The 136190-nt window shown below is 40.6% G+C and overlaps 1 protein-coding gene across 9 annotated transcripts; it reads left to right on the top strand.

Moving 5' to 3' along the window:
• The first annotated feature begins 15644 nt into the window (after positions 1–15644).
• On the top strand, positions 15645–79508 carry PRELID2 (PRELI domain containing 2). Of its 9 annotated transcripts, none has more exons than XM_072826337.1 (10): positions 15701–15842; positions 19399–19468; positions 20829–20917; positions 26592–26639; positions 28132–28189; positions 30501–30574; positions 32096–32256; positions 49389–49494; positions 75390–75459; positions 79250–79508. In XM_072826337.1, exons 5-9 carry the CDS (start codon positions 28144–28146, stop codon positions 75447–75449), a joined length of 447 nt encoding a protein of 148 aa, XP_072682438.1. In that variant the 5' UTR covers positions 15701–15842; positions 19399–19468; positions 20829–20917; positions 26592–26639; positions 28132–28143; the 3' UTR covers positions 75450–75459; positions 79250–79508. The 9 variants fall into 9 exon arrangements, with proteins under 9 accessions (XP_072682431.1, XP_072682436.1, XP_072682438.1 ...); XM_072826334.1 differs by lacking the exon at positions 26592–26639 and adding an exon at positions 25167–25308; XM_072826333.1 differs by lacking the exon at positions 26592–26639 and adding an exon at positions 17553–17863 and having other exon boundaries at positions 15709–15842; positions 19399–19537.
• Positions 79509–136190: the final 56682 nt, after the last annotated feature.

Genomic DNA, 136190 nt, shown 5'->3' with positions numbered 1-136190 from the left:
AATCGCATAAGTACACCTTTTGGGAAATCTCACTATAGTGAATAGTGTTACAATAGCCTTGTCCAATGCTGCTCATATACTTTTCTGCATCTCAGTCTGTTTGTTAAATTTGGAGGAACGGATTTAGGAACAAATGGCTTACCATGTGGTAGGTTGCCCCAAATTTCTTAGTGAAAGAATTAACAGCACATAGTACACATTGGATATTTATTGATTTAAAAAATTTTTATTTAAATTATATTTAGTTCATGTGTAATGCGTCATTAGTTTCAGGGATAAAATTTAGTGATTCATCAATTGCATATAACACCCAGTGCTCATTTCATCAAGTGCCCTCCAAGGGATATTTATTGATTTTAAGGTAAAGACATGGAAGAGAATGTTAGAGGTTTTCAGTAATCTTTAGACTGCAGCAAAATGAAAAAAACAATTTTCCAAGAATCTATGAATGAACATAGCATACTTAAATGTCGTAAACAAACTACACAAATCTTTATTCTTCATCCCCTCATCCTGTCTAGAAGATGAAACTCAATCCTATTATGAACTGGCTTAAGGTAAGTCCTATTGGTGGAAACAGTCTTAAAGTAGTATTTTTATAAGTCATTAGTTATTTAACTACCAAGAAGTGTCCTATTAAATAAGCAAACTGTTTTAAATTTAAGATTTATGTATTTGAGAGAGAGAGTGAGTGTGTGTGTGTGGGAGAGAGAGAGAAGCACACTCTGCACTGAGCAGGGAGCCCTGTGCAGGGCTCTGTTGCAATGCTGAGATCATGATCTGAACTGAAACCAAGACCTGGTCCTTAACCTACTGAGCCACCTGGGTGCCCCCCAAGGAAACTTTTAAAAATGTATCTGAGTAAATGTGTGTGCCTGGGCTTCTTCACCTGTAAACTGTGGTTAGAAACAGTGCTTGGCTATTATGGTGAGGATTAAATAAGTTAATACATGCAAATTACTCAAAGCAATTACACAAAGAACAGTGCCAGGCTGTTAGATACCCAAGAAATGTTATCTGTTATTATGAAAAGCTTGTATTAGTGCCTATGTCCTTTACTATTTTGTTTGAAGAGAATTTCCTCTCCCAGAGAATTTATTTATACATTATCTTATCTGAATTCCATGAGAGAATCAGGATTTAGTGTTTGCAGGATGCCAGAGATACACAGAAATATTAGACCCAGTTCTATCTTTGAGAAATTTACTATCTATAGCTTGAGTATTTTATCCTACAGCTTGATTCTAGAAAATCTCTCTAGGAGAGCTGAATTCAGACGGTCAGCTTTTTGCCAGTTAGGATTCTCTAGGAATCCAGCTTAAGCCGGCTGTAAACTACAAAGCAAATTTGTCAGCTAATGCATGGGACAATGAAAATTGTGTGCTATTTATGGGTGATTATTCTGAGGCTCCACAGTGTTCAATGAAGACCCACAATGTCCCATCCGTTGGATTCTTTCATCATAGGGATGGTGTCAAATCAGGGCATTCTGCCCATAGAACATTTGCTTGCCAGAGCTAGGGGACATTTCTTGGTTCATATTCAAGAGAGGGGAAGCTAATTAACAGAAGGCCTCAGTAAACCTCTCTTTAGTGTCTCATTGGTCCAGACTGGGCCATAAGCCTGTTCTTTTGCCCATCCCTGGCAATGGAGATCAGTCCTAGAGTAATAAGGTCCACTTCTGGAACTGGGAGTGGGATGAAAACTTGGTGGAAAACGGCGTTCTATTTTGAAGACAGAAGAGTAGAATGAATGAGGAGGAAACAATCAACAATTCCCAGTCCCCCCCTTTGAAGGGAGAACCATATCTTACTTCTCTTTATGTTCTAATATGAGAACATAAATACTAGTACTAGTAGAGAGAATGAATGAATAGACTTAGCAAAAGAATTATTTATTTGCCTTACATAAGCCTCCAAAGTTGTAGAAATACTTAACCCCAGAACTAGAATAACCAATTTTTCTCGTTTAATTGCCTTCTCTCTTAACAACATGACCATGAACTCCAGCTATTCTCAGAGGAGTTCCAGAGGAGCAGTCTGGATTAGCCCTTTCTTTTGGAGTCCCCTCATTGATTAATTATGAACTATGATATTCATCATTCATTTTCAGGTCATGAGGCTTCTTTTGGCTGGTTGGTAACATTATATCCTGTTAGATGAGTCAATCTTTTAAGATTTGTGCCCAGAGAAATTAGCATTTAAGCTTCCTCTAAATTCCAGCTCTGAGGTTCAGGAAGCAGCTGTTGATGGACTAATTAGTATCTTAGGAGGACTAAGAACTATCTCCCCATCTTTCAACAGTTGTTTAATCATTTGTCCTAGGAAGAGTCTGAGGGCATTAGTGAAATGTTATTTTATGCAGAAACTGCAGGTTGGCCTCACCTACTGGTCACCATATGTAACACAATCGTAATAACTATAGTAAAAAACCAAGTCTGTTGTGCCTGGTCATATGTAACGATAATGTTAGGATTTATGTGAATTTGTTACATCCTGGGAATTAACTCTTTAACTTGCACTCTCTGCAGCTGTTTTATCTCATCTCTAAGAGAGTGCCCATGTCTTAGGGGTAGACTTGGGATGACCAGGTATACACAACCACTGCATAACATCATCCACAATAGTCGTTTAAGCTATTGGGCAGCTAAAATCAGGAACCCCTTTATTTACTCTGAGACATCATTACCATACTAATTAGAAATGTTCTGATTAGTGAGATCAGACTGCTCTGTGAGCAAAGATGGGCGGCACTTGCTTGATGGCTTAGGTTAATCTTGATGTAACCGTTTTAGGAAAAGAATATTCTTCTCCATTGAGGAAAGAATTATTCAAAGTCCTTACATGAATCATCTATTTCCAGGGGTAATTGCTTCAATATCTATGTTTACCTCTTGGATTTTATTTCCTCACGCTTTCATAAGCCACCGTACCCTTTTGAGATCAGATGCGTTCAGGGTGGTGTGGCCCTAGGCACCAATACCTCTTTTGGTTGGCTTATTCATTCTTTGGAAACATCACTGCCTTTAATGTGGACACTCTTGTGTGTTCTGCCTTCATTTCATTCTTCAGTGACTTTGCATCTTTTAGTTTATACCTTTGCAGACAAAATTTTAGGGGGGGTTGGATTTTTACTCCCTTTGACATGAGATCATAGTGGTAATTGACATGGTAGTACTGCTCCACCAATTTCCCCTCTTCAGAGTTTTTCCCTCCCACCCCCAACCCAAAGCTGTGCTCCTTACTGGAAATTGTCCTCCACAGCAAGGAAAGTGGCTTTCCCAGCCCCCTTACCTCAGTGGAGGGCCACCCAACTCCAGAACTTCCTATAGGATTGGCTGAGGCCTCAGTTGGAACCAGATTTTGGAGCACTGCCTTTTTCACTTCAGATGCATCCCCAATCTTCTCGTATTTAAGTTCTTGCCTCAAAGTGTGTTTCCAAGGAACCCAGTCTAAGCCAAATGCCACCTCTTCAAATTGTTGCAAGATTGATTGCATAAAACCCTTTGGGAAGCAATCCCTTTGGAGTGAGGAATGGATTTAGTATTTGAGAGCTGTCATTATTCTGTGTGGTATGCCATTGACTGATGCTGTTCGCATTTCTTTCTGATCAATCAGATAGTACTTTGAGAAAAATAATGTAATAACTAGCTCAAGGCAAAGTGACATAGTGTTAGGTTTGTTATTTGTCCCTCAACTTCTTCCTTTGCCTTGCCTGGGGTGCTTCCTGGTTGCCTCCTTCTCCACAACTTCTCTTCTCCCTGCTTCCTCTCATTAAAACAAAATTCAATCAAGTAAATCTGAAGATGTAATTGGCTTTATTAAGTGATTCATGAATCAGACGACATCTCATCTAGCAAGCAAAGGGAAGGTCTGAGGAATTGTACAAAATAGAAGGGTTTTATAGGAAGGAAGGTGAGGTAAGGAAGTTATAAACAAAACAAAACAAAACATTGTTCTAGGACAGAAGAAGAGTAGTAGCTGGCCTTTCTTTCTTACTTTTTTTTTTTTTTTTTTTTTTTTTTTTTACCCGTTAACAATAAGGGTTTATTTTACTTTATTTTTTATTTTTTTAATTGAAATCCAATTAATTAACATATAGTATATTATTAGTTGCAAAGGTAAAGTTCCATGATTCATCAGTCTTCTATAACAGCCAGTGCCCATTTCATCAGATGCCCTCCTTAATGCTCATCACCCAGTTACCCCATCCCCCCACCACCCTTTCAGCGACCCTCAGTTTGTTTCCTATGATTAAGTCTCTTATGGTTTATCTCACTCTCTGATTTCATCTTATTTTACCCTCCCTTCCCCTATGATCCTGTGTTTTGTTTCTTAAATTACACATATGAGTGAGATCATATGGTAATTATCTTTTTGATTGACTTATTTCACTTAGCATAATACCCTCTAGTTCCATCGGTCATTGCAAATGGCAAGACTTCACTTTTCTGATGACTGAATAATATTCCATTGTGTGTGTGTGTGTGTGTGTGTGTGCGTGTGTGTGTGTATGGTCATTTGGGCTCTTTCCACAGTTTGGCTATTGTGGACATTGCTGCTACAAACATTGGGGTGCAGTTGCCCTTTCGGATTATTACATTTGTATCTTTGGGGTAGGTCCTTAGTAGTACAATTGCGGACTTGTAGGGTAGCTCTATTATCAACTTTTTGAAGAACCTCCACACTGTTTTCCAGAGTGGCTGCATCAGTTTGCATTCCCACCAATGGTGTAAGAAGGTTCCCCTTTCTCCACATCCTCACCAACATCTGTCATTTCCTGACTTGTTAATTTTAGCCATTCTGATGGGTGTGGGGTGGTATATCATTGTGGTTTTGATTTGTATTTCCCTGATGCCAGTGAGGTTGAGCATTTTTTCATGTGTCTATTGGCCCTCTGTATGTCTTCACAGCTAATCTTACTATGTAAATCACCTTATCTTCCTTTGGGGCTAGCAGAGGGCCCATGTGACAGATTACCTCACTGTGCTTCTCAGAAAGTTTCTGACTGACCCTTTAAAATTTACATTTTGGAGGGAAGTTGAAAGGCAATCAGGTTAGGTATTGAGCCTTGGTTTGGTGACTTGGCTTAAGCGATGCCATTTTTGGCTTGTGTTTTTTCTTTTTAAAACCCTCTACCCATTCCAATCCTTCTGTACCTTACTGTGCACACCTCCTTCTTCCTCTGGAAAATTTGCAGGAAGGGAAAAGATTTGGTAAACTTATTCACACTGAGGTATATAATATGTTACCCCTTAGCTGTCTAAGTTTTACTTCATTTGAAATTCTTTCTGGGTACCTTTGGTTTTATTATTATCATTCTCTGTATTATGACTATAGCTGTCCTTTGGTAATTTCCGGTCTTTAGTCTGGTGAGAGATCAGTCTTTCAAAGTTGGTCTTCCCAGACAGGAAATATCTTAAATAGTCTCTTTTGAAATTCATGCCGTTAATTTCTACTGCTATTACAAAGAAGATTTCCCCTTTTGTACTAACATCGTAAGGTGAATTGCCCTTAAAGGATGCAATTTTGCCAAACAAACAAAATGAACAAAATTCATATTGGATTTCTAAACAATGAAGAGGAAAAGAGTCAAAATAGAGAATTGAAATTATAAATGTGTTAGGCAGCTCACCTTTCAGAGGTATCAGGAGCTGGGTTGATTTGGAGATGGAAAAAGACATGAGAGTGAAGAGTTCCATTTTTCTTTCCCTTTCTTGTTTTCTTTCTCTTTCTCTTTTTTTCTCTCTTTTTCTTTCTTCTCTTTTTCTTTCTGTTTTTCCTTTCCTTTCCTTTCCTTTCCTTTCCTTTCCTTTCCTTTCCTTTCCTTTCCTTTCCTTTCCTTTCCTTTCTTTTTTCTTTTTCTTCTGACACATGAACTCATAATGGCTAAATTTGTCTTCCACATCAGATTAGTCAGAAGTCTGTGTTGAAAGTGATAGAAAGCTCAACTCAAATTAGGTTAAGCACAAAAGGAGATTGACTGGAAGGATCTTGGAAAAGCTCAGAAAATTCAAGAAGAAGCTGCAGGAACCAGGCATCTGGTGGTGCTCCCAGGCCAGAACTGGAGGTCTGGTGCCACCAGCCTTTGTCTTCATCTTTCACCTCTGCTTGTATTGTGTCTAGTGCTGTGGGGTGACGTATGTCCTCCAGAAGATGTCCAAGTCCTGACCTCCTAGGACCTGGGAATGTGACCTCATTTGGAAAGAGTATTTTAGCAGATGATTAAATTGAGATGATGCATTAGTTCATTAGGGCTGCCATAACAAAGTACCACAGGCTGGGTGGTGTACACGATCAAATTTATTTCCAAATCATTCTGGTGGCTAGAAGTCTAAGATCAAGATGTTGACAGGGTTGAAATGGTCCTTCAAAATGATCCTCTCTTTTTACCTAGGAACGACCGTTCTAGGACTCTATTTTTAAAAAAGCAATAAAATAAAATATGGTGATAAAAATTTGCCTACAAGGATTTTTGTGAACAGTAGTTAAAAAATAATATAAAAAACATAATTTAGGGGATCCCTGGGTGGCTCAGCAGTTTGGTGCCTGCCTTCGGCCCAGGGCGTGATCCTGGAGTCCAGGGATTGCTACTGCTATTACATCCAGCTCCCTGCATGGAGCCTGCTTCTCCCTCTGTGTGTCTCTGCCTCTCTCACTTTCTCTCTCTGTGTCTCTCATGAATAAATAAATAAAATCTTTAAAAAAATGTAATTTAAAATGATGGTTCATTCATACCATGGAATATGACTATCATTAAAATCATATTTTTGAAGCTAATGCTCTCAGTTTGTTAGAAAATATGACAACGGATACATACTACATCTCCCAAGGTTAAAAAAAAAGGGAGAAAGTGTGTGTCTTCTGAGGCCTCTCTGTTTGGCTTATAGACAGGTGCCTTTTCCCTCTGTTTTTGCATGGCCTTCCTTCTGTTCAGGTCTATGTCCTCATCCCCTCTTCTTTTTTTTTTTAAAGATTTTATTTATTTTTCATATTTATTTTTTCATTTATTATTTTCAAATTTATTTATTTATTTATTTATTTATTTATTTATTTATTTATTTATTTATTTATTTCTCTGTCTCATGAGAGACAGAGAGGGGCAAGGACATAGACAAAGGGAGAAGCAGGCTCCATGCAGGGAGCTGGATGTGGGACTCGATCCCTGGACCCAGGATCACACCCTGAGCTGAAGGCAGACACTGAACTGCTGAGCTACCCAGGTGTCCCATCATCTCCTCTTCTTATAGGGACCCTAGTTATACTGGATGAGGGCCCACCCGTTTGACCTCATTTTACCTTGGTTAATCTCTCTAAAGGCTTTATCTTCAAATATAATCACATTCTGAAATATGGGGGTTAGGGCTTAACATATAAATTTTGAGGGGGGCATAATTCAGCTCCTAACAGATGAGGTCATTAGGGTGGGTCTTAATCCAGTGATTGGTATCCTTACACCAGTTTGCACCCAGAGGAAACAGATGAGCATAGAGTGTGGATGATGTGAAAACACAGGCAGTACACCATCTACAAGCAAAGGAATGCAGGAGGCTGTCAGAAGCCAGGAGAGAGGCCTAGAGCAGATACCCCCTCAGCCCTCAGAAAGAACCAACTCTGCCTACACCTTGATTTCAGGCTTCCAGCCTCCAGAACCAGGAGACAATAAATTTCTGTGTAAGTTTCCTAGTGCACTTTGGGCAGCCCTGGGAAGCGAGTCTATATTTCTCTATTTCCTATTACAGCCTGGTGTGCTTTCTCCATGGTGGTGTTTTGTATGGCCTTGTAACATCCTTGGCTCCTCTGTCACACTCTACTTCGCTGTCTTTCAGCATGCTTTGCCATCTCTACCTTACCAAAAGATCTAGAATCTAACCATGGCTCCCTTAGCACCTTCATGATCACTTGTCACCTCTTATCCACATTATTGCACTGGCCTCCTAATTGATTCCTTTCTTCCCTTGCCTCCCTAATGTCACTTCTCCACCATTACCAGCCAGAATGGTTCTGTGAAAACAGAGTTCTGATCATGTCTCTGCCCAGTTCAAAGTTCTCAATATCTCATAACAGAGATAAAGCTAATGTCTTTGTGGGGGCCTAGAAGACTCTGTGTGACCTAGATTCTTATTGCTTTTCTGACCTTATCTCCCAGGACTCTGCTCCAGCTGCACTGGCCTCCTCCCATTTCTCAAACACACCAGGCAAAGAATTGCTGTCTCAGGGCCTTGTAACTGGCCACTCCCTCTGCCTGGAATGATGGTTCCCCAAACATGAGCATGACTTGCTCCCTCTCTTCTTAAACTCTTCTTAAATGTCAGTTTTATCAGGAAGGCCTTCCCCTCTGTGCCATCACCACTTATCATCCTTCTTCCCTACTTTATTTTTTTTCTGTTTGGTATCCATTCTTGTGTAATAGTAGATGTTTTAGATATTTCTCTCACTAGTCATTGGAATGTGATAGACCTTCTAAGTCCTCTGTAACCCGTGGGATGGTATAATGACCTAGGAGGAGCTCCTTGCCATAAAATATTTCCTTTCTGGCTGATTAAAGTTCTTAAATTTCTTAAAACTATCTGATCACTCTCATCTTTAACTGAGGGATGAAAAGTCTGGCTCAGTGATGCCACAGGGGTTACTCACCCTGATACTGTGAACTTGTTCTGAGATTTTGCCTTGTTCTCCCAACAAATTCATTCTTGGTACCCTGGTTATAGTAACTATATCCATGTTGCCTGCCCTGAAATGTTGGGGAGCTATATGGAAATTTAGAAATAGCATTGGCCCTCTTGGTCACTTTGTTGAGGTGCAGGTGCAGGAAAGAACTTGCTCAAGGTCATATTCTCTGTTAAGTATATTCATGAATTTATTCAACATATACTATGTGCCAGACATTTTGCTGAGTGCTTGTGAGATAATAGAAAATTTTGGTCTCTGCTTCCTCTCCCCCTCTACCCATTCTCTACTTCCCCTTCACTCCTTTCCAGTCATAGAGTTTCTAAAACCCTTGAAATATCAATAAATAGCAATAAATAAATAAAAGCATCTTTTGTTCTAATATTTGAGTTTTGACCTGGGCTCCTGAGCTTTTGAAATTTCCTGGGTAATAGGAGTGTCTTTTGTTCTAATGAAGTGACTCTGGGGGGCTCCTGCATGAATGTTGGTCACGAGAAAGACCAAGCCATGATTAAAATCTTGGAATGTTCAGCCCCATATCCATTCTCCAGAGAGTGGAGAAGGCCTAGAAATGGGTTAATGATCAATCACATCTATATGATTTCTCCATAAAAACCTCAAAAGTATGGGTTTGGGAGAGCTTCCAGGTTGGTGAATACATGTAGCTGTAGAGAGTGGTGTACCTGGAGGGGGCCTGGAAGTTCTATATTCTTTCCCACCTACCTACCTTGTCCTATGCATCTCTCCCATCTGCAAATTCATCTGTATGCTTTATCATATCTTCTTATGGTAAGAAGACTGGTAAGAACTGGTAAACAGTAGGTAAATGGTTTCCCTGAGTTCTGTGAGCTGCTCTAGCAAGTAAATCAAACTGAGGAGGAGGTCATGGGAACGTTTGATTTATAGCCCATCAGTCAGAAGCACAGGTAGCAATCTGGACTTATGATTGGTACCTGAAGTGGTGTGGGAGGGGGCAGTTTTGTAGGACTGAGCCCTTAATATATGAGATCCGGCACTATCTCCAGATAGTTAGTATCAGAATTAAGTTAAATTAGAGGACACCCAGCTGGTGTCACAGAATTGCGTGGTGTGCGGAAAACCCCCACAGCTGGTGTCAAAAGTATTTTAAGTGTGGTAGCAGCAATAGAATAAAGGAGGCACCCAGGAGGAGGACTGGGGGTTTCCTCCTCAGCACTGGGTAGGGAAGAGTGAATAGCACACAATTCTTTCCAGTCTGGAAACTTTGGTAGTTCAGTGGGGGGAGTTTCCATAAACAAACAACCATAAGACTGGGTAAAAAAGATCACTGATGGAGAGATGGTCAGGATAGTCAGAAGAGGGTAGTAAACCAGCCTGAAGAGGGTGAGAAAAGCGAAGAGGGGAGAGAGTGAGAGAGAGGGCCAGGGCTATAGCCCCTGTCCACTTCAGCCTCATCGCCGTTATAAAGAGCCAGTCATCCATTCATTCCCTCATCCATCCATTCCCTCAAAGCCAGTCATCCATCCATTCCCTCAAAATCCATCCATTCCTTTTATAAAGAGCCAGTCATCTATCCATTCCCTCAAAGTATTGGGTTTCTACTATGTTCAAGCCACTGTGCCTTGCCTTCAAGATACAAAGATGAGTGTGGTATCTTAAAGACCAAACGAGGAACTTGTGTGAATTTTGCTCGTTTCCAAACTCGAGTTCCTGACTAGTTAACCTACCCAGTTTCGAAGCAATGGGAATTGTTTGTAGTACTTTCTCTCTTCCTTGAGGACATAGCAAGTAAGACTACTGTTGTGCAAACTGGCTGGGATTTTGAGCCACATGATTCTTTGGCAGTAGCTTCCCTTGTCAAGCCTGGCACACGTTTCCACCTTCAGAGTACCCCAATGTCCTTGGACTAGGCAGGTGGCCTGTGTTCTTACAGCCAACCAGCCCAGCTAAAGCCAACAGATTCTGGGTCCTTTAATCTTTCAGGACACAACCTTTTGTTGGCCTTTTGTGGGCAGCTAATCTGGAGTTGGCAAGTAGCTGCCCAAGGATACATTCTAGAAGAAAGTAGTTGTCAGAGTAGTGTGGGGGTGCAGGACCCAATGTGGCAGATGTCTTCTGTTTCACACCCAGTCTCCAGCTACTCTCTGGTAGCAGAGGTAGGTAAGGGTCACCATCAACTCCGCAAGTGAGTTATCTCTCCTTTGTGGGTCTCTGTGGTCCCCCAGGGAGACTGCTGCTTGTTTGTTTTTCTGTAAGGAGGGGTGGTAATATAGTAGAGTTGCTTTGTACATATAGTCAAAGGCTTTGACATCTAACCCTCCATTTCTCTCCTTATAAGAATTTCAAAGAAGCGCTGCTTTTAGGTTTAGTAAGGTGAGGATTAAGAATTAACTGGTGAATTTAGCAATTTCGTCATTGGTGACCTTGACAATAGTAGTTTCAGTGAACTGGCAGAGGCCCAAATTGATTGGAATAGGTTCAAGAGATTATGAGGAGCAAAAATGGAACAGAGGATAAGAGTAGAGCTGGAAAATGGTATGGGGTTAAGAGTGAAATTTTTTTAAGATGGAAGAAATCACAGTGTACATGTGTGTCCTGGTTGGAATGATCCGCAAGAGCCAAAACTGATGTTAGAATAAAGGGGAACTATGGATAAAGAGATGTCCTTGAACAAGAAAGAGGGCAAGGAAATTTTCAGTGATGCAGTATAGCTCTATAGGGCAGGAAAAAGTTTTCCTTGACCTTTCCTCTTAGGGTCCCTGGCAGGGTCTGAAAAATTCAACTGACAAAGCCAGATTAATCGGAGAGAAGTGTAGACATTTACTTACTCAAAGTTTTATGGAACATGGATGGGCTCCTTCATACGGAAATAAGGACCTGAAGAAATGGCTGTACCTGAAGGTTTTTATACAAGGTGTGATGAAGAGCGGGCAGTAATGTAGAAATATAATAGGACAAAGAGTTTAAGGTAAGTGTAATCAATACTGGGAAACTTGGCAAGGCCTGTTTGTTTGGATTCTTCTGGGAAATAATCTCATCCTGGAGTTAAGGATGCTCCTTTTTTCTGGCATACAGAGAACACTTCTCAGAAGAAGGTCTTATGACCTGCTTCAGGCAAGAAAGAGAGGGGAAGGTCAGAGAACTTCCTGCTTCTGCTATTTTCTTAAACTCCTTCAGCTTAAAATATTCAAAATGCCATGCTGTCATATTTTGGACTGCTGTGTTCTGAACCCTGTTAGCTGGTTGTTGAACAGACAAATTATATAAATTTGCAGTTAGGTAAACTATATTTAAGAAGGTAATAGGTATTCAAAACTCATCCCTTCTTAATTGTATTACTACATTTGCCATTAACTGTGTTCTATTTTTTTTTTTAAAGATTTACTTATTTATTTTAGAGAAAGAGATTGCGAACAGTTTGGGAGAGGGGCAGAGGAGAGACTCTTCAAACAGACTCCCCAGTGACTGCAGAGCCCTATGCAGGGCTTGATCTCATGACCCAGGAGATCATGACCTGAACCAAAACCAAGAGTCAGTTGCTTAACCAATTGTATCACCCAGGTGGCCCTGTGTTCCTTTAAAGAAATTTTTTTTTGAGTCTAGTTGATCCACAGAGATACATTAGTTTCATGTGTACAACATCTTGATTCAACTTTTTCATATGTTATGCTATGCTCCTCACAAGTGTAGCTATCCTCTGCCACCATACATCACTGTTACAATATCATTGACTATATTCCCTGTGCTGTATCTTTTATTACTGTGACTTATTCATTCTGTAACTGGAAGCCCATTATCTCCCATTCCCCATCATCCATTTTGCCCATCCAAGCACACCCCTTTGCTCTGGCAACTATCAGTTGGTTCTCTGTATTTACAGGTCGGCTTCTGCTTTTTTTAAATTCATATATATTTTTTTACATTCCACATATGAGTGAAATCATATGGTATTTGTCTTTCTCAGTCTGACCTACTTCACTTAGCATAGTACTCTCTAGTTCCATCCATGTTGTCTCAAATGCCACAATCTCATCTTCTTTTATGGCTGTGGAATATTCCATTATATATATGTTGCAGGATTTCTTTTCCTTCAGTGCCCGTGGTTCTTGGTCATGCCACTTCGAAGAATGAAGAGGTAGACCAAAGAGTGGTGGCAGCAAAGTAAAGTTTATTGAGTGAAAGTACAGTGCTCTCTAAGAGGGAGGGGACCCAAGAGGGTTGCAAGTTTGATGTTTAAATCTATGGGATTTTATGGGCTCTATAATGTGGGCTGTTTTAATATGAGTAACCCTCCATGCACCTGTCACCCAATCAGGTTTCTGTCCACATTCTCATCTACCAATCAGGTAGTTGTTCATGTGGGAAAGGGTGGAGGGCTCCTTCCAGGGTGGTGTCTTGTAGCCTCTCCCATTGGAGAGGGTGGTGGCCCCACCACTTCCATGAATCATGCTGGACAGCGGCAGGCAGGCCACCAGATCAAGCTCTTTGTTTAAATACCATGTTGGCTGGGGTGCCTGGGGGGCTCAGTGGGATAAGAGTCTCCCTTTAGCTCCGGTCATGATCCTGGGGTCCTTGGATGGAGCCCTGCATTGGGGTTCCCGCTTCCATCCCCCCTCAAATAAATAACTAAAATCTTTAAAAAAATATTTTATTTATTTATTCATGAGAGACACACAGAGAGAGGAACAGACATAGGCAGAGGGAGAAGCAGGCTCCATGCAGGGAGCCCGACGCGGGACTCGATCCTGGATCTCCAGGATCACACCCTGGGCTAAATGGGCTAAAGGCGGTGCCAAACTGCTGAGCCACCTGGGCTGCCCAAATAAATAAAATCTTAAAAGAAAAAAATCCCACTAGTTGTTGAGCTGGCCCCCAGGCCTGGGTTAGGACACCCAAGGCCATTCCCTTCCTGTCTGTCACAGACAAGTTGTTAAGTCCTCCCAGTAGGAAGACTTAAATCTGGGGCATTTAGTAAAGCCTAGAATAATAATATGGGGTCTTTTTCCTTCTAAGGGTAGCTTCCTCTTAGGATGGGGACCTCTTGTTCCTGCTTGCTTTTCTTCAGGCTATCCTTCGTTATATATGTATGTATATATATGTGTGTGTGTGCGTGCATGTGTGTATACACACAATATCTTCCTTACCCATTTGTCTATTGAACACTTAGGTTGCTTCCATATATTGGTTATTATAAATAATGCTGCAATAAACATAGGGGTGCATATATCTTTTTGAGTTAGTGTTTTCATTTTCCTTGGGTAAATAATAGTGGAGTGATTGAATCATAGGGTAGTTCTATTTTTAACTTTTTGAGGACCCTCCATACTGTTTTCCACAGTGGCCACAGCAATTTACACTCCCACCAACAGTGTATGTACCATACTGTTTTACTATATTTTGTAGTATATTTGGAAATCTAGAATTTGTGATACCTCCAGTTTTGTTCTTTGTTCTGCATTGGCTCTGTTAGCTATGTCCTAGCTGTTATGTCTACTGCATGTGGATGGTGGAAATGCCACACAGTGGTGCATGCCTGCGCTTGTCTTCCCAACTCCACATTTAGCGACATCACTTTGGTAGTTTGAAATTGGCCACAGTGGGAGTATTTATGCAACAGAAACTGCAACCAGTAGACATCCGGACCTTGTTTTGGTTGTTTTTTAAAAGGAGAGCTGTTTGTTAACCATTTGCAAGCCCACTGCTGGATTCAGTGGACCGGTGGAGGGACTGGCCTTAAATTAAGCGCTGACAGTTCACTCACAGGAACAGGACAGAGGGCAGAGCATTTGCAGAAGCGGGTAGACAGACATGGTAGAGATAGGTTTCCTATTTAAGTAAGTGAAAAAGGAAGCAAGGTAGTCACCTGAGAACAGGCTGGGAAGGAAGCGTTGAGGGTTTGAGGTAAGAAGGCTATGGGACAGTGAATTACAGACATGTAGTTTGTGGGGTTTTTGGTTGTTGTTTGTTTTTGTTTTTTGTCCAGTGCCATCAAAAGGCCCGCTGAAGTTAGTGGCTATGAATTTAAAAGGAGGCCTGTTACAATGGGCATATATGTCTCCAGTCTCTTGCAGTGGTGGGAGTGAAGCACCGAGTAAGGAAGAGCTGGATTTATCCCGGCCTATGGTTTTGCAGCGCCAGTATGATTTTGTGTGTCTGTAGCAATCGAGATTATAAAATTATAAAGGTTAAAGTCACCAACCACCTCAGAGACCTTCCTCATTCATCCCAGCTAAAATCGGGCCCCACGTCCATAACTTTATAATCTGTTAGCCTGTTTGTTTCCCTACTTTGTTTATTGGATGTCCAACCACCGGGCTCACCCCTGTACCTGGCCGCAGGGACCATGCGTTATTTACTACTGAATGTGCAGTGCCTGCCCAGTGCTTGGCCCAGAGCAGATGCTCAGTGAGCAATGCGTTGAATGACCTATTGCATACACGGATTCCCTTGCTCCTTCTTGCAAAATTCGTACGGTCCAGGGAAAAGTACCCACATTCCCCTTTTCTCCCTGGCCCCGTGGTATTTCCACTTTGAGGAGCACAGGAATTTCCTTCACACGGTCGGCTACGCTAAGCCATGGCTCTTTACTTCCTGAACACTCCCAGCGCATGTGGGCAATTTTTACTGCACTTAGCGGCAGCTTCAAGCCTTTGAGACAGCTGCTCGGGTCGTGTGGGTCACGCAGTTGCCGACCTTCGTCACCCGGGCTCCGCAACGCGGAGGAGGGTTCTATTACAACTCCGGTTGCAGGCCGGGTGGTTTCGGTGTTTAGGATCGGTCGTCCGAGGGCCGCCGAGCGCGGGCTCGGGCAGGGCGACCACGGAGAAGCACCGCCGCCGAGGTCCGGCTGCGGCTGCGGCCCCGCCCCCTGCTCCCGGGCCCCGCCCCCGCCCCGCCCCCTGCCCCGCGGCCCCGCCCCCTGCCCCCGGGCCCCGCCCCGCGGCCCCGCCCCCCGCCTCCACTCCGCGGGCCGGGCCAGGGCGGGGTCGGGCGCCTGTCCGCGCCGCCGCGAGGACAATAAAGTTTCCGAAGTTTGAAAAGGGAAGGAAAACAACCCCCACGCCCCTTTGGCGGGTGTGGACGCTGCGGCCCGGGCACAGCCCGGCGCCCGGCGCGACGATGGGGGTCACGGTGGACGTGCACCAGGTGTACAAGTACCCCTTCGAGCAGGTGGTCGCCAGCTTCCTCCGCAAGGTACCCGCCGGCCCCGCGCGGCCCCGAACCCCGCCCCCGGCCCCCCGGTCCCCGGCCCGACCCCCCGGCCCCGGCCCACTCCCCCCATCCCCTCCCTCCGTCCCCGCTCCCCCGCGGAGCCCGCGCCCTGTCGCTAGCGCTGCGGGCTCCGCGTCGGGATGTGCGGGGCGGGGGGGGCGGTGCGGTGCGGGCGGATTTCCTCGAAGGCGGCCCAGGCCTCCCCGGGACGCGGTGCGGGGAAGGGCCCGTGCGCAGCACCAGGTTCACACGCTGCCGCGCGGTCGCGGGCAAGGTTCAGCTCTGGAGCTGGCTGGGGATGCTCCTGACTCGTCGATCTTTCTAGTACCTCGTGGACCCCCGCCTCCCCCCCCCCCCCGCCCGTGAAAGCCAGTGGGAGCCGCGGAAGCCGCCGCCCCTTGCCGTGCTACCTGCCACCTCGCTACTTTCTCTTTTATGAAAGGCTGTGGGACTTGGGGCAGGTGGCTTACCCCCTCTGTGCCCCAGTTTTGTGATGTGTGAAATGGGGGAAATGATGGTGCTAACGCAAAGGTTGGTTGTGAGGAATCCAGTGAGATCATTCGTGTGAGGTGCTGTTGTGCCTCCGAAACGTTCCCACAGTAGTTGGTGCTGCCGCAACCGCGCCCTAGGCCCAGCGTTCCGTGGCCCTCCCGACCCCAGGGGCGCCTGCTAGGCCTGTGCTCCTGGTAGTAGAACAGGAAGTCTGAGACCTGGAGACTCCTGGACTGTACTCTGTCTCTGCCTTTAGTTACTTCATTTGGTCAAGGGTCCTATCTTCAGACCTCGGTTTCTGCATCTAAGATAAGAGTATTGTATCAGATGCTTTTTCAAAGCTGGTTCCCCTTCAGCTTTGACGTTTTTAAGCAAGATTTTCCAGGATTGTAGTGTTGCCTTCGGTAGCAGCCCCCACGCCATACACTCCATATGCAACACAGAGATGCTGGGAGAGGAAGTTAATTTTTTAAATAAGACCTGACCTCCATTAGAGGAGGTGATGCAGTTGAGGACTTAGGTCACAAGGAGTGATTTAGGACGCTGGTTAACATGGTGTCACCAGAGAGGCCCCCCCGCCCTTTTTTTTTTCTCAGGAGAATGTCAACTTGCTGATACTGTTCATGGACCTTCAGTAACTAGAATAGTGCCCACCATCTAGTAGGTGCTCAGTAAAACATCTGGCAAATGATGAGTGAATAAACCAATGAAAGCATGAATTGTGATTCTGCTGGAGTCTTTGCCTTAGGCCAGACCTCTGGGCCCAGATGAGAAACAGTCAGCACTCTATTTTTTATTAGGATTGGCAGTCTGGAGTGTGGATTCTCTAATGCCACTGTTCCCTTGGAATGCCATTCTGGATCATTCTTATCAAGAGCTGGGTGCTAGTGCCCAACAGAAAGACCCTCTTCTCATGAAGCTGATGGTCTCTAGTGGGTGAGACTGATGTTAATATAGGAACAACTAATGAACACATACTTCACATTGATGACGTGTATTTACACAGAAAATTCATATTGCTGGGACCAAATAGAGCAGGGAAGGTCTGCTGAAGTCCTGCCAGGGTAGCCATTAAGAAAGGCTTTCTCAAAAAAGTGGCCTTTGTGAGATGATGGCTGAAGTGTGAATAGGAATTTCTTAGGGAGGAACTGAGGGGGAGGAACTGCTTTTGTACATTATCATGTTTATGCCTTCCAACAGGTGCAGGAAGGAATTAGGACCGATTTCCATTTCACTGCCTAGAGAAACTGAGGCTCAGAGAAGTTGAAGCAACTTTTCCAAGTTCCTGCAGTCAGCATTTGGGAGAGCCAGGATTTCAGCACATCTGAATCCAAAGTCTAAACTCCTAGTCCCCAGGCAGTGCTGCCTGCCACATTATAGGCCCTCAGAGGATTATTGAGGGGGAAAAAAATGTTCCAGCATCATCTTTGCTTTGCTCTGTGTCCAGTCTCAGTTTTTTTTTCCTCTAGTGTCTAAGAGTTTATTCATCTTGGTGGACCTGTTTGCCTCATGTAAGGGCATAGTGTAGATGTGTGGTAATGTGAGAAAATCCAGTGTTTCAGTTTTCTGTTGCTATGTAACAAATCACCCCTGTGATTTAGCTGATGAAAGCAATCAGCTAAGACTTGGGAGGCTCAGGCTTCTGTGGGTTGACTGGGTTCAGCTGGGTGGTTTTTGTGTGCTGTGTGTTATAGCTGAGGTCACTTATATAGCTGCGTGCAGTAACAATGTGTAAGAATTATTATAAAATACTTGGCAAAGTGCCTGGTATGTAGTAAGTAGGATATTTTGGAAGGCAGGGCTAGGGAAAGAACATTTTCAGAAAAGGCTTGGCAATGGGACAATGTGAACAGTATGGATGACACTACACATCCAAAGCAATGCCTCAGAGGGACTATGTGAGTCAATAAATTATGAGATGTCAGTGAATCCACTTGCTGTGAGAATTTTCACCTTCCATTACTTGAATCCCTGCGTTGGAAGTCAGTAGATCTGGATGCCTCTCATTGTGCTTTCCTCATTAAAAAGCAGTCTGTGCCCTTGTGCAAATTAGAAAGGGGCCTCATCTAGGTGGTTGACTCCACAAGCTTACAGTATATGGGGCTATTGGAAAGGAAACTGGGCTGTTCATGCAAATTAGCAAGAGGGGTTGTTAGCCAATCAGGCCCTTGGGCCAAGCCATGGAAATGAAGGCTGAGCAAGAATTCCAGGCAAAGCCTCATCAGGACATAATGCTCCAGTGCAGGGGAGGCAGGCCAGAGTCTGGAGTCTGGCTCCCCAAGGAGAGGTCTGGGAGGGTTTGAAGGAGGCTTAAGCTGAAAAGGGATGACATCTAAACATGTAGGCTTGGGGATTTTTTGGTGCTTGCACACTTAAAGATCAGTGCTTCCTGCTTCTTGAATTGCATGTCTAATTTAGCCTGTTAAATCTCACACCTGGACGTGGTTTTTAGTATTATAATGAAGGGAAAAGCCAGTGAAAGGTCATAAATGGGGCCCATCTTGGCTCAAATTGATCCAGTTTTCGCAGCTGAGCAACCCTCTTAGGTGCTGTAGGGTTAGCACAGTGTCTGAAGTGGATCAGATCGGTTGAAAACTGGGGGGGTGGGGGGGTTTGTTTGGAGCTTGTGGCTCTGACATCTGGCCTTAGTTTCTGATGGCAAGCAGCACCTGCCGGAAGGACTTGAAAACTGGGTTATTGTGATTTGTTAGCCTGGGTGTGGGGACCAAAGTCCCATCCCTGCTCTGTCTCAGCACTCCTTCCGCTACGTGGTTGTAGCCATGTGTCCCCAAGTCTGCTTGACTAGAAGACCTTATGCAGTGAGCAACAACCATAACTGTGTATGACAACCCTACTGTCTTAATTTTGTATCTGTGAAATAATAGTGCCGTGTACCTCACCTGTCTCCCCGGATTATTGTGAGGATCAAATGTGTAATAGTTTGACAAGCATAAGCTTTTTTGTAAGTGTAAGGTAGTAAGAACGATCTTTGTGGCTAAATATACTTTTATTTTTCTCTTAGTCTTTATGTATCTTTTTTTCAAAGGAAGGCACTTGGCAGAAGGGACAATCATTTGAGGATCTCTGGGAAGCATTTAATCTGATTTTGCACAATGGTATGTTTGAAGCTGCTTCGCACTGAGGATGTTCTATTTTAAATAGCGTCTACTGATCTCCGCCTTTTGGTATGTTAGGACTTGCCTTCCAAGTTATTATATACTACTATTTTTAAAACCTGAGGAATGTTTGCTCTTCTTACACCTGCCTGTTGGATACCACAGGCAAAATATTAGCTACATGCTTTCAAAGCTAAGTGGCACCTTGAAAACAAACACCACAGAACTCTTTGTTCATGGAATATAGTGTTTCTCAATGAACCCTTCATGGAGGAATGCTCTGAAACCCAAAATGGTTTATTCATCAGATGTTAAACTGTAGTTTCCATGCACTATATTGTAAGTGCACCTGACAGTGCATTTAGGTTTCTTTCTTTGTGTGACTCGTAGCTTTCCAGCTCTTAACACGTACAGCTGTTTCCTTCCTTTTACTTCAAACCACCTACAAAGAGCACACAAAGTTGCATGGATGAAGGTAGCAGTCTAGAAGCTCACTCGGGCTCTAGAAACTCAAGCTCACGTGGATCTGTTTACTGGGCTTGCATTCATGAGCTAGATTCAAACACTACTCCAGTTTTCTCTACCTAAAACTGAAAAGTCATTAAAACGGAGCCCAGAGGGCCATTGTGTTGACTGGATGTCTGTTTCTTCTCAAATGAGGCCAGAGAAATTAAGAGCTTTTCAGTGTTACTACAGAGTTGTTCAGGTTGATTTTCTTTCTGTGCCATAGGCAAGAATCATTGTGAATAAAATGTAAGCTTCATGGGCAGAGATCTTTGATTTGTTCCTGATGCATCCCAAGCACCCAAAGAGATCCTGGAGCATAGTAGGTGCTCAGCAAATCCTTACAGTGTGAATGAATGAAATATACTGCTCTGGAGTGTAGCCCTGTGTAATTTCAGACTGAAGTTCGTGTGGGCTGCAGTTGCATGTCCTTACTTGAGGTACTATAGTAAAATGGACAGATTTAAATAATTTCTTTGCTTCAACACAGTGGCCTCAGGTTTTTATTTATTCTATCAGGAGCCTGATGTACCGAACAAAATGGTTGGAGTGTTGACCCTTAAACTCATAAAGGCGATTTATGAATGGCTATTTCCATTTAGAGTAGCAAGTTGATTGGGTAATTAATAATGTTTCTGTTTCTGATCCTCTCTTTTTTTTTTCCCCTTGCGAATCTGCCCCTTATTTGTGGAGAACATCTCTTTCTGAAAAGCTCCTGCATATGGGGGTGAACCCATATTTCCCAAATAAATGATCTGACAAATGATAATAGGGCTAGTTTAACATAATGGTTATTTATCTTTTTCCTTACACTGTAATAGTCTTTCTTTTATCTTCCTATCTTCAATCCTACTAGAAGATTAGGTTCGACATGAAGCAGAATGGTGCAAGCAGGAAGAGCACGGGCTCTGACATCAGACGGGGGGCCGGAGCGCTTCTAGCTGTGTGAGTTTGGGCAAGTCAGTTCTTTTTCTATGCCTTAGGCTCCTCATCTGCAGAGTAATATAGTAGTAACTGTCTTCTGGAATTGTTTGGGGGAAATTAAGTGGATAACCCACAGAATTGCATGTCCGCACACAGTAGGTGCTTTAAAGTACTTGTTAAAAATCTTGAGAGTCATCCTAACAATAATAATTTCTCACATTTATTTTATGAACCTAAAAATAAAAAGCTGAGAGAAGTAGTCTGCATACATCTTTACCAACTTGGAGTAATAAACAGAAGAAAGAGCATGAATAATGGTGCACATTTAAATTATGACTTATTTTTTAAATGTTATTTAAATGATGTTAAAGGGTACTTAGACACTTATCTAATGGTGGTTGTGGCTTAATCAGTTTATGAAAGGTAGGGCCAGTTTTTTTTTAATATATATATTTTAATTTATTCATAAAAGACACACAGAGGCAGAGGGAGAAGCTGGTTCCCTGCAGGGAGCCTGATGCGGGACTCAATCCCAGGACCCTGGGATCACACCCTAATCCAAAGGCAGATGCTCAATCACTGAGCCACCCAGGCATCCTGGTAGGGCAAGGTTTTTAACTACCAAAGTACTAACAGGAAAATTTTCATAAGTCTACTAATGGACATTTGTCATAAGTCTGTTTATCATTTTGCTCCTGGAAGAAGGAAGAGGTAAATAAAACATGGCCCAGCCTTCAGGGAGCTCACTGTCAAGGGGACAGAGAGAAATATGTTAATTTTTATGATAAATGCTTTCTCAGGGGCATGTTATAGACATAGAGTGTGGGGCAAGGTTCATATTTTTTTTATAAGGTTTTAAGTAATCTCTACCCCATGGTGGAGCTCAAATTCACGACCATGAGATCTAGAGTCACTTGCTTCAATGACTCAGCCAGGCACCCCATATTTTAATTACAAATATATGAGAGCTTTTAGAGTATTTAGAAAGGGGTTATTGCCTTCTTAAAAAAGTAAATATTCTTTCTAGTACTCCTCCTTCTCTGACGTGATGCCTTCCCTAATGCTAGTAGAGAGGGATGTGTCAGGAGCTCTTGTCACACAGACTCTGAATTGGTAAAGCATGAGCGTGTGGAGTTTTACTATTCTGGAAAAAAATGTCTTCTAATAATTTTTAGATTTATAAATTAAGTATATTTGGTTTGCAGGAGGATACTAGGAGTATACTTAATGCCACACCACAGTAAATTGCAAGATAAAAGCTGAAGTTCTGAAACTAAGTCTTTAAAAATGTTGATTTCATTCTTCAGAGGCAAAAAACCGCTACTATTTATTGAGAACTTGCAAGGTGCTAAGGTGTTAAGTTGTTACACTTTACATAAAATTATTCCCTTTAATTTCTATAATAGCTCTTTGAGAGGAGTTTTTTTCCCCTATAATTTTACAGATGAAGAAACTAAGGCAGGCTGAAATTGAAATAATTGGGGGGCACCTGGGTGGCTCAGTTGCTGAGCATCTGCCTTTGGCTCAGATCGTGATCCTGGGGTCCTGGAATTGAGTCCTACACCAGGCTTTCCACAGGGTCCCTGCTTCTCCCTCTGCGTCTCTCTGTGTCTCTCATAAATAAATAAATAAAAAATTTAAAAATAAAATAAAATAATTTGCCGAAGACTCCCACAGATGGACTTCAGACTGAGGGCTCTGGGATTCTAAAACTTATTCTGTTCTCAGCACTCTTTATTGTCATTTTCATTTTGTTTTTCAGTTCTTAACTTTGAGAAATGCAGTTGACCCTAAACAGCATGGCATTTGTGTCCTTTTGACCCCCCCTGAAGACTTAACAATGAGTAGCCTGCTATTGGCTGAAGCCTTGCTGATGATTGATTAACACATATCTTATATATATTGTGTAATGTATTTTGATGGTAGGAAAGCTAGAGGGAAAAATATTAAGAAAATCATAAGGAAGAGAAAATGCATCACAATACAGTACTGTATTGAAAAAAATCCACATGGAAGAGGACCCACGCAGTTCAAACCTATGTTGTTCAAGGGTCAACAGTAATCTGACTTATAAAATGTTGCAAAACAGACAAAGAATTCGAGAATATCCTTTACCCAGCTTTCCTGAACCACTGTATAATTTTAAAAACCAGGGAATTAGCATTGATACAATGTGAATTTGTCATTGACCTTATTCAAATTTGGCAGTAGTCCACTAATACCATTTTTCTAGTCTAGGAGTCAGTCCAGGATCCCACACTGCATTTAGTTGTCATGTCTTTTTGTCTTTGTCTCTTCCAATACGGGACAGTTCCTTTCTCCTTTTTTTTTTTTTTTTTGGTCTTTCTGGACCACGGTACTTTTGAAGGGAACTGGTCAGTTATTCTGTAGACTTTGTGTCTTTAAATGCATTTGGTTTATGTTCGCATTTAACATTGAGCTTGTAGGTTTTCCTTTGTGTCATAATTATGACAGGAGCTGCCTCCTTTAAAAAACATTATGTCATTGCCAATTATTAGGACTTTTTTTTTTTTTTTAAGATTTTATTTATTTATTCATGAGAGACACAGGCAGCGGGAGAAGCAGGCTTCCTGTGGGAAGCCTGATGTGGGATTTGATCCTAGGACTCCGGGATTATGCCCTAAGCCGAAGGCAGATGCTCAACCACTGAGCCACCTAGGGGCCCCTATTAGTACATTTTTGAATGAATAAGGGTGATGTGACATTGTTGGCCTTGTCCCAGCCAGAAGGGCTTTGAATATCCTCTGATGGTCCACCTCCCTGGCTTCATAGATGCAGCATCATCTGTATGTCTTGGCTCCTTGTCCTTTGTTCTTTCTACTTCATCCTCCCACTGGTCTGAAAGGCTAGGGAACAAGTATTCAAAATTTATTGACTTATATATGTTTTGTCCTGGATCATTGAAATTTTGATTAATCAAGGATTCATTTGATCTTGGTATAAAATCAACTTTGCTTTCCTCTAAGGTATGCTATTGCATGTAGCTCATAAATTTGGCACAATCCATAGTGATTTCTTGGTGTAGTTAAAGGCCACATCTCTTTTCAGCAGCTCCACCCATGCACATGCATGTTTAAAAATAGCCTGAGGAACAAAGATTCTCGTAGTGCTTATAAAACAGAAATATTAACTTACAGATTTATTTTAGGTCCTTTGGCCTTTGTAGGACTAATTGTACAGATCTGTCAGCTCAGGTGCTTCCTTGTGCACTCTTCGATAATGCCATTTGGAAGTTGGTAAACACGGGCTCCTTTGGAAGCCATTGACTCTTTTTTGGGGGATGGGTATTATAAAAGGCAGGCATTGACTTCTGAGCTTTTTGGCAAGTTGATATTTTAAAAACTCTTCACTCTTAAGAGTAGGCCTTGTAAAAGCTTGATATTTTTCCCTTGTAAATAGGGAAGGTAACTATCTTCATAAAGCTCCTCCCACAAATATATTGACTTATTTCTGTAATTAGATGGACTCAATTTCTTGGCCTCTCACTTGTCCTAGCTCTCTGTTTGTCTTAATGTATATTTTCCTTTTTATATGATATTTTGTAATTTGGGGCCTCTTTACCTTTCGTTTATTTATTTAGGTCTCTTTTAATATGTAAAATGTAAATGAAAGCAGGGTAACGTCATCATTGTAGAGGAGTCTACATTTTACCCTTGTTAGATATTTGCAACAGATTTATATCTTGGGGAGCAAAAAATGAGTTCATTTATACATTCTGTAAGGAAGTAAAATAATCAGTAAGTTCAAAATGAAGTCGAATATACCTTGGAAAATCCCTCAAGTCCCTCAGTATATATGGCACACGTTGTGAATATACATGGCTCTATGTAGTGATTCTTATGCTGCTACAGTTTGTGATTCACTGAGCCAGGTCCAGGGACAGCAAGCATTTTGACAGATAATCTGGGTATTTAGACCACTTTGTTTGTTTCTGTGAGAGTTCCTAGTGTGGAGGGGGATTGAAAATCTGTGTGACCCTGCTTGTGTGCAGTCTTGATACCATTTCTGTTTTTAGCTTAGCGCAGACACCTTATCTTAATAGTTAGTAGTTAATAGGTTTACTCCTTTGGTGGAGTACTAAATGAGAGTACTAAATAAATGCATGTGAGGACCTCTAACACCTGGTGCAGGAGATCAGTGGATATAAGTCTTTGATGGTCTGATCCTGACCTAGCTTGGTCTTTCCATTGTCACACTATGTTTGAAAAGGTGTTCAGAGAAACCTGTCCACTGCTTCTTGTCTTCTCAGATCCACATTCCTGGTGATCACCCTCCCTGAGAGCCTTCCCTCTCAATCCCTCATTTTCTGACTTTAGAAAAAGGTTTCTGAATTAAATCATGAATATTGAAGTTACCACAAGATGGCATCAGATCATTTCAAGTAATATCAGGTAGGGGGAGCCTCTGCACAATAAATCTTTAATTTAAAAAAATTAGAATGTATGCCTTTCATGTCATGTTATTTAGCTATTATAAACAGACCTCTTATTTCTTTTCTCATTCTCATGTGGAAACATGAGGCTTGTGTCTATTCAACTCCCAAAAGTAGTTGGGTAGGAAAATGATTTGAATCATGCAGATGATTTGACTATAGTGAATGGTTCACTATAGTCAAATCACTATAGTCAAATCACTATAGTCAAATGAAGGCTAAAACCTTCATTTTTCTTATTATTTACAAGCATTGGCTAGTGGGAGACCCTTAGATATTTTACAGTGATCCCTCTCCACAATTTCCCGTCTCCCTATTATCCTTTAGTCGGACTTATTTTCTCCTGACATGTTTATTTTTTTGTTTGTTTCCCCAACTAACATGTAAACTCTGTAAGAGGCTACAGTTTGGTTTGTCTCATTACTATATCCTCAGTGCCTTGAACAGTGCCTGGGCATGGTAGGTACTCAAAACCTCTTAAGCGAAGAATGAATACAAAAGTTTCAGTATTGTTTCAATCAATGCCCTTTGGCTTAATAAGCAAATCTTAAAATTATGTAAAAGTGTGAAGTTTCTGAGTTTATATTCTTCAGGAATTTCACTGATAACTTAGTGAAGTAATCAGAACTTGAAAGCTTTTATCACTATCCTTCTCTGGTGATTACATTTCAGATCTCTTCCATAATTTAGTTCAGTAATCTAACTACAACTTACAGTATATTTGTAATACTCAGTCAGGAAATATTGATGAATATGAAATGAGCAACCTAGGACTAGTAAAGGAAATAGTTCATTTTACCATAGAATGAAAGTTTTTATTCTCTCTCTCTCTCTCTCTCTCTCTCTCTCGCTCTCACACACACACACACACACACACACACTCACACACTTCAGGGGATCTGTGTGAGGCTGGGAAATCTTCCTTGCTTCTATTGAGGCCCCTTGCCAAGTAGCAGAGTAGCTAAACCTGGCCCTCTCTAGCAGACATTATCTGAAGGGTAAACTTCAAGAAAGCAGTCATCATAATTTTGAGCATTTTTTTTTCTGGAGCAAAAATGAATGAATGAATGAATGAATGAATGAATGAATGAATGAATGAATGAATACCTGAAAATCCATTTTGTGATTAGTTCTCAAGATTGCAATCGCCAGAATGGAAATGTGAATGACAGAGTTTCTGGCCTGGGGCATGATGAAGTGTCAAGACTTCTTGAAGACTGACCATCTGTGCTCTCTTCACAGATGGGTCCCCAAGCAAAGTGAAGTTTATTTTCCAGATCAACCCCTGAGGTCAGCGAGGTTCATCTTCCTAATCATTCGTTCAGCAAAAATTAACTGAGTGCTTACTATGTGCCACCCACTGTGCTATGGTAGAGATATGGGAGTCACTGAAATAGATCATATTCCTATTCTAACAGAACCTGTGCTCTAATCCAGTGTCCTTTGGGGCCCTAGATATTTTTAATATGTGTGAAAGTAGTGGACCCTTTTCTCTGAAGATCAACTGGTTAGCCAACCTCTCTCTCACATACGCACACACACGTGCATGCATACTGGTAGCTGAGTTGGGGGAGACCCACACTCCCTGAATCGCATTTACCACTTCCTTGGGTTCCAAAGACTTGAAGCTCAAGTTCACCGAGTGGAGAGCCCCTCCTCTCCTGCTCCTCAGCCTGTTGACTGCTTTTACTCCCCCTTAACACTTCCTGATGTCTTGGACAAGACTTTCCTGTCATTTTCTTTTCAGGTTTGGTCACACGATATAGCAGTGTAAACCTCTGGACAAAGAGCCCAAGGGGTGCTCAGCAGGCTTGGATCAGGGCCCCCCTTGTCCTATGGCTTTCAGGAAGTCACTTCCATGCAAGAGAAAGGATTGGATTTGAGTAATTCTGAGGTGATTTAAGGGTAGTTTAGGTAGACAGGCTTAGAATGCAATAGAAAACATCTATGGGTAAGTTACAGTCTCAGTGCTCTTTAGCTGGGTGATTTTGCACAAATTACTTAGCTTATCCAGGCCTTGTTTTTCCCGTGTGAAACAGAAAAAGCAGCATATACCTCATGGTATTAATTTGAGAATTAAACTGAAATAATATAATGTAAACTGCCTAAGACAAAAATGGTAGCTTTTTTTCAGCCTTGTTCTATCCAAATCGTCTTTCAGGGGAATTAGTAGATAAACGATTTATTGAGCACCTGGAGTAGACTGCTTCTGTAATTGTTCTCCTCTGATGCCAACCCAGCTGCCAGGAGATGGTATACAATCATAGCGAAAGGTTCACTTTGTTTTAGGCCTGTTTTAATTTCACGGCTCTGCCACTGACTAGCTGGGTGATCCTAGACTCTGTGATCTTTATTCAGTTTCCATTTCTGACAGATGAGACAATGATAACATGTGACCCAGTCACAGCAGAGAGGCTGCTTGGGGAGTTAAACAGGAGTGTGTAAGTAAATAAAGCATGTAGCACAGTGTGTGGCATAAAGGACACTCTTCATTTATGTAAGGCTGGTTCCAAAATTAACCTATTTTAACCTTACCCTCCCTCCTCTGGCCAGGGTTAGGTTGGATCTCAAGAAGGTTTTCCCTGGATTTATACAGGTCCAGTTGATGATAGCTTCCTGCTTATCTAGGCCCAAGTAGTAAAGTGAAGAGCCTTGATTAAAAACTGGCCTTAGAAGTTGCTTGGAAAATATGTACTGTTCCTGCAAATAACTCTGGTTTCTGGGAAAGAATTCACTTTGGTAAAAGATGAATGCTAATTCTTCTTTATGTGTTTTCATTTAGTATCCCAACCCCATGGATAAAAATGTCATCTCTGTAAAAATTGTGGAGGAGAAAAGAGGTAAGTTCTCTGAATATACCTCACTTCAGTGATGATCATTAAGTGATACTGATTTTTGTACAGGTGTTTGTGTGTGTGTGTAATCTGTTCCTTTTTTTAAAAAAAGATTTTATTTATTTATTCGTGAGAGACAGAGAGGCAGCGACACAGGCAGAGGGAGAAGCAGGCTCCCTGTAGGGAGCCCAATGTGGGACTCAATCCCAGGACCCCGGGGTCACGACCTGAGCCAGAGGCAGATGCTCAACCACTGAGCCACTCAGGTGCCCCTGGCCTTTTACTTTCTAGACAGGTGTATGAACAGGTGTATTTCTGTATTTGAAGTAAGAAAAGAGTACCCAGCATTTACAGCAGCAGAGGGCTTGCTTAATATGGTCATGTCATTCTCTCAATTAATAACTGATGATAAGAGTAACAGCTAACATTTCTGAGCAGTTAATAGGTGCTAGGCATTCTCATTTTTATTAACTCATTTAATTCAGACTAATGTATGGTTTGTGTATTATTGTTATGACTCCCATTTAATGTTTGAAGAAACCAAGAAACAGGTTAAATAAATTGCCCAAGATCACATGGCTGTGTCCGTATAATATATTCATATATTATTTTATAGATGGTAAAATAGTTGTGATTAGTAGCATGTCTATAAAATGCGACCATAAAGTAATTTGATTATGGAATCATAACTGTACTTGATATTATGGTTCCATATTGACCAGAGCAGGGGTTGACAAACTGTACTTGTCCTGCTTGATGTTGTGAATAAAATTTTATTGGCATACAACCATGCCCCCTTGTTTATATATTATCTATGGCTTCTTCCTTGCAACAATAGTGGAGTTGAGTTGTTGTGACAAAACTGTATGGCCCATAGGACCTAAAATATGTACCATATGGCCTTCACAGGAAATGTTTACTTATTCCTGAACTAGAATATAGGAGTCCTCACTGCTCACTGTCATTTGTGTCTCACTGGATACATTTTCACTGGTCTTGCTTGGACTTGAGAACTGGACCTTCTTGCAGGAGCTCTAGTGATGCACAGAATCAGTGTATGAACCTTTGGAGACATGCAAACCCACTTTTGACATGCTCTTCAGCCTCCTGAGAAAACATGAGTGCCACTGTTCATTATGTGATTATAAAGTCTTGTCTGTCCTTGGTGAACACAAAACTGTCTTTTGCTTGTGAGGGTCTTTTCTTCATGCCCATAATTCTATAAAATATATTTTAAAAAAGATTTTTTTCATGTATTTGCTCTCTGTGGGAGAAATGTGTTGACATCAGAGAAATCTTGTTTTAAGCCCTGATTTTGTTATTACCTGCATGACCTGACTTCTTGAAGGCTCAGGTTTTTCATTTATTAAATGGGAAAATAAGAATAATCCTGCTCTAGGTTGTTGTGAAGATCACATGAACAATGTGCACATTCCACAGTGGTATAGAAACATTAATTATGATTTCTGCCATTGGTAGGGGCATCTTTCTCTGTAGGAGTGGCTAATCCATTTTAAGTATGTGTGCCACAAACATTGGATGGGATGGCTAAAGAATGCCCGTGAGCAAGGAGATGAACCCGCTTCTACCCTGTCAGTGGCTTCTGGGTGTTTGTACCAACATTCAATGCTACTCTAGCCAGAGCTTTGAGAAGCCCTATAGGAGCTTGGCTGAGTCACAGTAATTTCCAGGGCAAAAGATAAAACTTGAAAGGCTTTTTTTTTTTTTTTTTCCTCTGAACTGATCTCCCTTTTTCTTAATTCTTATTTATTTATATGTATATCATGGATGCTATTCTGAAAACTTTGTTCCAAAACAGAGTAGTGCCAGTCACAGGGAATCTGCTTCCCTTTAAGTAAAGAGTGTGACTAGTATAATTCATTATAGATTAAAATTTTGTAGCCAGAAGCCTGTGCTTGAAAAAATGGTTGGTGCAGAAAGTAGCAGAATCAGATTCTCCGGTTTTTTGTTAAAACGTTCTGTTTGTTGGAATTGAGCAGAAGTCTCACTGGCTCTTGTCATTGGGGTGTTGACATTGATAGACCAGAGGAGTGAACGGTTTGTGATTCTCTGTCCTTGACATTAGACTATGCAATGCGAGGAGCTGTCTTACCCTTATTCCTTGATCACAGATGAGTGTATTTGGAATGATTTGGCCCAGAAAAGTGGTCAGGGGCATGGAGTTGTGAGTCAAACATTTTTCTCTAGGAATTCTACAAACAGAAAATTGACATCAACGTGAAAAGTTTTATTGACATTAGGACAAGAATACATTTTCCTTAAAATTTTTTTGAGTGTAAAAATTTTCTGTTTCTAGATGTGTCAACAGGGATCATCTATAGAAAGAGGATTGCAGTCTGTCAGAATGTGGTTCCAGAAATTTTAAGGAAGGTAAATTCGTTTTAAAATTTAATCAGATTTGGTGTGTAACATGGGGTGATTTTCACGTCGTCCTGGAAAGAGACAGCATTTTCTGATGTGCAGGAGTATTAGAATTTTCCCATTTGTACCTCATGGGAGGTACTCTGATATCTAATCTCAGTTTTGGCAGATGCCACCAGAGATAGTTTTTTTTTCCCATCTATTTCTGCTTCTCTTTTGTGGAAGGCTCTTAGTGGACATGGAGATGGCCTATAATTATTGTAAAGATACGTTGGACATTTTGTGTGAAGTGACCAGCTTTCCTCATCTGTCCATGGTTAGATATGACTCTTAGATAAGAATGATGAGAAGTGGGCAGATGGTAAATATTTAGTCTCATCTTCAGCAAGGAAGATAAAAACTTCAGTTTTTATTTCATTGTCAGAGAGTATAGTTATTTCAGGGAGTATAATGTTCTAGTGCTCTCTGTAATTCGTTTTGTGTGTGTTTCTGTAAAGTAATGGTGGTGATGATGAAATCTTCATGATAGCAAATTGTTTTCTCTCTTTGAAATTCTTAAGCATTCTGGTTGTTATTGGCAAAGGTAAGTGGGAATTTTTAAAAACATTTCTTGAATCATAAAGGGATTATTGACAAGAGTCCTTTTAGAATCATTAGGAAATAAGAGGAGAGCATTTTGATGTGTACTTCTTAGCGATGTCTCAGATGGTTGTTTCAACCGGAAGTGATTCTTTTTGTGATGGAGAAGCCAATTAGTTTGCAGATTTTACTGCTGTGCTGTTTGCAGAACAAGCGGTGGCTTCTATCACTTCCTGTTCATGCATGAAGACTGTGTCACATTCTTTGGAGGAAAGAAAGCTGATATGACAATGAAAAAGAACCTTATTTTATTTTCCACATGGTAAACTGTGTTACACTGTGTGCAGCAAATTATCACTGGCTTTTTCCACAGGGTGTATACCCCGCCTTTGCCCTATATACACGCTTTGAATCTATTATTTAAAAAGGTGTTCAACTTTGTCTTGTATCTCAATTCTTAAATAATTTAAAGACACCTCTGACTTGTACCATGCTGCCTTTGTAGTTTCCCATGTCTCCTCCACCTTGGAAAACATACATTTTGAGGTATTGGACAGAGTTTAAAATGAAGAAAATATTTTATCTGATATTGTCCTGCATGCGAGCCCATAAGTGGGCCCAATTAGAATCCATCAATTTAAGAAGGCCATAACCAGCCCTAGAGGAGACGCGAAGGAGGTTGGTAATTTGCTTAGTGTTTAGCAGTTAGGAAAATCAGGCCAGGGACTGTACAGCCTGCATAAATCCTGGGCCATTTGCATGTCCTCAGCAGCATTTAGGAAGGTCATAGTGTGTTTGATTATCAAGGACTCACAGCCATTGGTGAGCCATCATTGATATATCAGCATCACTTGTCCTCTTAATTATCCAAGACTAAAAGCAATTCTGGACTCAGTATTAATGTAGCTTGTCTTCCTAAATTGAGAAAGCCGTCCACTCTCTGTTGGACAGGTGAGCATTTTAAAGGTACCTAGTATCCAGTTGGAAGAAGAATCATGGCTCAATCCTCAGGAAAGAAACATGGCTATACGGAGTCACTGCCTTACATGGACACAATATGCATCCATGAAGGAAGAGTCTGTCTTCCGGGAAAGTATGGAAAATCCAAATTGGTAAGATCACCTGTGTGTGTGTGTGTGTGTGTGTGTGTGTGTGTGTGTGTGTAGGTTGGGTGCAGGGATGCACAAATGACTGCATATATTAAAAAAGCTGTGATCCCATACTCATAACCTCTGTTTACAACTCACATAAGGTATGCATTATTAATTTTTTTTTTAGAGAGAGAGTGCAGGTATGGGCAAGTGGGGGGAGGGGCAGAGGGCAAGAAAGAGAGAGAATCTCAAGCAGGTTCTATGCCTGGTGCATGGGCTCGATCTCATGACCCTGAGATCATGACCTGAGCTAAAATCAAGAGTTGGACACTTAACCAACTGAGCCACCCAGGTGTCCCGCATTAGTAATTTTTAATCCTACAAGTAGTTAATGAATAGATTTCCCTTTGGGGGAAAAATAACAGAGCTTGACTCTGTCCAGTCCTGGTGCCTCTTTGTCCTCTCCAGAGGCAGTGAGTGTGCTGAGGATTCTTCCAGACTTTTAAGAGATACTCTTAGGTACTTACATGTGTACTCATAGAGCCTGTATAGCAAGGTTTTATATATATGTTTTTACATATATATAAAAACTTTCATTATATATATGTAAAATATATATTGCTTTCATTCTGTATCAGTCATTGTGCACTTCGGTTTTTTGCTTAAAAGAACTTTATCCGTTTCGTTTATATTAAACCTAGCTTATTCCTTTGTACTGTTGCATAGTAGTCAATCCTATGATTATACTACATCTGTTTAGGTTTTTTTTTTTTTTTTTTTTAGATTTTACTTATTTATTTGATAGAGTGCATGTGCACAAGTTGGGGGAAGGACAGAGGGAGAAGCAGACTCCTCATGAGCAGAGAGCCCAATGCGATGCAAGGCTTGATCACAGGACCCTGGAATCATCATGATGGGAGCTGAAGACAGATGCTTAACTGACTGAGCCCCTGTGTAGCTTTTTTTTTTTTTTTTTTTTTTTGCTAAAGGTTCGGATGGTTTCCAGTTTATTACAAACAGTAGTATAGTGTTTGTGAAGCATGTGATCCTCACATATAGTATATGAGAATGTTTCTCTAAAGGAGTTTTATTTTTTAAAAATTTTTAAAAGATTTTATTTATTTATTTATGAGAGACACAGAGAAGCAGAGACACAGGCAGAGGGAGAAGCAGACTCCATGCAGGGATCCCCATGTGGGACTTGATCCCTGGACCTTGGGATCACACTTTGAGCCAGTGGCAGACGATCAACCGCTGAGCCACCCTGTTGTATGTATTATTACATACAACAAAGTTTATTCTTAGTGTACAGTTCTATGAGTTTTGGCTTAGTTGTGTAAACACAGTCACTATCAAGCTTTAGAACATTAAAGGAAGATTTTAAAAAGCTATATGCCAAGGTTATTTAATGAGAAAGAATATCCTTTTAATAAATGGTGGATATCTACAAACAAAAGAATGAAGTTGGACCTCTACCTCATACGGAATAAAAAATTAATTCAAAATGGGAGCAGTTCATATTAACATACTTAAAAAATTTTTTGCCAATGTAATGGATGAGAAATGATGATTCCTTCTGAGATAGGCTTAAAAGCAAAATATAACAAGTGCCAAGTGTTAGTAGTGATTATTGCTGTGAGCTCTAATTTCAGAGGATAATGTACTGTTTTTTGTTTCTCTGTATAATTTGAATTTTTTATTCACCTGTCATTTTAATGGAAATAGTAAGACTCTCAAGCTCAAATAACTAAAACCCCCAAATTTAAAATCCATTCTGGAGCCCCATCACTTGTACAAATCATGACTGCTCCCCACAATTGGGTCTTGAAGTGGCAATTCCCAGATGCTCCAGCAGCACACTGAAGGAGTGTGAAAGCCACGTCTTACTAGCCTCTGAGGCTGGTTTGCCTGGAACCACCTACTAGTGGCTTTTCCTTAGCCTCTCCCGTGGAAGGAGCTTCACACAGGACATGGGTGTTTGGCATTAAGTATAGAGACTATGGCCAGAGAATAGGGGAATCTTTTGTTTTTTGGGTTTTTTTGTACATAGAAGTGGTAAAAGGACAGAATTGTCTGTATAAAATCTGATTTTTGTGTGAAACACAAAAGTCTTTCATCTGCGTGGTTTTGGCCTCAGTTTTCTCAGAGATCCTGGCTATTGGCTAGTCTGAACTGGACCTTGACCAGTGAAATGTTAAGTGATAATTGGCCCTGAGAATCCAAGGAAAATACCCTTCAGTACCTTTTTCCTTTGTGTCGTTTTTAGAAGATTATTTTTCCAATATTCTGATTCTGGAAAATACGGTACATATGTCTTGTATTATATATATTAAACACATATTATAATCTTAAGCAGTTCTGGGGGGGGAACCCCAGTTTTCATTACCTAGCAATAGTGTCTATTCACATAATTTTCTTTGTTCATTCCTAATTGGTATTTAGATTGTTTTTGCATTTTTTTTGCTATTACAAGTAACACTGTAATGAAATCCCTATTATTATGTATTTCTGTAGTTCTTCAATAACCTTTTAAGGTAGATTTCTGGGTCAAAGGTTATGTGTATTTTATAGTTTGATATATTTTATTAGATTGTTCTTTAAAAAGGTTTGGCCAATTATATTTTTTCTTTTTTTTTTTTTAAAGATTTTATTCATTCATGAGAGAGAGAGAGAGAGAGAGAGAAAGAGAGAGAGGCAGAGGGAGAAGCAGGCTCCATGCAGGGAGCCCCATGTGGGACTTGATCCCAGGACTCCAGCATCACGCCCTGAGCCAAAGGCAGGCGCTCAACCACTGACCACCCAGGTGTCCCATCCTTTTTTATTTCTTTGATTTCTTATGTTTCTCCCAAACACTCTTTTAGATTTTTGACACAACAGGCCAATATTTATTGATACCTACTGTATCAAGGTCAAAGCTAGATCCTTCCCCTGTAGAGTTTTTTGTTTTGTTTTCAAAGATTTTATTTATTTATTCATGAGAGACGTATAGAAAGAGGCAGAGATATAGGCAGAGGGAGAAACAGGTTCCATGTGGGAAGCCCGATTCAGGACTCGATCCCAGGACCCCGGGATCACAACCTGAGCTAGAGGCAGATGCTCAACCACTGAGCCACCCAGGCACCCCTAGGCAGACATTCTAAATGAGTGGGTAATCGTGGGAGAACATCAAGGAAAGGACATTATTTCTTTCCCCTCCTTTGCCAGGGAATATGAGGATGATGACTACCTATATACCCAGAAGATGAAATATGGACTGATTATTTTTTTTTAAAGAGAAAAAGCTGTCACAGCTGTTGAATCTAAAATTAGACTCTCAAGCTGTGCTCTGGTTAGCAGGTGTGGGTATGTGTTGGGAAAGCAGATGTCATTCTGTCCCTATGCATGGCCTGTTGGCTCAATTCAGAGATGGACTCTGAAAGAGTTCCCTTCGAATCAGACTAAGCCTTGATCTGTGCTTTTTTACGTGGATCCAGTTTTGGCTTCCTGCTGATGTTTCTGTACTTGTTATGGCACCTTCTTGGGCAAGAGCTACATTGTAAGTTCAAGTTCCCTCAAGCGCACCAGCTCTGGGGCTGTAAGCTCCTCGGTTGGACGGTCATGGTTTTCTTGCTTGCCAACATCTTACATTCCAAGATAAATTTATTAATTTCTTACTATTTTGTGTTTGGTCCTATTTTTAAAAATGTATTTATTTGTTAGTTTCTGGTTCTTTTCCTTAAAATGGATTTTTACTCTACTGTGTGGGCATTCAATTGATACAAATTTGATTTGGCTTTCGTGATGGATATTTACTTTAAGCAATTCAAAAAAGATAATCATCTTGTAAAAGTATTTTCATGGGCTTTTTTCTCTCACCACACCTGTATGGGTTTTGTGGTCGGCAGTAACTATTCTGTTATCTTAAAGCAAGGTTTTATTTATTACTGTCAGTGGAGACCTTAGTGCAGACTCACTGTTCATGCTGTTGCCCAGCTGGCTTTCTTTGGCTTTAGGTTAACAGGATCATTCCCCGATGCTCAGTGGTGAGATTCTTAGTGGCCTGTGTCTTTACCCATCCCTGTGGAACAGCTTTTCCTTATTCATCAATGCTTATAAACCTTATTTCTGAGATTTAAAATGTGCAGCCTAGTAGAGTGTGGGCTAATAATGTTGGATATAGTGACCTAACATTTATAGAATATCAAATTCCTTCAGAAATGTAGGAAAAGAAACAGAAAAGCCAAAATCAAACTTTACACCTGTATTAAATTAATGGGTTGAACAACCGTTTTTAGTTCAATAAATATTCATTATAATTGAAGTTACATGTATGAATATTTTTGATCCTAATAAGATGTACATTTTTTATTTCTTATTTTTCAATTTCTGGATTAAAACATCCCAAGTCTTGAGTATTCATCTGGTGAATCACAAATAGTAAAATTTGCATGTTTTAAGGGGCTGATGGTTGGGCATTTTTTTTTTGAGTGTGTGTCCATGTTTTCCTTGTTTTGAAAACTTAATCCCTCTAGTAGCAAATTTGACAGTTTGGTGACTTCCATGTGTTGGGCACTAGCCTTTTTGGTTGACCTTCACATTTGCTTTCACTGAAATATTAGAATATTCTGGCTGTGTTAACTTTACTCAGGAATTAATTTTGAGCCCTATTCCTGACAGTAAAGGGCTTAAAAGGTGTATTTATCAACTAGCCCAGATAAATACCAAGGTATTCATCCCCAAACACACCACCCTGTTACTTATGTTGATCTTAATTTCCAGGGCACCAGTGGGGTAGTTAGACAATTAGCAGAATGCATTCCCGATTATAGGAAACTGAGCAACAATGCCTTTTCTGTGTAAATATGACATTTCGCCAGGAGTCTTATTTTTGACTCAATAAGATGACCCTCAAGAAGATATTCATAAAAAAAGATATTCATTTGCTTTTTATGTTTGTGTTCATATAATCAGTGTCTTCTCTGTTTTCCTATCCTGCTGTATCCTCAGGATGTAGCACAGTGCTCAGATGCCTGCAGAGGATGCTCTGTGCTATTTGTTGACTGAATGGCAGTTTGTGCTTCTTACAGGTGAAATGGGGATAAAGGAAGTGAAAAGGAATGGAATTAACAGGAGGGGCAAGTGCAAACTGGGAAAGTCCCAGATGATTTGGTAGGAACTTCAACATTGAGGAAATCTTGAAATCACCAGTAATACAGAGACCTTGTTTCTGGTTTTTGCTGCTTAGTTACTTACATACAGTTGGACTCTGAGAAAATACACAAAGCTGGCCTGAACTCCCTCATAAAGTAGTGTGAAGATTTAATAAGATAATAGGTGGGAATGCTCTGTACTTGGAGAGTATAAGGCACCAGACACATGGAAGCTGTTGTTGGAACTAATAGTGAATAAATGCTGTTTTCAAAGGGAGGTGGCTCTTTAAAGGTACTAACTTTGAAAAGCGGAGTAAGCTGTTTTATTGAAAATAGCAGTGATAATTGAACTGGAAACAAGGATGTTTAGCTAGGGGAGCATTCTGTGTCATTTGCAAGGAAGGACTTGTGAAATACCTTAGGTAATGCCTGTTGACTTTGTGTTTTCATCCTTCTTGCCCTTTGGTTTGGGTTGTGTATTAGTGTAGGATTCAGGGCGATGGTTAAACATGTAGATTCCTTGTGTTGGCTCTAGTTTTATAGGCCTGGGCTGGCTCTTGAGAATCAACGTTTCTTAAGATCTTAAGGCAAATCTGTGGTGCACACAGATTTGGGAGCCCCGGATACCTAGTCCATATCCTGTGGTCCCAGTGGTGCACAAACATGCTTCTGGCACCTCTTTGGAACTCCATTTTTTGCAAAATTCCCATTAATCTTATAAAGCGTCACCAGTTGATAATCTGGTTCTTCAGCAAATAGTAAACACTTTTTGTCAGAAACAACCTCCTGTAAAGTTTAACAATTCAGTTGAGGGCCCTTTTGATTTTACGTAGGAAAGGAATTTTCAGTGGAAGTGAAGGAGGAAGAAGGGAGACTTGAGTGGTCTGATAAGTGTCAAAATTGTGTTGTTGCTGCTTTTATGGATCAGAGATGCTGGTTGAATTTTCTTTTCTTTTTTTTTTTTAATTTTGTGTTAGCTTCTTATGTATCTGTAGGAAGTAAATACATTGTGTATTAAAAATTATGATATTTTATCACCATGCATTGATATGCAGAGCAATCTAAAGATGATAAGACAACAGAGCAGGAATCTGATGCCCATTTACCTAGTCTAAGGATCTGCCTTCTACAGCAGGTTGAGAATTGACACCTGGGTGCTTGGTTGTCATCTTTCCAATCAAGGATACGATTGGTAGCTCAGTAGAGATGAAAAATAAAAAATCCAAGGGGAGTTCAGTTTCCTGGTCTGCACTTAGAGCTTCCTTTTGAGACATTTCCTGTGCTTGGAGGTGGAGGCAGCTCCATTTCATATATGTCTGAACTCAAGAGGGTTGGAGGATTGAGAGAAATTGAGGTGGTAATTTCGAGCTTGTTCTTGATTCTCTGCTCTGCTCTGAGATGACTCAACAGCCCTTTGGCCGAAGATGGGAAAACCCTGCCTTTACGTAGGTCTAGTTTAGACAAGTCTTAACTCCAATACCTTTTGTTTTCATATGTTAAAATAATCTTTCCTCTTTTTTTTTTTTAAGTATTACATATGCATCATAGGACAGTTACAATATACATATAAAAAAACCCAGAGTATGTTCATGCCCTCTTCAGGTATTTTGTGCTCTTTCTATTCAGTGGCCCCGTAGGGAACCAATATTCAGACCTCCATCCTTATAGATTAATATTACCTACAGTTGATCTTTGGGTGGAATGGAATCAGTGTATGTGCCCAGCTGTATCAGTTTTCTTTTGCTAAATATTGTGTCTGGGAGCCTCATCCTATCCGTACTACTTGTTCCAATGCTGTGTAGCATTTCATCCTAGGAGCATACTGCACTTGCTACAATATATTTAATCATTCTGCAGAAAAATCATTTTTATAAACATGGAATCATACTGTACATGATGTCCTGACTTTTACATTAATTTAACATTACATTTGGGACTGTCTTTCCTTATTAAATGTGTCATTTTAAAATGATTTTCTATGGCTGTTTAGATGTATTCGTTGGATAAAAATTATTCTAGTGTGTTTTATTAAATGTCCGTATTGAGCATTTGCATTATTTCTCATTATCTGCTCTTCTAAATAATGGTGTGATGAATATCTTTATAGGCTATTCTAAGCCCTCAACTAAGATTATTTGCTTAGAACACATTTTTAGAAGTAGATATATGAGTCTAAGGGTTTGCATGTGTTTGAGGCTTTTATTAGGTTAGGTATAGCTAAACTGAAGCACGCATTTCAACGCATCTCAGAAAACTCCCCAGGGCATGAGAGTTGGCAATGTTGTATAGATCTCCATTGGAAAGTGGGATCAGAAACAGCTACAGAATTTGCAGGGCCCAGTGCAAAATGAAAATATAGAGCCCCTTGTTCAAAGTGGTTGAGAATTTCAGAAACAGTGACATCAGATCATTTAATCAAGTGTGTAGCCCTTCTGAGAGCAGAGTCCTGTACAGCTGTGCAGTAGCATAGGTGGCATGTCCTTGAAGCCAGCACCAAATGGGGTGTGTGGGACGGGAGGCTGATATCCCAAGGCAAGACTCTGAGTGGACCAGTTCACAAACTTGTAGATTTTGAAACTTTGCCCACCATTCAGGATGCCAATAAGTTTGCACTGAGTAGACATTTTTTTCTAGGTCATAGGATTTGGGGAAGGGATATGGGACCTGAGGTTAACTGTGTGGATTTATTTATTTATTTTTTAAATAAATTTATTTTTTTATTGGTGTTCAATTTGTCAACATACAGAATAACACCCAGTGCTCATCCCGTCAAGTGCCCACCTCAGTGCCCGCCACCCAGTCACCCCCACCCCCCGCCCACCTCCCTACTATGTGGATTTAAATAGTAGCCCTGCCACTTATTTTTGTGAGGCCTTAGCAAATTTGCCTCATTGAACCTGTTTTTTTTTTAATCGGTAAAATGGCATTAATATTACCTCATAAGACTGTTGTGAGAATTAGCTGAAATAGTGTATACAACGGACTTAATGCTTTACCACAGTAGGCTATTAACAAGTGTTATCTGGGGTACCTGGGTGGCTCAATTGGTTAAGCATCCGACTCTTAATCTTAGCTCAGGTCTTAATCTCAGGGTCCTGAATTCAAGTCTTGCTTTGGTCTCCACACTGGGTGTGGAGCCTACTTAAAACAAGTGTTATCTATTATAATTGATTATCAGTTCTTAAATACCATGTTTTAAGAGACTAAGCCGTCTTTCCCTATAATATATACCTGTGCTAGGCTGTTTGGCTCCTGAGATTCTACTACCACTTGATAATTCCTTAGCATTGGGATATTCCCTGCTGCAGCTCACTATTAATAATTTAGGGCTATTGTTAACAACCCATTCCTGGGACTTGTTAGAGGAGAGCAACTCAGAGGGGGAGGGCCTCAGGAGCGAGGGCTAGAGAGGCCAGAGGAGTGTTTGGTTTCACATGGCTATCGTGCAGAGCCTGTGAGTGTGATGTGTGATAGCAAGGTGAGGAGGATGCTGGTAAGATGGGAGGGCTCTGGAGCTCCAAGGGCTTTGAATGCCAGAACAGGTAGGGAGGGTTTCATTGCCTCCCTAAGTGGTTTAGGATGATCGAATGTCACCTGGAATTTAATGAGGTATAAAGGTTCGGGAGTTGATCAGAGTTAGATTTGTGGTATGAGCGTTTAACTTCTCAGATACAGTGTTTGTCTTTGTGTAAATGGGAATCCTAATGGTGGTGTAGTAAATAGCATTATTATTAGTAGTAGTAATCGTAGTAGGTTAGTATTATCAACTAACATTTATTGAATGTTTACCCATATTACCTTGAGTGCTTTACACATATTACCTTATTCACCTTTGGAACAACCATGTAATAGGTATTATTGGTATATAATATAAAATGGGTATAATCCCATTTTACTGAGGTGTCTGAACCTTACACAGCATTAGGTACTTGCCTATGTTGGTAGATCTCCATTCTGTGTTAGGAGTTGTGAATCCAAGGAATCTGACTCCAGAAACTACACCCTTAATCTATGTTCTCTTTCTCTCTCCCTTTGTGTGTGTGTGTGTGTGTGTGTGTGTGTGTGTGTGTGTGTGTAGGCTGAAGACTGTCTAGTACTTATTGGGAACTCTGTAAATTGAGTTGGTTCTCTGAGGAAGCACTGTGACATAAATGGGTTTGTAAGATGGGGTAGGAGAGACCACATATTCTGGCTTGGTAGAGTTCACATATGAGCCAGGCAGTCTGCAGCACTGTCAGACCTAGGGAGCACGAGAGGCCGTCCTTGTGCGTGGTTACAGGGGAATGGCAGGAGCACCATGATTAGAACTGAGATGTCATTATAACAGGAATATCTGTGGAAACTTTTTTCCCCCTCAAAGACACTTCAATTAAATTCCCATCATGAAAACAATTAGGCAAGATTTGCCATACCTAACCAGTCAATAATTCAAGGACAGGATCTCATTAAGAGCTTTTGCTTTCCCGGAAACTGCCGTTTTGAGGATTCAGAGCTAGTGGCTGCGTGCTCTGGGAATTAATTTATCCATGTTTCCTCTGAACTTTTTTATTTTCCCAAATCCAGAAGGAAACACGTTTTTCAGTGATCTAAAAGTAGGAGACTGATTGGATAAGCTAGCATTCACTTTCAGAAAGGGGTTCCTAGGTTTGAGGTGAACTTTGTCATGATTCCATTGTGTTTTGTATTGAATTATGCCTGCCTGTGGGCAGAGCAGTAGATGTGACTCTGATACAGGCACAACCAGAGTGAATGAGGCTCCTCTTCCAACATTATTTTCCAGATGCTGTTGGTGCCTCATCTTTGAGCCAGGTGAAGGCTGCCCCCTACTGACGTTAGCAGGGGGAAATCTTGAGATATTTAGTTCAATTGTTCTGACAAATGTATTGAGATGTATTATAAATTCTCTCATTCTTTTGCTTCCTTCTCTACCCTCTCCCTTCTCTCCATCCTTTTGTTCCTAATACATTATTGATTTTTCTACCATGTGCTTCCATTTTCCTACCACGTTGCATTTGGCACTGAAGCTATAAAACAACAACAAAACCCTATAAGTAAAACGATTTAGGAAAAACATTTGATGTCATCTACTAAAGGTGAAACCTCACATGTCCTGTGACCCAGACATTCAACTTTTTGATATTTTAGAGACACTTGTACGTGGATGCATTGTAATATGTTCATCTTCAGTAGAATGGATAAATAATTTGGGGTATTTTTTTTTTTTAAGATTTTATTTATTTATTCATGAGAGTCACAGAGAGAGAGAGAGGCAGAGACATAGGCTTCCCCCTCTGCCTATGCCTCTGCCTCTCTCTAGAAGCAGGCTCCTCGCAGGGAACCCGATGCGGGACTCAATCCCAGGACCCTGGGATCACTCCCTGAGCCAAAGGCAGATGCTCAACCGCTGAGCCACCCAGACGTCCCAGCTTGGGGTATTTTCAAACAATGGAACACTGTCCGCCAACGAAAACGAACGGACAATAGCTACATGTAGTGATACGGATGGATCTCAACTGAGCATGCAGGGTGTATTCTCTATGACTGTAAGCAGCCCATGACAAGATCAGCATGTGTTTTGGAAGCTGACTTTGGGCAGCGTGGATTATAGAGAGTGCCCGCTGGAGAACAGGAGCCCACTGAGAGGCAGTTGTGGTTCTGGAAAGAGAAAATTGCTAATCTAACTCCAGGCAGTGGCAGGGAAGAGTAACATGGCCTTTGAGGGGGCATTAGAAGTAAAATAAACACTATCTTCTGACTGATGGAATATTTTGTTTGATTAGAAAGGGAATAATTACATAACGTGTTGCTGAGGTCTCTGGGATCATAGACTAGGAGGGTGGCTGTGTCATTAGCTGACATAGGAGCAGGACTGAGGCTTTGAAGCAGTCAATGATGATTCTACATCCACCAATCTATATGACTCTGGGCAAATTATTTAACTTCTTTTTGCCAGAGGTTCCTCTGTGTGTAAAAGAGGGAAAATGTTTTAAGAGTAACAACCTCAGAAGATAACACCATGTCTGATACATTATACAATGTTACTGTAGAGTTTTTGAAGAGTAAAAGTGACCCTGGGTATATAACCTCATAAATGTGATGCAGCCCTTCCTTTAGGCTTTGCAGAGATAAAAGATACATGTAGGAAAACTTGAATCATTTCTATGTCTCTTGAGTGAAACATCAAATACTTGGTTACATAGGGTAGGAAAAGGAAAGCCAAGATGTGATTTAATGAGACTTTAAGTAATGATAAGTCAGAAGTTAGCATGTACCTTTGCTGAGAATGGTTCTTGGAAGTGCAGAGCCTTTTAAAGAATACCTTTATTTATATAGAAATGATCCTTGGAAAAGATTCATGGAAACTAATGAGAATGAAGATACAACCGTTCAAAATCTTTGGGATGCAGCAAAAGCAGTCCTAAGGGGGAAATACATCGCAATACAAGCATCCATTCAAAAACTGGAAAGAACCAAAATACAAAAGCTAACCTTACACATACAGGAGCTAGAGAAAAAACAGCAAATAGATCCTACACCCAGCAGAAGAAGAGAGTTAATAAAGATTCGAGCAGAACTCAATGAAATCGAGACCAGAAGAACTGTGGAACAGATCAACAGAACCAGGAGTTGGTTCTTTGAAAGAATTAATAAGATAGATAAACCATTAGCCAGCCTTATTAAAAAGAAGAGAGAGGAAAAAAAAAAAAAAAAGAAGAGAGAGAAGACTCAAATTAATAAAATCATGAATGAGAAAGGAGAGATCACTACCAACACCAAGGAAATACAAATGATTTTAAAAACATATTATGAGCAGCTATACACCAATAAATTAGGCAATCTAGAAGAAATGGACACATTCTTGGAAAGCCACAAACTACCAAAACTGGAACAGGAAGAAATAGAAAACCTGAACAGGCCAATAACCAGGGAGGAAATTGAAGCAGTCATCAAAAACCTCCCAAGACACAAAAGTCCAGGGCCAGATGGCTTCCCAGGGGAATTCTATCAAACATTAAAGAAGAAACCATACCTATTCTCCTAAAGCTGTTTGGAAGATAGAAAGAGATGGAGTATTTCCGAATTCGTTCTATGAGGCCAGCATCACCTTAATTCCAAAACCAGACAAAGACCCCACCAAAAAGGAGAATTACAGACCAATATCCCTGATGAACATGGATGCAAAAATTCTCAACAAGATACTAGCTAATAGGATCCAACAGTACATTAAGAAAATTATTCACCATGACCAAGTAGGATTTATCCCCGGGACACAAGGCTGGTTCAACACTCGTAAAACAATCAATGTGATTCATCATATCAGCAAGAGAAAAACCAAGAACCATATGATCCTCTCATTAGATTCAGAGAAAGCATTTGACAAATACAGCATCCATTCCTGATCAAAACTCTTCAGAGTGTAGGGATAGAGGGAACTTTCCTCGACATCTTAAAAGCCATCTACGAAAAGCCCACAGCAAATATCATTCTCAATGGGGAAACACTGGGAGCCTTTCCCCTAAGATCAGGAACAAGATAGGGATGTCCACTCTCACCACTGCTATTCAACATAGTACTGGAAGTCCTAGCCTCAGCAATCAGACAACAAAAAGACATTAAAGGCATTCAAATTGGCAAAGAAGAAGTCAAACTCTCCCTCTTCGCCAATGACATGATATTCTACAAAGAAAACCCAAAAATCACCACCCGAAGATTGCTGGAACTCATACAGCAATTTGGTAGCGTGGCAGGATACAAAATCAATGCCCAGAAATCAGTTGCATTTCTATACACTAACAATGAGACTGAAGAAAGAGAAGGAGTCAATCCCAGTTACAATTGCACCCAAGAGCATAAGATACCTAGGAATAAACCTAACCAAAGAGGTAAAGGATCTATACCCTAAAAACTATAGAACACTTCTGAAAGAAATTGAGGAAGACACAAAGAGATGGAAAAATATTCCATGCTCATGGATTGGCAGAATTAATATTGTGAAAATGTCAATGTTACCCAGGGCAATTTACACGTTTAATGCAATCCCTATCAAAATACCATGGACTTTCTTCAGAGAGTTAGAACAAATTATTTTAAGATTTGTGTGGAATCAGAAAAGACCCCGAATAGCCAGGGGAATTTTAAAAAAGAAAACCATATTGGGGGCATCACAATGCCAGATTTCAGGTTGTACTACAAAGCTGTGGTCATCAAGACAGTGTGGTACTGGCACAAAAACAGACACATAGATCAATGGAACAGAATAGAGAACCCAGAAGTGGACCCTGAACTTTATGGTCAACTAATATTCGATAAAGGAGGAAAGACTATCCATTGGAAGAAAGACAGTCTCTTCAATAAATGGTGCTGGGAAAATTGGGCATCCACATGCAGAAGAATGAAAGAAACTAGACCACTCTCTTGCACCATACACAAAGATAAACTCAAAATGGATGAAAGATCTAAATGTGAGACAAGATTCCATCAAAATCCTAGAGGAGAACATGGGCAACACCCTTTTTGAACTCAGCCACAGTAACTTCTTGCAAGATACATCCATGAAGGCAAAAGAATCAAAAGCAAAAATGAACTATTGGGACTTCATCAAGATAAGAAGCTTTTGCACAGCAAAGGATACAGTCAACAAAACTAAAAGACAAGCTACAGAATGGGAGAAGATATTTGCAAATGACGTATCAGATAAAGGGCTAGTTTCCAAGATCTATAAAGAACTTATTAAACTCAGCAGCAAAGAAACAAACAATCCAATCATGAAATGGGCAAAAGACATGAAGAGAAATCTCACAGAGGAAGACATAGACATGGCCAACATGCACATGAGAAAATGCTCTGCATCACTTGCCATCAGGGAAATAGAAACCAAAACCACAATGAGATACCACCTCACACCAGTGAGAATGGGAAACATTAACAAGGCAGGAAACCACAAATGTTGGAGAGGATGCGGAGAAAAGGGAACCCTCTTACACTGTTGGTGGGAATGTGAACTGGTGCAGCCACTCTGGAAAACTGTGTGGAGGTTCCTCAAAGAGTTAAAAATGGACCTGCCCTACGACCCAGCAATTGCACTGTTGGGGATTTACCCCAAAGATACTGATGCAATGAAACGCCGGGACACCTGCACCCCGATGTTTCTAGCAGCAATGTCCACAATAGCCAAACTGTGGAAGGAGCCTCGGTGTCCATCGAAAGATGAATGGATAAAGAAGCTGTGGTCTATGTATACAATGGAATATTACTCAGCCATTAGAAACGACAAATACCCACCATTTGTTTCAACGTGGATGGAACTGGAGGGTATTATGCTGAGTGAAGTAAGTCAGTCGGAGAGGGACAAACATTATATGTTCTCATTCATTTGGGGAATATAAATAATAGTGAAAGGGAATATAAGGGAAGGGAGAAGAAATGTGTGGGAAATCTCAGAAAGGGAGACAGAACATAAAGACTCCTAACTCTGGGAAACGAACTAGGGGTGGTGGAAGGGGAGGAAGGCGGGGGGGTGAATGGGTGATGGGCACTGGGGGGGGCACTTGACAGGATGAGCAGTGGGTGTTATTCTGTATGTTGGTAAATTGAACACCAATAAAAAATAAATTTATTAAAAAAATGATCCTTGGGTCCTTATTATTATTAGTTTTGGTGATTACCAAGTAGTATATATTATAGAAAATTAGTAAAAGGAAGAAGATTAAAAAAATAACACCTATAATTCTAATGTCCAGAGATTCTTTTCATATTTCACTTCCGTTATTTCTTTTTCTTTCTTTCTCTCTTTCTTTCTTTCTTTCTCTCTCTCTCTCAGAGCTGAAATTAAACTGTATATTGTTGTGTAACCTGCTGTGTTTTGCCAGGGAACTTAAAAGAAGGCTTATCTAGCATGCAGGATTTAGGTTGCCTATGTATAGTAAGAAGAAAATGATGTGCTTTGTCAATGAATTATTGAGGGAAAGTGCAACATTTCCTTCTCTAGCAGTCTTAAAATATACTAGGATAAACTCATTTCAATGATGGTGAGGGCATGACCCCGCTTTACTGCCTTGTTATTCTCTGATATGTGGGCAAACCATGAGAATGCTTTTCTGAGCACTTACATCTCCCAAAAGTAGCAGAAAGAAATATTGGTTAGAATATGATGTAAGAGAGACTTTTATTAATCCCTCACCTACACTTGCCTTGAGGACTGAAGAGTTTATCTCTCCCAGGAGTGTAAGACTGCTCAACTTTTCATTTTTAAATATTAAAATCACTGTAAAATTCTACTCTGACTAATCTGGAATAAAGACAGGAAAGATTAGTGTCACTAGGATATAGTTTTACATGAACAAATCATTTTAAATAGGCTTAAATCTAAGAGGTGGAAGCTGCTTTGCCTAGACTGACTATTTGCTTAGACTATTTATGTCAGATTGGCTAGGATAACTCTGTGTGTGTGTGTGTGTGTGTGTGTAAGAGAGAGAGCTGAAGGCTTCCTTTTACAGAATGCACAATCTGAATGTAGAGGCTACTGCTATTAGAGAATCAGAAATTATCATATCAGTCTAATAAGAGTTATGATAACTATTTTTTACCAAAATCACAGCTTTTTGGATCCATTATTTTCTCAAAATATCTTTCTTACTGTGAGGGAATGTACTTATATATTGTATATCTATATATCTATATAGAGATATCTATATATGCACACACAAACCCCGAAATACACATATAGGAGACATGGCTCCTGTCTCTTTTTCCATAGAGATAGAAGAAAATAGAGGAAATATTTTCTTTGTTGAACACTTTTGGTTGTAAAGAAATGTAATATTAATGAATTTATTCACATAGCAAATGCTTGCTGAACTCATTGAGTGAGTTTGTTGCAAATGGGGAATAGGAGATTGTCTAAAAGCATTAAAGGGTGGCAACAAGCTATTTAGTCAGTGGTGTGCATGTAACTGTACCTGTGACTTGGTGGCCTCAGAAGGGGAGTCCTCATTGCCTGCAGGATCAAGTCTTAGCTTCTCAGCATGAGAAGACAATTTGCAATCTGGTCTCCATTTGTCCTTCAGCCTCTTCCTCTCCTAATATCTCTCATGCCCACCTTATGCCCTGGTCATTCTGATGAACAGAATTTATTAAGCTCCTTAGTCAGTTTTGGGCTTTTTCAGATAATTTGTGGCTTCTCAGACATTCTCTGTTTCTTCATGTTCTCTTGCCTGAGTCCTTGTGGTCTTCCTGATTGGAATGGTTTTTCCTTTCTTTGCTGGTGTGACACTCGGCCACTTGCCTATTTGTCTTTTCCACGAGTCAGTGGGATCTTGGAAGGCAGAGACTTTTTTCCTCTCTGAGTCTCTAGCACTAGGTGAGGTGCTTAGTGTACAGTAGCCGGTCAGTGTGTGGAACTTTTTTCCCCTGAGCTTTATTGAGATATAACTGACATGTAACATACTGTAAGTTTAAGGTATACAACATGGTTTTATATATGTAGGTATTATGAAATGATTACCATAATAAGGTTAGCTAACACACCCATCACCTCTCATAGTTACAATTATTTCTGTGTGTGATCAGAACTTTTAATATTTATTCTTTTAGCAACATGAAACAAATATTCTTTGAGTAAAATAATTGCTTATATTAACTCTTTTTTAAAAAGATTTTATTCATTTATTCATAAGAGACACACACAGGGGGAGGGGTGGCAGAGATACAGGCAGAGGGAGAAGCAGGCCCCACGCGGGGAGCCTGGTGTGGGACTGGATCCTGGGACTGGATCCTGGAACTCCAGGATCATGCCCTGGGCCGAACACAGGTGCTAAACCGCTGAGCCACCCAGGGTTCCCCTATATAAACTATTTTTAACAAAACTTTTGTTATAATAGGCAATTATTGAATTGTTACAGATATTGTTCTTTGTTGATTGTAAGTGGTAATTATGCTGTTGGAAATTTCTATAGTTTAAATATCCAAAACATAGAATGACATCAAAGATTTTTAAAAATTTTTTAATTTTTAAATTTTTTACAGGACAGAGTTCATTCAGAGAGGGAGGATTTCAATCACAGGGGCTGGCTTTCTCAACTGCATTTTGGAAACTTTTGCCAGCACATTCTTAAGACAAGGAGCCCAGAAGGTAAGCTTGCTTCTGCTTTGAACCAACGTTCATTTTAAGAAACCATGAAGATTCCCATTGGGTTATTGAATAAGGCTCACGAGCAGACATCATGAAAAAAAATGCAGTTAATAAACAAACAAAAATAAGCAAATAGATGCAAAAATAATTATGTTTACTAATTACTACATAAATCCGATTCAAAGTAAAACTTAAGTGCCATATGTGACCCATTAAATTAAAAAATATGCCAGTGAAGAATATGTAATAATATGGAAAATACTTAGAGTCTAATTAAGAGATATAATTAGAATGAATAATTATATTTTCAATATATACAGTATGAAGACAACTTTTTCATAAAAAAGGTAATAACCGATATTTATTGAGCATTTACTAAGTATCATTCACCGTAAAAACCACTTTTTATTTATTTCATTTTATCCTCACAAACCTTTGAAGTGACTATTTATATGAGCTCCTGGTTGTCAATTCTTGTGGTTTTCAAACGCTGTTCTTGTGGGAGCTTAGGCTTCCATGAAGGTGATTCAGAGGCCGCCGAATAGTTTTAAGGTCTATACCCTGTTTTAAGTAGTGCTATTCTACTTTTACATCTGTCTTAACATCTGTCTTATGTAGAGCTGCAGATTTACTATTTTCTTGCCTTCACAGCATTATTTTCAAAACTTCTTTAGGATAAAGTCTGTTCCTTTTGCCTGAGTATATATCTGTTTCAGGCGTTTTGAATTAGTGACAAATTCATTTTCAATACCTTGTTTTATTTATAATATTGTACTTTTCAATTGTTATTAATTGTGATGAGCATAATCACTTACTTCCAAGGTTTACTCAGGACGAATGCTATGCATGTATTACCTCGTTTTGTTTTGTGTAATAATAGGTTTAATGGCAGTAGGTTTAATGGCTGTTATTTGTGGAACAATAGTTTTAATAGTAGGTTTAATGGCTGGTCTGAAGGAATATTGTAATGGACTCAGATTTTCTGGGTAATGAACTTTGTTCTCCCTTTGCAAGTCTAGGTTCAAGAATGAACCTGGACCGTGGGTAGTTGGGGAGGCTGAGGGTGACGATGAGTAAGTGATCCTGTACTGTACCCCCTAAACATACCGTCAAGATTAATGATGTGTTCCTGGCCTAGAGGTGCATAGACTGGCCCGGCCTGTTTAAGCTGGCTGTGAAGTAGCCAAGCCTCTGGAAGGTCTGATGTGACCTTTACTCACTCAGACGTGACTGCAGGTTTTTTTGCTATATTGCAAAGTATGCATGTTTCTGCAAATGGGGCTAAAATTAATGGGGCTGATGAGAAGAATAATTTCATTGTTATATCCCTGAGTCAGTTTTCTTGTACATTGTTTTGATCAAAATTGACAAGCTTTTTCTGTAAAGAACCAGATAGTAAATATGTTAGGAATTGTGGGCCAAAAGGCAAACTGCCTTTTGTATGGTATGTATGATAGTATGTTGATACTTTATAACAAGAGAGAAATAAATTTCCACAGATTTCTCATTGAGAAAATTAAAAATATGATAATTGAATTTTGTTTATAATGCAGTTCTTCTAAGGAGAAAAATGGTGTTCTATTTTGTGGGGGAACATAATATTTAGCTAGATTGTGACTCAAAGTTAGTGTTCCCTACCATCAAATTGCAGTGTTCATTTGTAAAAACCATTCTTTTTTTTATTATTATTATTATTTTTTTGATAAAAACCGTTCTTATCTTGTGGACCATACAAACACAAGTGGTGGGCTGGGTTTAGCCTGTGGGCTATTCAGTTTTCCAACCCTTGCTTTAGATACATAAATATTCTTTGATTAGTTCAGGGAGGTCTATATTTGACTCGTCCATCAGTCTGAACCTATTAATGACTTTTAACCATACACTGGTTGTATATATTCTGATCCTGTGAGATGCGTAGACACTGTTAGTCCCCTTATATTGATGAGAAATGTCTTGAAGGGATAAGTGCACCTAATATGTGGTTGGCTATTTATCTGCCTTCCTTTTTCTTACACATATATGCTGAGTACCTTCTTTGTGCTAGGCACTGTGTTAGGCTTGGGCTAGATGGATTTACTCAAGGTCATGGGACTGGCAGAGGGTAGAGTCTGGTCTCACATCGCCATCTTTCACAACAAGTCTTTGCCCCTTTACTGTGCATGATATGTTCAGATAAATGACTCTGAATGTTTGCCTCCTTAGCGCTGTGCTGTGTATCAGATGCACTTATGGTGGTCTTACTCCCTCTGTAGTTAATTAGGACTCTTTGGTTGCAAGTAACAGAAACTACTTTAGCTCACTGTAAAGGTACAAGGGTGATGAAGCAGGTGGGCTTCAGAATGGTCTGCCCTGGGACAGGAGCTGCCAGAAACCCATAATATTCCTTTTTCAGCACTATGTAAGAATATAAGAATATGCATCTGTTTTATTTTCTTTCTCTCCTCCACAGACTGTAGAGCATGTCCAGGTGTGTGTGTTACATAGAGTTCTGGCCAACAAAGAGACTGTCTGCTTATTTCCTTCATTTCCAAAATCTTCAGAAGGGACTCTTGTCCTTTCATGGGCAGAAGTCGAGTTTTACGAATAGGGCTCAACTTGGGCTGTGACTATGTGGGTCAGGGTTGGGATGGGTCACTTCCCAGGGAAAAGGGTGGTGGGATGTGTCCATACCCAAAGGTTTCTGGCATAGTCTCACAATAGATTCTATGTTCTTGATGGCAGAGAGAGGGTGTATACATCTTAATCCCAGTTCCCCTCAGCCCATAGTAGCTTGTGTAGTGCTCCTACATTTATGTGGAAATGAGCAGAAAGAAGATAGAATGCACAGCTACATTTCAGTTGGTTTCTGATGAATATTATCTGGAAATCACCAAGTGACTTTAAATTTTTAAAGCGAGGAACCCAACTAATTTCTCCTTTATCTTACTTCTGCTCAGAAGTAAGAATATATTTTTCCTACTAGGTTTTGCCTTTTCTGACTTGCCTTTTTTTTTTTTTTTTCTCTTTTAAGAGGCTTAATGAGTTAGCTTTTCAATTTTAGGAGCCACTTGTGCTAAATTGTCTTTTACCTTTTATCCAAGTAGTGATGTTTTCTGGTATCAGCCTAACTTCGTGATAAACCTTCACAGCTGAGCCTGCATAAATGGCTTTTGTGGAAGTTACCATGAGAGTGTTTTAGGTGATTTAATTTTCACTTTAGGACTTTATCCTTAAGGCTGTGTAGTAAAGGTAAAGGTGGATCTGATATCTATTTTTATCCAGAAAAAGCACAATGAGGCACTTACAAAGTTTATATCTCTGTGTTTGTAAATTAGAAGCTAGCCCTAGATATGGATCCCCAAGGTGAGGTCACTTGTGTTCCTCCAGAGCCTTCCACAGTTTGTTTTCTTCTCCTCCCTTCACCACTCTGAGGTGACTTGCAGTTCAGGGGCTTTTTTGACACAGTTGCTGACTTTTCATATATTACTCAGAAAGGACCTCACTTTCCTCTTAGAATGAAAGTATGTGGGCAGGAGAATGGGGATTGCCCGCTGGTAGCCAAGTCAACCACTATGTTTTTGAAATGGAAGCTGTTCTAATTTCTAGTCCACTAAAGCCCCTTGTCATTATACTGTGGCATAAATCACTTTACCCCTCAGACCCTAATTTTTTTTTTTTTAAGATTTTTAAAAATTTATTCATGAGAGACACACACACACACACACAGGCAGAGACAGGCAGAGGGAGAAGCAGGCTCCCTGTAAGGGAGCCCAATGTGGGACTCATCCCAGGACCCCAGGATCACACCCTGAGCCAAAGGCAGATGCCCAACTGCTGAGCCACCCAGGCGTCCCAATCCTAAGTTTTATTGTCAACAAGGTGGGAATTTTAATGCATCCCCACAAGCAGGTATGAAAACTATGCTTGAAAGTTTTCAGTAAATTGAAAAACACAGGTCAAATATACATAAGGTGTTCTTTTTGTTTTTAAGAATTAAAAAAATCCAACTCACATCCAACTTTCATACTTTTGTGGTTACGTTTGTTTTTGTTTCTTTTCAAAGTCATATGAACACACACTGGATCTTAAACTCAGAAGTGTAGTTCCACAAATACTTTGGGAATCAACAATGTGTCAGGCATTGGGTAGGATTCTGGAGACACAGGTAGGAAAGAGACAGAATTTACAAGAGTGGAGTAAAGCTTATACATCTTTACTTCACAGGTATCTAACTCAGGGTAGAAAGCCTGACAGGCAATGAATAAACATCTGTCGATGGTGAGAATTACTGAGCCCCACTTGGGGTTCGGTGCTTAGCACTATGATCAGTGCTGGAAAGGATATTGAAATACAACTGTACTTAGAAGGGGTTCCTAGATGCGAAGCACTACGTATGGTATACATTACCCAAATTACCTCTTATCTTTTAAAGATTTATTTACTTGTTTGTGAGAGAGACCGAGAGAGAGAAGGGGGAGGGGGGAGAGAGAATCCAAGGAGACTCCCTGCTGAGCACAATGACTGTAGTTAATGAATGCCATATCACATATTTGAAAGTTGCTAAGATAGTAAATCTTAAAAGCTCTCATGACAAGAAAAATGAATTCTGTAGTTCTGTATGGTGATGAACGCTAACTGGACCACAGTATATACAAATACCAAATTATTCTGTTGTACACCTGAGACTAATATAAAGTTGTATGCCAGTTGCGCCTCAGTAAAAAGAAAACATACACGTGAAGGTGATGTTGGGAATGATGTGGTTGGTAACATACAAAAGATGAGAGGAAAAATGTCATCCATCAGTTGGAAAGTTCAGGGAATCATGGATTCTCAATGGGAAGACCTTCACTTCTTGAGCCGCTGATCAAATCCAGATTCAAGCACGACACACAGACTCTCTGGCTCTGACTCTTAGGGGCACAATGGGGGATCAGCTCTTGAGTCCCTGTGTTGATCTGTAAGTTTGGGAAGCAGAATGTTCGAGAAGAGGAAGCATGAGTGTTCCATATGTTATTTGACTTGCCAAAATTGTAAATCAAGATGTAGAGGTAAACCTACAGTGAAGATCTCCTGATTCCCCCCCACTTCAAATATTAAAAACTATATTAAAGATTTTTTATTGTGATAGAATATGTGTTACATAAAATTTACCAGTTTAATTATTTTTAAGTGCACAGTCTACTGCCATTAAGTACATTCAGTATTGTGCAGCTGTCAGCACCATCCAAATCCAGAACTTTTTCATCTTCCTAATAATAACTTGGTAGCCATTAAATAAATGATAACTCCCCATTCCTCACTCCTCCCAGCTCCTGGCAACCACCATTTTATTTTATTGTCTCTGTGAATTTGACTACTTTAGGTACTCTGTATCAGTGGTATCATACAATATTTGTGCTTTTGTTTCTGGCTTATTTCACTTTGCATATTGTTTTCTTTTTTTCTTGTTTCTTTTTTTTTTTTTTTTTTTTAGATTTTATTTATTTATTCATGAGAGACAGAGAGAGAGAGAGGCAGAGACACAGGCAGAGGGAGAAGCAGGCCCCATGCAGGGAGCCTGATGTGGGACTCGATTACCCGGGACTCCAGGATCACGCCCTGGGCCAAAGGCAGGTGCTAAACCGCTGAGCCACCCAGGGATCCCCTTCATATTGCTTTCAAGGTTTATCAATGTCAGAGTATGTGTCAGTATTTCTTTTTAAGGCTGAATGGTATTCCATTATTTGTATATACCATATCTTATTTATTTATTTATTCATCAGTGGATATTGGGTTTCTTCCACCTTTTGGCTATTGTGAATAATGGCTGCCATGAATATGGGTCTGTAAATATCTGTTCAGGTCTTCGCTCTCAATTCTTTCTTCATTATAAGGTAATTCTGTTTAAATTTTTGAGTAGCTGCTTAAAAGTTTGAGATAGCAATCTATCTTTGTCCATGGCAGCAATGGACTGTACCATTACTACATATTTTTCTCAAGTCTGTCCAGAAGAATGGTGCTATATATACTATACTCTTGGCTGGTGACACTAGTGAGTGTGCCATATGGTGCCTTCCTGAGTCTGAGAAGCATGCAGTTTTCTCTTGATGCTACCATAGTCTTTGTCTCTCTATCATAATTTCATGTCCTGGTGGACAGTTTTGATCCATGATGGATTGGAAGTGTTGAAAAGTGCCGTAGACGAGTAGCACACTGCATGCCAAGTACATATTTTAACTTGCCTTGAGGTAAGTAAGCACGTTCAAAAAACAAATCAGGAAAACAGATCTGAAGGAAAACAGGAATTGAAGGAAGTCTGAGACACATGAAAAGCTTCATACACATTTCTGCAGTCTAGGGGAATGGCCAACAGCTGTGAAGCAGAGGTGGGTGGAGCCCAGGCCACTCAAGTCCTACCTCGGGGATCCTAGGAGAAGGACACCACAGAGAGATCAGGATAGTCTCCCGGGCATGTGTGGCTCTGCAGGTGCTTCCCACCTTGGGGAAGGTAGCCTTTGGGTCTTGGTTTTCAACCTTTTCTCCATTATCACCCACCCATACCCAGTGAGCCTTTTTAGAATTTTTTTTCTATTTTTACCCCTTCCCATGAAATACCAATACCACAGATATACTATCTGCTTATGTACCATATTATACCTTTGCTTTTATGTATGCAAAGAAAAATGTAAGGTATTTTTCACTCCCCAAAACAAATTGTCACCTTGTGTTGATATGGTTCCCGCTGAGAAAGTATGCTTCATACCACACTGGTTGTAACTGTCTCCATCTCTTCACGTCCAAACAATCCCCAGTCAATCCCCCTGGCCCTCAACCCCCAAAATTCCAAACCAAAATGGTTAAGAACCTTTTGGTGAACTCCCACATGGTTCTTGCAGATTTCCTGTTTTATTCTTCTGGGAGAGGTTTAGGAGATAATGTGGATGATAACACTCTTGTCATGCAAGTGTTCTTTTTTAGCCCACTTGTCTCTGTGCTTGGAGACACTGCAAATGCTGTGGAAATGCAGAGCTCTCATTATGCACTTGCTTAGAGGATTTTCTTTTCTTTTGTTTTTTTTAAGTTTGTGAAATACATTTTCAATGTGTAATAAAATAATTTGTTATCTTAGCCACTCTCCTGGCAAGGCCCCATTATTAGTCCCATCATTATTCTTGTGTTGATCCGGAGGCTGAAGTGGAGAGAGGCTGAATTCAACAGCATGTGAAATACTTGTCACTGAAACAATGTGGGCAAGTCACACAGTTTGAACATCACTTTAGAGAAGGTCTGGCCTACACACGCTACAGCTAAAGATATCTGAACATGCTGTTTCCTTAGGGTGTTTATAAAAATACATTTTAATAGTGGAATATAATTCTCTGAGACAGAAGATACTATTCTTGTGTATATACTAGTATATATAAATGTGTGTGTATGTATATATGTGTACACACACAGCGTACACAACACACACACACACACACACACACACACACACACACACTATATGTAGTAGTCCAAAAGGACATTTGAAAAACCTGGCTACTATTTGCATCATTTTTGCAAACTATCTTGGTTATCTATGGCTGTGTAACACATTATCCCACCACTCTACTGCGTACAACACATATTTATGGTCTCGCATTTTCTGTGGATCTGGAGTCTGGCCATGGCTAGTTGGGTCCCCTGCTTCGGGGTCATACAAAGATAGAATCAAGGGGTTCACTGGGGCTGTGATCTCCGGGGAAGGCTCTTATGGGGATACTCAGTTCTAAATGTGTTCATATGGTTGCTGATAGGATTTTATCAACTTCCCTTGGTTCCTTGCCATATGGGGTTCTCACAACATGGCAGCAAGCAAGAAAGGGCAGGAGACTGCCCGCAAGGCAGAAGCCATAGTTCTTGTTACCTGATCATAGGAGTGACATTCATTTCATTTTTTGTATTGTGTTCATTAGATGTAGCCTGCACTCAAGGGAAGGGGATTGAACAAGGCAGGCCTGGCTCACTAGGAGCAGCATCAGCGCTGCCTACGGTACTGACCTCAGCTGAATGGAATGCCAAGTCACCAATTCTTTATGGTACATATTGGGAATTAATGATAATTAGAAGTTGGTAAGAGGGGACGCCTGGGTGGCTCAGCAGTTGAGTGTCTGCCTTTGGCTCAGGGTGTGATCCTGGGGTCCTGAGATGAGTCCCACGTCGGGCTCCCTGCATGGAGCCTGCTTCTCCCTCTGCCTGTGCCTCTGCCTCTCTCTGTGTGTCTCTCATGAATAAATAAATGAAATCTTAAAAAAAAAAAAGTTGCTAAGGGTTGCACCCTCACAACCTTACTGCCAGCTTATAAAAAAGTTCTGTGACACAAACGGACATTTTGTTAACCATTTGTTTCTAAGTAGGCACAAAATAGTTTACCTGTTTTATAAATCTGATTAAGTCTCTGTCCTTTTGGATGTTCTGACCATGAACTGCTTAAACAGCTAGCCCACAGAGAGCAGAGCTGACACTATTCCCAAGGCAGGATTCAACTGTTTTAAGGATAGCATCAGGCAGCCAAATCTTCTGATGCAGTGGGTGGTCAGAGGACCATCTAGGCATGAACTTCGGTGCCATCCCTAAAGTTGGTTGGGGCTTGGTGGTAGACTCTTAGACCTTCATTGTGCAAGGACAGGCTCGAAATTTGGGCTGATCCCTGTATCTTAGGTTCCACTAATTCTATTGAGAGTCCATTTCTCACATTCACTAGGATGTCGCTAATATTATCAGTGAAAAGTCACAATTTTAACATTCCTTATTCCAGTTAACAAAGCCCCTGCTGTTTTCAATCATAAAGGTAACTGAAGTTTCTGGGGAGTGAATTTTCTGATTAAAATGCTCATAGCCCAACCCGAAAGGTGCATTGGGACACCCTACTGTCCCTGGTGTATGATGTGAACTAACACATGCACCATAATATTATAGTGTATGTGTGCTGCAGTACTTTGAAGCAAATTATAGATATCCTGGGGATCCCTGGGTGGCTCAGCGGTTTTGCGCCGCCTTTGGCCCAGGGCATGATCCTGGAGACCCGGGATCGAGTCCCGCATTGAGATCCCTGCATGGAGCCTGCTTCTTCCTCTGCCTGTGTCTCTGCCTCTCTCTCTCTCTCTCTCTCTGTGTCTCTCATGAATGGATAAGTAAAATCTTTAAAAAAAATTATAGATATCCTGATGATCATGAACCAGACATCAGTTCCTGAACCTAGTATATTCTGCCTTTAGAAAGATTATGTTGTGCCCAAGATTGCAAATCCGAGAAACCACCAAGGAGCCGACACCGATGCAAGTACATGAGGGTTTATTTACAAGCTCGAGCTTGGGTCCAAGTATACTGCACACAGCAGAGCAGGGGCTAGGACCCTGAGGCTAAGAGGCGTAGCAGCTTTATAGGGGCCAGTGGCCAATGAGATTGTAACACACATAGAAAGTTGCACAGTCATGTCGGTCCACATGCAGGTGGCCAATTGAATCACAGTTTACCCTATAGTGACCATTTGAACTAGCCTATCACTCTGGTCAGAATTGGCGCAGTTTTGGCGGGCAAAAGGCGGGGTTACATTGTTATGAGCCGATTTCAGGTAAGGGTGTGCTCAGCGGCTAGACTAGGGTGGGGCAGCGCCTTAAGCAATAAGCAGGTCATGTGAGGGTTATACATGAGATGGCGGGTATAGCACAAAATGGAGTTAGTCCTGCTCTGCTTGTCCAGGGGTAGGGGATTTTTGTTAAATTTCCTGGGTCCCACAATTATTCAGTATGAAACGTGTTTAACATAAGGATTAAATGTGAAGCTTTAGAGAAGTGCTCTTTGGTTCATGATCTGTTTTTTTTTACTTCCTAGATGTCACATTTCACGTCCTGGACCCTCATTTTTCTCATCTCTAAAATGGAGTGATAGTGGCCATACTTCATATGGTTATTTTAAAGATTAAATGAGGGCACGTATATGAAATATAGTTGGCACATAGAGAAACTTCAAGAATTATTAGTCTAATGGAAGTTCTCTGATAAGATCATTTTTATAATATGCTCTCTTAGGTACTTACCTGAACAAAAATTTCAGATTGTAGCAGTTTATGGTGCTTTAAATATGACTTTTTATGTTTTTTTAAGATCTGTTATTTTATTACTCAGTGTATCCACATTTAACATTTTGATTTAGTTCCTTCTGTGTGTCTTTGTGTATGTTGGCATATGTATGCCAACATACACAAAGACATACATGTACCTTTGGTAGTTTTTGAAAGACAAAGTTGGGATTATTCTGTTTATTTAGCCCATCTTTTTCATTTATGGACATATCATTAACATTTGCCTTGAAGACATGAGTTTTGATGCCTTCATAATAATTCTTTTGGCATAATTTCTTATTGTTGGTTTCTATTTTTTTTCACCATTATAGATAATGTTGTGGTAATTCCATGAGTATAAATACTTGTGTGTATTTCTCATCACTTCCTCAGTTAAAGAGTGTGCACATTTTTAAAACCTTTGATGCAAATGGCTAAATTTCCTTACAAAAGAATTTTACTAATTTGTAGCTTTCACTGCAGGCCGACCGGATATTTCTGGTTTTCTTGCTGTGTGACTTGAATGAAGGACCTAACCTCTTAGAACTTACATTTGTCATTAGGAAAGCAGCGTTCATTATTCTACCCCCATAGGATTATTGTGAAGAGGAAATGAAATTGTTAGCTCTCTAGTCTGCTGATTCCTCCTCTGAAGACACTGAAAGTTAATGCTTCTGTCATTAACTAGCTGTTTGACTTCAGTCCTCCCCCAAGCTAATGTGTTACCTTGGACTGGTTGTCTGAGCTGCTCAGTTCCCCTCATCTGTGAAATGAATGTCTAGTAGACACCCATGGTAGTCACAACCCTAAAATAGAGTGGACATTTCAAAACCCAATAATTCTGAGATGGAGACAGCAGATAAAACTGTCATTCAAAAGAATAAATAAAAGTCACAAGTATGACATAGGCACATCAGTATAATATTCTGCTGACTGTATGTTGGAAACTTGTATTTCCTTCTCGGTTATGTGAATCTTTTCAAGATTTTTTCCATTACTTGAACCATTTGAAAGAATTGATGAACTATGTTCTGTCCTTGGTTCCAGAGAGTTTATTTTACCTCTCAATTTACTTCTGTTGATAATACTTTTTAATCCTACTCTTGAGTACTCAAATAGGTTAATTTACACCGTATTTATTCATTAGATGCTGTGAGGATATTACCAGGAATTCTGATTTTTAACAACTTATTTCAAAATGATAATAGTAGTTAAATGATAATAGTAACTGCCCTCTTCTTACATATCTATCCCCTCCCCATCAGCTCAGCTTGTCTTGCTATTTCTAGAGTTTTAGTCCTGAGCAATGTAGCCTTTGTAGTGAAAACCACTCGGTGAAAATGAGTATTCTGTGAGTGATAACAGTCCTTTCCCTGAGGTTAAGTCAATGCCTTTACCTCAACCATGAGATTTAGGAATCCAGAATCCCTGATGGCTCATTGGAATTCAACAGGGTTGTGATAGACTGCTCAGTGGTAAAACTTTGGGGAATCCCTGAAATGGGCCAGCTGCAACTGTGGGGCATTGCCTTCTGTAAAATTAGATGAACCTGAGAAGTTAGGCTTTAGCTGAAATGGCAGAAGGTGGTTTCTTTTCTTTTCTTTTTTTTTTTTTTTAGAGATTTTATTTATTTATTCATGAGAAACACAGAGAAAGAGAGGCAGAGACACAGGCAGAGGGAGAAGCAGGCTCCATGCAGGGAGCCTGATGTGGGACTCAATCCTGGGTCTCCAGGATCACGCCCTGGGCTGAAGGCGGTGCTAAACTGCTGAGCTACCTGGGCTGCCCCAGAAGGTGGTTTCTTGACCCCGAGATGCGTCACTGGTGTTATTTGCGTAGTGATCAGGAATCATGTCTCCGCACATCATCTAAAGCAGGGGCCAAGATTCAGGAAATCTGGGTGGTGACCCTGCTTTGGCTGCTCTCAGTGGCCACATTGCTTGGACTGACTGCTCTGAACTTCAGTATCATTTTTTATAAATTGGGGATTGGACTAGACTAGGAGGGTTGTTTTCAATTCTGACATGTTATGGGGTTTTTTTTTGGAGCTGCCCCTCCTTTCCCTCAGTGTGTAAATACCAAGACTTAATTTTTATTTTTTTCTGATAGTCTTTAAGCCAGCATAAAAATTCAGGAGTTTAAGCTAAATCGGGGTCTAGCAACATCAGAGATGATTCATATAACAGGTAGATAGATAGTCAAGGGTTGAGGTGGTAGCCGTAAAATATTTTAAAATAATAGACATGCTTTCAAAAAACACTAGTTAGCAAGGGAGTGGATGGTAAACATGTGGTAGGGGTGTTGCAATTTCATTTTATAGTCCTGTTCAGGCGAACTAAATAAACTGTGTATTACAAAGATTTATAGGTGTTGTAGGGGTCTTTGAGGTATTGGTGACTGATAATAGATAGGTTGGCTTATTTTTAATCCATGCCTTCTGAAAACTCAGACTGTTCTGGAAATTTGGAGAAAATCAGATACTATATCAATATTAACTATAATCTATTGAGTGTTTACCTTGAGCCAAGCACTGCACTATTTTATGAGCAGTGAGTTCTCCTCGTGACTCCGCGTGAGAGAGTTCTCCCAGTGACTCTCCACCTCCCTCCCTGGTTTACAGATGAGGGAGTGGAGGCACAGAGGTTACTTGCCCAGGGTCATCAGCTGCAGGTGGCAGACCTAGAATTCCAGGTGTTGACTTCAGAGCCCATCCTCTTAACTGAGGTACTCTTTGACTCCCTGACTTGCAGGACAGAATCCTTTCCCCCTAAAAGCTTGGGTGAGGCGACAGGACAGCAGGGGGTATGACCTTGAAGTCAGATGACCTTGAAGTCAATACTTGTCAGAACATGGAGAAAATGTCGTTGTCTCCCTAACACTGTGATGCTTGCTTTCCTGATGCTCCTTTACTCTCACACCGACCCAGGAATCTTTGGGGATTTGGGAGCCATGTTCTCTCCACTGTTCTCGATAGAATTTCCGACCAAACCTATTGCTTTTTTGAGCTCGCATTCCCACTCAGTTGCGCTAAATTCAAAAACAAAGACAATGAGAAAAATAGGTATTTGTGGCCACCATAAATCTTCACATACCTCATAAAAACCTAAGGCAGACACAGAATTGAAAACTGAAACAGCTCTGGCCAGGTGGCATTGAAATACTGGGAAAATTGGGGCTGTGTCTGCAGATTGTGTGGATTAAGTGCATTTGAGGCACAAATCTTTTGTGGATCTAATCTATTGTAGGACTGGACTTGAATTCAGCAGGGTTCTTTGTGCTAAATTAAGATTTTTAGTTTGACCAACAAGGCCAGGAAAATGTCATTGAGGCTTCTCAGATCAAGAATTAATACAGAATTCTGGGTCGAGCAACTTGAATTGCAAAGGTAATTTAATTCCTTAAAGGTACATCCAATAGTTAAACTCGGTTGTGAGCTTAAGCCCTGCAGCATACTAATTAAATGCTCTCTGAGTTCTCTGAGGTGTCCAGCTGTTTCCCTTGATCATTCTTCCTCCTCTGTTGGTGGGGATTTCTTTTTCTGTCTCCCCACTCTGTGGGAGAATTTCATCTCTTGCTGAATGACGGTGGTGCCCACCCTTTGTGGGACTTGTGGTACCAGGCAAAGCCCCAGCAGGAGGAGGGGAGAAGGCTGGAGTATCTGCCTGGTAAGGAAGAAAGAAGCCTGTGGCTTATGAACCCAGGTTTGTTAGGATGATATTTCTTTGTCACCTTCCATTTCTTTGGAATCCTACTTGCTGCCTGGGATTTGACCCCTTTCTCCCTCCCTTTCTTCTTCCCTTCCTTGAGAGAGAAGGGGGAGGGAGAGGCAGAATGGGAACGAGAGAGAGAATCGTAAGCAGGCTCCGGGCTCAGTGCCGAGCCCAACACAAGGGTTGATCTCACTACCCTGAGAGGCAAAATCAAGACGCAGGCGCTTAACCTACTGAGTCACCCAGGTGCCTCTTGACCCATTGTTTGTTGTCTAGCTTTCTTCCTTAGATTCTAGCTAAACTATTTTTCTCTGAATTTGCTTAGTAAAGGAAAATGGTGGGCTTTTGAGAGTTAATTTATTCCTTTCAAATTGTCACCAGTTTAAGAAGAATTTAAAGGCTATTAATTAAAAATGTTCTCAATCAGTGGTCTCTGGTGGGGATGTAGCTTTGTTACTTTATAAGATACTAAACTTTTTTAAAGCTTACTGGTTTTTCTATTCCCTTTTCTTCTTGATATGTTCTAGTATTTCATAATTTAAAAAATGGCTGCACTCCTCCCCAAAAGACACTTTCAATCTGTAATCAAACAAAAAAATATTAAGGTTTTATTTAAAATGTTTTTGAATATGTGCTGCCTGCACATAAATGTTTTAAATTATATATTTTCAGCAGAGCCATATATGTTCTTTTGCCCTAGCTCTCTTTGAAAACTAGCAGAATGCCCCGTGCTGATCAGCTATGTGACCTTGAGTAAGCCACTTAATTTTCTGAGTTTCATTTTCCTTGTCTGTAAAGTGAGGATAATACTGGAACCTACTACATTAGGTTACTTGTAAGAGGTAAATGAGTTACATTCATGAAATGCTCAGGATAGGACTTGGCACACTGCAAATAATTAGTTATTATTTAAAAAGAAAAGTGCAAGGAAGTTATAAGCAAAAGTTAGTTTTCCTATTAAGGCTGCAGATGTTTAGTGGTTATGATAAGTCTGGCTTTGGAGTCACTGGAACCTGAATTTAATTCTCAGGGCCCATTCTCATAGGGTGTGTACAGATCGAGCCTCTGGGTGAAATGCCAATGTTAGTACCTACCTTCGGAACAGGAGAATAAAAGGGAATAGTATAAAGAAGTGCTTAAAATATCTTGGCACATGTTAAATACTCTAGAAATAACTCTCTTGCCACTCACTATAGCTCAAATTGGCATGTTCTTTTCAGTCTTTTATATGCAGATTTTAAAAAGTCATAATTACAGTATAAGTACAATTTCATGTCTTGCTCTTTTCAAGAAATATTATAGCACAAATGCCTACCACAGCAACTATAGAAACCGCTAAGCCAACATTTTAATGACTACATATATTTCATTAAGTTGTTCTATAATAATTGATTTCCCTGTTTCTTGAGGATTGAGCACTGAAGTTATATCCAGGTGTCCCATTGGAATCGAGACCAAGTGAAACATCTTTATATGTAGACTCTTTTATATTTTGTATCATTACCTTAGAAACGATTCCCTGAGGATGTCTGGGTGGCTCAGTGGTTGATGCTTTCAGCTCAGGTCGTGATCCTGGAGTCCTGGGATCAAGTCCCACATCAGGCTCCCTGCATGGAGCCTGCTTCTCCCTCTGCCTGTGTCTCTGCCTCTCTCTCTCTCTCTGTCTCTCATGAATAAATAAATAAAATCTAAAGAACCCCCCCCCCCAAAAAAAAAAACAATTCCCTGAAGTGACTGTTGCCATGATTCTGTGTGTTCCCGAGTGAACAGAAGGCATCAGTGTGGGTTCACTGCTTTAGCTTTAGTACCTAGCACATAGCCAGTGCTCAGTAAATATCTACTGAATTAGTGAACAGATGTGCGTATTGTTGTATGATTTTCTGAAACTGCTAAAACTTTGTGTCTATCCTTTTTTTTTTTTTTAAGATTTTTATCTTATTTATTAGAACAAGCACAATCTGGCAGGGAGGGGCTGGGAGAGAGAAGGAGAAGCAGAGACGTGGGACTCAATCCTACAACCCTGGGATCATGACCTGAGCCAGAGGCAGATGCTTAACTGACTGAGCCACCCAGGTGTCCCTGTTTTTGTCCTATTTTATTTTTAAAATAGCCTTAAAAGCAGCCAAACTTTTTAGCCTCTGGGGTAATAAGAAAGGTAGTAATAGGTCATCTTTATTGAGCTCTTGTGCCCCAGGCATCATATTCAGGACCTTATGTGCCTTACACCTCCTTCAATTTGCTGAACACTGCTCTGTAGTAAGTACTGTTATGACCATTTTTATAGATGAGGAGACAGAAGGGTAAGTCGACTGGCCCAAAATCCCAGAAGTGGTGAGCGGTAAACCCATATTCCCATGAGGCAGTCAGACCCTTAGTCTCTGTACTTGATGAACTAGACTCCATATCCCTCCTAATTCACTCTCGAGCAGCTCGCCCCTTTCCACTTGAGCCAGTCTAACAAATGATTTCCCAGGGAACCTGAATTTCTTGGCCAAATTCCAAACAGTGTGAATCAGGTGTGCCTGAGTCTAGAGGGTTTTGCTTCAGTCTCAGAATGAGAGAGCCAGCATCGTTTACAAGTGCTTGTTACTTAAAAGGAGTCCCACCTTTGCAGTTCACCAAGTGAGGGATGTATGAATGTATTTTTTTTTTATAAACCTTAGCTTTTTTTATCCAAGGGAAGAATTTTATTACAGTGTTAAACATTCAAGGCAGCTGGTAGATTTAGAACATCACCCATGTGGGAGTTATTAATTCATGAAGGAATATCTGGGACCAAACAATAGAAAGGATAAGATCCTAGGGATTAACCAATAATGCTTTCATTTAGTTAGCAATTGAAATAGAGCAATTTTTGAAGAGTATCAACTGTGTTATTACAACCATTTCTTCACTCTCTCTTTCCCTTTATCAGTCTATTATTTGATAATAATGGGGGATAATGGGGATAATGGCTGGGGATTTTCAAGAATATTTGCATCTGTGAGCACTACGTGGTACTTTTTCTCCCCTTTGCAAATAATTGACTCTTCAAAACAGCAGGTAGTTTATCTTTAGAATGTTATTTGCATCTAGTGATTTTATGATGTAGTTCTTTTTTGTAGCTTTTGTTCTGAGTGTTCGTGTTAATTTGTCACATTAAATGCTTGAAATTTTTTATTTTTTATTTTTTTATTTTTTTTATTATTTTTTTAATTTATTTTTTATTGGTGTTCAATTTACTAACATACAGAATAACACCCAGTGCCCGTCACCCATTCACTCCCACCCCCCGCCCTCCTCCCCTTCTACCACCCCTAGTTCGTTTCCCAGAGTTAGCAGTCTTTACGTTCTGTCTCCCTTTCTGATATTTCCCACACATTTCTTCTCCCTTCGCTTATATTCCCTTTCACTATTATTTATATTCCCCAAATGAATGAGAACATATAATGTTTGTCCTTCTCCGACTGGCTTACTTCACTCAGCATAAAAAGGCGTCACTTCGTTAACTTGGTGTGGCCTTCATGGTTCTGTCATCACACTGGTGATGTGAAGGATGGGGAGTGAGGGTGAGCCCTCATATTTCTGTAACTAATGTTTGTTACAGCCCCCCGACTCAAAGCTGTGACCTTATGTCTCATTCATCCTTGCCAGGTTGTATCCCCAAGAAATGATGAAAAGCTTTTTGTGGGAAGTAACTGCCTCACTAGTTGGCATTCGGTAAAACCAAGGAATTCCAATTGGCAGATACCATGTCGAACTAGAAATGTTTCCTGTGCACACGCCTGTCCTCCAGCTGCTTCCTAGTTCACGAGAGGGCTTCACTTGGTGTCAACAGAAGACGAAGGGCATTTGGAGGTGTGATGAGGTGCTTTTATCCTTTGAGCAGTTTCAGGAATTGCATGTGATCTTGTCTCCCCTAAATATATAAAATGGAAATTATCCAGCTGTAGCTGGAAATAACTTTGGGATGGCAGGAAGGACTGTGCCTAAGGCAACATGTCATTTGTTGGTGATTTGAGAAGAGAACCCTGCAACTCTCCCTTTTTAAGGTGGGAGTGTATTGTGAGCTCGGTCATGAAAACCTGGGTATGAATCTGGATTCTACCCTTATGTAGCCAGGTGCCGTTGGTCAAGTTTCTGAGCCTCTCTGAGTCTCATTTTCTTCTTGTCACTGAAGTACATTGAATGTGAGGATTAAATGAGACCAGGTCTATAATGTGCTTGGCATAGCCTAGTAGGGCAGTAGCCAGCCTGCTTTCTTCCTTCCTTCCTTCCTTCCTTCCTTCCTTCCTTCCTTCCTTCCTTCCTTCCTTCCTTCCTATTTAAATCCACTTAATTAAAATGTCATCTATTATTGGTTTCAGAGGCAGAGGTTATTGATTCATCAGTCTTATATAACACCCAGTGCTCAGGGTGCCTGGGTGGCTCAGTGGTTGAGCATCTGCCTTCAGCTCAGGGCGTGATCCTGGGGTCCCAGGATCGAGTCCCACATCGAACTCCTTACGGGGTGCCTGCTTCCCCTCTGTGTCTCTCATGAATAAATAAATAAAATCTTTAAAAAAACAAACATCCAGTGCTCATCATATCACATGCCCTCCTTAATGCCCGACACCCAGTTACCCCATCCCTCTACTCCGCCCTGTCTAGCAACCCTCGGTTTATTTCCTGTGGTTAGGAATCTCTTATGGTTTGTCTCCCTCTCTGATTTCATCTTGTTTTACTTTTTCCTCTCCCCTCCTATGATCCTCTGTTTTGTTTCTTATATTCCACATATGAGTGAAATCATAATAGTCTTTCTCTGATTGAGTTATTTCACTTAGCATAATACTCTCTAGTTCCATCCACATTATTGCAAATGGTAATATTTCTTTTTTGATGGCTGAGTAATATTTCATTGTGTATGTATATATATGTTATACACATACATACCACATCATCTTTATCCGTTCATCTGTCGATGGACATCTAGGCTCTTTACACAGTTTGGGCCATCGCCTTTCTATATACAGTTCTTTCCTGTGACTTGGATTCTAGTTCTTTTCCTTTTGCTGAAGATTCTTTGACCTGGAGAAGGCTGGTTTACCATGCTGGGCCCAGTGTCATCGAATAGAAATTTTGGTAACTCTTAGAAGAGTGAAGATGAAGTAGAATGTGCTTGGTGAGGTCTGATCCAGGCATGAGGTGAGCCCTCGCTGACATTTCCTCTGGGTCACTGACCATCCACTGGACTGGGGGTACCTGGCTCCTAGTCACAGTTGGGTCCACAAAGAAATCAGTAGCTGCTTTTCAAAAGGCCCCAGGGTGAATGGGCGGGAATGCCTGACAAAAGTGTCGTGTGTCTATAGCTTTATATGTTGCCTCAGTGACTCTTCCCAGCAGTCCTGCAAGGGAGCATGTGTGCTTTCTTCTTCCTACACATTGTACAGGCCCAGAAACAAACTCATTGAGGAAAACACTCATTGTGGTAAGAGTTGGAGAAAATCAGGTTTAAATTCCTGGATGGTCACGTACTCTCTCTGTGACCTGAGCAAGTTACTTTTCTCCTTGAGGCCCAGTTTCCTTACCTGGAAATGGGGGGAGTGAACTTGTCTTACCTCGGGGGACTGTTGAGAGGATTAATTGAGGTCATGTAGCTCAAGCCCATTATCCTCAATGTTGGTGAGATTTGATGTAATGGGTTTTTGACTAAAATATGGCTTTGGAAAATTATATTTTCTTCAAAGAATACATGAGATTTGAAGATGTGTAGGCTGGCCTCACATGTAAAGAAAATTGTTGATGTGGATATGGGTGAAGAAAAGGGGAGAGATCAAAGATGAAAGAATTTTGGCATACTAGATTCATTGATTCTGTTAGAGACAACAAGTATGCTGGCAATCATTTTTTCTTTCAGAACAGGGAAGAAACAAGGCGAAATTATGACTGAGCTTAAATTTGATAAAAATGCCAATAAAAGGAATTGATAGGAACTTTGTGGTGTTTTAGTTTGTTAAGAGGAAGAGTTGGTGCTGGACTCTGTAGTGTGCCAGGCACTCAGGCAGTGTTGCCTTAGTGTTGGGAAGACTGTCTTATAATGAGTGACAGATGGAGTAGGGGTAGAAAGCCTCCCATCAATGGAGATTTTTTTTCTTTTTTTAAGATTTTATTTATTTATTCATGAGAGACACAGGGAGGCACAGACATAGGCAGAGGGAGAAGCAGGCTTCCTACAGGCTTCCTGATGTGGGATTCGATCCCAGGACACCGGATCACAACCTGAGCTAAAGGCAGACTCACAACCACTGAGCCACCCAGGTGTCCCTCAATGGAAGTTTCTAAGCAGGTTACAGAAGATCATTTGTCAGAAATGTCATGGATGGCACTAGGTAGGAGGCTGGTCTCTTGAACAGTTAGTAGTGAAAAAGCCATAATCTACATGAAGTCTAAGGGAGGAAAAATAAAATTACATATAGGTCATTTAAAAAAAAACCTGAAAATGAAAATAGACCTAATGGGGTTTCATTGGAATGTTGGGGAAGGAACTTCATAAAATAGGAAAACACCAATGCCTAAGTGCCTTTTAGTTACTAGAATATTCATGCCAGGTCAGAATTTATTTGAGAACTGGCAGTATGGAGATGATTTGGTAATCTTTCATCCTGATACTTGATCCTGGGACACCTCTCTTAAGTCAGAGGGCCCCCTTCCCTTCACTTCTTTGTAGAGTTTCTCTCTGGACTAGACATTTTAATGTCCTTTCCCATTTTTAGATTTTATCATTTGGGAATGTATTCTTTTCCATTACTAATTGTGAGATTAAATATTCTCTTTAAGGAGAGAAGGAGTTTTATAAAGGGAAACACGGACATCTGAATTATTATATCAGTTAATGTTCTCCAGTTATACCTAAAGATTTTGGGTTACTTATCAAAATAAAAATGAATCTTATTCAAGAGTTTATTAGGTACTATGGGAAAATTACATTGAAGTCATACATTCTATCAGATATTCCTACTTGAAAAACATTGTGTTTAAAATAATTTGTAGAGGTGATTAAATATTGATTCCAATATTAAGAATCATGCCATTTAATCTGGGAGCACAGGCTTTTTGAACATAGTAAATAGGGAAGGGAAGAACAAGCTCCTGCTGTGTACCCAACATTATAAAAGACATTTTCTTTTTTCAAGACATTTTCACATATGCAGTCTCATTTATGCCTTCAGCCCCCCCTATGCTGAAACATCACGAATCCTGGACTCCCAATCCTGATTGTTTTGGGTCAAATCACAACTCTTTCCTTTATTGTGGATTTTGGTCTGGATGCTTAATTTTTCTGAACCTTAGATCTCCTCTAAAGAGAAAGACAGAGAGAGAGAGAGAGAGAATAATCCCCTAAAGCAGATAGAATAAACTAAGCCAATTTTAAGTAGGGCACTAAGCACAGTGCTTGGCATGCAGTATGTGCCAATAATTTTGATTATTATTGTGTGGTGTTATCTCAGTTTTATGGATGAGGAAGTCCTAAATGTAAAAGAATTAACCTACATAGATTAAAAGATGCTTTATTGGGCAAAAGATATCTTCCTGAAGAAGCTTTGAGGAGTATTTCTCTTACGTTTTGATGAGAAAACTGGATGCAGATTCCTCCCTTTTTCCCACAGATAAAGTGCACTGGCCACATGTTTCTCCCATCTCCTGGAACTTTTTTCCTATCGGGGAGAGGGGATGGCTGACAGTCCAAAATGTTTTAAAAAGCATGATAATTTTTTATAGTGATGAATGCTATAAAGACAGTAGGACCAAGCTGTATCATCCAGGCTGTCTAGGGCAGTCAGGAATCCTTGAGGAGGTGCTGGGTGAGTGGACATTTCAGTATCGCAAGGAGGTAGCCAGTTGGATGTTCCTGCTGGAGGGAACAGTGAATGAAAGGGGAAGGGAACTGAGCATGTTGCATGAATGGAGAGCAGGCCTGTGGATCTGCAGGACAATGAGCTGCGTAGGAAAGCCCTGGAGCCATAATGATGAGTGTGCATTTATACTAAGAGCAATGGGACACCCTAGGAGGGTTGAAGCAGGAAGAGACATACTCTTATCTTTCCTTTTATTCATACTGTTAGGATTCTACACAGAGTAAATGAAAAGATTTGAAGAAAGTTTTATGTAAACCAACTGAATGAAAAAAAAAATAGAAAAAGAAGTGAGGTATAAACTTGATGGAAATGTTTTTATCAAAGGGTGAATGGTTTCATAATGTGAACTTCAGCATTTGACATTATTGTACTTTCTAAACTCTTGACTAATCCAGATTCTTCGGGACCCATTTTAAGTCCAGCCTTTGCTGGCAAATTCTTTTCACATCATTCTTTCCCACTTTTTTTTTTTTTTTTAAACTTTCATTCTTTATTCTTTCCTTGTTTTGTTCTTTCATCTCCCGTGGCAGCCCTTGTTATCCTGGCCTTTTCCATTGCACTTTGAAGAATACTAACTACTGGACAGAAAGCTGCGGTAATGCTAAAATTCAGACTCATCAGCCTGGCATTCGAAAGTGATCAGTTTATCAGTCTTGTAATCCATCAACGTCAAGTACCTTTTGTGTGCCAGAGTCTGCACCCATCTTTATCATTGTGATAATTAGGTGAACAGTTCTTGTTTAGTTAAGAGCGCCCCATAGACTCGTCTTTTGAGAACTGCTTTAGAACTTTGCCATTTTTATAAAGTCTAATATCTCTCTCTTTGGGACCTCCTCGGTGAATCAGGGCTTCTTAAGAAGGCATCGGTTGGAGAACAAAATAAATATACTGTTTGGATCTTGCCACCTTTAGTTCCAATTTGTTTCAGCTCCACTTCAAACAAGCTTTTTTGTTTCCCAAAATAATCAGCTATTTCTCAGAGACTCAGGGTGGGGGCTATGTGAAGTGTTTTGAATCTTTGAGACTCTGGGACATCTTTGTGGGGATGTGCTTGGCCAGCAGTGTTGGTATTAGGGAAATGAGACTGTGAGAGGGCTCACTTATCTGTACATTGGCAAATAGAGAAAGATAGCCTTGTAATAGAAAAAAATCTCAGAGGGGAAAGGAATAATAAAATCAAGCTGGTTTATGGTTTGTCAGCCCAAAAAGCTTTTAAGCCATATCTATAAAGGTGGATTCACTTAATGTTTGCTCTGCATTTCAGGCATCATTGTGTGATAAGTGGTGTAAATTTAGCCTCTTTAAGCCTGATCTCCTAGGGGTTGAGTTTTAAGCATTGGAACTTTATTTGAAAGGACTCTATCGATTGGGCTTTTACTTGGTCCCTCCATACTAAAGAGAGGTACTAAATAATGGTTTGGCCTCCCTGTTAGGATTTTTTTTTTCTCCTAAATTCACTTTATAGGTTTCTCTCTCTCTCTCTCTCTCTGCCCCCATTCCCCATCTTCTATTTCTAACTGTTCTCCTTAAAAAGACTAAAGTGGTATGGGGTGGGGGGGAGGGAAAGAAAAATCAACTGTCACATTGTGAACATAATTGATTCAATAAATAACGTCTTTCAATTCCCAAGGCAAACCTCAAAGTCTTCACTTATGTCAATTAGTGTTCAGCTGGGTAAGTGGTGGCATTCTTAATTTAGACAGATGGGGAGAGTTTGGCAGTGCTCACTTCCTAAGGAGGGAGTGTGCTTTCCTGGTTATAAAGACATACCACCGGATTTAGGGGCCCACTCTGCAAAAAGAAGGTTGCAATGGAATTAACGCAGCCGTTTTTATTCTTCCTGAAAATAGAAGGAAGGCGTTTGATTGTTGTTCAGGGTTTTGTTGAAACAAACAAATGGAAATAAGGGGGATGAAAACGACTGACTGGATTGTGAGCTCCATGAGGGCACAGGCTTTGTCTTGTTTGTTCACCATTTAATCTCCAGTGCACACAGGAGGTGCGTAATATTTGTTGAGTGGATCTCTTGATGATGGAATGAGAGCAGAAATGAGCATAGTCAGACCTTAGATTAAGAATTAGGTTAAATCTCATTGCATTGGTTGTTTCATCCCCACCTGCCTCCTTACCTAATTCTTTGCAAGGCAGGTAGCTCGAAGTAGGAGTACAGTGTGTACTGTATCTTCCAAAATCATGAGGGAGGACTATTCCATGCAGTCTCAGACTGGTAGAGCTAGAGGGGATCTTGGAGGTGGTGTCAGGCTGCCATTTACAAATTCTAGTAAATGAACCAGTTGTGCTTCAGAACCACATGAGGTATATTATAAATCTACAGGTTACAGACCCCAGCCCCAGAAATTCTGATGGTGTGGGTCTCAGTAAGGCTTGGGAATCCCCTTTGTGCTCCCATGGGTTCCCCTTCCAGTTTCGCATGCAGCTGCCCTATCCCTTTGGCCTTGCTGTTCCCTGAGCTCTCCAGGCTCAGTTATTCCTTGGTAAAAAGGAACTCAGCTTAAGTACCCCCACAGTGGGACTGGCCGTGCTATGACCAGAAGCTGGGTCTCTCCTGACTCTGACAGCAGTGCTCCTGGGCTTAGTGTTTGCTGCTTAGTTCACCCCTGCTCTGCGCTTCTCAGCCTTCTGTTGGGATCCTTTAATTGATACTCCTTCTAGCAGGACAGTGGCAGTGTTGGTGGCGATGGCTCGCCACAATCTGAAGCAGCATCTGAAACCTCAAGGAAATGTCACATTTTGTTCGGTGTCCTTTGGCACCAAGTATATTTTAAAGTCTTTCCTAGAGGCTCACCCCCTTGCTGTGGCACAGAATAAACCCCTTATAGGAAGCCCTGGTCTTTCTCTTGTAGCTCCTTCAGTGTTTTCCAGACCTGCCAGATCATAGGAATCACCTGGGTGCTTGGGTGCAGAACCCTGGGGCCTGCTTGAGTCCTATTAAGTCAATGTCTTCCTGTGAGGGGTCTAGGGACCTGTGTTTTAAGTTCCCTTAGATCATTACTGTTCCCTGTAAACTGCTCTCCAGTCTCTGCGAACAGTGTCTCCCATTCCCCCTAGATCCAACTCTGATTTCCTTAAAACTCCAGTTCATAATTACATCATCATCCTCTTCCCATGTGGAGGCTTATCCTCTGGTCTGCAGAACTTGTTCTTGAAGGAGGCAAAGAGGGCATATCTGCTTCCCTCTAACCTCCAGGCAGATTTTGGCAAGGTGGGTGTGTGGGCAGGGGGAATGTGCAGTCGTGAGTGAGCCTGCAGCAGGGTCAGGGGGACCCTCTGATGCCAGAATAGAATGGCTCTCTGTTCTCTCTCTGTGCTATTACTCAACAGATGCAGGATTTTGGTAAAGTTGCTTAAACCTCTTGGAGTTACTGTTTCCTCCCCCTCATGTAGAATGGGAGTAAGAATAGTACTTGTTCAGGGGCTTGTATGTATTCCTAGGCTGGCTCTTGGGACACAGACTTAGAGACGGAGGTCCCTGCCAACTCTTCTCTCGTGAGGGAGTGGGGGAAACAGGGTCAGGCAGGAGGGGACTGAACTGTAGTAATGTTGCTGTGCAGGTCTCCGTCGATCCCGGGGGGATGCCTAGACATGGGGTGCCCTTCACAGTTGTCTGGAGTTGAGGGAAGGGGACTGGGCCTTTAGATTCTTATATCCACGGGTTCTTGGATGTGGGCCACCCCTGGAGAGGGGACATGACCTCAGGTAAGGCAGACCCTTTTGGCTGAGAGTGGCTGTGTGCTATTGGGAGTGTATAGTGCTGGCCGGCGGGGAAGGGGTGCCCAGCTGCTGGAGGGCTCTCCGTGGTACACTCTGCACCCACTGCCCAGGACCATGTTCATGAAAACGTAAGCAGCCTGTGTGATGCATTTGTTAAGTGGTCAATGAATACTAATTATCACCATTATTATTCTAGCCCTGGCGATGCCACTTAGTAGGTGGGCCACTTGCAAGAAGTGACTTAATTTCTCTTGGACTGTTTTCTTATGTTTAAAATGGAGATTCTAAACACTCCTGTGCTCACTTCCCTTGACAAATTCTGAGCACATGTAGAAAAAAATGTGAAATTGGTGAGAAAAATACTATAAAATGTAAGGTAGGACCACGAGCTTACTTTCCTGAAATGAGTTTAGGGCCATGACTTGGATTCCTTGAAGGGAAAGAGTTGTGATAAATGGAAAAGTGCTTGTCCAGGAAGTATGGCATTTTGACTTTTCTTTCTTCTCTCTCTAGGGAATTAGAATAATGGAGATGCTGCTGAAGGAACAGTGTGGTGCCCCCTTAGCCGAATAAAGAATCATCAGTGAGTACCAAAAACAAAATCAGAATTATTTACTCCAGCCATGTTTTCATGCTTTTAAGCCCTGTGTCACGCATCAGCCTCCCTGGGCTATTCATGCTGTACATCTCCCAGTTACGGACAGAGGATACTGTCTCACAGGTCTTTTGTTTTCTGTTCAGTGCCTTCATTTACCTAGTTCTTTGATTTTCAGAGCAGTTTGCTACCACGTGCTGGGTTGCAACTGCATCCAAATTATTTAAACTGCTCAGCACAATCCAGCATGATTGCGACCCTCGAGGTGTCACACATTGGTAGACCATGGTTCAGGATTAACTGAAGCTGAATTTTATTGTTCTGGGAACAATGAAAGGAGGGGTTTATAAACTGTATTTGAAGCAGGAAGAGAAACAAGAAAGGAGCATGCTTTGGCCAGTGAAATAAATATATTTTATTAGTTGTATATACTTCCACTGGTTGGGAGTGGCTGCCTGAGATGCTACTGAGAAGAATTCTGACATTTTGCGCATAGTATTGGGTTCTGGGTAAAGGTGCCCAGAGTGATTAGCAAAGTTTGCTGTATGCAGAGGATGGTAGAAAGACCGCTCTCATGATGGGGCACATGGCACCTCTAGTTGAGGACAAATGCTAGAGGGTTCACAGATAGCAGGGGGTTTTTAGAATTACTTAAATTTTTTTTCCTCAAGTTTTCATTGTCTACATGAAGGAGAAGGGTCTCCATAGTGGAGAGGACAGAACAAAGTTATTTAAGAGCGAACCAAAGCTTAAACAAGTGTAATGGATTTGCACCTTACCAGATTTTTGGACTTGGATTTTTAGCATGTGAGAGAAGAGAAGGTAAGACCTTTGAGTAAGGCAAACATTTTTTGTCTTGGGTAAATTCATCATTACCTAAAATTTCCTTATGTTGGCTTAGAACTATAGTACACAGGGTATTGTATTACCAACCTTGGACTCTCTTTGTGATATACAATAAAGTTTGAGAACAATTAACCAAAGGAGAAGCAAAATGAACATTTATGTACAAGTTCTTTGGCACTGAACGCGTGTTAGCCAGGCCCGTGAATAGATTTATTCATAACCGGGGAGGCTAAGATAATTTCATTTAGCACCAGCACGGCACATGGCAGGTGCTCAAAAATGTTGAAATGGAATCTAAATATGGTGTGTTTGTTCCTACATCCACTCTGTTCTTTGAAAAAAAAATTTGAGGCATTTTTGTGAGGTTCACCGAGTACCTCTAGAGCTCACACACTTGAGTGTGGATCGCATCTCACTCCTAAGGGTGAGGTCTATCGTCAGCTCCATGTTAAATGAGAGAATGTGAGGGGACTCTATTTACAAGTATACACTGGTTTTCAAACTTGAGATTAATGTTTTGGAACGCCCTTGAATATCACAATCATCTGAAGGATGTGTTAAACATAGATTGGTGGGGCCCACTCTCAGAGTTTGAGTCAATAGGTCTGGGGTGCCGTCCAAGGACTTGTGTTTCTAACAGGCTCCCCGGTGATGCTGCTGCTGCTGCTGGTCTGGGGCCTGCACTTTGAGAACAATTGCTTCAAGTGAGGTCAGGTCTCTGAGTAAAGACAGATTAAATATAAGGGCACCGAGGAAGCTAGTAGCTGGGGCTTCCAGATTGTTGTCATGTATTTTGTTGCTTTTAGATTAATCAGAGGAATGATTTTCTTGTGTGGTTTTTCCCTGATTTTAGCATCTCACCCACTTCATATTTAACTTTTTTTTTCTCTGCTTAAATGATGACATACTCCACACTGGAGGAAAGACAACTGAAAATAATGAGAGGACACTCACACCAACTTGTAGTTTTGATTTTAAGTGAAATGAGGAAATTAAACCTTGCCTGTTGTCATAAATTACCCACATGTTCTTGTTTTTTTGTTTGTTTTGTTTTGACTAAGCCGTGAACTAAGGCTTTGTATTGTTCCTAAAAGCAACTTACTCTCCTCTTTCAGGCGAAGTGGTTGAGGTCTGGATACTACCAGTTTAGTGTGGGACAGTTGTATTCAGGTCATTTAATGCAATAGAGTTTTTGAAGGATTTGCATAATTCAAGCTCTCTTAATTCATGACTCGGGGGGGTGCACATGGAGAGGAAGGGATATATACTCTTACCTCATGAATGCAGTTACTGCAAATTAGAGCCCGTTGCCAAGGCTTGAAGCTGTTTTTCAGTATCCACTTTATTGAAGTATTATTTATGTACAATTCATCTGATCAATTTTAAATGTACAGTTTGGTGAGTTTTGACAATTACTTAGAATTATGGAAGCATTGCAAAAAATGATCTAGAACATTTTAAGGCTTTGATGTTACGGCCATGTTTTTGCCAGCTTATTGTTTCCCTTTTTTTTCTTGACTATTACAAAGTTTTGGCAAGCTTGAAATGTACCTGTTTTAATGGAACTTCTTTTCTCAAACTTGGCTCTACAGAAAATGGAAGAATGGTTGAGTGAAGGGTAGCTATTGTTTTTATGAGCAATAAAATGTCACATTAAAAGCGGGGGGTGGGCATCAGGACTAAGGTTGTAGAGGAAGGGTCAGTCATTTACTGCCCTCAGGCCAAATCCAACCTGCTCTCTACTTTTGTAAATAAAGTTTTATTGGAACACAGCTGTGTTGCTGGCTTTGTCATGGGTACAACACCAGAGTGAATAGCTGTGACAAAGAGCTCACCTCCTGCAAGGCTTAAAATATTTACTGTCTGGTCCTTAAAGAAAGGATTGCCTTTTAAGAAAAAGCTTTCTGTCCTGTGGTTTCAGTCATGTCCCTCCTAAGTTATGATCAAGGAGCCTTGTGGTGGTTGTTTAGCCCTTTCCATATAGCATTTGACCTCTTACCTGTATTCCAAAGTTAATAGTGTGACAGTTTATCTTCTTTGCATTAGCTGTAACCTCACCACTCAGATGATTTTAAGGCATAAAAAAGCATTGAAATTATCACAATGAAGTTAAAATAGCAACAGTGATGATTACAGTTGCTTATGAAGTTCAGTGCCTGTGCATACATCCTGTACAGCAGATAAAGTATCATGTGATGTGGTAATCTAGGTGCTGTTTACAGTGGACTCAGTTTGCCAGTTGGGGAATTTGGCAGTTCTTAATTAAAAAAACATTCTGTGGGATTTGGATGAATGTGCATAGGGAGACCTTACGTACTATTTTTATATCATACCACATTTCAAATTTGCATAACTTAAATTCACGTGGAACATGACCACTTCCATGCCCAGACCTCAAGATGCTCCCCAGAATGCTTTGGCCTGTGTATCTATGTGGGCATTTGAAAATTAGAAAGCTTAGAAGGTGATTTTGTCATGAGTCAAAATGGAGGTGCATAAATCTCACTAACCAATATGCTTGTGCTGTTGCTTCTGACACATCCATCTGATAGATTTTTGATTTCCTGTCATTTTTGAATAAAACAAATAGCCCTGACATCTGTTTGCTCTTGCCGTTGGCAGTTGGGAGGCTGGGCTTGGTGCGGTTTGATAACATAGCAGAGTCTTTTCACACTGGAATGATTAAGCCCTCAGTTTTAGCTATATCTTAACTCCCCTTTGAACCAGCTCCTCTGGGTCACTGGACTTAATAAAATAAGGTGCTAGCTTCGTTCGAAGATCATTAGGAGGCTGAAATGCAGTTTCTTTAAGAATTATCCATAGTGATAGAATTCAAGTCATTTTTAAGAGTTGCTTTGGAAAAGAGGGAAATAAGTATTGATTGGCGAGACATGTTTATTAGGTGATAAAGCCTGTTTGCTTTCTCTTGCAGGGGAATTGTGTTGTGCTACTTCTGTTCAAGAATCACTTCATGGCCATAACACATTGCTGATGCAGTTTTCCAAATGCAAGATTAAGGATACAGTGTTGGCAGCTTAAAGAAGAGGAGACCTTTCTGCCAGGACATGACACAATATACTCTCCTAGGAGCCTGCCTCAGAGAGTGGCACTCTGGGACATGAGACCTTCTAGATAGATTTTTATGGTACAGTGTCTTTATGATTTGCAAATAAAGGAAAAAACCCCTAGAAGGTGACGTCTCCCCTTCTTCAGGATGTCCTGCTGCCTGCCTGGTGATGGTGTCAGGGAAGCCAAGGACAGGCTAGAGGCCTGGCGAGTGGCACTTGTGCCCGTATGTTATCAGCATCTTTGCTCATGGGATTCATGAGAAGATCGTGGGACAGATGGAGTTGAACCTGATACCTGATGCATAGGTGGCCTAAAACAGAATGTACCAGGCCTGTTTTGAAGACAAGCCAGATTTAGAGTAATGTCTGATTCTCAGAAATTGGGTGCATTTGCTGTCTACCCATAAGCACTACCTAAGGGCTATCAGTATATTTGATGACCTTTCAGCTGTGTGATTTGGTCTTCTGAAGAGTACGCGTGGGGAGTGGGGAGACAGGGTGTAGCTTTGGCATAGCGAGATGTGGAGCAGATCATTAGCCTCTCTGTGTTTCATTGGCAAGTGGGGAGAACTGGGCACAGAGGTCTCTGTCTCATCATGATTAAACAAAGAGGGGAGTTTAGTGCAAAGAGCACAGGTTTGGGGTAGCCTCGGTGGCCCAGCGGTTTAACGCTGCCTTCAGCCTGGGGTGTGATCCTGGAGACCCGGGATCCAGTCCCACGTTGGGCTCCCTGCATGGAGCCTGCTTCTCCCTCTGCCTGTGTCTCTGCCTCTCTCGCTGTCATAAATAAATAAAATCTTAAAAAAAAAAAAAAAAAAAAAAACACAGGTGACAGACCTGTGTTTGAGTGCAGTGGTCTCCACCCACTAGTTCACTGACCCATCATGTATGTAATTTTCAGTCTTTTTGAAGCTCCTTCTTTGTAACTGTGCAGCGGGCTTAGAGAATTAACTTTGTGAGGTTGTTGGACCGATTGGAGATCACTGTGTATCAAGTGCCTAGTATGCCACCTGTTGCAGAGTGGAAGTCTCATAAACAGAAGGCATTATTATGTGAAACCATTTTGAAAATGTGCTTTTCAGATGTAATGTAAAGTAGTATTACTGTTTGAAAATTAGGTGACAGTAGTTTGCATTTCCCATGATTGGAAGCCAAAATATAAATGCACACTACCTAACAGAAAGCTTGAAGAGAGGCAATAATTTGGGGTTTATCTGCTTAAGATAAAAATTGGGCCATTACTGCAAAGTCTTGGGGAAATTGTTCTTTTTTTTAATATTTGAAAATTTTTCCACTTAGCACAGTGATGAATTTCAAAGCAATTTTATTTTTTCATACAAGCTTGCCAGTGTGTGCTGCTTCTTACTGTGTTTGAGCTGCTTGTGCTGCTTGAGTTTTGTCCTTTAGGAGGACTTCATTTTCTTAGTGTTTCATCCTTGAGGTATATTGGAGGGAAAAGGAATGGTAGAAACCAGAACACGCTTTGACTTCCTTTTCCAGTTTGTAAACGGTATTTGGTAGGCTTTTGGAATGGTAGCCCATTTCACAAAATAACAGGTGATGTAAATTATCTCAGAGGTGAGAGGTTAGAAATCCGTATTTGGAGGCTGACATTGGAATAAACTTAATGCTTCATACTCAACAACATGCATCCTCTCCAGGTGGGAGTTCTCAGCCCTGGGTGTTCTTTAGAACCTCCAGGGAGCTCTACACACTGCCTGCTGCTGACCTGGTCACATCCCAGAGCAGTACAGTGGAATCTCTGGGGTAGAACCCGGTGTCCAGATTTTTTAAAGCTCCCTAGGTGGTTCCAATAGGCAGCTAGGGATGAGGGCATTATAGTGAATTCTAGATGGTTTTCAGACATTATCTGATTTCTTTCTTAACACTTCTGAAGCAGGAAAGGAGCTTTGTAGCAATAACTTTTGTGAGAACTAGAAAGAGGGAAGCACAGAGAAGATGAATTTTTGCCTTAAGTGCCTGAAGCCGGGGTGGCCAGTGCCAATGGCTTTGGGCATCTGGCAGGTGACCTGATGAGTAATGCAGGCAGGTGGCCGCTTGCTGGGGAGACTGTGGGGGCACACACCTGTGTCGCTGCTGCCCGACCCCCCACCCCCTATCCCCCCGCCATGCCATGTGGCTGGCACTCTTTAGTTATTTGAATTTCCAGTTTGATAAGAAAAGACAGCTTTTTTAAATAAAAGAATTCTCCCAATTTTTACAAGTTGACAATAATTCAGAATTTTATAAAACATTGTGCTGGCCAAACCAAGCATGTTTGCCAGTAGCTTCCAGCCTCTGCCTCAAGAGTTGGTAAGGCTCAGCCTAAATATCCCAGCCCATTTTTAATAGATTTGCTTATCCCTGTTCTGGACGTAAACTGCATTCTGCCTCTTATGCAAGACTGTTCTGAGATGTATTTTCTTCCCATTCCCAAGAAATCCTCTGGTCACTCAGTATTTTTCCTTTTACCACTCTGCAGGCACCCATTGCGTTGAGCTTCACATATATGGCTTAGGAATCTTCTGCTCTTTTTGAAGTTAATTAGAGCTTGTTAGAGTTTATTTTTATTATAGGTCAGAATCCTTTTCCTGTGATAAGACTAATTAGAAATATCAAAACCAGGAGTTTTGCCTTACTGAGCATATTAGGAACAAAGGTGGGAAGGGGTTAATTCACAGGCCCTGCCAGTTGCCTCCTGACTTTTTATTTATTTTTTTTAAAGTAGCCTCCACACGTAGTGTGGAACCCAGTGTGAGGCTTGAACTCACAACCCTGAGATCAAGACCTGAGCGGAGGTCAGGAATCAGATGCCTGACTAACTGAGCCACCCAGCACCCGGGAGCCCACACTTCAAGGTGATGATTTTGTAGAGTGATTTCCATACTTCTACTTATACGAGGAATCGCTCGGGGAAGTGTGCTCAACTGTAGACTCCCAGGTCCTCCCCCAGAGATGATGATTCATGAAACTTCATTTGGGACTCGGGGGTCTGTTTTTAAAGCAAATTTATCAGGAGAGTCAGTCGTGCTGTTCCACAGACCATATTTTAAGAAACACTGATTTCGGGGGCAGCGTTTTTGCCTGCTGTGTCTCCTATCGTGTTAAAAGGTTTTGCAGTCATTTGAGCCCACTGATGAACACAATTGACCACTCAGGGATCCCTGGGTGGCGCAGCGGTTTGGCGCCTGCCTTTGGCCCAGGGCGCGATCCTGGAGACCCGGGATCGAATCCCACGTCAGGCTCCCGGTGCATGGAGCCTGCTTCCCCCTCTACCTATGTCTCTGCCTCTCTCTCTCTCTCTCTGTGTGACTATCATAAATAAATAAAAATTAAAAAAACAAAAAAAAACAAAAAAAAAACAATTGACCACTCAGGACACACTATAAAGTTCTTAATGGAGAGATAAGCTGACTGAGGCTATCCCTGTGTGATTGAGGTGCTTTTACGAGGGGCTTTTGTGGTTTCAATCGTAGGTGGGTTAAAAAAGGTGCTGTATTCTTTGTATATAAATTGCTTTTTGTATTTTATAAGCAGTATATGTGTGGTAATATCCCATTTGTCAGACATTGTAGGGGATATGGTGCAGACAAGTCAGGATTGTTCTTTTAAGTTACACAACTTTTTTGCTTTAATGTAACTCTTCGTACACATTTTCCTGCTTTTGCAGAACCTACTAAGAGTAATGGGAAAATTTTAAGGTCATCCTTTATGTTTTTCATTCTTATAGGCACTCTTTGGGTTTCTTAAAGTCCTTCCACCGAATGGCTCTGCTGAGTTGTGCAGTGGTTCTTGTGGTGTTTCTTTTCTCTCACCGGTACCTGTTGTTGTTTCTCTCTACCATGACTCTCACCTGCCTCAAGGAAACTTCGTCTCACTCTGTCTGGGGTTGAGAAATCATGGCCCTGCCCTGTATGTCTCAAGTAACAAAAAGCCGGATCTGAGTGAGGCTTTGAGGGACTTTTCTGAGAACAGTAAAATGAACGAAGGTTGCTGCGTTGACTTGGTGATGTTATTTTACTATTTTCCTATCACTTCCTGATTTCTCAGCCACACTTGTTGAATCTTTGACCTCAAGGTAAGTGAGATATTGCTACAAATGATGTCTTTTGAATTAGAAGCCGTTGTCTCCCCCAATTGTGCTCATGTTTTTATATGTATAGTTGTATAATATGAAACGTAAGTAAATTAAATTCAAACGAACATTTCTCAGGCCACATTTTTGTGCACGGTAAAGTATTTTTGATTGCAGTGTTATTGTGATTTGGATCTATAGATTAGTTGTATAGCTGTAAAATTCAAGCCTGTCGACATTCTGAAATAAAGGTGTTATGACTAATAGTTATGCCTGAATTTTAGTTTCTTGGGGGTATCACATCACTCAGCAGAGCTTGGGTTTATCATTGGTAGTGATGATCCTAGTCCTTTGCAAGAGCCCCAGATGCAGGTGTTATACCAACCACATGATGTTAGCTCCCTGCTTCACCCAAGGTGAGCCGTTAAACTTTCTCCCAGAAATAAGCAGAGGCTCCTCTTACTGGGTGATCAGAGTGGCCATGTGCTAATGGAGCAAAGGTCCAGGGTCGGCCGAGAGAGAAGAAACGAAGCACGGCACAGAACAGCAATGTGAAGTCATGTGATCCTCCAGAGGGAGGGAGACACAGCAGCTGCTTGTTGAGTTGTGAGGCTCAGTCTGCCTTCTGTACTTTGTTTCTGTGAGATTTCCATGAGATCTTTTCATTTACTCTTCACTTGGATGAATTTGGCTTTATGTGTCTTGTTTCCAAAATGCCTTGTCCAAGCCCCATCGATGCCTTTCTTTTATTAGAGCCCAGGTGCCTTTAGGGGTATGGCCTCAGTTCAGCCAGCATTTATGGAGCACCTATTGTGTTCAAGAAAAAGGCATACTTTATCTTCTGTTTTGACTTGACCCAAGGGTTTCTAGAAGGCTTGGGGTAACATTATACGGACAGATGGCAGCAGTAGTCACCAGTTGATCGTAAGACCAAATGCACATACCTCCTGAGTAAATCAAACAGTAGTTGCTTATTTAAAGGATGCAGAAAAAAAAAAAAAAAAAAAAAAAAAAAAAAAAAAGCAGCCCAGGACACACAGTGGAGAGATCAGCACATAAACATGTAGCTTTGGCAGCCCTGAAGCCTCACCAGCAGATTGCATGGTTGTGGATGACCCTGTCCAAATTACTGAGGAGCACACCATACCTTTCGGGAGATAACCAGTTCTCTCTAGGATCAACCTTATATATAGAAGGGTGGAGCTGCCCTGCATGAGACCGCTGCCTCATTTGAGCCACATAGGAACTTCGCATTGCATAATGGTTGCCAGGTACAGAATATTTAGGCGCAAACTTCTCTTACTTTCAGATTGTTCTATTACACCTGGTCCGAGAGCATTCCTGAATTCAGGGCTGCAGCATAGTGTTTCCCTGATGTCTGGGTGGGGCATGCTATCAAGTGCGGCCTAATTCTGCAAACCGCAGAACCTTCACACAAGCATTGGAGAGATCGAGGCAGGTAGAGAGGTGAAATCCTAAGAATGACAAACCCAATGTGATGCTGGCTCACAATAGATATTATGCTAAGTTATTGCAACAATTTATAGAAATTTAGAATACAATATTAAAAATTTTAAGTGCAATATTTCTTGCATATTTGATAGCCAATGGGAACCCCCTGGGTAGCTTTAAAACCTACTGATGCTGGTGTGCCAGCCCCAGAGATTCTAGGTTGCAGCCCTGTCATCAGGACTGTGTAAAGCTCCCCAGCTGATCCTGAAGCCATGGGTGGAGATTCCTACCACCTTCAGAAATAATGTCTGTTCTTCCCTAAGTGGGAACCCTTAAGTAGCTAGCTGGAGGAGGGAGTTGGCAATATGAGATCTCTCCCTTTTGGTGAATTTTGCCTCTAGGCCTTCAGAAAAATGTAATTTACTGTTCAAGAAAAAAGTCCTCCAGTGTCTCTTAAATGCCAGTAGAAGAAAAGGGATCCTAAAAATACACTACAATGTGCAGTTGGCTTTGTTACGATCAAAAGTTTGAGTTGCATTTGTTGGGAGAGAGTCCAGGGCAGAACGAGGATGCCGTAATAACTCAAGACCCTTACTTGTCTCGAAGGGTTAACCTGAGTAGCTGTCCCGCTTGACCTTGAGATGGAGCTCTCCAAGCTGTGGCCAGGCCTGCTATGCATGAGGCATCAGGCAGAAAATAGCAGCCCCCAACCCGGTAAATTAAACTCCACGGAGCTATTCGCCAGCATTGTCAGAGAAGGTTACAGCCATTTCGTGCCTGCCATCTGTTAGGCTGCTGATGGAATCATTCCTTCTTTGTGTTGGTGCCAGAGTGAACTTTTAGATCTGATGACGAAGGAGAAAATGTGAACTGTTCAGTTGTATGTTTTTGTTTTCTTACTGTGAGTTTAGATGTCCCCCTAAATTCAGAAGTCCATCAATTGTGCCAACTTGGAAATTACCGCACTGTCAATTTTTTTTTTTTTTTTAGAGTTTAGGGGGAAAATTACTTTCCCAACTGAAGCTCCTCTGTTTAGGGATGTAGTTATTAATCTCGTCAAAACCAAAGTCATTCTAGTCAATCTGCCAAAAAAATTTTTTTTCTCCCTGGTCTCCAGGACAGGAGGCTTACATAAAGCACCCAGCAAGAATTTACCGAATGATTTACCCCAGAGTGTAGTCCTCGCTGGAAACAGGACATGGGGCAAGGGAGAGAGAAAGGGGAAAAACCTATCAAGGTTGTACCTGTCACTGAGTAGGTTAGGGTGACCCTGAGGAAATTTTGGTTGCCTGGTACTTTCTTGCGCAAATGACATTTCAGAGAATTGGAGGGTAGAGCATGGAGGTTTAGAGCCTCAGTTCATGTCTATCTCTGTATATTCATAGACACAGAAGGAAAAAAAAAAGTTTAATGAAGTTTTCTCCTGGTATCTTGGTGATTGGATTTTTTTTTTTAAGATTTTATTTATTCATGAGAGACAGAAAGAGAGGCAGAGACACAGACAGAGGGAGAAGCAGGCTCCACGCAGGGAGCCCGACGTGGGACTCAATCCTGGGACTCCAGGATCACGCCCTGGATCGAAGGCAGGCGCTCAACTGCAGAGCCACCCGGGCCACCCTTGGTGATTGGATCTAAAGACTTTGGAAAACTAGGAGTCACATCTGAGGCACTACATGGCTACAGTTTTTAATTACAGTTTTAAATTGGATTAAATGATGCATCAGATTACAATTGGAACTATTCCAGTGTAGAAAGTAGTCTTTTTGTATGTGTGAAGTCAGAAGCTAGCATTATAACTTTGTTTCCTTAGGTGTTAATTGTCCTGTCAAGTGCTATGAGAACTTTTCTCCTGGAAAAAATAAGTGCCAGCAATGCTTTTGGGCCTGAATAAGACAAGGATCTTGCAGAGAAGAACTGGGGAAGAGTAGAGTGTCAGCGAGGCATTTATTCCCACCCCCCGCCTTGGAAACCTCTTCCTGGGGAGTGTCACCTGCAATTTTCAAAGCAGGGTATTTGTATCCTTGGGAAAATATAGTCACCTCTGTGACTGATGTATGAAGCCATCCACCATCAGGGTAGATGGACAGAATGGTCCTCTTAGAGCATCTCTTTTTCGCAAAGATTTGTGGGAAGCATTTTTGTATTGAACATATAGCTTTGTAGAATGTAAAACCGGAATGGATCCTTAATTTAGAAGAAAGCAGAAGCCTTGAAGTCCTTTTGCTTGGAGCACTGCTTAGCATGCTGCCTAGAGCATAGCAGGGGTTATATGAGATTGAATCTAATGGAAATGCCAAAGAGTGGCAGTTGCACATGCTTCAGCCTACTCCGAACACTCGGCAATGATATCCCAAGTGCTCCAGGGCTCTCTTCTGCTAGTGGGAGTCACGTTCCTTCCTGGAAAAGTTGGAGAAGCCCTGACATAGGCCATGCCAATCCCTGGAACTCCCCGAAGTTCCATGTCCCTCAGAGGCGGCCTCACATCCCAACAGCAAGGCCCTCGCCTTCTAGTATCTTGTGATACAAAATGGGACAAGTATCCCGCAAACTTGCCATCAGGGGCACCACGGATTATTTTGAGGGCTGATTTAATGTACGACTCTTCGTTGTTGTAGAAGAAGGTACATAAGCACAAGTTGTATTTATTAAAGTATTAAAGGTTAAATTATTTTTCTCTCATTTGTTGGGAGGTAGTCATGTTTCCTCTTTCGTTAAGGGAAAACACCAGTCGCACATATTTTGTTTGTCAGTTTAATGTTTTTGACACATCGTGTTTTCCCTAAATGGAGAAGTTCAGGTACACCTATACTATAGCTTTTCTGTCCACTCTATCGTGCTTGTTAGCATCCATGAGAAGGGCTATAATTAGTCTTGATGGGGTATAATAACAAACACAAGGAAAAATTAATGAAGCAGTGTTTTGATTCTTGATTCTTGTAATTGCAGTGGTGTGGCTGATTTTCCTATAGTGAAGCTTTTACCATTTCCAATAATAAACCTCTTTTCTCATTGTGTTCTTTCAGATAAGTTTTAACGGTCATCTAGATGGAAAATGTATGGCAGTTGCCAGCAGGAATAACCTCTACTTTTATTTAGAAAACATATATTTCTATTGAGAATGCCAACTACGGTAGTATCCCAGGTTCCCTGTTGAAAGAACAAGTCCTGGTTAGATCTGCACTTCCCTTTGCAAAAGTGAAATTTGACTATATATTGGGTGATAGATTATAATACAAGAAATCTGAGTGTTGTTTGTTCAGATATATCCCAGAAACCTAAATTGGAGTCCTGGTTATGTTATGTCCTAGATGTGCACGTAAATTCTCAGGGCTCTGTTTTATTCATATGGGAGAGAATAACAGGGCCAAGGATTAAATGACTCAAGACGTGTAAGAACTGTTGGAACAGTGCCTGGCATGTAGTAAGCACTCCACAGTTTCTGGATTGTGTTGAGTTGGTTTTCTTTAAATATTTGGTGTAATACTCCAGTGAAACCATCTAGAGCTTAAGATTTCAGTTTGAGGGAGATTTTTAATTACAAATGTGACTTTTTTTTTTTTTTAATAGTTGGAGGGCATTCAAATGTTCTATTTCATTTTGGATGAGTTGTGGTAGTTTGTGTTTTTGAGGAACTGGTCCACTTTCTCTAAATTGTCAAATTTACATGTGTAGTATTGTTCATAGCATTTTCATATTAACCTTTGATATTTACTTGGTCTTTAATGATATGCTGTGTTTAATTCCTGATACTAGTAATTTGTGTCTTCTCTTTTTTCTTTGTCCGCTGCTAGGTGTTTGTCAGTTCTGTTGATTTTTCAAAGAAAACCAGTTCTTCATTTCATTGATTTTTCTCTGTTGTTTTACTGGTGTGTTTTATGGATTTCTGCTTTTTATTATTTCTATCTTCTGCTGGATTTGGGTTTATTTTTCTGTTTTTCTAGGTCTTCAGGTGAGGCCATAGATTATTGTTTTGAGACTTTTTCACCTTTCCTATATATATATATATATATATTTAGTGTTATAAATTTCCCTCCTAGCAGTGCTTTAACTGTGTTCCGCAAAATTTGATATGGTGGATTTTCATTTTTATTCCATTCAGTGTATTTTTAAATATTCCCTAGGACTTTATCTTTTATCCATGGATGATTCAGGAGTGTGTTGTTTAGTTTCCAATTGTTTGGAGATTTTCCAGCTATCTGTTTGTTTCAGTTTGATTCCACTCTGGTTGGAGAGCATACCTGTATAATTTCATTTCTTTAAATATGGTGAGGTTTGTTTTCTGGCCCAGGATGTATGAACTATCTTGGTATATGTTTCCTGGGCACTTGAAAAAGAATGGATATTCTGCTTTTGGATGTAGCATTCTACAAATGTTGATTGGATCCTCTTTGTTGATGGTGGTGTCAAATTCTTCTATATACTATCTGATGCTCAGTCTTGTGTTATAAATTGTTGAGAAAAGGATGCTGAGGTTTCCAACTACAATTGTAGATTTGTGTATGTCTCCTTTTATTTCTGTAGGTTTTTGCTTCACATATATTGCAGCTCTCTTGTTTAGTATGTAAACATTTACGTTTCAGATCTCTTCATTTTGGTTTATGCCTTTTATCATTATATAATATTATTCTCCATCCCTGCTAATTTTCATTGCCTCAAAGTCTCCTTTAGCTGAAGTGCCTTTAATAGGAATCCCCAAATTTTTTTTATTGATATTTGTATAATATATCTTTTTCAATTTTTCTCTTAATTTGCCTGTGTGGTTACATTTGAAGTGAGTTTCTTGCATATAGTTTAGTCATGTTTTTTGAAGCACCATGCCAATCTCTGACTTTTAATTAGTGATTTAGACCATTTACATTTAATGTAATTATTGATTATATTAGGGCTTAAGTCTTCCATTTTTTGATTTGTTTTTCCTTCCTTGTACAAGTGTGTATATATCTTATCACAATCTACTGGTGTCATCATTTTACCAGTTTGAGTGAAGTGTAGAAAACTTACTACCTCCCTTACAATCCTGCCTCCTCTTCATGTTTATAATTAATTGCCTTAAATATTTCTTCTACATGTAGTGAGAACCATATCAGTGTTATAATTGTTTGACCATAAAATATAATTTAAAAGTCTCAATAGGAGAATGAAAGTTTACCGTATTTGCCCATATTTTGTTTACTGTGTTCTTTTTTCCTTCCTGATACCCTGAAAATTCTTCTTTTATCACCGTTTTTCTGTTTAGAGAACTACTTTAGCTATTCTTTTAGGATAGAATTGCTGAAAACGAAGTTTTTCAGGTTTTCATCATTTGAAAATGTCTTGATTTCCCCTTAATTCCTTAAGGATATTTTCATAGGCTAGATAGGATTCAGGATTGACAGTTCTCTTCTCCTAGCATTTGAAAAATGTGCCACTTCCTGGGCCTCCATAGCTTTTGATGGGAGAAATCCACTACTTTTTCCCCTTTAGGTAGGTTGTCATTTCCCTCTTACTGCTCCCATTTTTTTTCTTTTTGTCTTTAATTTTCTTAAGTTTAGCTACATTGTGTTTTGATGTGGATTTTTGATGTGGATTTCTTTGAGCTTAACCTGTTTAGTGTTTTCTCAGCTCCTTCAATTTGTTGATTTATGTCTTTTGTCAAATTTGGAAAGTTTTCAGTCATTCTTTAAGTACTCTTTTTAGTATTTCCTAGCCTCTTTATCCTCCCCTCTGGAGCTATGATGACATGAATGTTAGATGTTTTGTTACTGCCGCATAGGTCCCTGAAGCTCTGTTTATTTTTGTTTCTTCACTATTTTTTTCTCTTGTTCAGATGGAGTAATTTCTATTACTGTGTCTTTTGGTTTACAAAATCTTTTTTTTTTTTTTTTGTTCCTTCCATTCTCTTTTTCACCTCATCCATGGAGCTTTTTTACTTTATTATGTTTTATAGTTCTAAAATTTCTAATTGGCTCTTTTTTTTTTAAGATTTTATTTATTCATGGGAGACACAGATTGAAAGGGAGAGGCAGAGACATAGGCAGAGGGAGAAGCAGTCTCCATGCAGGGATCCCAATGTGAGACTCGATCCTGGGACTCCAGGATCATGCCCTGGGCCAAAGGCAGGAGCTAAACTGCTGAGCCACCCAGGGATCCCTAGCCTTTCTTTTCTTATACTGTCTATTTTGTTATTTGTATCATACATGTTTGTAGCTGTTCACTGAAGTACTTTTATGATTACTTAAAAATATTTGCCAGATAATTCTAATGTCTTTTTCATGTTGGTGTTGGCATCTATTGATTACCTTTTGTGTTTATTTTGAAGTCTTTCTGGTTTGTGATATGATGATTGATTGAAATCTGAGCATTTAGGGTATTAGGAGATGCTGGAGCTTGTTTAGACAGTCCATTTTAGCTGGCTTATTGGGATACCACTCCAGCAGAGGAGAGGGTGTGTACTGCCTTATTAATTGCTGCATAGGGATTAAAGTTCCCCACCTGGTCTCCATAGACGTCTGAAGGAGGGGAGACCTTCTCTGTTACAATGTGGCAGTTTTGGATATTTTGGCTCTTAGTCCTCACTGATATCTCCCTGGCTAGGAGGGGTAAGAGTACCTCATTATGCTCCCCACCTGGTCTCCACTGATACTATGGTATTGATGAATATCCTGACTCTTCACTGGGTCTCCCCTGGCACAAAGAGGGAGGGGAGTACCTCCTTCCTGCCAGGTGGAGATAGAAGTCCAAGGCCCTCATATAGTCTCCACCAAAGGGATGAGGGGTGGTATGTGTTACCACTCAGTGGGGATGAAAGTCCCAGCTCCCTGCTCAGTCTTCTCTGACACCATTCTGGCAGGGGAATTGGGAACCTCTGTTAAAGTCTAGTGAGCATGGAAGTCTGGGCTCCTCACTTGGCCTTTGCTGGCATGGGTTGGGGTAGCAGACATAGTCACTATATTTCATGCCATAAAAAATACTATCTTCTTTTTTTTTTTTTTACTTCTAAATTTATTTTATTTATTTTTTATTGGTGTTCAATTTACCAACATACAGAATAACCCCCAGTGCCTGTCACCCAATCACTCCCACCCCCCGCCCTCCTCCCCTTCTACCACCCCTAGTTCGTTTCCCAGAGTTAGCAGTCTTTACGTTCTGTCTCCCTTTCTGATATTTCCCACACATTTCTTCTCCCTTCCCTTATATTCCCTTTCACTATTATTTATATTCCCCACATGAATGAGAACATATAATGTTTGTCCTTCTCCAACTGACTTACTTCACTCAGCATTTTAATAATAAATTTATTTTTTATTGGTGTTCAATTTGCCAGCATACAGAAAAACACCCAGTGCTCATCCCGTCAAGTGCCCCCCTCAGTGCCCATCACCCATTCATCCCCACCCCCTACCCTCCTCCCCTTCCACCACCCCCAGTTCGTTTCCCAGAGTTAGGAGTCTTTATGTTCTATCTCCCTTTCTGATATAGTGACTATCTTCTAAATGTTTTCTGTCTTGCTGAGTGGCCCTTTTCCTGGTCCTCTGCCTAGAGGGGAAGATATTGTTGCTGTTGTTATTTTTCAAAAAAGAGGCAGTTCTAGGTTGCTGGCTTCTCCAGCATAGCACTTTGCATTTCTGCTTGCAATAACTTTGTTCACTATCTCCTCCGTTTGACTGTAAGTTTCTTGAGGGCAGGAGTTGGTCCCATCGTGAATAAATGACATTGTCATTTACAAAATGAGGCAGCTAAAATAGATGAACTTAAAGACTCTCAATCTCTACCTTCTTTTCCTTCTTTCTCCTTCAGTTATTCTCTTTTCTCTTTCCCCATCTCCCAAATAATTTCCAAAATAGGATGAGACTGAAATTTTCTCTTTCTGGGCCCTGTCAACATAGGGTTTCATCATGAAAGACAAAATAGGGTAGTCCCAGTGGCCCAGTGGTTTAGCATCGCCTTCAGCCTGGGGTGTGATCCTGGAGACCAGGAATCAAGTCCCACATCAGGCTCCATGCAGGGAGCAAAACGATGTCTCTACCTGTCTCTCTCTGTGTCTCTCATGAATAAATAAATAAAATCTTAAAAAAAAAAAAAAGGAATGAATCTTTCTTTGGAAAGATTTTAAATAAGTACATACATACATAAATTTTGGTTATCTGTTAGATAAATGTTGACAACTTATTACAGTTTAATTTTGTACTTATTTGAATACTAGGAAAGTTCATTTATCCTGTCAATAAATATTGAGTTATCCACTATGTTCCAACCTCTGTGGGAGGCTGTGAAGATAGAACCATCCACCAAACAAAGTTCAAGTTCTCATGGAGCTTACAGTTTAAGTTTCTTTAAAAAATATTGATCATTTACATATATTTTATGAATTGCCTCTTTGCATCAGCTGTTCATTTACCTGCCACCCTCTCCTTTCTAGTGCTTGTTCAACAAATATTTTGTTTAGGAGTATGAGAGATGTAAAATTAAGATAATCCTTTTCACAGTTTACTTAGCATCTATTCCAACTCATCAGTTCATACAAACAAAAACACTTTTCTCAAAAAAGAGGTCTGGGCAGCCCAGTCGTCACTATTATAGTCTGTATTTTAAAGGACTTGAGTAAAACTTAAATAAAGGCTGAAGTGTTGTGGTTTTGGCATATTAATTTTATAATGCATGTGTGGCCTGACTGTATAGCAACAGTTAAACACCATACATTACAAAAGGGAATTGAACAGTTGGATTTAATGAAACCATTACAACAAGAACCAGTTGCAGTGTTAGGTTATAATTGCAAAGGAACCTGCCTGGACTTTAATTTGTCATCTTGTTTTATTTTAAAATGATACTTAATTTGCATTTCCCAGACATCAGAGGCAGTGATGAGAGGTCCTGGGTGACAAGCCTGTAACATCAGCAAGGTTTTAAACAATACACAGCATTTTTCTGATGAGCTAAAATTCTACTCACTTCAGAGGGATCCCAAAATAGATTGCTTTCATCTCATGACATATTTGGTTATGTTGATCTTCATCTCTCTTATCTGTAGGGGACATTTTGGCTTATTTACTAAGTACTTCCATATCCATCATCTCATTTAATCCTTGAAGCAACCCTGTGAAGATGGTAGGAGGCAATTTATAGAGGAGGAATCAAAGGCTCACTATGGGTTAAGTGACATGGGGCATAATTGGTTGAACTGTAGTCCTTATCAAACCTCAAGTGAAATTTCATAGTAATGCTGTGTAATGCTAGATACATTGAAGAAAATGGTCTTATATAGCTCTTGATTTATATTTCCTGATTACAAACTATATTACTTAAACTATGTCAAGTCCTTGTCCATGTGGGTTAGATAGCTCTAACATTTTGGCAAAATTGTGAAAGTCAGGATTTACAATTAGATTGTTTCAGAACTGTCTTTAGGTTCTTGCTCCACTTAGAAACTCACTGGAAATCAGAAAATGCTTTATGGATGGAAATATAATGTAGAAATCTAATCATTGCACTCATTCACAAAAAAAAAAAAAGTCCTTGGCTCCACACTAGAAGACTGGTAAAGGCAAATACATGTATTTTCATTTATTGTAAATTGAAATAAAATAATATAAATGTATGAGCACTATTTTTTATGCCTTCTCACGTTAAAATTTCTCACTTTCTTGGTTAACTAGCCAACTGCCAAACCCAACTGTGTCAGATAAAAATTGTCTATTATATTATTTAACCAACCCACATTCTGTTTTTCATCCTTCTGTTCTGAGGCTTTTCACCCCTGGCTGAGAGATTCTTGACATCTTGGTGGAATCTTACACCTCTTTGAGAATTCGATGAAAGCTTAGTCTGACCTGGAAAATACCCGTACAGATAATTTTTTCTTTCTTTTTTGTATCTTGGGTACAAAGAGTTATTAAACTCTTCAGTTCTTGGTCCATTATAATTTTTAGTTTGTGCAGATCCATGCTCTTATTTTTAATTTAATTTTATTTCATTTTACGTTATTTTATTTTCACCTTTGCCTCTCATCCCCAACCCTGTAGATACTCACCCTAATTTCTCTAATATTTACTCTTCAGTAGCTGTGTATTATTGGAAGATAAACAGTATTGTTTTTGCATACTTGATATCTCATATGCAATTTTAGGTCAATTTGTGTGTCTTCTGAAAGCTATTCTTGGACACTAGGAGTCTGTGGGTCAGGAACCTTCTCTGTAATTTGCACTATACAACACGGTAGCCACTAGCCTCGTGTGACTATTTAAGTTCAAATTTAAATTAAGATTATATGAAATTGAAAAGTAGATTTCTCAGTCACACTAGCCACATTTCAAGTTCTCAATAGCCATCTGTGGCTATTGGTTGTTGACTGAGTAGCACAGCACAGATATAGGTCATGCCTATCATCACAGAAAGTTCTATTGGAGGGGCACCTAGTTGGCTCAGTGGCTAAGTGTCTGCCTTCAGTTCAGGTCGTGATCCCAGGGTCCTGAGGTTGAGTCCCACATTGGGCTCCCTGCATGGAGCCTGCTTTTCCCTCTGCCTAGATCTCTGCCTCTGTGTCTCTCATGAATAAATAAATAAAATCTTAAAAAAAACTTTATTGGACAACACTTTCCCAAGTGATCCAGAAGAATTCTCCCAGCTCTAAGGATTATTTTAGTTGGAAACATTTTCTCCAACTGGCATGCTTTTCTGCTTGTGTGGAATAACTCATTCCTCAAAACTGAGAGAGTCCCTGATAAAGCAGATGGGGAGGGGGTCAGGGCATGAAAACAGTAAGAAATGATTCTCAATCCAGCAAATTAAAGGACTTCAAATCTACCCCTACCCAGGCGCTCTCTAAGGATTCTACACCTGACATACACTCTAATCCTTGAGGTGATAACTATAATCCCTCAATTTATAAATAACATTTTATAATTTGAAAACCTGTTGATTTCAGTTGCCTTTGGTGATAGTGTTATTATTGTAACCATTGGTTGTTCATGAAATGTCCAGACTGGCATTCAGTTATGAAAATACAGAGGGCGATGTAGGAGAGCTTTTTACTTTCCTCATTGAACCCGCTTTCAGTCTACATTAAGAGATCATTCAGAGGCTTCTAGTTTCTTTGATTTCCTTCTCTCTTTGCTGTTTCTTAAGGTTCTGTTTCCTTTCTAGAATCAGGGCATGGAATCCTCTCTTCCGGTTCCTGATGAAAGGTGAAAAGTAGATACATATGGCCTGGTCTCCTTTTATAGGATAGTTGGGTGTTTAGATATTCTTCCGAATAGAGACAAAGAAACTTCTCTTTCCTAATGTGACAGTTTCTCATAGTATGATTTTAATAGGAATGAGGAGTACAAGGAACAAAATGAGGTAAGAAAGAGGGAAATGATCCACTGGAGTATATAGCCTCATTTTCTGATAAAGACATTGAGGCTAAGAATGGGTCAGTGTCATGCCTAAGATTATTCAGCTAGTGAGTCTGTGCTCTGAATTTGGGACACTTTAGCATGTCACACTAAGAACTTGGGCTAAAGAAGTCCACAGTTCCCAGACCACTTTGATGTATGACTGTGTCTGATACATTAGACTCCTTGAATTCCAGTCAGGAAACATCTTAGTCACGCTAAGTTTTATAAATTGAGAGGTGTTGTGACTCAGAACAGTCGTTGATATGAATATTTGCCATGATCAATCGATGAATCAATGAATGGACCCTGGTGTTCAAAACTCAATGTCCCAAGAACTCTGATAGCCCTCAAATTTATTGGCAGATCATTTCCACTATGGAACTTAAGTTTACTTTATAAGCATGAATCCATTTGTGACAATAGAACAATGAAGTTGCAATGTGATAGGATAGGATGTGGATGTTGGGCAGTTAACTTGGTTCCTTCTTAGATAAGAAACTCCCTTTGGCTCTTTCTCCAACCATCTTCATCTTCATTAACATGCAGGATTCAAATTCATGCCTCAGTAAGATCACAAATGATTCCTTGCCATTGATCTTTAGGTCTCTCATGAATACTCAAAACCACCTTTAAGTTTGGCATTTTGATAGCATGCTAGAATTAATGCAGCTCATTAGATATTACCTGTACCTTTGTGCATATGGTAGGAGTGAATTTTCCTATCATTCGTTGCTTTTGGGCATGACCAAGTGAATTAGTTTGGTCAGTGGAATGCTACTAAAAGAGACCGGAGCCACTTGCCAACAGAAGCCATAAGAGCCAGTATACAATATGTGTGGGCGGAGCAAGTTCCCATTGTTTGGGACAAAGCCTAAATTTGAAAAGTTGATAGACATGTAGTAGGGTAGGAAGCTGTCAGGAGGAAAGGCTACAGCTGATGCAAAAATCAGGCAGAAGGGATATGGTGAGGAATAACTGATGCATCATCTGCACAATGTGTACCCACCATATTTGACCTAGCCATTCTTTGGCAACATGGAGGGCTCCAACTGGTCCTGAATACATTCTGCAGTGGATGTACTAGTACATATCTACTTGCCTGTCTCTCTCTCTCTCTCTCCCTCTCCTATCTCTCTCATCTTTTCATGTTTCCATCATCGGGAGTAGAGCTGCCGGTGGATGTTGACCAAGACTGCCTGATCATCCCCCTCAGCTTTACAAAATTTGGAGAAGTTTCTACCTGATTATAGGCCCCTGACTTTTCTCAGTATACTTACTTCAGAAAGCTTGCAGTTGTATGTAAATATTCTATAACCCAGAAATGTACTTAAGAAACTTTGAAATGTCATCAAGGAAGGAGAGAGTTTCTATATCCCAGTCTCTGTGGGGAGGGTAGGAGCCTAACTCTGAAAAGTGACAGATATTGTACACAGACGTCCTGATCACATGGACCTCCTGTAAATGTCCTCCAGTAGTTTTCTGTTAGCTCGTCTCAGCATTTAAACATTCTCCTGCCTTTTTGTTTCAGCAGAGCTGGGTTCAGTCTCTCTCCCCTACTGCAATAGTTTTAAAGCCTTCCTTAACATTTTTAAGGAGTGTCCAGTGAAGTTTTTCTTTAACAGTGTACATATATTTAATTTGATTAAGGAGTGCCAGATTGTTATATGGAATGGCTATACTGGTTTATATTTCCACATATATATCTCTTAGCAAGGCATCGGAATGCCTATATCCCCATATTTCTACCAACCCTTAGGCTTACTTGGAATTCTAATATTGGAATGCCTGGGTGGCTCAGCAGTTAAGTGCATCTGCCTTCAGCTCAGGGTGTGATCCTGGAGTTCTGGGATCGAGTCCCACATCCGGCTCCCTGCATGGAGCCTGCTTCTCCCTCTGTCTATGTCTCGGCCTCTCTCATAATTAAAATCTTAAAAATAATTACTCAGAAATACATAGTATAGGTTAAGATTTTATTTATTTCAGAGAGATAGAACAAGCACAAGCATGGGGAGGGGCAGAGAGAGAAGAGGACTCTTCACTGACCAGGGTGCCCAATGGGAGGCTCCATCTCAGGACTCTGGGTTTATGACCTGAACCCAAGGCAGACACTTAACTGACTGAGCCACCCACATGTCCCATAAAATAGGTTTAAAGTACCTAAGCCAAGTGGAGAAAAATGCAGATATAAAAATAAAAACATGAAAGAGATAGAATACTTATTTTAAAGTCACACATGGCTAAGGAAGACCACATAGTGTTTAACTCCATTCACACAAAACCAAAATGATGTAAACTATTAGTGATTGTCAGAGAGGAGGAAGGAGAAATGAAGAGGGACCACTACAGATATGGGGGTTCTTTTGAGAGTGATAAAAATGTTCTAGAAGTAGACACTGGTGAGGATTGTAAATTTATGAACACCCTTAAAACGACTGAATTTTACACTTGAAAACAGTGGGGATTTCTTGCTATAGGAGTTGTATTACAATGAAGAACATATTCAAAAAGTAACTGAATGAAGAAGTGGAATATATATGCATACATAATTTAAAAATCAAGAAAAGGGATAAAAGGATGCACAGAACATGGTTCACGGTTGAGGAAGGAACTAGGGGCAAGGACAGGAAGAATTTCTTCCCCTCTAGTTCTATGTCATTTGAATCATCAGATGGGAATAATTCACAAATGTTTTAATTAGTTTTTTAATTTAATATAACCCACTGTGTAATAAAAAGTAAAATTTTTAAAATTCAAATCAAGTGACTAAAACAAACATTATTTTCCTTAGTTAGCTCACTAAGGTATTAGGATCAACAGAAATTATACAAATAAGAGGATTTCAGGGTTATGTTTCTCCTCCTTACATCACTTGGCTTCAGAGGCTGAGTATTTTCTCTATGGCTTTAACATAATTACTACATTAGGGACGTCTGGGTGGCTCAGGGCATGATCCCGGGTCCTGGGATCGAGTCCCACGTTGGGCTCCCAGCATGGAGTCTGCTTCTCCCTCTGCCTAGGTCTCTGCCTCTCTCTGTTGCTCATGAATAAAAATATTAAAACAAAAAACAAAAAACCTTGCTACAATAAAAATAAACACACATATAGGAACTGCCAGCTGTCTAATAATCACACTGAACAGTAAGTGTAAGGAATATTGAAGTTCATGGACAGCCAAGAACAAATATAACACTGGTGTATTTTCCTCCTTTCATCTCACCCAAAAATTAAAAGTAAAATACTCAAAATCCATGAGTGAGAAAGTGGACAAAGGCTTTCTGTGTAAATTATCTATGATCAGCTACTTAGAAAAACCAACATAATCTAGAGACGAACTATTAGAATAAGTGAGGGAGCTTAGCAGCACTGCTGATAGATGACAGACCTTTAAAGATCCATCATATTTACTCAATATCAGCAATAACCAATTAGAAAATATGAGAACAAAAATAGAAGATATTTAGGAATTAGGTTGAGCAGTAAAACACAGTATCTCTTTAGAAAGTAATTTTAAAATCTAATGAAAGACAAAGATGGTCAGACTAGACAGAAATTTCAACAATTTTTTACATGTAAACTTTGCCATCACTAACTTGTAGAGTCCAAATCTCAACTTGAACACTTGTAGTTCAGTCCACGTGTAGTTCAGTCAACTTTAAAATAGAAAGCTAAAAAGCTGGCAACCAGATACAAAGACACACCAGAAAGCCATAATAATAAAATAAACCAATAGAGCAGAATAAATACCTTAGAAACCCTTGTGTGTATATGAATACCTCCTATGTGACAAAATGCAAGTAAATGAGAGAAGGGTTGTTTAAGAGAAGGTTTTGGGAAAATTTGTTCACTAGATGGAGAAAAATCAAACTATAAAAACATCATAACAATATATAAATAGGAAGTCTCTGGCTAGGCTTGAGATACAAAAGCAACAGAAGTATAGTGTTAGCTAAAAAAAAAATGTGAGCTTCTTAGAATAAATAAAATAAAAATATACACAAGGAGTCAGGGTGGCTCAGTCAGTGGAGCAGGGGACACTGGATCTTGGGGTCACGAGTTTGAGCCATAAGTTATGTGTAGAGATAAACTTAAACAAAAAAACAAAAAACCAAACCAACTACCATGAGGGAAAGGAGAGATAAGGCGATTGATTTGGTTGCATCACCTCCCTGGGGAGGCTGAGAACAAAGATTGCACCTAAATCAGATTCAATGCCACAATTTTACCAAAGTACACAGATAACTGAAAGGACAAACAAAACCACAGACGACTCCAGGCTTCGGCTGTACTGGTAGGTCAACAACACTAGCTCCCCCAGCAAGCAACTGTGGAAAGTGACAGAAACCCAGGAAAACCAGGGGAGAAGAGAGAAGGGAGTACTAGCCCTCTACACGAGGGCAGGCAGACTGAGGGGCAGGCACAGGCCCCTCTGCACAAGCAGGGGTCACGTCTAACACACAGGAAAACTTACCCTGGAAGCTCCTCTTGGATGCTGCAAAACTAAAGACCTCTATGCCAACCTGCCCCAACTGAAGAGTTTATTATAAAGAGGCCCTCACCGGGTTCAGCTGTGGGCATGCAACAGATGTTCTCAGTAGCACATAGCTCTCTCAAGCTGCATGCTTAAAAACGGCTTCAGCTGTGGAAAGGGTAGGAGGGAGGGAGGAACTCTGACAGCCTGGGTTCTAGCCCCAGGGTCAACCAAAGGTCATGTCTGGATGCCCTTCTCCAACAGGGTGTAGTTGCCTACTATTGAATCAAAAGCACCCCCGGAAAGAGAAAGTGCATACTAACTGTGACAAAATTTAATAAGGAAAACTCTAGAAAAGAGAGTTAAAGGTATGCATGACCCAAGGTGGCAGCCTCCGAAAGGTAAACATTTGAAGGGAGAAGAAACACTTTATAGAGTCTGGGTTGGTAAGAAAAAAGGAACCATGTGAAGGAAATTTGATATCCTATAAGACAAATACACAATGTTTTTAAAATATTTTATTTATTCATTAGAGACACACAGAGAGAGAGAGAGAGAGAGGCAGAGACACAGGCAGAGGGAGAAGCAGGCTCCATGCAGGGAGCCCGATGTGGGACTCGATCCTGGGACTCCAGGATTATGCCCTGGGCTGAAGGCAGGCACTAAACCGCTGAGCCACCTAGGGATCCCCTAAAGACACATTTTTTAATTGAGGAATATCTGGCAACTTTCCTGCTAGGACAGAGAGACGCTAGATAGATCAACAGACAGATGATAAATAGATAAATAGATACGTAGATAGATACCCTTTACAGACACTGCATCTCCCTTCACAGACATAAGAGGAACTTTCTGAAATAAACACTTGCAGTCTTCCCAAACCTGATCCACAAAACAGACTCCAAGACAGTCTACCTCTATATGAACTTGGAAGTATAAAACTGAAACTTGAAACATTTAAACTGGTGAAAATTCTCCCAAACCACCCCTAAAACAACAACAAAACAGAAGAAATTATATGGCACAGTCCTCTAAACCAAATCCAGTTTTTTCGAGCAAGCATGTGGGACTATGAAAAACACTTGAATCAGATTATCAACATCTAAGGAATCAGAATGAACATAAAACAGGAAGAAACACAGAAAAAGTGGATGAAACAAACTGGAAGAAAAAGAAAAAAGTCATCTTGGAAATGAAGAATTAAGTAGCAGTTTGCCCTACAAAGTTTAGAATCAAATGAACATTTGATAAGAGGAAAGAAAATAGAAAACCAACCAAGATAATAAATAAAAGATAAAAACATGAGAAAAGGTAAAAAAGAAAGTAGTTTAAATGGGAGATAAGCAAAGGATATCCAACTACACATAAAAACAAAATAATGGAGGGACATCTGGCTAGCTCAGTCAGAAGAGCATGCAACTCTTGATTTTGGGATTGTGATTGGGAGCCCCATGTTTGGTGTAGAAATTACTTAAAAATAAACTCTAAAAAAAAAAGGCAAAAAAACACCCCAAAACAAAACCCAACAACAGTAGGGGCACCTGAGTGGCTCAATCAGTTAAGTGTCTGACTCTTGATTTGGGCTCAGGTCATGATCTCAGAGTTAGGAGATTTAGCCCGGCATTGGGCTCCCTGCACCAAATCACAGAAACCACAGAACTGCTGTATGACATCCAAGGCTAAGTTATAAGAAGCAATTGTAGTTTCCACCTTGTTGTCTCTTTTGGATCACTTGTCAGGTGAAAGCCACCTGCCATGTTTTGAGGGCACTCAAGCAGCCCCATGGAGAGGACCACATAGTGAAAAACTGTGGCCTCCCAACAGCTAGCACCAACTTGCCAGCCACACAAGTGAAACCATCTTAGAAGCAGCAGCTTTGTCTCAGCCAGCCACAGCCCCAGCCACCCCCAGCGTGACTAACCCACTCCACGAGACACCGGGAAGCCAGAATCACACAGCTAGGACACTCCTGAGATCCTGACCCATAGAAACTGTGTGAGGTAACAAATAGTTATTATTGCTTTAAGCTACCATGTTTAGAGGTTATTTGTTATGCAGCAAGAGATAACTAGTGCAACCTATACAAGAAAAACCTTAGAAACACTACTGAAAGACAAAATCAGATGTGAACAAATGGAAAGGCAGCACTTGTTCTTGGATGGGACAGCTCAGCATCATAAAAAGATGACTCCTCCCTATGCTAATTTATACTTAAGGCAATAACCATAAAAATACCAATAAGGTTTTTTTGTTTTTTTTACAAAGCTAGGTAAATTGCAACAGAAGTTCATAAGTAAAATTAACCAGCATAAATAGCTAGTTATTTCACAGCTATGAAAAGGGACAAGCCTGGTCAGATATTAAAACAGTCTATAGGGCAGCCTGGGTGGCTCAGCGGTTTGGTGCTGCCTTCAGCCCAGGGTGTGATCCTGGAGACCTGGGATCGAGTCTCACGTTAGGGATCCTTGGATGGAGCCTGCTTCTCCCTCTGCCTGTGTCTCTGCCTCTGTGTGTGTGTGTGTGTGTGTCTCTCACGAATAAATAATGAAATCTTTAAAAATAGAGAGGGAGGAGCAAGATGGCGGAGGAGTAGGGTCTCCAAATCACCTGTCTCCACCAAACTACCTAGAAAACCTTCAAATTATCCTGAAAATCTATCAATTCGGCCTGAGATTTAAAGAGAGACCAGCTGGAATGCTACAGTGAGAAGAGTTCGCGCATCTATCAAGGTAGGAAGACGGGGAAAAAGAAATAAAGGAACAAAGGCCTCCAAGGGGGAGGGGCCCCGCGAGGAGCCGGGCTGAGGCCGGGGCGAGTGTCCCCAGGCAGGAGAGCCCCGTCCCGGAGGAGCAGGAGCTGCACCGACCTTCCCGGGGGAAAGGGGCTCGCAGGGAGTTGGAGCAGGACCCAGGAGGGCGGGGATGCCCTCGGGCTCCCGGGGACACTAACAGACACCTGCGCCCCGGGAGAGTGCGCCGAGCTCCCTAAGGGCTGCAGCGCGCACGGCGGGACCCGGCGGGACCCGGAGCAGCTGAAGGGGCTCGGGCGGCGGCTCCGCGGAGGGGGCTGCGCGGCCCCGGGAGCAGCTCGGAGGGGCTCGGGCAGAGGAAGAGGCTCCGTGCGGAGGGGCCTGCGCGGTTCCAGGAGCAGCTCGGGGTGCTCGGGCGGCGGCTCCGCGGAAGGGGTTGCGCGGCCCGGGAGCGCGAATCCACCAGCGCAGGCTCCGGAGCACAGGGCGCCAGGACACAGCCCAGGATCCCGCCTCCCCCGGGACAGGCAGAGGCCGGGAGGGCCCAGGACAGCAAGGACCCTCCTACCCGGAGCTGAGCAGATCAGCGGCCCCGCCCGGAGCCTCCAGGCCCTGCAGACCGAGTTCCTGCCGGAGCTGAATCCAGGTTTCCAGAGCTGCCCCGCCCCTGGGGCTGTTCCTCCTGCGGCCTCACGGGGTAAACAACCCCCACTGAGCCCTGCACCAGGCAGGGGCACAGCAGCTCCCCCAACTGCTAACACCTGAGAATCAGCACAACAGGCCCCTCCCCCAGAACACCAGCTAGACTGACAACTTCCAGGAGAAGCCAAGGGACTTAAAGAACACAGAATCAGAAGATACTCCCCGGTGGTTCTTTTTTTGTTTGTTTGTTTTTGTTTTTGTTTTTGTTTTTGTTTTGTTTTGCTTTTTGATTTGTTTCCTTCCCCCACCCCCTTTTTTTCTCCTTTCTTTTTCTTTCTCTTTTTCTTCTTTTTTTTTTTCGTTTTTTTTTCTTTTTCTTCCCTTTTTTTTTTTCTCTTTCTCTTTTCTTCCCTTCTTTCTCTCCTCTCTTTTTCTCTTTTTCCCAATACAACTTGCTTTTGGCCACTCTGCACTGAGCAAAATGACTAGAAGGAAAACCTCACCTCAAAAGAAAGAATCAGAAACAGTCCTCTCTCCCACAGAGTTACAAAATCTGGATTACAATTCAATGTCAGAAAGCCAATTCAGAAGCACTATTATACAGCTACTGGTGGCTCTAGAAAAAAGTATAAAGGACTCAAGAGACTTCATGACTGCAGAATTTAGAGCTAATCAGGCAGAAATTAAAAATCAATTGAATGAGATGCAATCCAAACTAGAAGTCCTAACGACGAGGGTTAACGAGGTGGAAGAACGAGTGAGTGACCTAGAAGACAAGTTGATAGCAAAGAGGGAAACTGAGGAAAAAAGAGACAAACAATTAAAAGACCATGAAGATAGATTAAGGGAAATAAACGACAGCCTGAGGAAGAAAAACCTACGTTTAATTGGGGTTCCCGAGGGCGCCGAAAGGGACAGAGGGCCAGAATATGTATTTGAACAAATTCTAGCTGAAAACTTTCCTAATCTGGGAAGGGAAACAGGCATTCAGATCCAGGAAATAGAGAGATCCCCCCCTAAAATCAATAAAAACCGTTCAACACCTCGACATTTAATTGTGAAGCTTGCAAATTCCAAAGATAAAGAGAAGATCCTTAAAGCAGCAAGAGACAAGAAATCCCTGACTTTTATGGGGAGGAGTATTAGGGTAACAGCAGACCTCTCCACAGAGACCTGGCAGGCCAGAAAGGGCTGGCAGGATATATTCAGGGTCCTAAATGAGAAGAACATGCAACCAAGAATACTTTATCCAGCAAGGCTCTCATTCAAAATGGAAGGAGAGATAAAGAGCTTCCAAGACAGGCAGCAACTAAAAGAATATGTGACCTCCAAACCAGCTCTGCAAGAAATTTTAAGGGGGCCTCTTAAAATTCCCCTTTAAGAAGAAGTTCAGTGGAACAGTCCACAAAAACAAAGACTGAATAGATATCATGATGACACTAAACTCATATCTCTCAATAGTAACTCTGAATGTGAACGGGCTTAATGACCCCATCAAAAGGCGCAGGGTTTCAGACTGGATAAAAAAGCAGGACCCATCTATTTGCTGTCTACAAGAGACTCATTTTAGACAGAAGGACACCTACAGCCTGAAAATAAAAGGTTGGAGAACCATTTACCATTCGAATGGTCCTCAAAAGAAAGCAGGGGTAGCCATCCTTATATCAGATAAACTAAAATTTACCCCAAAGACTGTAGTGAGAGATGAAGAGGGACACTATCTCATACTTAAAGGATCTATTCAACAAGAGGACTTAACAATCCTCAATATATATGCTCCGAATGTGGGAGCTGCCAAATATATAAATCAATTATTAACCAAAGTGAAGAAATACTTAGATAATAATACACTTATACTTGGTGACTTCAATCTAGCTCTTTCTATACTCGATAGGTCTTCTAAGCAAAACATCTCCAAAGAAACGAGAGCTTTAAATGATACACTGGACCAGATGGATTTCACAGATATCTACAGAACTTTACATCCAAACTCAACCGAATACACATTCTTCTCAAGCGCACATGGAACTTTCTCCAGAATAGACCACATATTGGGTCACAAATCGGGTCTGAACCAATACCAAAAGATTGGGATTGTCCCCTGCATATTCTCGGACCATAATGCCTTGAAATTAAAACTAAATCACAACAAGAAGTTTGGAAGGACCTCAAACACATGGAGGTTAAGGACCATCCTGCTAAAAGATAAAAGGGTCAACCAGGAAATTAAGGAAGAATTAAAAAGATTCATGGAAACTAATGAGAATGAAGATACAACCGTTCAAAATCTTTGGGATGCAGCAAAAGCAGTCCTAAGGGGGAAATACATCGCAATACAAGCATCCATTCAAAAACTGGAAAGAACTCAAATACAAAAGCTAACCTTACACATAAAGGAGCTAGAGAAAAAACAGCAAATAGATCCTACACCCAAGAGAAGAAGGGAGTTAATAAAGATTCGAGCAGAACTCAACGAAATCGAGACCAGAAGAACTGTGGAACAGATCAACAGAACCAGGAGTTGGTTCTTTGAAAGAATTAATAAGATAGATAAACCATTAGCCAGCCTTATTAAAAAGAAGAGAGAGAAGACTCAAATGAATAAAATCATGAATGAGAAAGGAGAGATCACTACCAACACCAAGGAAATACAAACGATTTTAAAAACATATTATGAACAGCTATACGCCAATAAATTAGGCAATCTAGAAGAAATGGACGCATTCCTGGAAAGCCACAAACTACCAAAACTGGAACAGGAAGAAATAGAAAACCTGAACAGGCCAATAACCAGGGAGGAAATTGAAGCAGTCATCAAAAACCTCCCAAGACACAAGAGTCCAGGGCCAGATGGCTTCCCAGGAGAATTTTATCAAATGTTTAAAGAAGAAATCATACCTATTCTCCTAAAGCTGTTTGGAAAGATAGAAAGAGATGGAGTACTTCCAAATTCGTTCTATGAAGCCAGCATCACCTTAATTCCAAAGCCAGACAAAGACCCCGCCAAAAAGGAGAATTACAGACCAATATCCCTGATGAACATGGATGCAAAAATTCTCAACAAGATACTGGCCAATAGGATCCAACAGTACATTAAGAAAATTATTCACCATGACCAAGTAGGATTTATCCCTGGGACACAAGGCTGGTTCAACACCCGTAAAACAATCAATGTGATTCATCATATCAGCAAGAGAAAAACCAAGAACCATATGATCCTCTCATTGGATGCAGAGAAAGCATTTGACAAAATACAGCATCCATTCCTGATCAAAACTCTTCAGAGTGTAGGGATAGAGGGAACATTCCTCGACATCTTAAAAGCCATCTATGAAAAGCCCACAGCAAATATCATTCTCAATGGGGAAGCACTAGGAGCCTTTCCCCTAAGATCAGGAACAAGACAGGGATGTCCACTCTCACCACTGCTATTCAACATAGTACTGGAAGTCCTAGCCTCAGCAATCAGACAACAAAAAGACATTAAAGGCATTCAAATTGGCAAAGAAGAAGTCAAACTCTCCCTCTTCGCCGATGACATGATACTCTACATAGAAAACCCAAAAGTCTCCACCCCAAGATTGCTAGAACTCATACAGCAATTCGGTAGCGTGGCAGGATACAAAATCAATGCCCAGAAGTCAGTGGCATTTCTATACACTAACAATGAGACTGAAGAAAGAGAAATTAAGGAGTCAATCCCATTTACAATTGCACCCAAAAGCATAAGATACCTAGGAATAAACCTCACCAAAGATGTAAAGGATCTATACCCTAAAAACTATAGAACACTTCTGAAAGAAATTGAGGAAGACACAAAGAGATGGAAAAATATTCCATGCTCATGGATTGGCAGAATTAATATTGTGAAAATGTCAATGTTACCCAGGGCAATATACACGTTTAATGCAATCCCTATCAAAATACCACGGACTTTCTTCAGAGAGTTAGAACAAATTATTTTAAGATTTGTGTGGAATCAGAAAAGACCCCGAATAGCCAGGGGAATTTTAAAAAAGAAAACCATATCTGGGGGCATCACAATGCCAGATTTCAGGTTGTACTACAAAGCTGTGGTCATCAAGACAGTGTGGTACTGGCACAAAAACAGACACATAGATCAGTGGAACAGAATAGAGAATCCAGAAGTGGACCCTGAACTTTATGGGCAACTAATATTCGATAAAGGAGGAAAGACTATCCATTGGAAGAAAGACAGTCTCTTCAATAAATGGTGCTGGGAAAATTGGACATCCACATGCAGAAGAATGAAACTAGACCACTCTCTTTCACCATACACAAAGATAAACTCAAAATGGATGAAAGATCTAAATGTGAGACAAGATTCCATCAAAATCCTAGAGAAGAACACAGGCAACACCCTTTTTGAACTCGGCCATAGTAACTTCTTGCAAGATACATCCACGAAGGCAAAAGAAACAAAAGCAAAAATGAACTATTGGGACTTCATCAAGATAAGAAGCTTTTGCACAGCAAAGGATACAGTCAACAAAACTCAAAGACAACCTACAGAATGGGAGAAGATATTTGCAAATGACATATCAGACAAAGGGCTAGTTTCCAAGATCTATAAAGAACTTATTAAACTCAACACCAAAGAAACAAACAATCCAATCATGAAATGGGCAAAAGACATGAACAGAAATCTCACAGAGGAAGACATAGACATGGCCAACATGCATATGAGAAAATGCTCTGCATCACTTGCCATCAGGGAAATACAAATCAAAACCACAATGAGATACCACCTCACACCAGTGAGAATGGGGAAAATTAACAAGGCAGGAAACAACAAATGTTGGAGAGGATGTGGAGAAAAGGGAACCCTCATACACTGTTGGTGGGAATGTGAACTGGTGCAGCCACTCTGGAAAACTGTGTGGAGGTTCCTCAAACAGTTAAAAATATACCTGCCCTACGACCCAGCAATTGCACTGTTGGGGATTTACCCCAAAGATACAAATGCAATGAAACGCCGGGACACCTGCACCCCGATGTTTCTAGCAGCAATGGCCACGATAGCCAAACTGTGGAAGGAGCCTCGGTGTCCAACGAAAGATGAATGGATAAAGAAGATGTGGTTTATGTATACAATGGAATATTACTCAGCTATTAGAAATGACAAATACCCACCATTTGCTTCAACGTGGATGGAACTGGAGGGTATTATGCTGAGTGAAGTAAGTCAGTCGGAGAAGGACAAACATTATATGTTCTCATTCATTTGGGGAATATAAATAATAGTGAAAGGGAAAATAAGGGAAGGGAGAAGAAATGTGTGGGAAATATCAGAAAGGGAGACAGAACGTAAAGACTGCTAACTCTGGGAAACGAACTAGGGGTGGTAGAAGGGGAGGAGGGCAGGGGGTGGGAGTGAATGGGTGACGGGCACTGGGTGTTATTCTGTATGTTAGTAAATTGAACACCAATAAAAAAAATAAAAAAAAAAAAAAAAAAAAAAAACTGCCAGCAAAAAAAAAAAAAAAAAAAAAAAAAAAAGAAATCTTTAAAAATAATAAAAAATAAAAGTATATAAATGATTTATAATTAAAACAGTGTATTAGTACTGGCACATGATAAAGCAGGCAGACTGTTGCAAAAGAATAGAGTAGAATGCCCAGATAAGGACCCAGGCACCTATAGAACTTTTACATATGATAAAGGTGTCTCTGAAACCCCTGGGCAAAGATGAACTTTTTTAGAAAATGGTACCTAGGGTGCGTGGGTGGCTCAGTCAGTTGGGCATCTGCCTTCAGCTCAAGTCATGATCCCAGTGTCCTAGGATCTACTTTGCTTCTCCCCCACCCCCAGGTCTCCCTATTTGTGCTCTCTCTCTCTCTGTTAAATATATAAATAAAATCTAAAAAAAAAAAAAAAAAAAGAAACAAATAAAAAGAAAGTGGTACTGACACAATTGGACAGTCTTTTGGAAAAGATGCAATTAAATGCATTCCTCACATCATACGTAAAAATAAACTCCACATGGATCTAGAGATATAAAAGGTAAAATTTACTTATGCAAATGTACAGGTAAAAAAATAAAACCATACAAGTTCTAGAAGACAGCATGGTTGAATTTATCTATTACATAAATATAAGAAAAGTTTCTAACTAAGATTTTAAATCCATTTAAAAGACTTCTTAAAAGATAAATCCGACTATATAAAAATCAAAAATTTTTCTCATGGAAAAAAACACAGTTGAAGTAACGTGACAAATGACAAGCTAGAGAAGAATATTTGCATCACAATACATCACAGATAAAAAGGTATTATCCTTAATATACTTGAAAATTCATAAAGGGGAAAAATGACCAAAGCCTCAATAGAATGATGAATTAAAGGCACAAACAAGTCATAAAAAAATGTACAATGGTCCTTAGTCACATGAAACTATTTTGATTTTACTCATAATAAGAGAAAAGAAAATACAATTACACTAAGATGCCATTTTTCTTCTCTCGGGTTGGCAAAAACTTTAAAAGCTTGGTACTACATTGTCTGGGCGAGACTGTGAGGCATTCTCATTGCTGGTGGGAGTGCAGATGATAGAACCCTTACACTGGGAATTTGGCAATCTCTAACAAAGTTAGATATACCTTCCTTTTTCATTTAGAAATCCCAGTTCTAGGAATTTACCCTGAAGATACACCTCTAACAGTAAGAAAATGCATATGCATTTGGTTCCCCACTGGAACATTATTTGTAAGTCCAAATTAATGGCCATGACCTAAATGTCTCTACATAGGGGATTGGTAAAATTAATTATGATGCATATACACAATGGGGTGCTTTATAATAAAGAATAAAAAAGATCTCTATGAGCTAACATGAAGTGAGTTCCGCATATATTGATGTGACTAATGCAAAATGCAGGTATGTTTATATTCCCTTATTTTCCCATAGACACAAAGTGTCAATATAAAAGTACTAGTTACAAAGGAAAAAAATGGTCATTGGCAGACCCATTTTAATTAAGTGACCAAGGTTAACACTGTCAGTAATGTTATAAATTGATATCATGTGCCTCCTGCCATGATGCCCTCCTGAGAATACAACATTGGCTTTGAAGTATTTCTGCAAAACAAAAAACAGAAAAACATAATCATTAAAAAAAATCACACAAACACATACTTAGGAACAATCTATAGAATAAGATGGTAAGCATATGAAAAATAAAGAATCTGGAGAGACAGACAGAAAGAAAGGAAATAAAATGGACATGATGGGTAGAATCTTGAATGGGAGGGAGAAAATAACTATAAAACTCAGTATCAAGACAATTGGCAAAATTTAAACTTACATAGTATAGTGGATAAGATAATAAAATTGAATCAATGATAAATTCCCTGATTCCATGCTTGTACTCTGGTTATAGCTTGTTCCTATTCTTAGGAAACAAACACTGAAATAATGAGGAGCAAAGAAATACGATGTTTGCAATTTACTAGCGAATGGTTCTTTAAAAATATATATTATGGACATATAGCGGAGGTAGAGAGGATGGTAAGTATAAGGGATAAAATATTGAAATTAGTGAGCCTGAATAAATAATATATTAGAATTCTTATGTATTAGTTTTGCAGCTCTTCTGCAAGTGTGAAGTTCAAAATCGTTTTTAAACGGGCATTTCTGTTTAACAAGTCACAATATGGACAAATTTCACAAGTGGTTGAAAGCATGGGAGAAGATGTTTGGAATGTCTAAAATTCACAAGGACTTGACTGAATGTATAAGGAATTCATGCAAAAGAACAAAAAAACCCCCAGTGATCTCAACAGAATAAAAGACAAAGGCTATGAACAATTTACAGTGGAAACTCCAAAAGCTACCAAACATATTTTTTTTAAAAAGTGCTCAGAATCATTGGTAGTTTGAGAAATGCAAATTGAAAAAAACGAGATATCACTTAACTCTATTTTATAAATATTAGAATTCTTTTGTTGTTTTTAAAAATATTATTTATTTATTTATACAGGAGAGACACAGAAAGAGAGAGGCAGAGACATAGGCAGAGGGAGAAGCAGGCTCCATGCAGGGAGCCCGATGTGGGACTCGATCCTGGAACTTCAGGATCATGCCCTGGGCTGAAGGCAGATGCTTAACCGCTGAGCCACCCAGGTGTCCCTCTGAGTAATTATTTTTAAAGGTAGTATAATCTGTACAGACCAGATGCATCATTATTGATTCATGCATTCCATTTATGGATATGTCTTAGCCAGTTATTCTTTACAAGAATCTCCTACTGAGATCGGTTGGTAAGTACAGCGTGCATGTGTAAGGGCCTTATGTAGAAGGGGAATCTATAAAATGGAAATAATGCCACCTGCCTTTGAGTTATTGTGTAGATAAAACAAGATAATACCAGGGCTTTGAACAATGCCTGGCAAATAAACTATGAAATGTTAGCTATCATTAATATTATAAAAAACTCAGTAGCCTAGAAAATGTTTATAACAGTAAGTATAAAAAGTAACGCAGTAAAATAGTGTACATTCCTTGGCTATAATTTTGTGAAAACTGTATCTGCTTATGAATAAACACTGAAAGGAAATAATATATGTGTGAACAGAAGTGCTTTGCTACGATGATGGTATGATGGGTTGCCTTTTCATGTTTTCAAAATATCTTTAATGTTACAGCAGTATAATATAACATTAAAAAGAAATGTAGAGAAAGATGAAGTAGTCCTGACTTGCCCTTGAAGATGAGAAAGATTCCTAAGCATCCTGAGACTGGGGCCCCCAACATGGCTTTGCAAAGAGTGAGTCAAGACCATCCATTCATTCAGTACCTATTGATTGAGAGCTCACTGTGTGTGAGGTAGTAAACAATGGGGGAAGTTTTTGAATTTTACATCATTCTGAGACTTAAAGCAACAAATAAATAGGAAAGAAAAACTCAAGGACAAATGCTATGCAGATAATTAAAGTACAACGCTTGTATGGCCGGACTTGGTGCTGGTACCCGATTGGTGTCTACTTTAGATTGGTGTTCAGGACTAGCCATCGGTCCAAGCAGCACTAACCACTCAAACTCATGATGGGTGGGTTTGGGTGGGAAAGGCATTCATTGGTGGGCCAAGAAAAGACACAAAAATGGCGACTGGAGGTCTAATATCAGACCTCTCTTACATAAGGTTTGCTCTGTATGATCATGGAATCAGCTCAAAAAGTGTCACCCATGTTTACTCCATGGGATCAAGGGACGGAACAGCTTTTCTTTCACCGCAGCAGGACTCATGGCATCTCACAACTCGTGTATGGTTTTCTGGCCATACATGGAGGCAGCTGTAGACCGTGTCCTTGATGCCAGTTTGGGGAATTTTCCACAAAAGCACACAAGGATTTGTCCCACCCGACCGAGAATACTGTTTTTCTGGATGAATCTCTATTTATGCATGAGGAAACTTGGCACTGGAGAAGCGGTAGCTTATTTCTCTTTTTTGTTTGGTTTTATTTTGTGCTTCAGGAATAGAACAGATTAAGCATTACTTGCTTTTGAAGGCTCCAGCTCTCCCTACAGCTTGACTTTAAATTCTGTTCTCCCCAGGCGAGAACATGGAAAACATCTCTGCTAGCTTTTGTTAAAAGCAATGCAAATTCAGGGAATGCTTGGGAGGGCTTTTTTAGTTTAATTTAATTTATATGTCTTTGAAAATAAGTCTTCCTGCAAAAAAATAAAAGCTTGTTGTAAGGAAAATAAAGCAAAAGAGAAAAGAAGAAAGAAAAAATGAAATTGGATGGTAATTAAAATGATGAACTAAAACTACATTAAAACTGGAAGGACCTCGAAAATAACGTTACCAGACTCCAAATACCTTATGAAGGAAGAAGCTGGAGCCCAGGGGAATGAAGCCACTTGTTCAGTGTTCTACAGCTAATAGTTAGGATCCTTTTCTTTCTCGATTCATCTTGTTTTCTTGTACCGAGATTTCCAACATTTTATTTACTTTGTACTGAGGAGACTTTTCAAGGTATCTCTTAATTACGAGCCAGGTGTGGAGAACAGGTGTCATTCAAGTGGATGGAAGCATGTGGGGAGGAGCTGCTGCCCGCCTTTTTTACCCACCTAGGATCCCCAGCATGAAAGGAACCCCCTGTGGAGCACCCCGCATTTCCTAGGGTGATGTTGGATGTATTAGGTAATCCATGCCTGATACTACTTACTCATTTACTTGTCAACAAGGGATTGAATGTTTACCATGTATCAGGCATATTTTTAAGGTGAAAGGACAAAAGCCTTGAAGAGAACAAAGGTGTGCAGTGTACAAGCAGTCTGTCTTCTGCTTGCCTGTAATAGCTTTTTCTATTCCTTTCGTGCAGTTTGTGATGCCCCTTATGACTTGAGTCAGGGACAACACATGATATAAACCATCCTGCAAGTCTTTTATTTATTTATTTTTCTTGATGTGATTTGAAATAGTTCAGTCTTGTTTTGAAAAGATCTGACATTTCTCAGTGGTCATTCAGAGTGATTTCTCTTTAGCTGACCAAGGAAGGGTTTAATGGTTGCCCTGAGACTAATTTCTGTTTCCACTTTTATTACTGACGAGGAACTTGTCCATTCCAAAGGCTGCCATTTCAGCATCTTTTGAAGAAACCTCCTAAGGATACTATGCATCCTTAATTAAAAGAGATTTAAAAAATTTCTGATGGACAAATTCAGTAAACTATACCTCTTGTGCTCTAATGTTGCCTATTAAAAATGTGAATGTATAAAATAGAAATGACTCTCTTTCCAACATGAGTTATAAACTCAACTCCCGAGATCACCTGAGCCATCTTCCAAGTTGGCTGTGTTATTCACCTCACTTGAGCCCCCGACATGAAAGCAGGAAGGGTAGATGGAGAGGTGTTGGGGTCAAATCCTGGCCCTGCTCCTCACAGGCTCCTCACATGGGTAACCATTATTGTTAGTGCAATTTTTACCTTCATGTATATTAAACTGAGCCCCAACAAGAGGGATGTGGAGAACATGATGTGCTGCTATTGTTAGAGGGAGCACATTTTTTGAATAGCCCCTAGCATAGTGCCTGGCACACAGGAGGTAAACACGGATGTTGTCTCGGAGTACACACCAGTTCATACTGGTCCTGGCTGGTGGAGAATTGGGAAGGGTTACTATGGGGAGGCCTTCTGGTCCTGGTTAGTTTGGGTGGATCGTCCCTTGAACCACCTTCTAAAAAGAAAAGCAGCTACTCCCTGTTCATCTGAATACAAAACAATTGGAAACAGTAGATTCTAGGCTGTGGGTTTTTTTTAATAGGACTTCTGGAACTGGAGGGTAGGATAGTTGAAGTTGTGCACTTGGTAAGGTATCTCTGTGTTGATGTAGGAACCTCATTTCAGACAGATTTCCTGCATTCCCAAGTGGTATAGTCCTGCTTTTCAGTGACTTTTTTTTTTTTTTAAAGGATTTTATTTATTCTTGAGAGACACAAAGAAAGAGGCAAAGGGAGAAGCAGGCTCCATGCAGGGAGCCCGATGTGGGACTTGATCCCAGGACCCCAGGATCACGCCCTGAGCTGAAGGCAAACACTCAACTGCTGAGCCATCCAGGCATCCCTTCAGTGACTCTTAAATCTGGCCTAACCCCCAGAAAGGTGCTAGCACCTTGGGGAGCTCAGGAGGGCTTGCACATTCCAATCCTGACATTTTCCTTCCTCCTTGTCTTTGAATAGCATTTCATGACTTCGCTTTCATTTTTTTTAATGTAACTACAACTAATTTAAGTAATACATGCCTATGCTAGGAAAATAGAAAATATAAGTATTCCTGAAACCTAACACTTTAAACTAACATTGTGAAGTGGTGTTTTTATTGTTTTTGTTTTTGCTTTTGTTTAAAGAGCAATAGTGGGATGCCTGGGTGGCTCAGTGGTTGAGCATCTGCCTTCAGCTCAGGGCGTTATCCCAGGTTTCTGGGATTGAGTCCCCCTGCATGGAGCCTGCTTCTCCCTCTGCCTGTAAAAAAAGTTTTACTCCTGGTACAAAATTCTATTTTTGGTAACTTGATGATCAGCTTAATGACAAGTCTTTTTTTTTTTTTTTAAGATTGATTTATTTATTCATGAAAGAGAGAGAGAGAGAGAGAGAGAGAGACAAGCAGAGGGAGAAGCAGGCTCCTTGCAGGAAGTCAGTGCTGGACCCGATCGCAGATCCCAGGATCATGCTCTGAGCTGCAGGCAGATGCTCAACCAATGAGCCACCCAGGCATCCCTTAGTGACAAGTCATAAACATCTTTACATGTTAACAATTCCTTTTTGCCAAATAATTTTTCATTAAACTACATTTTTGTCAGATACTTTGTTTTTGTCAGTGATGAAATAGATCATCCTTACCAATTTTTATAGTAGTTTGCATATTAGAAAGCATTATTATCTCACTTAATTCTCAGAGCTGCCTAGTGAGTGAGACACAAGGAAATCTTAAAAATCCTCTGCTTGAAAGTAGCAGAAACCAACTTAAATGTCTTAAACAAGTGCAGAGAATTGAGGAGGATTGATAAAAGATTAAGGGATTTGCCATGGAACACTTTGGCAGGGCTACAGCTGGGCTTTTGCAAAGGCCTGGAAAGCATAAGGGAATCTCATGATTCCCTTTCAGCTAGCTCTTCAGCATGTCTTTTAAAATCTTTTTGCATAGATTGTCTTTCTCTGTTCGTTAGTACAAGTGGTGAACATGATGACAGCATGAAATTTTGTGTTCCTGGTCCCACCACTCTCAAGGAGCCTAATTGTTCCCTTTCAGGCCTAATTCTAAATACTATGTGGGAGAGAAATATAATTGGCCCAGAATTGGCCAGACTTTACTCCTGATCCAATCATCTGCAGTGATTATGAAACAATATGGCTCCTCTATACACAGGGGATAATTAAGAGGGAAATTGTGAATTACACAGGTGCTTTAAAAATAACCTATTTCGTTATTGCTCCCATTTCACAGAGGAGGAAATGGAGTCTTATAGATACCAAATGAATTACCCAAGTAGGCGAGTAATTTGCCAAATAAGTTTTTAGACTCCAATTCCAAGTGTGCTTAGAGTGCAACCTGCTACTGCTTGTTGACTGTTGTGTGCTGGAGATGTTGAAATTGTAACCTTAACCTCCTGTTTGGGCTGCAGGTCATGGTTGGCTCATTTTTCATCTCCTTGCTTGATAGATCCTTGGAAGCTGAGAATTTCTTGCTTTGTGTCTAGGCTGCAGCTGGGATCTGGATGGATAGATACAGGTTTTGGAATCCTCTCTTGGTTGACCACAGTGCTCAGAGTGCTAGGTGTGAGAGTGATCCGTGTGCTGATCTGGGCTGGCCTATCATCCCTTAGCCCAATTTTGGTTTCACGTCTTTGTCTAATGCCAGCGTCTCAATTTCCAAGTTTGATTAGGTTTGGTTACGTTCACAGGAAGCGTGAATCCAGAAACCACTTTGACATGATGTTTCGTCTGTGAGAGCTGTAGCCACAAAACGTCAAGAACCATCCAAGGAAGATACCTCCAGTATCTTGACTTTGATTCTGGGGTACTTGTTGAATAAAACATGGCATGATTTTATGAATTATTTTTGTCTAAGTTTGAGTAAATTAAATGAGTCATGTGGTTGGTACAGTGTAGCTCTGATATTGTCCTAGGAATTGGAGGCTTGCTGGAAAAATTTCTTGAAGGAGATAGGAATTCAGATGTGAAGAGAAGGTGCATCAGGACTTTGTTGGATCAGTTACTATGGCTTTCTTCTCCCTCTCTCCCTTGGACTGTGTTCTGAACAGACCCACTTAATGTGTGGCAGAGAAGAAGTTATTCTATGACTAACCCAAATTCCTCCCCCTGGTTGCAGTTACTAATTTAGGTTTAGCCAAATAAGTCAGTTCTGGACAATGCACAGTCCCAAGCCCTGGGTATGTGATAGGAACTGATGTTCTGTTTTCCAAAGATCACTTACGATAAGAATGGGGCACCTAAGTCTGAGGCAGCCATTCTGTCAGAAGAGTGAAGTTTGAGCTGTTGCATATGTGGAGGACCTGTGTACCCTCTGGCACCTGCTGATGAAGCTCTCCCCATTGGAGGAAAAGCCAAGAAAAGGTGTGATGCGAAGAGTCCTTGGTGGAGATGAATGTGCAAGTTTCCTTAAATGCCCACCCTACATGGATGGTTGAAGTCATTTAGCCTGTATTGTAACAAACTGCATTTAAAAAATGCTTCATCAGTTGCAGGTCGTATCTGTAATTATTTGCTCTGAATAGATTGTTTGCTTGATGATCTGACGTCTTCCAGAGGCTTAACACATTCGGCCAAAAGGTACTGCATAGAAAGTAAAGGAAGGATAATAAATCTTGTCCACAATTTGGATATCACTTCATGTTTGCACAGTTAGTGTACATTTTTCTCAGGGTTGAAAGGTGAGTGGTTGGTTTATTTTGCAGTATTTTCTGTCTTTTGATAGAAACAAATACATATTAATCTATGAAATGATTTGCATTCTTAAGCTCTACCTCAATGAATTTGTATAATGAAGGTGGAATTCCAGTCTGAGAAGGCTTCTTTGATTTTTTTATTTTATTTTATTTATTTATTTATTTATTTATTTATTTATTTATTTATTTATTTGGCTAAAGTTGCGCTAGAGTTGCTCTGGAATGTGAGGAATACCCTGAATGGCATCACTGAGACCCTCTCTTCCCTCTTGTGAGAATTTGGGTTAGTAGAGGTCTGTAGCTCAGTTCTGGCCAATGAGACATGAATGGAAACTTGCTGGAGGAGGGATTGCCATGGGAGGGTTTCTTAGGGGATCCCTGGGTGGCGCAGCAGTTTAGCTCCTGCCTTTGGCCCAGGTTGTGATCCTGGAGACCCGGGATCGAATCCCACGTCAGGCGGGCTCCCGGTGCATGGAGCCTGCTTCTCCCTCTGCCTGTGTCTCTGCCTCTCTCTCTCTCTCTCTCTCTCTCTGTGACTATCATAAATAAATAAAAATTAAAAAAAATACTAAAAAAGGAAGGGTTTCTTAGGTCTTTCAAGAATGGAATACCTTGATGGTATTGAACTGTTTTCCCTTTTGGCTTCTTAGAATGTGAGGCTCATATTTCCAAATTCTCACTGTTGTACTAGGTATGAGGCTTCTTTTAAAATTTTTTCATTTTTTTATGCTGTTTAACTCAGGCCACAGGCCACAGAAAGCATCATGTAGTAAGGGAGAGTTGATTCCCCTGAGGAGGGATGGTGGGAGTATCCCCTCTCATACCCCAATTGACAAAAGAACAAAAACAAAAATAAAAAAACTGGGTTAGTCATAGCATATCTTCTTCTCTGCTGCACATTAAGTGGGTCTGTTCCTTGACCATTATCTGGATGTCCTGATTGGGCCCAGCTCTACCCTCAATCATAGACAAGGAGTGGTCTGTGGGACTACCAGATTTGGAGGCCTGAAGTGTGCAAAGTGGTGGTGCTTGAGTAACTACTCAGATGATGATAATTTTGCTAGCTCACTCACCTACACACTTTTTTTTTGTAAGTAAATGCAATGGTTGTATGTAAAAATACTTATGAAGCATTACAGTAAGAGGAGTTAATGTATAAATCATGCTATATGTAAAAAAATTAACTGTATTCTTTTTAAATTCCTGAACTCAAAGAACTCCTTATCAAGAAAGAAATTGTACCTCACATAGTCCATTAAAATAAAAATTTACTGATCTTGTGATTTTTAATTTCTTAGGCATTTTTGTGCTCTTTCTGTTGGCATGGTGGTCACCTACTAAATGACACCTTGTGGTTTGACAGGGTATTACATCCAAGTCTTGTATCCACCATTTTGTTCAACTGATAGTCTTTAGGTGAGTTGCAGTCTTCAACTACAGAAATTCTTCTAAAATCACTAATACTGCTTAAGGTCTTCTTTGGGTTTCTGATGAACTAAGCAATTACACTAAAATTATTTTCTAGATTTTAAAGTGTTTCCTAAGATTTTTTTATATGGCCAAATTCTGTCCTGTTAACTAAGCCATGAAAATCGTTTACTGGAATGTCATGTTTAATTAAATTGAAAATATACTTAAAGCCAAATGAGAGTTGGTGCAGTGTGAAGGTTAAGCATTCTCTGCCTCTGTCATTGAGTAACCAGGTTTATATTTGGACTTTGCCATCCTCTCTGGGGAGTGTCAGCCATAGAGTTGGAACTTCTTGCCATTGATCTGAGTCTGCAGTGGCTCCTAACTCCTGGCCTGAGGATCTGTTATACCAAACTTTTTCTGGTTTTCTCAGAACCTGACAGTGGTTAAAATTTCCACAAGTGGCCATGCAGATAACATCCCAAAGTGGAGAGTGAAAGCCTTTGGGGACCAGATGGGCATGGAGGGCTTGCTTACCTGGCTGTTAGCAGTGCCTCCAAAGGCATACCCACCCCACTGTGCCAATGAGAACACATTCTGGCAGTGGAACAAATAATGGCCTATGGGAGCAGAGTGGTTTGATTGCTCCCATATGTGTGTGTCAGGATGGTCAGGGATCCCCAGGACCTGGAGGAGTGCATAGGTGAAGCATTGTTAGCCTTTGAGTATCCCCGGAAGCAAGTACAGTCACTTTGGGGCACTTTGAATGTCTTGGGCATCCTTGAATCAGAAGGGATACCAGCTCTGAGATCTTAGAAGTCTCAGATGTGTGAGTTACCCTTTTGTTGCTAGATTATGAAGAAATTCTGGGGATACTGGGAGGGATATTCCTTGGAAAGCTCAAGGCAGTTGCTCTTGACTAAAATGACAGATAAATTTAACATTTTTAAATCCCTATTGCCCTGCTTATGAAAGCCAGAATATCAATCAAGGGGGTTACAGGAAAGTAAATTAATATTTTTTGAGCATGTAGTATACATAAACTGAGGCTCAGCTGTGCCACTTGAGTTGCCCAAGGTCACACAGTCAATGTGTGAAAGACTGGGGATTTAAATCTAGCTCTGTTGGTTCCAGAATCATTATAGATTAATGTTCAGGAAAGAGGGAAATCTGGTGATAGCTAGAAAACCCTCTAGATTACCATTGATGCTTAGGAAACCACCTTTAACTAACCATTAGAGTTGGGGAGTTCACATCACTCCTCTCTAATCATTTTTTTCCCTCCACTGTCAAGTGGGAATTAAATGACCACAAATAGATGTGTGGCTATGTCTGTCCACATATGTGTTTGCTCTAAAGTGAAAATGGCTTTCTACTTGGGTGGTTGCAGAGGTTGCATATCCTACACTCTGCTTCCTGAGCTCCATATTGCATCTCCAGCAATTGAGAAACCACGTCAGGACCAATAAAGGAGGTAAAGGGGAGATAACACTTTATAAAGCACCAATGTCTGCTTTCAGAATGTCTCAAGAGTCCAAAGAATTGATGGTTAGGTTTCCTTTGCAGAAAAGAAATTCATGAAGACGCTATGTTAATGAGGGTGGGGCGAGTGGGCTGCCAGAGTTGTGGACAATATGGGGCTGAGCTTAAATGACAGCTTTTGACATTTCCTGTCTTTGCATTTGGAAATCTTATAGTAAAATCCTATGGCTCTGAAATTGGTTTCTCCTTAGAAACAGTCCAGTGTCCTATGAACTGAAATGGGAGCTAAGAAGTATTTCCAAGGCTGGCCAGTTTCTTTAGGGTCGAGGAGCTGGGAACAAGTGTGCATGATGGGGCAATGAAAAGCTTTGGTCATTGAGCTAAGCTACGTTTGGTCTAGGATTTGCCATTTCTTGGGCCACTGGATGTGTTGGCTGTTCTTTCAGTCTCAGTTGAGCTATTGGTAAGTTCATGACTGTATGTAGAAGGGTAATAATATAATACCCAACTTGAGTATGTTAAATATTCTGTTGTGCTCCCCATTTAGCCAAATCCCTAGCATTTCAGAGTGTAAATACTGGAACAAGGGACAAGGGTGCTGTTCCCCATATAATTTACTTGGCTTGGCCCTGCTCCTCTTGTTCCCAACACAGATGCCACTTCCTCTAATAAGTTTTCTCAGTTTTCAGGTAGTATTGAGAATTCCTATTATTCTCTAAAAACCTTCTTCACACATTCTGTACAATTTTAGTGAAAGAATTATTTATATCTGTTTTAAATCCCTATTATTCAGTGCACTGTGAGACTCCCAGGAAAGAGGGACATACTTGTTTCATCTCACTTAAAAGTGAAAGTATCAGGGTGCCTGGCTGGCTCGCTCCGAGACTATGTGACTCTTCATCTTAAGGTTGTAAGTTCAAGCTCCATGTTGGATCTAGAGATTACTGAAAAATAAAAATAAGGTGTTTTTTTTTAAAAGTGAAAATAGCATTAGTGAGGGGGTATGTAATACTAAATAGACTCCTGATGTCAGAAGTGTAACTGTTCTGAAAGCAATGGCAATCCTGGGCACCTAGTAGGTCTGGAGTAAAAGACTTTGAATGAGTGAATACTTGAGATTTCATGGAATGTAATGGAAACCTAAATTTCGTTCAGACTTAAAATGGAGATTTCGGTGTTTGAGCTTGCAAAGGGGGCATGGATGCTATTTTTAGTTAATAATACCCGAAGTCCTGAATTTAGAATTTTCCATTGCCTTGTAAACCACAACATCTCCATAAAGGATCTTTGCATCAGGAGAATCATGGGTCTCATACGTGAACTTAGAAGTAAAGTAAGGCTACAGATTTTTAGTGATTTTTTTTTTTTAATTTTGGAGTGTCAGATAACTGGCAGCTGAAATCGAAACAGCTTCAAATGTCACAAAATGTCTTCTTGTAATTCCTATCAAGCATTAAATGTATTAAACCTTAAAGGCACAGTCTGTATTTCCCAACTCACTGTGACCGCTCTTATTCAAACGGCCTGCCATTAGGATGATTTTCCTCAAACCCTCAAATTAGTTTTTTAGATTAGACAATGGCTAAGAGCAGAGTCAAGAACATTCTGTAAGGGGTCAGCTGGTACTGTGACCATAAGATTTTTAGACATTGTTGAGACCGGCAGGCCCACGACTGCTTGGACACTATGGTATCCTTTGCCTCTGGCCCAGGGCCTGGCATATACTCCGTGCTCAGTAACTCTTGGTGGAGTGATGGAATGAGTATCTGTGCTCACCAGGAATGTTTTAATCAGTTCTGGTGTATACCAAATTGTTGGTGAGGCTTTAGTAAGTCCCCCCTTTTATTTTTTTTTTAAGTCCCCCCTTTTAAAAACTGTTGCTCTCTCCCTGGTTCCTTCCACTTGGCTCTACCCTTGAAGCTCTGCTTCCTTGTTTGCAGACTCAATTATTCTCTACTAACCTGCTGCAAATTTTACTTTGGTACTTTGTTTTGTTCCCTCCTTCTCCCCATCACAAGAACATAAAATACATGAAGGCAAAGGGTTTTTATGTGTTCTATTCACAGCATAGCTACTTAAAATATTTAAGTGAATAAATGAGTGACATTTCTGAATGCCACAGAGGGATAATTGATGCCAGGGTATAAGACCTTAAATAAAACCACAGTTTATACGACTCCAAATTCTTTAACTTGTACAATGGATTTGTGCTATATTTCAAGTAAAATGTATTACATTGTAATATGCTAGTTTTGAAAACAGCGTCTTGTTAATAGCAAAAGCATAGATGGAAAGGTGATTTTCATTAAAAATGAAAAACGTTTAAAGTAAAAAGAATGGGATGTCTTTATTCTAGAAGAGTGAAAAAAAAAAACAACCTAATAATTGCCCTTACCACCATTGACTGAATCATTGCTAATATTTGGGGGCATACTCGGTCATGTTTTTCTCTTGTGTGTAATATTTTCATTGTATTTAAAAACAAACCTACTTTAAACATTAGGAAGAGCCAGTGTTAATGTTGCCCTTACTAGGTTAAAAGCTCTGTACTAAATGCCTTATTTATACTTATTTATATTGTACAACACCTGATGATGTAAGTGCTAGTATTACCTCATTTTACAGAGGAGGAAACTGAGGCACCGGGAAATTAAATAACTTGGCTGAAGCCCTACAGCTTGTGAGTCTAGAACTGGGCCTTGAGCCAAGGCAATTGGGCTCCAGAATGCATGCTTTTAATCACAATTTTCACTGCCTCTATATACTGCTTATGACTGGATTTTTTTTTCTTCTCTCCTATCCCTGAATCAAGAACATCTTCCTAATAGTTCTGTATTCTCTTGCAATGCTACTTGTAAAGGCTAAATAGTGTTTGAGTACTTGAATTCTCCAGTTCTTCTATGTAAAAAAAAAAAAAAAGTTAGGAATTGTTTGGTTCTTTTTCTTTCTTTCTTTTTTTTTTTTTTTTTTTTTTTTTTGCTACTATGAATAATGTTACAAAAAAGCAACTTGAAGGTAAATGCACACCTGTATGATGGCTTACTTAGGTTTAATTTCTCCAACTGGTATACAAAGCTTAACATGAGTACATACAGTAATTTAAGGGATTTATAGGGAACAATTTTGAAAAGTATGCTTTTTTTTTTTTAATACATCTGGAGTATTAGGCAGCTGCCTCATGGGTCTCTTCAAGTGATGTGCACCTGCATTTCCTCTTAGCAAATGGTTGCTTCTCCTGAAAATGGTGTTGGTAACCAACCATGTACAAGTGAAAAGGTATTCTTTTTTTTAAAAAAGATTTTATTTATTCATGAGAGACACAGAGAGAGAGGCAGAGACAGAGGCAGAGGGAGAAGCAGGCTCCATGCAGGGAACCTGATGTGGGACTCGATCCCAGATCCCAGGATCATGATCTAGGCCAAAGGCAGACACTCAACCACAGCCACCTAGGTTTCCCTGAAAAGACGTTCCTTAATGGAGGTATTATGTGACTGTGAGAAGAGTTCTGAGTGATAGTGGAGAATTCAGAATGAAAATTGGTAATTCAGGTAAAGACTGAATGAGTAAAGTAAACCATATTTGTATACTTAATGCTCCACGCAGACTAGAGTGTTATTTCAAGCCAAATGGGAAGAATTTGCTTTATGGAGACACAGAGCTAATTAATCTATGTCAAATTATTTTTTAAATACTTGTCTTCTGGATAATTCAAACTCACTGTTGCAGGAATTAATCTATCTCTCCTTATCCATTTGTAACTGTTGACCTGACAAGCGTTTCCTTTTTTTCCCCTTGGTAGTATAAAGTGTTTATGGTGCAAAATTAACATCATTAGACAAAATGTCATGCTTTGGGTGAAAACACTGAACATTTTTACCTCTTACAGTGTCAACCCAAACTCCTGTGATTGATGCATGGTGCAGTTCGGGGTAAGTCTCCAGCTGGTCCAGCACTCCCTTTGCTGATAAACGCATAGAGCATGGTTACACCTGAGGCCTGGGGGTCTGTGCACATATGTCCCTGTCTGTGTGTATGTGTATATACAAACTTGCAGAATTGGCTGGACAAGAGTGAGCATAAACATTTTTACCTCAACAGCTAGAACTTTCAAAAACATTTCCAATCACTGTAAAATTTATTTGCTACTTAAGCACTTATTGAGCACACTGTGTGTCCATACTACAGTAAATGCTGGAATACAAGGATAAAAGACAAAGTCAGAGTTCATGGTATTCTGGAAACATTAACCAGGTAAAGAAGGAATTGGAGACCATGTTACGTTGTCACGAATAATAATAATATAGCATTATCATGCATCTGGGAAGGAGAGATTTAGAGCAAATAGCACAGAGCAGGCCTCACTGGTCTCAGGCCTTGATGAATGCTCATCAGGTAGCCAGGGTGGGAAAGGGTGTTTTGGACAGAGAAGAAAATATTTAAAGACACAGTTACAAAATAGCATGAGGTATCAGGAAATTTCAGTCCCCAAGAACTCCTGCAGTCCCAGGAACCTGAGCTCCTGTAGCAGCCGTCCATATTCTGCTTATCGTTGGTTTCCAGAAAGGGACCACTGAATATGTGCAGCCATTGGTCATCTTTGTGTTAAGATTTTAGTACAATGGGAGAAAACTCTGAGTTGGAGATCAATTCTGAGGCTGCTTGGAATTCTATTAGGATTGCTTCATTTGGGGTTGGTCTTGGCTCTGTTTCCCACTTTTCTGAGTGCAGATATTCCCAGAAAGACCTTTATGTAGCCTCTGGATCCATCTCCAACTGTGCCTGGATCTGTGCCAGCTACTGTGCAGTTTGCACTACATAGTAGTTATGTGTTACATGTTTGTTGCTTGGAGTATTGGATGGTTATAAACGGGAGAGCTAGTACTTGAAGGAACTTTCAAGTCTTCTTGGAGAAATGAGTTAGGAACATGCAAAGGACTCTACTTACAATAAAGAATTTGAGTAACTGTTACATGTAAAAGAGATTTAACAAGGTTAGTTTAAATTCCAAAAGAAAAGTTAACCGATGCTTCATTAGGATAGACAGGAATACCATGGAGCATCCTTAAATGGGTAGGAATGCTGGATTCTATATGTAGAAAATGGTATACAGTTTAAGTAGCAAGTCTTCAGAGGAGGGGCAAGACGGCAGAAGAGTAGGGTCCCCAAGTCACCTGTCCCCACCAAATTACCTAGCTAACCTTCAAATTATCCTGAAAATCTACGAATTCGGCCTGAGATTTAAAGAGAGAACACCTGGAATGCTACAGTGAGAAGAGTTCGCGCTTCTACCAAGGTAGGAAGACGGGGAAAAAGAAATAAAGAAACAAAAGGCCTCCAAGGGGAAGGGGCCCCGCGAGGAGCCGGGCTGAGGCCGGGGCGAGTGTCCCCAGGACAAGAGAGCCCCGTCCTGGAGAAGCAGGAGCTGCACCAACCTTCCCGGGCGGAAAGGGAAGGTTGGAGCAGGACCCCAGGGAGTTGGAGCAGGACCCCAGGAGGGAGGGGATGCCCTGGGGTTCCCTGGGACACTAACAGACACCTGCGCCCCGGGAGAGTGCGCCGAGCTCCCTAAGGGCTGCAGCGCGCACACATTGACCTGGGAGCAGCTCGGAGGGGCTGGGGCGGTGGCTCCGCGGGGAGGGGGCTGCGCAAGTTGATGGCAAAGAGGGAAACTGAGGAAAAAAGAGACAATTAAAAGACCGTGAAGATAGATTAAGGGAAATAAACGACAGCCTGAGGAAGAAAAACCTACATTTAATTGGGGTTCCTGAGGGCGCCGAAAGGGCCAGAGGGCCAGAATATGTATTTGAACAAATCCTAGCTGAAAACTTTCCTAATCTGGGAAGGGAAACAGGCATTCAGATCCAGGAAGTAGAGAGATCCCCCCCCCCCCAATTAATAAAAACCGTTCAACACCTTGACATTTAATAGTTAAGCTTGCAAATTCCAAAGATAAAGAGAAGATCCTTAAAGCAGCAAGAGACAAGAAATCCCTGACCTTTATGGGGAGGAGTATTAGGGTAACAGCAGACCTCTCCACAGAGACCTGGCAGGCCAGAAAGGGCTGGCAGGATATATTCAGGGTCGTAAATGAGAAGAACATGCAACCAAGAAGACTTTATCCAGCAAGGCTCTCATTCAAAATGGAAGGAGAGATAAAGAGCTTCCAAGACAGGCAGCAACTGAAAGAATATGTGACCTCCAAACCAGCTCTGCAAGAAATTTTAAGGGGGACTCTTAAAATTCCCCTTTAAGAAGAAGTTCAGTGGAACAATCCACAAAAACAAGGACTGAATAGATATCATGATGACACTAAACTCATACCTTTCAATAGTAACTCTGAACGTGAACGGGCTTAATGACCCCATCAAAAGGCGCAGGGTTTCAGACTGGATAAAAAGCAGGACCCATCTATTTGCTGTCTACAAGAGACTCATTTTAGACAGAAGGACACTTACAGCCTGAAAATAAAAGGTTGGAGAACCATTTACCATTCAAATGGTCATCAAAAGAAAGCAGGGGTAGCCATCCTTGTATCAGATAAACTAAACTTTACCCCGAAGACTGTAGTGAGAGATGAAGAGGGACACTATATCATATTAAGTATGAGATCCTCATACTCATACTCCTCATCAAAGAGATCCTTTAAGAGGATCTATCCAACAAGAGGACGTAACAATCCTCAATATATATGCCCCGGATGTGGGGGCTGCAAAATATATCTATCAATTAATAACCAAAGTGAAGAAATACTTAGATAATAATACACTTATACTTGGTGACTTCAATCTAGCTCTTTCTATACTCGATAGGTCTTCTAAGCACATCTCCAAAGAAACGAGAGCTTTAAATGATACACTGGACCAGATGGATTTCACAGATATCTATAGAACTTTACATCCAAACTCAACTGAATACACATTCTTCTCAAAGGCACATGGAACTTTCTCCAGAATAGACCACATACTGGGTCACAAATCGGGTCTGAACCGATACCAAAAGATTCAGATCGTCCCCTGCATATTCTCAGACCATAATGCCTTGAAATTAGAACTAAATCACAACAGGAAGTTTGGAAGGACCTCAAACACGTGGAAGTTAAGGACCAACCTGCTCAAAGATGAAAGGGTCAACCAGGAAATTAAGGAAGAATTAAAAAGATTCATGGAAACTAATGAGAATGAAGATACAACTGTTCAAAATCTTTGGGATGCAGCAAAAGCAGTCCTAAGGGGGAAATACATCGCAATACAAGCATCCATTCAAAAACTGGAAAGAACTCAAATATAAAAGCTAAACTTACACATACAAGAGCTAGAGAAAAAACAGCAAATAGATCCTACACCCAGGAGAAGAAGAGAGTTAATAAAGATTTGAGCAGAACTCAACGAAATCGAGACCAGAAGAACTGTGGAACAGATTAACAGAACCAGGAGTTGGTTCTTTGAAAGAATTAATAAGATAGATAAACCATTAGCCAGCCTTATTAAAAAGAAGAGAGAGAAGACTCAAATTAATAAAATCATGAATGAGAAAGGAGAGATCACTACCAACACCAAGGAAATACAAACGATTTTAAAAACATATTATGAGCAGCTATACGCCAATAAACTAGGCAATCTAGAAGAAATGGACGCATTCTTGGAAAGCCACAAACTACCAAAACTGGAACAGGAAGAAATAGAAAACCTGAATAGGCCAATAACCAGGGAGGAAATTGAAGCAGTCATCAAAAACCTCCCAAGACACAAAAGTCCAGGGCCAGATGGCTTCCCAGGGGAATTCTATCAAACGTTTAAAGAAGAAACCATACCTATTCTCCTAAAGCTGTTTGTAAGATAGAAAGAGATGGAGTACTTCCGAATTCGTTCTATGAGGCCAGCATCACCTTAATTCCAAAACCAGACAAAGACCCCACCAAAAAGGAGAATTACAGACCAATATCCCTGATGAACATGGATGCAAAAATTCTCAACAAGATACTAGCCAATAGGATCCAACAATACATTAAGAAGATTATTCACCATGACCAAGTAGGATTTATCCCCGGGACACAAGGCTGGTTCAACACTCGTAAAACAATCAATGTGATTCATCATATCAGCAAGAGAAAAACCAAGAACCTATGATCCTCTCCATAGATGCAGAGAAAGCATTTGACAAAATACAGCATCCATTCCTGATCAAAACTCTTCAGAGTGTAGGGATAGAGGGAACATTCCTCAATCTCTTAAAAGCCATCTACGAAAAGCCCACAGCAAATATCATTCTCAATGGGGAAGCACTGGGAGCCTTTCCCCTAAGATCAGGAACAAGACAGGGATGTCCACTCTCACCACTGCTATTCAACATAGTACTGGAAGTCCTAGCCTCAGCAATCAGGCAACAAAAAAGAAATAAAAGGCATTCAAATTGGCAAAGAAGAAGTCAAACTCTCCCTCTTCACCGATGACATGATACTCTACATACAAAACCCAAAAGCCTCCACCCCAAGATTGCTAGAACTCATACAGCAATTTGGCAGCGTGGCAGGATACAAAATCAATGCCCAGAAAACAGTGGCATTTCTATACACTAACAATGAGACTGAAGAAAGAGAAATTAAGGAGTCAATCCCATTTACATTTGCACCCAAAAGCATAAGATACCCCGGAATAAACCTAACCAAAGAGGTAAAGGATCTATACCCTAAAAACTATAGAACACTTCTGAAAGAAATTGAGGAAGACACAAAGAGATGGAAAAATATTCCATGCTCATGGATTGGCAGAATTAATATTGTGAAAATGTCAATGTTACCCAGGGCAATTTACACGTTTAATGCAATCCCTATCAAAATAGCATGGACTTTCTTCAGAAAGTTAGAACAAAAAATTTTAAGATTTGTGTGGAATCAGAAAAGACCCCGAATAGCCAGGGGAATTTTAAAAAAGAAAACCATATCTGGGGGCATCACAATGCCAGATTTCAGGTTGTACTACAAAGCTGTGGTCATCAAGACAGTGTGGTCCTGGCACAAAAACAGACACATAGATCAATGGAACAGAATAGAGAACCCAGAAGTGGACCCTGAACTTTATGGTCAACTGATATTTGATAAAGGAGGAAAGACTATCCATTGGAAGAAAGACAGTCTCCTCAATAAATGGTGCTGGGAAAATTGGACATCCACATGCAGAAGAATGAAACTAGACCACTCTCTTGCACCATACACAAAGATAAACTCAAAATGGACGAAAGATCTAAATGTGAGACAAGATTCCATCAAAATCCTAGAGAAGAACACAGGCAACACCCTTTTTGAACTCGGCCACAGTAAATTCTTGCAAGATACATCCACGAAGGCAAAAGAATCAAAAGCAAAAATGAACTATTGGGACTTCATCAAGATAAGAAGCTTTTGCACAGCAAAGGATACAGTCAACAAAACTCAAAGACAAGCTACAGAATGGGAGAAGATATTTGCAAATGACGTATCAGATAAAGGGCTAGTTTCCAAGATCTATAAAGAACTTATTAAACTCAGCAGCAAAGAAACAAACAATCCAATCATGAAATGGGCAAAAGACATGAAGAGAAATCTCACAGAGGAAGACATAGACATGGCCAACATGCATATGAGAAAATGCTCTGCATCACTTGCCATCAGGGAAATACAAATCAAAACCACAATGAGATACCACCTCACACCAGTGAGAATGGGGAAAATTAACAAGGCAGGAAACCACAAATGTTGGAGAGGATGCAGAGAAAAGGGAACCCTCTTACACTGTTGGTGAGAATGTGAACTGGTGCAGCCACTCTGGAAAACTGTGGAGGTTCCTCAAAGAGTTAAAATAGACCTGCCCTACGACCCAGCATTTGCACTGTTGGGGATTGACCCCAAAGATACTGATGCAATGAAACGCCGGGACACCTGCACCCCGATGTTTCTAGCAGCAATGTCCACAATAGCCAAACTGTGGAAGGAGCCTCAGTGTCCATCGAAAGATGAGTGGATAAAGAAGATGTGGTTTATGTATATAATGGAATATTACTCAGCCATTAGAAACGACAAATACCCACCATTTGCTTCAAAGTGGTTGGAACTGGAGGGTATTATGCTGAGTGAAGTAAGTCAATCGGAGAAGGACAAACATTATATGTTCTCATTCATTTGGGGAATAAATAATAGTGAAAGGGAATAGAAGGGAAGGGAGAAGAAATGTGTGGGAACTATCAGAAAGGGAGACAGAACATAAAGACTCCTAACTCTGGGAAACTAACTAGGGGTGGTGGAAGGGGAGGAGGGCAGCGAGTGGTGGTGAATGGGTGACAGGCACTGAGGGGGGCACTTGACGGGATGAACACTGGGTGTCATTCTGTATGTTGGTAAATTGAACATCAATAAAAAATAAATTTATTAAAAAAAAGTAGTAAGTCTTCAAATAGGACATTGATGAACTATAATTATGTCAGGAGGGTCAAGCCAGATAGAGCACTGACTTCGACTACTTTCTTAGGATAAATGTATGAGCATCTGGTTACTGGGGCAAAGATACTGAGCCCTTTTAGACCATTAATACATACTGGAATGTGCTTTCCAAATAGCTATGCCAAGATGCAGTACATAAATTCATGTGCTTTATCATAATTTTGCTAGAGTTGTTACCATCATTTTTAAAGTTTTTTTTTTTTTTAAAGATTATTTATTTATTTGAGAGGGGGAGGGAGAAGCAGACTGACCACTGAGCAGGGGGCCTAATGCACAGCCCCATCCTAGGACCCTGGGATCCTGAGCTGAGCCAAAGGCAGATGCTTAACTGACCGAGCCGCCCAGGTGCCCCAAAAGTTGTTTTTTAAGGGGGCAATTTAAGAAGGTCTCATTCTCCTTGTAATTTGTGCTTCTTTGTTTACTAGTGAAGTTAAACAATTCTCACTTTGTTTAATAGTATTGTTTTGTATTGTATGAAGACTTTTTCCTGCTGGTACTGTGATCCAGAAGGAAGACAGGAAAAGATTATTTTGCAAATGGAGAAAGAGTGGAGAGACAGATGGAAGACACTGGTGTTACATTAGTTATGTTGCGTTTTATTTTTTTTTTGATAGCAAGTGAGAGGAAACCTCACTTGAAAAGGCTTAAATAAAAAAAGGACATTTAGTGGTTTACCTAATTGAAAATTCCAGACAGTAGATTTGGCTTCAGTTGTAGCTCAGGACTCCATTAAGGTCACCAGGATCCATTTCTGGGTTCTGGGCTTTGCGTTTTGATGTTGTAGTCCCATATTCAAATAGGCTTTCCACCAGTGGTAGTTATGTGGCTGCAGCAGATCCCAGCTTCAGATGGCAGGGCGTGTTTCTCCATTTCCCTGAGCTAGACTGGATCCCCTGAACCTCCTGAAGCACTCACACCAGGAGAATGTGGTATTCTGATGGGCTCAGGCCTGTGGCAAGTGCTCCTCTGTTTAGGCTGAATTGGTATTTCATGCTAAGTGATGTCAGAGAAGACGTGGATTCCCAGAGGTGAATGGAAGTTAAAGGATTCCACCTGTATGACAGAGCCATTGTTGGGGAAAGATGGAGTTTCAGGAGAGCATCTGCAGTGGGGGTTACAGTTGAAAATCAAGGGCCCCAGGATAAACTTCTGTGGCAGTGTGTGGCCTCCAGCTGAGCCTGATGAACCTGAACCCTTCCAGTGCGTGAGAGTAGGGCCGCCATGATTCTCCCAATGCCCAGACTCTTCCCTCGTATTTTAGCTCTCCAGGATGTGTTTAATTTCCTTCTTTTGCTCCCCTTTCCTTGGAAACAGAAGCCTACAGAACTTGGAGGTGGCAGTCTATAAGCTATGGTCCCTTAGCAGTGGGTGTGCCTATGTTCTCAGCTTGGTGATAGTGGGGCTGGGACTCTACTGACCACATTTCTCACATGGCTACTTGGGAGACTCCTCTAGTGGGGGAGAGGGGCCAAGAAGGTATGAAGCTGGAGGGAGAAGAAGACCCTTGCTTTTACTTATTGGTGTAACACAGCAGCGTTTCTTCACTTTGCCAGTAACAGTTCTAGGGAGCAGCAGTTGGTTCCAGTCTGTTGGCCTAACACTGCCTCTGCCTGTGTCATGGTGGCCTCTTGGAAACCTCTTCTCCTGTCAGCCAGCTTTTCTTTGGAAGTCTAAATAAACCCCTCCTCTGCTGAATCTTCTCACCTTGTGACTTCGCAGCATCCTCTCCTCAGAGAGTTGGATTGGAACTCTACAGTGCCCCTCCACTCAGCTTACACATTTTGGTAGTGCCAACTTCCCTTCGCTTCTGTGCCCTTGAAATGGTAACTGCTTCTGGCAGTTACTACATTGATAGCTCCATGTCTCCTTTTGGTCTTTGTTTTTCCAACATTTTACTAATAATTGTTTCATGAAGGTATCTTCATGGAAAGATGTTAAAATAACTGGTACTGTTTGTTTCCTGAGTAGACCCTGGACAGAAGTAGTCCCAGTCTACCTGCATCGTCTAACCATCGTTCATAGTAAGCCTGAAGAAAATCATGCTGATGGAGAATTAATACTGGCTTCCCATTGCTCTTAAGATAACGTCTGAGTGCTCAGGCCCTGCCTGAATTTATAGATGCTTCTCTTGCTGTGCCTGGCTTGCCCCTTCAGTTCTTGGCGCATAGAAGTCTTTTAGGTTCTTTTGGTGTTCCCTTGCCTATCACCTTCAGACCATTGAATGGACCATTCCTTCTGCTAAGGACACTGAGAACTTCCTTCTTTCTTCTGGATAACTCTCTCCTGTCTTTCAGATGCCAGCGGAGGTGTCATTTTCCTTGCAAAGGCTTTTTATTGACTTCTCCCCCATTTCCATATATCCTATACTTTGTCCCTGCAGGCATTCCTTTAACTGTTAAATTGCCCATCTTCCCCACTGGGTTGTAGGCTTCTTACAAGCGGTACCTGGAATTTCATATGTAGCATAATGAATATTTGTTCAGGACTTTCTTAGAAAAATCTCAGTGCTTGCTTTTTACTTTCTTGGAGCAAGGACAAAAATATAGCTACCATTGCTGCTGACGCAAGTTGCGCCCTATGTGATTACCAAGGGTTTCATCTCCTAGCCAAAGGACAAGCTAATGTTGTGAAAATTGCCAAAGTGGGACTCAAGGGCAACAAACAAGATGCCTTAAAGACCCGAGATGTCTCTGAGGCTGCCATGTGTCACTCTAGTGATGGAGGTGAACAGGGATCAGCTATTGATTCACCAGGTTAAAAGCCTTCCCATCACCCTCAGCCGCTGAAGGCGTTGTGTCAAAGATAAGCAGCAGAGGAAAATGAAGCCTTGTCAAGTCTTCACACATACGGTTTCCGGATGCTGCTGAGAGGCATTGGATCAGAGGGGAAGACTGAACGTGCCTGCTTTCCTGGGGCTGCACCATGTGATGAAGAAACAGAACCTGTGGAGCTGAAACTTTGTTCTAATCTCAGTTTTGTCAGTGGCATTAGGGACCTGGGTGAGATGGGGTGTTGATTGATCTGTAAAATGGAGCCGATAGCCTCTCTTTGACTTGATTTATTGCATTGAGGAGAACTAAAAGAAATAACTGATTGCAAAGTCCTGTGCACAGAATCAGGAAATCTTGGTAGTATGTGGGAAATGGTTGGATTGGCAGAGCTGATCCCATTCATTCATCTGTTCAAAGACATCACTGAAGGTTTCTTGAATGCTAGTGATTCATAAGCAGATACATTTAATGGTCTTTATTTCCTGGAGTTTTCACTAGGAGGAAAAAATGTAAAAAGATAACAAATGAACAGAAGAAATGACATTATTGTCAGTTGCTTGACATTGTTCTTTATAGCGTTTTTCTTTTTTTTTTTTTTTTTTCCCCCCTGATCGAGGATTCTAGTCCAGGATCATGCTTTGAGTTTGGTTGTCATGTCTCTTTAGTTGTCTTTTCTTTAGAATAGTTTCTTGACCTTTCCTTGACTTACATGGCATTGACATTTTGAAGAGTCTGGGCCAATTGTTTTGTAGGAGGTCTCCCAGTTCAGGTTTGTCTGATTATTTTCTGACAATGTGCTTTTTAGGACCATGCAGCCAGCAAATGGCACAGTTAAGATTGACCTCATGTCTTGTACACTTCCCTTTTAAATCTGCTGGGAGGCCCAGAGATCACAGGACCCTGTGGCCCCAACCCCAGAAGAGCCGTCCTGGTGACACAGCCAGCTTATGAAATAACAGCAGCTCTGAAATGGTAATAACCAGGGAGGATACCGCCTTCCCAGTTAAACCTGGCTATTTGCTTGGTTGTCATTTAGTACCTCCAGGTCTGAGTGACAATTTCAAAAAAAAAAAAAATCCAGTTATTTTATTACTTCATTTTGTCTTCATCTCAAGGTGACAATTTGTCCTGTTTTAATAGAGCAGACGGGAAAAACATTAGGAAAATTAGACCAAATGTGGTTAAAATGCCATGAGACAATTTCAGTTCTATTATGATGTTTTTCAAAACTGTAGGACATTGAACAAAATGCACTAAAATTAAAAAAAAACTTTTTTATTTGGAAAATTCTTTTTAAAAGCAGAACAATTGATGCAGCTAATCTATAATTTACCCAAATATTGGGTACTTTATTATATTGGCATGCTAGGAGTTAGCTCACTAAATTTTCTCAAAGAAATGAGGGAGACAAAGAAGCAAGTAATTGGTGTTCTGAGCCCATGTTCTACTTTCCATTTCATGAATTGGACCTCAAGTACATTTAAAAATTTGTCTAGATG

This window comes from Canis lupus, chromosome 5 (genome assembly GCF_048164855.1).
Source record: "Canis lupus baileyi chromosome 5, mCanLup2.hap1, whole genome shotgun sequence".
In the NCBI taxonomy this organism is placed as follows: Eukaryota; Metazoa; Chordata; class Mammalia; order Carnivora; family Canidae; genus Canis; species Canis lupus.
This window is presented reverse-complemented; position numbering and strand designations above follow the sequence as displayed.

Excerpts from the sequence above, each read along its gene's own strand:
- PRELID2 (XM_072826330.1), top strand. The coding sequence starts at position 15,768 with ATGGGGGTCACGGTGGACGTGCACCAGGTGTACAAGTACCCCTTCGAG. Across the intron at positions 30,575-32,095 it reads TTCCAGAAATTTTAAGGAAG|GTGAGCATTTTAAAGGTACC; the intron begins GTAAATTCGTTT and ends TCTGTTGGACAG. Across the intron at positions 32,257-49,388 it reads AGTATGGAAAATCCAAATTG|GACAGAGTTCATTCAGAGAG; the intron begins GTAAGATCACCT and ends AATTTTTTACAG.